The 144,179-nt window shown below is 42.3% G+C and overlaps 1 protein-coding gene across 8 annotated transcripts; it reads right to left on the reverse strand.

Annotated features, from left to right (window-relative positions):
- Positions 1 to 2,968: 2,968 nt before the first annotated feature.
- SGMS2 (sphingomyelin synthase 2) lies at positions 2,969 to 93,827 on the reverse strand. 8 transcript variants are annotated; one of them, XM_028158618.2, is made up of 7 exons: positions 93,611 to 93,827; positions 63,928 to 64,036; positions 20,249 to 20,934; positions 16,256 to 16,373; positions 10,518 to 10,671; positions 9,200 to 9,366; positions 2,969 to 7,922 (listed from the first exon to the last, which is right to left on the reverse strand). In XM_028158618.2, exons 3-7 carry the CDS (start codon positions 20,701 to 20,703, stop codon positions 7,719 to 7,721), a joined length of 1,098 nt encoding a protein of 365 aa, XP_028014419.2. In that variant the 5' UTR covers positions 20,704 to 20,934; positions 63,928 to 64,036; positions 93,611 to 93,827; the 3' UTR covers positions 2,969 to 7,718. The 8 variants fall into 8 exon arrangements, with proteins under 8 accessions (XP_028014419.2, XP_028014420.2, XP_054582741.1 ...); XM_028158619.2 differs by lacking the exon at positions 93,611 to 93,827 and adding an exon at positions 93,223 to 93,465; XM_054726766.1 differs by lacking the exon at positions 93,611 to 93,827 and adding an exon at positions 93,223 to 93,465 and having other exon boundaries at positions 63,924 to 64,036.
- Between the last annotated feature and the right edge of the window lie 50,352 nt (positions 93,828 to 144,179).

Raw genomic sequence — 144,179 nt, forward strand, 5'->3', positions numbered from 1 at the left:
GAGCCTGGCCGTGCTGGCACCCTGGTCTCAGGCTCCCCTGCCGCCAGGACTGAGAGAAATGAATGATCATTGTTTAAGAGCGTGCCGTTTCCCAAAGACATCAGGGGATGTCTTTTCCCCAGTGTCAGATAGAAACATTGTCTTCAAACCATGAACTAGGAAACTGACCAGATAAAAAAAATAGGTTCACAAGTGCCATCTCCCAGCAAAGATCTCATTCCTGGAGATGTGGGGTGTGTGCTCTGGGCGTTTAGTCGCCCCTGGGCCCAGCGTCCCTCTGCCATCCTCTGCCATGGCCTCAGGCAGCTATGTGATGAATGAAGGGAACAACAGTTTTGCCCCACTCATCACACATCAATTACAAGGCATGAGAATATAAAGAGGAAAAGCACATATTTATGGGTGATAGGACTGGAGTTCACGTGGAAACAGGAATTCTGCTACGTGTGGGGCACAGGATCTCAGAGGGCTCAGTGGCCAGCACCCCTTAGCCTTGCTCTCAACACAAAACCTGGTGGTCAAGACTTCCGGAGGAGGTACGTCTTCTTTGCATGCATTCCTTGCACCTGGGTGACTTCTGTCACACTGCGCAGCGAGAAAACGACGGCCTGGGCGTTCTTGGGATCAGCATCTGTGCTCCTGGCCCAGCATTCACCTCTCTGCTGGAGTCCCCTCACCTGTGAACGGAGCTTATGAGACTCACCTGGCAGGGCTGCTGTGCATGTCAGGTGAGGGGAAACCTATTAGCAGTGCCTCGTGTATGGCAGCTTCTTTTCCTTTTACCCAAATACATACATTGTCTGAGGAACTTAGAAAGAAAAGGAGATTGGTGCTTGGATCTAGCAACTGAAGTAAAGTGTGCCTGAAACTTGGCCAGAAGCAAGCACACATATGGGTTGGCCAGAGTTTTAGCACAGAAAACTCGCCAGTTCATGCCAGGATCAAACAATCCTACGGCTTCACTTTGGTCCTTTGGGGAGCCCGGAATCGATCAGGACTATACTGGCTCCAATTCCATGCCATTCCCTCAGAGCTGTGCTGTCCTTTGAAAGCAGGGCATCCATCTCTCCTTTTTGACATCCCCTTGGGAGGAAGTCCTGAGAGCCATAAAGCCTATGCACTTTTATGCTCCCCGTTTAAGCTGTGCCAGGCTAAGTGCACAACTGTGTCTATGCTCTGCGTGATACTTGCCATTCAGACAAACTTGTGAGTCCAACACTGGGGGTCCTTTTGCCCTCAATGCTGTTTTGCACCAGAAACATTGACTTTCCTCCCCTCTGAGATGTAAACTCTATTTAAATGTAAACTGCAACTGGAAGAAAAATCAGTAGCATTTGACAAAGAACTTGTTCCAAGGACCAGTCTTCCTCTTAAACAAACTAACTGGTTGAAAGGGAATCAACTCCCCTAACAAACAAACAACAGCACCTTTAACAAACTGGGGTGGCAACCCCAGTAATTATGACAGGGAGGCCGCCAAACAGAGAAAACAGAACGCGGGCTCCAAGCTCTGACACTAGCAACTCTTCCATCTCACAGAATGGGGTCACCACTTCTTCTTTGCCTGCCTTGCAGGGCTTTGTGAAGATTAAAGAATGTAGGTGGAGCATAAAAACCGTAAGATGCCCTGCCTCATCACACGGGCGATGTATGGAGTAATGTGTGCATCATGTAGACACAGTGCATAAGCCGTGCTGTTCCAATGTGTATCAGTGAGTGACCTAGTGCCATGCTTCTGATATTCTCGTGTATTTTACTAGAAGAAAAGGAAATGTCAGATGTCAAGGTTTGTGCAGCAGCACATCAGTTCCCTGTACAATGCCCTCTGGATAAGGACGCTCTTTGGGCTATAGCCAGCAAAACTGGCGTGCTAACGTCTCAAAAGGAAGGATGGGGATGTGAGGGCGATCTGGCTGCGACATCTGTCACCCCATTGATCGCCAGGGTTGATTCGGCTGATCTGGCTGGCTAGGCGGGCATCCCCCTACTCCCTCACCGATCCATGTGCGTCCCTCCCGAAGCTGCGCGCTGGGTCGAAGAGGACGACCTTCCCCCCAGAGGAGAGGACCGGTCTTCGGTCAAGGGTATACGAGTAGCTGCGCTCCCCTGCTAGAACCTCCAAACAAGCTCTCAAAAGGGAGGATGGGACCAGCTTTTCACCTGAGGCCTGGGTGCAGGTGGCAAAAGACTCTTCTGATCTCTACTCTTATCGTTTCCAGATAATCCAGAGTAACCTGGACTATATCCCACAACTTAGCCTTTGAACTCTAATTATCTTACCCTAGTCGCTTCATTCTACTGAATTTGTCTTTGGACACCACGCCTTCATCTTTCATCAGAAGGTCCAAAGACAAGTCATCAGTCCACTGTTGCAATGACTATCCTGTCAGGGTTTAGTTGAGGACATTAACCCGGTGCCCCCTCCGTGAAGGGATGAAGATGACATTTCTTTCTGACTGACAGGAAGGACTCTGCTCTCCTCGAAGAAGCATGATTTTGTCTCTTTGTGAACAATGAGAATCAGAATCATGGAGCAGGGAACTGACTTTTCTTCTCCATGAATGACCTCATGTTGTTATGAATGATTATTTTTCAATCCTCACCCGATGATAAGTTAATTGATTTTTAGAGAAAGGACAGGGGGAGAGAGAGAGAGAGAGGGAAAAAAAGCATTGACCAGCTGCCTCCTGTACACACCCCGACCAGAGATTGAACCCACAACCTTTTGGTGCACGGACCAACACTCCAACTAACTGAGCTACCTGGCCAGGGCTGAATTGTATTTTTCACCTTAAGTCCAAGGGCAGGAAAAATAACACTCAGTTTAAGTTATCAGCTCATTTTAAAAATAGTACTTGAAAAAAATAACCCATTTGTGGTTTTAATAAGTATATAAGACTAAATTTTTTAAATCTTTAAAGAAAACAATTTTTTTAATTGAAAGAAATAGTAGTACTGATTTTGAAAATACTGTTGCTGTCACGGTGGTTTATTGGGTAAATAGGAAGTAGAGGCTCTTGCTTTTTTTTTTTTTTTTTAAGCAAAGCCAAAGAGATTAGAAACCAAGTACACATATGTCTTTAGAATAAAAACATAAATTAATTTTAACTAACAATTAGGCACTTAAAATGTAAATGTAAAATGGCATTTTGAAGTACGAACTATAGTTACACTTCTAAATTCCTCCTGAAATGTTTTTACAAATACAAAAGCACAAGCATAGAAAACATACTTCTAAACAAAGATAATTTCCTCTTTAAAAAAAAAAAAGACCTGAATTCAAATCCCATATGATAGACCAATGATTAAGGTACTGGTGGGTAGGAGAAAAGAGCTTCTGAAATTCACATATTTGATTAAAACATAAGCATTTAATAAAACTATTATAATAACATACAGTATATATCATAATGAAAAATATATGTCAGGAAAATAACGCATTCTAGGCTTAAAATTTTACTTTACAACAAGGCACTTAACACATTGAAACAGTCCAGTGAGTTTCTGAAAGAAGACAATAGACTACACCTCTCAAACCTCGTAATAACATTTCCTTTGCGAACATACCATAACATAACCATACATTTTGCAGCATTAATCATTGCATAGGAGGTAAATTAAATAATGAATCCCAACTTGGCAACTAGATTAGCTTATATTTATAGCTTCCTCTTATTCTTTTAAAGGACAATTTTAAATAATTCTAGAATAAAGAACTAGTCTCATTCATGATTCAGTTAGAACACAGCATAATTAAATTAATGAATAATAAAACAAATCCCAACTTACAAGGTGTAAATCAGGGGTCCTCAAACTACGGCCCGCGGGCCACATGCGGCCCGCCGAGGACATTTATCCGGGCCCGCCGGGTGTTTTTGCCGCCGACTGGCCCCGGGTCCGCAGTGCGCATGTGTGGAATGTGCGCCGCACTCTCCGACTCCCCCCCAACGGTCTGAGGGACAGTGAACTGGCCCCCTGTTTATAAAGTTTGAGGACCCCTGGTGTAAATCTATTGAAAAACTTATCTTTGGGCACCTTAGACACAATTTTCAGTGTTTAGGTATTGAAGTCAAGAGCACTTCTTAATAGACAAAATATTTTTAGCAAGTAAGTCAAATGAGTTAAATTATTGCAACACAATGACATTAAACAAAAATGCTAGGAATCTTTATACAAACAGAAAAACCTTCAACACATGGCATATTACTTTTAATATGCTTGATTTAAACATGCAAACACATTTAATTCCTTCTTACACTTCCTGACACTACAGAAGTGTGCTAAGACCGGCTTAAATTTTTAATTGGTTTTACAGTGCAAAACAAAAACAAACAATAAAAAAATAATTCAAAAAATGTTCAAAATATTCAAGGAACAAGATGTGAACTTTCAATAAAAAAAGAAACTGCATGAGTTCTATCTAACATGTAAAATAAAAAAGGCAGCCAACTTGGTGTTTCAAAGTAAACAAAGTGTCGGTAGTTATAAAGGGAGACATTAATGATTGTGATGGTGAGAGGTAACAATGGTCTGCAAATTTTCTTTAATCAAATGGATAAAAGATTAGAATTGTAACTCCCTGTGATCTAAGTACATTTTCCCTTTGGGAAAGGTTTAAAATACCTTTAACATAATTCCTTTTGCATTATGCTTTCAAGATTATTGGCAAAAAATAAATAAAAAACATACGCCTTTTAAAAAACTTGAAAATACACTTTAAAAAGTGGCAGGTTTGCGTGTTCAAAGTCATATAACATATTTCCACTAGGGGGCGCTGGTATACAGCCAAGAACCAAATGCAAAGTCATCCATAAAGCAGCCTAGAGACTCGCCCTTACTCAAAACAGCCTTCCTTCCACAGCAAAACTTGTTTTCCAAGATGCCAGTAAATTACATTAAAAATTCCAAATTACTTCCATTGGACTTGAGGAAGAATGCTTTATTTCCAGAGCTAGTTGGAGGAGCTCCAAAATTATGAGAGGAATTCATTTCCATTTCAAAGAATTTAGGAAAAAAGTGGTATAATTTCAAGGAATTATATGTTATAGATACTGCACAAAGGACTAAATTATAGGAAAAGCGTCCAAGAGGAGCACTAGTTCACAAAAACAATAATCGGTAAGATGTTATGCCTTGATTAGCGCAAGGAAAAGGAGCTCCAAAAGTTTATTGTTTCAAAGACAAGATCGAAATTTTTTTAAAACAGAGATATAAGGGACGTATTAGTTTCAGGTTTACAACATAATGATTTGCTATTTCTATTACTGTGAAATGATCACCACCCTAAGTCTAGTAATTAATTGTTCATGTTTCATATTCCAAAGTGGCATGTTGGGTTAGATCTCAAGTTTGCTTTCCTAAATGTAAATGAGATTCACTATTCTCACCTTCCCACCTTGAAACTTGATATTTCCCCTTCACCCTTATTCTGGTACCGCATGCTTCTGCAGCGTCTATGAGACAGCTACGGCACACACTGTAAGGAACATGGGGGCAGCAGTGTCCACAGGTGGAGTCAGAAGTTTTTTTACACGTTCTTTAAAAGGTGATGGCATTATTTAAGAACAAAACTTGTTACTTGACTAAAATGCAAGTTTCACTATTTCGAGGGCCTCCAGCAATCAATGCACCAGGATTTTGAAAGCTTAAATACGTTCCCTAATTTAATTTGATGAAGAGTGGGCTCTACGATGTAGGACTAAGGCTCTCAGATAGGCCAGGTTGCCTCATTTAAATCAGAGGCTCAATGGACCGGTGTCAGGAGAGCAAAGCCCAGGCTTCCGAGTCAGATGTTTTTCCTCACAATCAGACAGCAGGAATTTAACCTCCGTGTCTTCACACAGAACACCTTGTGTTTTCACAAGTGCCCATATTTAGTAGGCGAAAATCATGTGGAATTCTAGCTAAACATCTGGTAAGGTATGGTTATGTTTCTTACTGGCTTAATGATAAATACGAGAAAAACTTCTTGCATTTCAAAACCTGTCAAGAAGGTTTAGGGTTTTGTTTCTTGTTTTAAATACCAGATTAGAGACTCTTTCTTCCTGGTGTTGAATTCAACTACGTGTCCTTTAGTGATTCTTCTAGTACACAGGGCAGGAGCTACACTGGAAGCACAGAGAATTTTAGCACCAAAGGATAATGACCCTTCCTGAACACATTTAAGTTTGTACTGTGCTTCCCTCAAGTAATTTAAAGGTCCATTTTGTATATCCAATCAGGGCTGACTAGTTCATGACACGTTCAGGGGTGGTTTCTGTTGTTTGTTTTTTGTTTTCATTCTAAGTGGTGGGAAATTTTTTACCTTCAATGTAAATGTAACCGCCTTCCCTCAGAGTTGGCCTCTCTCTTCTCTGTGTTGATGACTGTGTAACTTTAGATCTTTTCCTAAGGTCCTAGAAGTTGTAATAAATTAAGAACTGTCCACAGTCCCAACAGCATGAAACAATGCACTAACTCTGACAGCATTAAATCTGATCAAGTCCATCTTTTTTGCATCACCTGAAAGAACTTTAGAAACGACAAGCCCCCTTGATCGACTAGCTGCACCAACAGCTGGATTCCAACAGCAGGTTCGAGTGCAGCACCGGGGTGTGATTCCAGGGTCAGAGTAAACTGACTTCATCGTGGTATGTCTCCTTAGTCCTTCCTTCCTATAAACACTCCATTTACAAGAAGCTGGGCCTCTTGCAAAAAGGCAAGGATGCATTCATTAAACTTTTGGACTCCGTCTTGCTTTTTCCATGAAGCAGAATGTAACTAGAAAGAAGTGGGTTTAGTGAAATGTGACCAGTTGCATTTCTGAGCTCCAACGAGCAGCTCTGAAACAGCCCTCACCCAGGGGGGACCTGGGCGAGAAATGCAGGCTGGTTCCCCGTGTGGCACGAGCAACAGTTCACACACGTTTTTCAGCCCGTGCTCGGCAGTCGACCGCCCTGGGGTAGCAGGTGCAAATGTACCGGGCAGACAGCAGGCCAGGGTGCAAACAAGGACCACTGTGAGCAGGAACAGCCCTGCTCCCTGAGCATCTGTCACAGAGATCTGACAATTAAATATTTACACCCAAGTAAAATCTGTGGGGTGGGTCAACTACTTCCATATTTACTTAGATCACGTTTCTTTAATGTTTTAAATAAAATTATCATTTAAAAAAAAATAAAGTGAAAGTGACACATAGTACCTTGGGTGGTAGCAGCAGTACGTACTCGCAGACCTGACCCTGACCTTCCCCAGGACAGGGAGAGTAAGTTCACCCGAGGTTTACTCACAACCCCTGCGTCCCCCCCTCAGTAAGAGGCCCAATGCTCAAATCCACTCTCAACATTAGGTTATGCTAGTTACACAGCAGTTGTGTCCGTCCAGATAGTTTATTGAAAACATTGGCAAATTCTTCTGACCTTGGAGGAAAAGAAATCCTGAAAAAAATGCTTTAGTGGAGAAAGACTAAGGAAAGGCGGACGTGTTCTTTGGCACCTCTTTACAAGCGCGTCAGGAAATCCCGGTGGAGGGAGGGCTTGTCTCCGTGAAGGAAGAGCCACAGGAGAATACGACTTTCTCAGGAGGCATAAAAAACCAGTTCATCTTTCTAATCATTTACACAAAATTTGGTCCACTTCTTCATTTACCAGTCAGTTCTCCTAAAATAAAAAAACAAAACTATACCTTTGGTTACAGCGATACCTCTTTTGGTAAAAGAGCTGAAGCCTTTGCTTTGCTCCTCAGGTAGATTTCTCATTGTCTTCCCCAATCTTCTGAACCCGCGAGTACTTCTTGCACGAAGACTTGAAGCAGCCAGGAGGCCAGGAGAGCGGCCAGGAGAAGCAGCAAGGAATCGAGCCTTGTACGTTTTTCTCAAAAAAATAGAAGATGGGGAACCACCACGCACGAGACAAGAAATTAGTCTGTGAAGAGACCTTCAGGTTCTGTAAAAGGCGGGGGGAAAGTAAAATGAGACATATTTTTCATGCATCCTGATTTTCCCCATTCATTAAACTGCCACTTGCTGTAACAGCAGAGGATCAGCAGCATCCGGGTCCCAAGGCATACTGTCCGAGCCTCTTCCCGACTCGGATGTGACCTGGTCCCATCCCCCCCGCCCCCAACCCCTGTCTTCCCTCTTGTGGCTTATGCCAATGGCCTGCCTGCAATTCCAGTGACAACGGAGACTGAGGAATGCAGGTGGCAGTTACCCAGGAGGAACAATTTTCAGGAACTGAGTGGTCAGATTTGTGGGTCAGGGAAGACGGCAGAGTGAGAGGAGAGCTCACAAGGTTGAGCGCTTTTAAGAGGAAAGACACAAGTTTGGTTCCGTGGTGTCAGCGGACAACTAAATGCAAGATGGCAACAGGAGACCACAAACCGGAAACAGGGCTACAAGACAGATCCTAGAGAGGGCCTTTATTAGTGGGCACCTCTACATGAGAACTGGACTTAGAGCCTTTGGGAAGGACACATTTCAATCTCTCCCAAACCCTCTAAACTCTGCGTGCAGCAGACAAAATGGCAAGACCACCCCAGGGCAGGTCATGGCACACAGACTAACTGCTGGACACGCACCGAGGCTGGGAAAGCACGGGGAGGGGAGGAACAATTCCACCTCGGGACTAGAGGCAGAGAGCGGAGCCCGGAAGGCTTCCCAGAAGAGGTGGCATCGGAGCCAGCTCCCTCAGAACGTGCGGGAGGAGAAAAAGGTGCATCTGGAAACAGGACGCAGCAGCAATCAGGGTAAGAAAGAAGCCATAGAGCACCACGTCACCGGAAGATGCACTGAATCCGCTTATTCCTAAGGGACTTCATTTGCCCGACTTCCAAAAAGAGCTGCCAAGTTGTTCTCAAGCTTAAGTTCTCTGAAGGCAGGGGTGTTACCCAGCTGCACCTCAGTGCTGCTACCGAGAAGGTGCCTGCATTTTCATTTAGCATATGCACTTCTTTAATTCTCACATAAATTACAGTAGTTGAATTAGTATAACACTGTGCTCTCTCATTAGGTGTTAACATTTCTATTCTTAACTGTTATTTATACCTGTGATATTCTTTATTTTAAAACGCAATAATGGATGTAAGTGCAAGAACTGGACTGAGCTGACCACACACTTGGACGGCAACAGCAGTCATTCCCATAAGCCGCCGAAACCCCGCGGTACGCAAGGGCTCCCTTGCATGTGAAGAGGTTATCCGAGGGCCGTCTCAGCGCTCTCACCTTTTCATTGGCCATGGAGTGGTACCACCAGAACAGCCGCGTGGTGATGTAGTAGGCAACGATGACGTCGACCGTGTAGTGCTCGTGAGCCACGAGAATGCAGACGATCCCGGCGGCGCTCAGCAGCCAGCACACTAAGTGATACCACCAGAAGTGGCGAGGCGAGTCTGCACGGGAGAAAACTGCAGTAATGAGGTTCCCGGAGAGGAGCTCAATGACTGGTCTCTCCTACTGGCCTTCATCAGAATGCTCTGAGGTCAACAAGTGTCCAGAGAACTAATTAGTTTTCATTAGTCCAGAAAACTAATAACCCAAAACGAGTGGCTGTGAACAGCCCAGGGCTCGCTCGGGTAGGAAGGAAGGGGGAGGGGGCGCCACAGGTAGCAGGTCTAAAAGTTGATGACACAATTATTAATAACTCCACTGTCTGTGGGATCCTAGCCCAGCTGTCAATGAATAGAGACAATGGACTTTGTGTGGTAGCAAGGTTAACAAAAATGTCTTCTCGACCAGCAGGACAGAGTACCAGGAGCCAGGCTGATTTTATCGGAACCCAGGCCCAATGATAATATCTGCACCGCGGGGTGAAGCCCTCTCTTGTTAACCTCAAAGTGGTCCTGCTCCCACGTCTTCGTCTGCTCGCATGACTGAATTCAAATCCACTCACGGCAACGGGACAAATGAGGAGAGAGTCCAGATTGGTCAAAAGACGGGAAAGCAAAAAATACATAAACGATGCATCCAACTCCAGAAGCAGGCTGTTCAGAGAGACCACTGGAACCACTGCTTACTCAGGACAACAGCACACGTATAATTTAGAAAGTACTGTTTTGCCAACTGCACAGGAGACGGGCATAAACATGGAGTGCCCTGTTTGTGTGGAGAGCTGACTTTAAAGCTGAGTTGTATTAAGATGACAGATTTGCCATTTTACTTCCCATCAAAGACTGGAACAAGGAGAATGTAATTCTTTTCTTGCTGTATGTAAACTTAACACAATTTAAAAAACCTCAAGCCAGCCCTGGCCAGGTAGCTCAGCTGGTTAGAGCGTCATCCCACCAAAGCGGTGGGTTTGATCCCCAGGCAGGGCACACACAAGAAGCAACCAATGAATGCAACAATAATTGGAACAATAAATCTCTCTCTCTCTCTCTCTCTCTCCTCCCCCCCCTCTCTTTCTCTCTCTCTCTCTCACACACACACACACACACACACACACCCCTATCCATTCTAACAGAATAAGGGCTCCCACCGGTTTCAGGGCCTAGCGGTCCCTCTCCCACGACAACAACCCATCCAGTGGGAATGAGTTACTTACATTCCTTGATGAACAGATAAGTTAGCGTCAGCACAACTGTGTGGCCGCTGAAGAGGAAGTCTCCGCACAAGATGTGCGATCCCGTTATGGACAATCCTCCACCGGAAATCAACCGCAGGATCCGCTGCACTTTTGCCTGAGAGTCTCCGTTGAGCTGAAGGACCCAAGAAGATCAGGAGGAAAATTTACAAGCTGATAAAGTTGTGTTTCAGCCTAATTTATGTGATACTTGGAAAGGTCACCAGGTTGTGACTTTTCTTTTTCACTTAAAAAGTCAAAAAGAATCCCAGGGGGACGTTCCCAAACTTGGGTTTTATTCATTATATTGGCCAGTTTTAGTGACAGGTTTTAAATTATTCAATACGTTACTAATAATACATTTTGGCGACGTCGTATCCTTGAGCAAAGCTTTTAAAAACATTAATAACAATGACCTCACCACAGCTATGTTCTAAAAAAGATCAAAGCTACGTTCTTCCCTCCTTGCCGGGAGATGTCATGGTTTCGATGCTTAATATTTGATTTAGCTGAATAGCACCTTACTAATATTGAACAGTGTGTTCATACCTTGTGTTAAGTGGGCAGTCCGAGTGTGTAGATAGCTATATTAAGATTTGATCAAACACAGTTAAAAAGGGAAGCTGCAACACTTTAAATAAGTTTGGAAATAATGGATTAGCAATGTATTGACAGCTTTAAAAATGAGTAGCCCTGATCAGGCAAACTATCCCCAAAGACATAACCTGCGGTCGGGAAGGAGCTCCCTGGGGCAAGGACATAGGAGCCATCATGATGGTACGGGAAACAGTGATGGGCCGGGCAGGAGTTTGGGGCAACAGTCAAGCTTATCGCCATTGAAATGTAAGCCTACAAGGAGGTGGAGGGGGCCGAGTTGCTCAATATGGTGGGTGTGGAAAAGTGAAATACTGACATTCTGGGAGGCCAGAGGGAGGATTTAAGATCAATTTAGAATAAACTATGTTTAGAAAAATAAAGGGTGAGACTCAGAAATAAGACCGAGAAACAGCCCATGAGAAGAGAATTATAGACAGAGCATTAATGACTATTTTGAGGACCTGAGGAATAGCTGAATGACAGGCGGCCCTTTATACTCAACACTGACCCTCCGGGCAGCCGTCCCCACAGCACGGCCAGCTCTCCCCGATGGCGGCTCAGCTGTGTGGTGGTAAAGACAGGGAAGTCTAGTCCAGGTGGATGTGTGGCGGTGAAGGAGGGGAGACGTGCGAGATGGATGGGATGAGAGTCTAGGGCAGTGATGGCGAACCTATGACACGCGTGTCAGCACTGACACATGTAGCCATTTCTGATGACACGTGGCCGCATGCCGAGGATGAAACATTTGCTGCTCCTGAGGATGAAACATTTGCGAAATAATGTTTTTTCCTCAGAGTGACACACTACCCGAGTTATGCTCAGTTTTTTGGAGAAGTTTGACACACCAAGCTCAAAAGGTTGCCCATCACTGGACTAGGGGCAGGGAAATGAAGGTGGCCTCAAGCACGTGGAAACCCATCCCACCCAGTACGGCAGGAACTGGGCAGGAGTGCTGGCCTGAAACACCCACAATGGGAGCCTAAACCTTTCCCCAGGGATAGCAACCTGATGGGTCTGGGGAGCTTTCCCGTATTCGGTGAATCTTGTGAAAAAGCCCACACCACAACGCGTTAGCAGTTGAGAAAAAGACGTCAACCAGGATCACAGGGCAGGCTGGAGACTGGGGTTTTGCAAAAATTTAACCTTCGTCAAAAGTTTGCTTAGGGCAAGTGCAGATGACTAAAAAACCAAGAGAACTTGTGTATTTTCATCAAGAGTTGACAATTCTTAAAGCAAACATGCCATAGGTGGTCCTGCCTTGAACTGACAGGCTGGAGAAGGCGGCAAAGGGCCCAACCCGAGGAAGGCCAGGGCAGCTGACAGTTCAGGACTCGGTTCAGGTGCAGCTCCGAGACGTGCCGCCAACCACACGCAACTCTGTGGAGGACACAATCCTGCCACGTGTCTCATCGGAGGAACCACAGCCCTTGAGTAATGTGTCACACGGCCGGTACCAACAACTGTCAACACTGAGATCAAATAAGGTCTATACGCCCTGTTCCCAGTTTAAAAGGACACATTACTCTTTATTTCAAAACCTAATAATTTTTTTTAAATTTATTCACTCATCCCAACTCAATACTCTAGTTTTCTAAGAGCAGAAACACTTGGAGCCATCCCGGGCTAGACGCCCCAAGGCACACACAAACTAGGAGCCAAAACAAGCAGACACTCTCTTCTCTCTCTTTCAGCCACGCTGGTGAATGGAGCTCAAGAGCACCTGACTCAATACGCCTCCACGGGACAGAGGGGGCACTCTCTCCTCGCTGTCTTCTCTCAGGTCTTCATCCCTCAGTGTGTCACCCCTAGATGTCAGATCACACCCAGAATAAAGAGAATCTCAAAACAAAAAGTTAAAAAAAAAGTGCAGAAAGAATACTGGGAAATGGGGGGATAGATTTGGGAAATACTGGATTGTTTCCTCGTTCTGTTCCAGTTCTGTTCTAGTTCACTGGACGCCCGGTCACACACCACATAAGAACGCAGTTCCTATTACTTTCCTCACTTTTCAGACACTATTGTATGCCATTACTGCAGGGGTGGGGAAGCTTTTTTCTGCCAAGGACCATTTGGAGATTTATAACATCACTGGCGGGCCGTACAACGTTACCACCTTAAGCATTAGCCTGCTATATGTGGTCAAACAACTCCCCCTTAATGCCGTGGCAGGGCCAGACCCAGTGATCCCGGCCTGCTGGCCAGACGTTCTCCACCCCGCATCCCTGACTATGGAATTAAAGATGTAGAAAGCTGAGAGGAGAAACATCAATCATAACAGCCAAAGCAGATGGGGCTCAGGATTTTAAGGACTCCTCACACTGTGACCACCACACCCCATTTTCCACAAAAATAAATAAGGTTCAAGAGAGCCCAGTCTGACTGCCAAACCGGAAACCTTCCCCTCCACACGTCCCTTCGGCGAACAGAAGTGCTGCGGCGTCCGCAGCCGGGGGGACCAGGGGCTTCTCAGGGAAGGGGCCGTATCCGTGCCAGCCCAACATTCTTGTACGTGGCCAAATGGGCTTAACGAGCTACATAATTTCATGCGCAATTTATTTAAACACACTTTTCAGAACAAAGATTTTGTGACTGCCAACAAAAGCTTGGGTTGGTGGCTTAGAGCAAATCACAAACAGAGGACGTAAGGGAAACCAGAGGGTAGATATGGGGCAAGGCAGCTGGAAGACTGTGAGAGCCGCGATTTCACCAGGGACCCAGAGTGTTGGCTGCTGGGGCGGCCACATCCGGCGAGGAGCGAGCTGTGTTAGGCCTCAGCGAGTAGACCTGACATCCTCCCATAGCAAGTGCTTTCAGTACACACAGCTCTGTCATTGCCTACAGTCACGAAGGGTGTTCTATAGAGTCAGCAACAAAGGTGGCAGGCAGATTACTAAACACAATCTACGGAAGCACTGGAAGCCACATGCAGAATGCAATTCTGATTCCTGTTCTAACACAACGATCACTTCTATCGAACAAAGTGACCATGTGTGCCTCACTGAGGCACAAGGCGGGCACCGAGTGCCTGCTCATACCTCAGGAACGTGGGGGCTGATTAGTAAGGATGCCGCCAGAGCTCCCACGGTATTTGTAGCTGGGTTATCCAGGGCGATGTTTACTAATGTGGCTTCTGAAAACTGCAGCTCCTCCACCGAGGATACTTTCTGTCTGTAATCATAGTGTTTCACCCCTGCAAACCTCATCCATTACGAGGATGCATGCCTTTTTCCCCTGTGGCCATTTCTTCATTTAACACGTTGCAATAACCCCTTAGAAATGTTTATTATGTTTCTGAACTTCTCCTGTGCCTTAATTTAGCTTCGCTAAAAAATCAGCCAATGTTTCAATTCAATATGTACACTGTTTTAATCACAGACACTGTCTGCTTTGATGGCTTTGGAAAATTACAGCTTCCCCAAACCACACCTATATTTGGGGAGGGAGACTGTTGACTACTTCACAACAACTCTATTTTTCCTTCCACCTTGGACATCTGCTTAGTGTTCAGTGAAATATGATGTCAGACTTCATTCCCTTGTCCAGGGAGCACAGACAGGATTTGTAAGTCTCCTTTGTTATAAACCAGGGTACACTGGGGTCCAGGATGATTAAAATCTCTCTCGAGAAACGACTCTCCCTAGAGAAGCTGTAAATCCTGCTTCAGACAGTTTCAGTGTCTCACACTGTCTCAGCAAAAGGCCACTCTGCCTTTTCAATTGCTAAAAGCTGGGGTCATCCTTGACTTCTTCCTCTTAAACCCGTATCTAACTTATTAGCACAACCAGTTGGCCCCACCTTCAAAATGTCCCAAAGGGAACGACTCCTCATTTCTTACTCACTTGCCACGACCATGGTTCTCAAGTTCCTACGATGGCCACAAGGCCCCATGGGATCTGTGGCTGCACCACCGTGACCTACACAGTTCCACCAGCCGCATGGCCTCTGCTCTCTCTCGGACGCACTGTGACTGAGCTACTTCCTTGGCCTGGGGCTCTCACCCCATCCACAGGCTCCCTCCCTCATGTGATTGCTGCCCAGATGCTTTCTCATTGGAGAAGCTTTCAGACCCCTCTGCAAACTAACACCTACCTTCACAGTCCCTTTCTCTCGGACTCAGGTTTACCATGCATCCGATAGCCGCCTGGCTTACCACCATGTGACAAGTTATACAGTTCTTTTTAAAAATATGTTTTTATTGATTTTATAGAGAGAGAAAGGGAGAAGGATAGAGAGACAGAAACACTGATGAGAGAGAATCTGCTGCCTCCTGCATACCCCCACTGGGGATCAAGCCTGACACCCGGGCATGGACTCTGACCAGAATCAAACTGCAATTCCTTGGTGCATAGGGTGACGCTCAATCACTGAGCCACACTGGCCGGGCACAAGTTATACATTTATCAGTTGTCATCTCTCAATAGAATGTAAGCTGTAGGGGAAGAACTGTTTTAGTCACTGTTGTTACACAGTGCCTGGAACATAACAGGAGCAGAGCACTTGCAGAATGAATGCATAGGCAAGTAAGTAAAGGTACAACAGTGGAGTCAGATTCCCAATAGCAACTTTGAGGTAGCAGAAAATGAACTTTTTATGTACAAAGATATACATTTTATGAACACATTTTAATTTTCTTACCCCTAAATCTAAACAGAAAATATCCTATATAATAAAAGCCTAATATGCTAAGTGCCCAGTCGTCCGTTCAATCATTCAAAGCTTAATATGCTAATGATATGCTACGGCTGCTCAACTGCTCGCTATGACGTACGCTGACCACCAGGGGGCAGACGCTCTAACCGGTAGGTTAGCTTGCTTCTGGGGTCTGGCGGATCGGGACTGAGTGAGACGGACGGGACATGCCCTGGAGCCCTCCTGCGGTCCCTCTCCGGCTGGCCAACCTCCCACGTCCCTCGGCCTGGCCTGTGCCCTCTCGCAATCCAGGACCCTTCAGGGGATGTCAGAGAGCTGGTTTTGGCCAGATCCCACAAGCCAGACTAAAGGACCCCACTGGTGCATGAATTCATGCACCAGGCCTCTAGTCCTATATAATATTTCAGTTAACATGTGAAAGACCATAACAGAGAGCAGATGTTTAATAAGTGTTTCCAATCAGAGGTGCTTACCTTTGGAGCGCACTGGAAATGCATGCCAGGCACAGGCAGCGTAGTGACGTACATGGTAACACAGCGGTACAGGTATAATGTTCCGATGATAAAAAAGAACCTGCGCCCCACTATTGACCTGAGGGAATAAGAGGGATGGGGGAAAACAAGGTTACTCGCTGCTTCTGTTCCTAATGTTATACAAAAGAGTGTTTAACAGAACAAAAGGTAACACAGAATGGCATTAACAGACCATAGTTTCACAGCTCATTTCTGAGCCGCCCCTCCCTACAATTCCCCAGAGACACTGCACGCAGTCTTCACATGCTGTAATCAGTCTGGGTGGGCTGGGCCCAAAACGAGTTGAGTTTGTGGGGACTGAGGGTTCTAGAAAACCACCTCTCCGAAAAAAGTCACTCTTTGAGAGAAAATTCAATGAGCCTCTCTGTTTTCAGTCAACTCAGGGCATTAATAAAAACCTCTCGAGAACATATCAAAGGTATAAGCAACCCACAGCCACTGAGGAATTAACTAATGAGCTCAGGTCATGCCACATAATTGGACACACAGGGAAATGGGACAACTCATTAAACCTGTTATATAAGAAACAAGGTTTATTTGGGGACCATCCAAAAGTATTTTGCCAACCTGAGCGTTAGCTATTTTGTCTATGACTACACTAGAGATTTTCTGAGAATATGTTGAAGATGTTCAGGGTATCCTTGTGCATTTAAGAATATTTAATAATGAAGTTATAAACTGATTAGTCTACCCTTATTCAATCTTGACCAAAAAAGGCAAAAAAACAAACCCCAAAACAAAAGCACCACAAGACCTTTTTCACTTTATAATTTTTGGTGGAGATTGTTGTCTTGACTGACATGAGCCCATCCTACACCATCCATGTCCTCGGTCTAAGACAGTCGTTCCCAGCGGTTGACCCTGAGCGCACTGTTTGTACCACTGCCGCAAAGGGACTGAATGGGCATCGAGGGTTCTGAGTATCCTCACTTGCAGGTGAAGACGGAAGCTCCTCTTCTGTTGTGTAGTTCGGGGGTGGGTCTACAAACTCTGGGCTCTTGGGATTAAGAGACCAGTGGGATCCCTAGAATTACTAGTTGGAACTTCCCTAGTACACACACTATATTAATCCACATCTCCCATTTTCAGAGCTCTCAAACTTCCAAAGCTGGCAATGGTCAGACTTCTGGACAAACAGGCAGATTCACGCATGTGGCATATTTTTATGTATGTATGTATGTATGTATGTGTATTTTAATCCTAACCCGAGGACAGACATGCTTACTGACTGTGTGTGTGAGAGAGAGAAAGAGAGAGAGAGAGAGAGAAACATTGGCCAACATAGTCGCATGGGCCAGGGCACATATTTTAAGTTTTCTACAAAACTGAGGTCTGAAATATATCAGGTAACTGCTGGGACTTCTCACTTAAAGAATCATGTACAAATATAATTTTAGATGCTTATTTCCAGTACCTACTTTAAGAATATTCCAGGGTTTCTGGGGTCAAAATAGAGAGGAACACCACCTGGAGGAGTTGATGAAAGTATGTATTTATTGCAAGGCTCTGCTTTCAAAGGCTTGCTATTCAGGCTCTGCCTTTTTTAGCACCGAAAAGGGACAGGGGATAGACACTGCCGAGGCTCTCCATTTGGTTGAGTGAAAGATGATTCCCGTTTTGATTCAACCCCAGGCCCCAGAGAGGTCTGAGCTGTGCTCCAGGTGCTGGACAAGGGGAAGTGATAAGCAGGAATTATATGAGTCAATTATACTCATTCCAGTGTTCTGAGTTCAGCTGTAGAGAAAACTAAGAAGGTAAAGCATGCACTCTGCAGCCTTGCTGAGGAAAAGAGCTACTACCAATGACGTTTCCCATAACTAGGAAGGAGTTTGAGAGAGAGATTTCTCATTCAGCCGGGATGCTCAAAACAGGTTATAAAAATTACTCCACTAGTTCCTAAAACATACGCTCCAATTCTACCTCAAAAATGAAATGGAAAATTAGTGTGATTTCCCCAGCACCTTTCTGATGATGGGTTGTGGCCAAAGCAGTAGATATGACTAAAATATGTGGCCAGCTGTGTGACCACAAGTTTTGACATGGTAAAATCTCAGGTAATAATGGAGAGGAAGTCAGCAACAATCAGGTGAAGATTCAAACAAATTAAGATCCTCAGGTTGGCAGCTAGAAAATTTCTTTTCACACATATATGAATAAACTTGGCTCTAAATTAAAGGAGAAAGCACGTCTTTGGCCCAAGCAGTCTCTCTTCTATTCAGAGTAAATTCCAGACACAGAAAAGAAAAACGCTAAAGTTCAGTGTTGTGAAGGCCTATGAGGGTTGGGGGGCAACATGGCGGCCGGGTAGAAGGGGTTAATGGGGGTAAAAAGGGAGATATCTATAATACTGTCAATAATAAAGATAAATTTAAAAAAACACTAAAGTTCAACAAATGTAGTTTACTTTTAGCATAAGCATGACATAACTGACAACTTTAGCAGCAAAAAATTCTACTAAGTAAAAGAAAATTGACAGCTATTTTACTTACACATATTAGGGAAACATATTAAGAGACACACTTTAGCCGAAGCCGGACTGGCTCAGTGGATAGAGCGTCAGCCTGCGGACTGAAAGGGTCCCAGGTTCGATTCTGGTCAAGGGCATGTACCTTGGTTGCGGGCACATCCCCGGTGGGAGGTGTGCAAGAGGCAGCTGGTCAATGTTTCTCTCTCATCGATGTTTCTAACTCTCTATCCCTCTCCCTTCCTCTCTGTAAAAAAATTAATAAAAAATAAATATATTTTTTTTAAAAAGAGACACACTTTAAGGAAAATGCTTAGGAATGACTTGTTGGTGGACTAAGTTTTTGAAACTACAAACTTGCATGTAGGGGACTGTTGAGCAAAAATAGATTGAATTCTTCTAATCTCAAAGCAACAACCAACTGAAAGAACAATATAGCATAAATTCCCTCTTCTAAAAATGATCTTGTGGCATCAGTATTGAAATCCTACTGAACTCTGAATTTTTGAATTGTACTGATTAAATCGGCATACATTACATTTTCAAAGGCCTCAATTTGTGTCTAATGTTTTGATCAAACTTTTATTTTATAGTGGTTTCATTACTGGCATCTTTATTAGAGAACATATATCTGAATACGAATAAGGTGAGAAGGGAAAGAGAAGGGCTTTATTTTTTACGGAATTAACAGGAAAGAAACAACCACTTGAGAGCTATGTCCCATTTTCAAGTGTCTTCAAAGCAGAAGTACCTGGCTTAGTACTTCCTGATTCTGCTATTCCCAAACACGGAGGCCGAAACCGGGAACTGAAAGCTCCTTTGTGGTGCCCTGGAAACCAGACGTTTGCTTTAGAAATCTAAAACCAAAGCCGCGTGGCCCACTTCTAAATCCAGTTTCTGAAACGGATTCTGGGGACTGGATTGCCAACAGGCCCAAGGAAAAGAAGTGCAAAATGTGAGAACTCCTGAACAGAAGCAAACCTCAACGCACGCTCCCGTCTACAGTCTCACCCAGTCATCGCATTGTGAGTAATGGGCCCAGCGCTCCCCTGGCCCCACCTGCCGAGAGCCTGAAATAGCTCAGGCGTGATGAAGTGAATGTTCTTACTCCCCACGACTCGTGATTTATCATGCAAATACCATAGTGCCAAGTTGCTTGAAATCAGAACTGCACCTTAAATTCACCAACTCTGAGTCACCCACCACAGCACCTCTGTTCTTTCCTATACAGCTGTCACTTTCGGGCACAGCTGTACCATATCTGCTCATTGAATAGTGACTGATTATCCAATGTGGCAGGCCTTTCTAGTGATTCCTTTCATAAGACTGAATTTATGAGATAAAACCAAGAAAGGTAATTCCAGGTACACATCTACTCACGTAAGTACAAACTAATGGCGCATTCCCCCCAACCTCCCCAACCCCCCCCCCCAAAAAAAAAAAACCCCAAATGTGTTAGACCTACTTACTTGTATCTCAGAAAAAGCCACTGGGTGATCCATAATCCAACTAATATAATCCCATTTATTTCTGATACAGAAAATGCCCACTTCACCCGATCAATGTAATCAAAAAACTTGTCTGGGAGTGGAGGGCTGAGCTCCTTGGGAGGCACCCTCTCGTGTACGACTGTGATCATGACGGTTGTCAGGACGAGGTTGAAAAGAGCATACACAAACGCGATGCCCGTTTTCCACCACTCCAGGGGAAATTTGCTCCTGGAGTCCGTGGGCATCGAGATTTGGATGTAGTCCGGGTACTTTTTGGTGCCCTTCCGCAGCCCATTGGATAAGCTCTTGGGTTTACCGTTGCCATTTTTCTCTTCTTCTTCGGCAGGCTCAGCGGGCCTTGGGTACGTGTTTGCCGGATCGGTGGTTTGGTTTTCCATGTGTTCTTCAAGTTTTGCGGTCTCTATGATATCCATTGCCCCCCAGTCTTCAGATCCAAAAGGAGATGGGAATGTTCTTAGTAGAAACGTTTTTTAATCCTTCTATTTCCAAGATAAACATGGGCTCTCCAACCGATTCTGCTTCCTGGTGTAAAACGTAGACAGTAGCCACCAGATGACCGGGCCTCCCATGCAGCTCTCCACTGTGCACCGCCGCTCTCAGGGACGCAGGCCAACTTCCTTCCCCCAGAGGCCTCACTGCGGCTCCTGTGAAGACAAAGCAAAACTACGATCAGAAATCGTGCCCCTCCAACTGTCAACCATCCAAAAAGGAACATGATCAAAATATGGAAACAAATACCAAAGCCGTTTGCTTTATCAATGTGTCATCAGAACGTAGTTATAGCTGCCGAGATGAATTTATAAAGTACTGAATTGTTTTATCTTAGAATTCTTCTCTTTTTTGAGCTGATGTCAGTATAAACAGGAACATTTTAATAATCAATTCCTTTTAAGTTTCTTTAAAAAGAAGCCAGGACCCAACACCACAACCACTTCATCAGCCACTGATACCTGTTGCTAACCATGAAGTCACAATAAGCTAGAACCTCCCCCGATCACATCACTCCTTCCTAAGACCGCATCTTTTCCAGGAACCTTACAGGATAAAAACTTGTGATGACCGCCCCGCCGGCGTGGCCCGGTGGTGGAGCGTCGACCCTTGAACCAGGAGGTCGCCAGTTCCATGGAGTCAGGGCACATGCCTGGGTTGCACACAGGAGGCAGCCGATTGATGTTTCTTTCTCATCAATGTTCCTATCTTTCTGTCCCTCTCCCTTCCTCTCTCTCTAAAAACATCAAACCTGGTTGGTGTTGCTCAGTGGTCATGGTTTGATTCCCGGTCAGGGCACATGCCCAGGTTGGGGTGTGCAGGAGGCAGCCAATCAATGATTCTCTCTCATCATTGATGTTTCTATCTTTCTCTCCCTCTCCTTCTCTCTCTCAAATCAATAAAAAAAATGTATTTTTTAAAAATCAATGAAAACATTAAAAAACAAAACAAAACCACTGTGATGATTACATGCTCTGAATAATTGTTACCCTCTGCATTTGTCAAAAAGTCAACTTTCTATTTTCTTTTTAAAACTCTGGAATCTTGTCCTGGCTGGGTAGCACCAAAAGGCTGTGGGTTCGATTCCCAGTTAGAGCACATACCTAGTAGGTTTGCAGGTTCAATCCCTAGTCGGGGCTCACATGGGAGGCAACCGATCAATGTTTCTTTCTTTCTCTCTCTCTCTCTCTTTCTCTTCCTCTCTCTAAAAAATCAATACACATATCCTCAGGTGAGGATTTAAAAAGAAATACACAAAAAACCTGTAGTCTTTTTAAGTGACTACTCCTCAGAATATTTGAGAACTAAATGACACTGCCTCAGTTTACCCTTTCATAGTCAGAGATGCACACCATACACCAGGAAAGCGGACAGCCTTCAAAATAACACAAAGCCTTAGAGACACAAAGCCCGAGCTATATCTCATTGAGGTCACAAACTCCACTTGTTTCCTGCAGGAGAAAAGAACATACTACAACTGGCATGACAAATTAGTAACATTTTGACGCAGCCACCACAATTTCTGGCAAACAACAGAAACAGGCACCGAGAGGGCCAGCGCGGGCACTTACCCGCCGCGACCCCAGCGAGGAAAGGGTGCCTTCAGCAGACGCTCCAGGGGCTCCGAAGAGCAAAGCCTCCTTCCCAGCCCCGAGCACCAGCACCCACTCTTTATACTCGCTGGCCACACGGCCCCAGCTGTTCCCAATTTAGGAAAGCAGCATTTAGCCCGACGGCAGATCCCGGCCACCTGAAGAGGCTTCCAAGCCTTCTAATTAGCCCTCGGCTTGAGCACACTGTACAATTTAAGCAGAATCCTCTGCATTTTAAAGGCCTCTCTTTCAGGGTAACTTCGGGGGAAAATTAAGGAGGAGGAAAAACTCAAAGCGGTGACAGCTAAGCCTTTATTTGCCGAAAGAAAAAAAAAAAAGTTGTTAAAATGACACAGTTAACAAGTACAGGCCATGTTTGTTGGGAGCTGTGGACGGTAAACAGGGCAACCACAAGTGTTTACTGTGCACCCAAATGCCCCAGTGATGCGGGGGACCAGGGGCAATTAAAAGGAGTAAAAAAAAAAAAAAACCCAACAAAATGACACCGACCTGAATAGTCACCCAAAAGGGCTCCCAGTCTAACCGAAGAGGCAGCACTGAAGCGACCAGACTATTTGAGAAGACTGAACGGCACGTTGTGCGAGGAAGGAGGTGGTCCCTCGACAGAGGCAGCTTTACTTTACCCCTGCTCCCCTGACGAGACGGGTCCACGGAGAGGCACAGGCCATCTCGGAGGAAGCAGGCGCAGGAGAACGTCAGCCTGGCAGAGACCCGGGGGATGGCGCGAGGACGGAGATACATGCCCGCCGAGGGAGAGGACTAAGCCTCTCGGACATCTCACTCGAGTCCCTGTGAACACCCCAGCCGCTAACACACGAGAGTCGGATGAGAAGGAAGCAGTGTCCCTCTGTAAAACGGGGTTCCCTGATCCTCTCTGGGGCAGCCCGGCACAAGGTTGTGGGAAGAGTCAACATAACGAAGAGGTGCCTCAGGAAGGCAGTGTCAGAAACAAACCTTCAACCCCATGGGGGACTGTTCCTAACGGAGGGAGCAAAGCACCAGCGCAGCCATCACCTGCCTCGTTTTACCAACTCTAGGCTATCCCACTCATAGCATCCTGCCAAACGCCACCCAAATCCCGCCCCCACTTTCCTATTCCACATGCTGCGAGCCTGGCATTTGTATGGGGAAGAAGCCTGTGATTTTAAAACCCAGGTCCACCAATGGACACACAGATGGTCTTTAGAAGGTGGCCACCCAGTTCTAGAACACAGAATGTAGAACAGAAGAAAATCCAATTAGTCACCTTTTTTTTTTTTTTTAAAGAGGAAGTGCTCTGCCACTCACCTCATGGGACAACGGTGAGGATGACTGAAATAATTAATCTTGAAGAGCTCTGTGCTCCCGGGAGTAAGAGCACTCTGTGAGTGCAAAGCCCATTTATCGTCCTTAGTGGCTCGACTGATATTTTCCTTGGGATTTCATTAAGAAGATTCAATAGACTAACCACAATCAGCAAGTGTCAACCGATCCTGGGCGCACTGTTTGCCGTCGAGATGATGATTACAACACACTCATTCCTGTGGTAACCCTGCCCTACCAGTAAGTATCTGGGGAAGTGACAAAGGCCACCGTAGTTCCTCTCCATGGATGGCAATCCCATTAGCTCATTTGCTTAGGGCGCTGTACCTGACACAGAGCGGATGCAGGGCTTTCAAGGCCTCTTACACGGCAAAGCACTAGAAGTTAACCTGGGTAGTTAAAGAGCCAAAGATCTCTATACATAATCTTCCTTTGGAAGGCAAATGCAAAACTCTGAAACTTTTAGTACACCAATATTGTTTTGTTAAGGTTTTTTTTTTTTTTTTTTTTTTTTTTAAGAAATAGGTATGATTTATTCCAGAAATGCAAGAAAGGTTTCAAATTAATAAATGATTGTAATAAAATATATGTAAAAATAAATGATCATCTTGAGTGAAGTCAAAAAGGCATTTGATAAAAAAAACTTTTGGGAAAGTTTTCAGTAGTAGAAATAGCAGTATACACTGAGTGGCCAGATTATTAAGATCACTGAACGCATAATAATCTGGCCACTCAGTGTATATCCTATATAATAAAAGGCTAATATGCAAATTGTCCCCTTGACCAGGAGTTCGACCAGCAGGCAGGCCGGCAAACCACCCATGTCCCCCCTGGCCAGGCTGGCCGGACCCCACCCATGCACAAATTCATGCACTGGGCCTCTAATATATATATACAAACACACACACACACACACTGAGTGGCCAGATGATTATGCATTCAGAGATCATAATAATCTGGCCACTCAGTGTAGATAGCTACGCTCCTCCGATGCCCACATCACCGTTTTAGCTGTGTATGTGTTCTCGCAGCTGGTGAAAGAAGACTCCCACAGCTGCGCTGCTTTTCAGCCCTAAGAAAACTTAAGAAGTTTTTTTGTGAAATTACAAGAAAACACATCATTTTGCTTCTATGATTTATTTCTGTTACCTCTATTATACCATAGAGGGCTTGATATTACCATATTAATATACATCAGTAGTCATTTTCTCTTAATAATCTCAATAGGGTTGTTCCTTAATTTGACAAACTGATTCTCAGCTTCAGCAGGAAGCAGATGGAAGTGTCAGTGGAAGGTTTGCACTGGTAGATATTAGACTGTTTATGTAAGTATATTGGGGTAATGGCTCCGAGTTAGTCTATTTTGTGGGTTATCCAAAGGAGACAAGGATGTACAAAAAACATCTCTACAAGTATGCTTGAAAATTAGAAATAGCATAATATCCAAAGACAGGGTATTAAATAAATTATGATTATCTTATTATAAAATCTATGTTTTGATATAGTACCTATGAAACTGTGAGACAAGTATATAAATCTACACTAATAAAAGAGAAGATGCAAGTTGACCGTACCTTCGTAACACCCACCAGCCAATCAGGCGTGAGTATGCAAATTAACCCAACAAAGATGGTGGATTAATTTGCATACACTGGCACCCAGTGGCAGGGGGTGGGACATCGCCATGGTGACAATGCAGGCGTTTGGCACCACCCCAGCGCTCTGGGCCTTTGGGCAGGTGGGAAGGCAGAAAGGCAGCTCCGGGTGGAGCGAAGGCAGAAAGGTGGCTCCAGGCCAGGGCAAAGGCTGCGCCAGCAGCCAGGGGAAGGAAGGCCCATTCTGCACGAATCTTCGTGCATCGGGCGTCTAGTAGTATATAAGAAGGGTACAGTATCGAATTAAGTAGAAACGTAGATCTGAATAGATGTAGAACCTCATTAATTCATTTCAGAGATTAGGGATCAAAAAAGGGAGCAGGCCATGTGACACATACTCAAGGCTTTAAGAAGAGGTACAAGTCTGAAACTGGAGACACGGCTCCCCCCAGCCGTTCTGACCCAAGGCTCTCTGACAGCAGACACAGGTTCCGGTTGCAGGGCTTAGAAATTCTTGCTGCTAGATTTGTATGTCTGCCTAGTTATACATTTGAAGTGGTTAAGAAGACAATGTATTAAATGTGTAAATATCATTTAAAAATTCAGGAAACCTCTAAGCTTATACATGGGTTTTAAAGTCATCTGTTACTTCTATGTAATCCGCTGAAGATGGAAGTTAAACACTGATCAAAGAAAATGTGTTTGTTAACATTTACAAATTGGAAAATAAAAGAGATTTAAACCTTGAGCTTAAAGGTTTTTTTTAAAAAAAAACTAGGTCTTGAAACAAAATTTATTGAATTGAATATCAATGAAAACAAATAGCCAGTGATTTTATTAGCAGACACAAAAGCTTTCTCAGGCCTTAAAAAACTCAGTTGTCCACCATTAAGGCATTAAAAAGTCAAGTTGTAGAGTAAAACAGCCACAAAGGAACATTTTTCAGTACCTTACTCATGTGCCATTAGCAAATGTAACTTATGTGTACTTACTGTGCTTTGTGTATTATCTACTTAATCCTCATACCAACCCTAGGAAATATTGTCAAGAAAAGAAATTGAGATAAAGTGAGACGCTCAAGGTCAGACAGGTGGGAATGGCAGAGCCCAGACTCGAACCAGAAATCTGACCTCGGGGGCTCCTGTTCTAATGGCACACCACCACCTCCATGCCATTTATCACATGTCAGAGGTCTACAAGAGTCATTGGAAAAGATTGAGACCATAGATTTTAAGGTCCCCACCCCCAAAAGAGATACGTAAATACACAGCAAAGTCCTCTAGATAATACTGCAGGTATTTTTAAATCTTTGTAATTTTGCAAAAATTAATATATTCCAAGAAAAATTTTAATATATCATTCAACCCTCTTCTGGGAGGTAGGGGAAAAGAAGTCTGATAAGTATTTCCCTGTTATGCATATGAGTAACTGTTACTAGTAAGCCACCAGATTACATTTATAATACAGGTGTATCACTTCATGTTAACAGGATCCAGTTTAGCTAAGAAATTTTATGCCCATGAACTTTTTTTCTGAGACCCAAGACACCTTAGCTTTTCCTTATTAACATTCTTAGAGCTTAACGTATTTATAAAAATTTTCCCACCTAAAATCATTAAGTACCAACAAGCTTATGGATACAAGGGAACCTGCCTTAGGAGTCATGGGATTCTATTGCAGAAGCACCCACAAAATTTGTTAAATATTTTTACTAGAGTGTTTTTGAAACCTGAAAAGAAGACACATGCTTACTAAAAAATTATGTATATACTAGTATGTGTGTGAAATACTTTCCCAACAAAAGTAACATGGAAAAGAGTCCTTGAAAGACCAGTAGACCCCACACTTGTGTAGGTAACCGATAGATTTAAATTAGGGAAATGGGCGGGCTGGTGCGGTAGCTTGGTGACACTATCCTGAGAATAGATTAGGGAAAACATTTTTTTAATGTCAAAAGCAGAATTGAAAAGTCAGTTACTGCCTTTCTGAACTTTGGGAGAGATATGCTTGGGTAGAGGATAGACTAAAAATATCCCATATGAAGGTAGATTGGACAATATTAGTTCTGTATCCAGTTATTGTAAGAGAAAGATACACCTATCAATAGTGGATACCTAGGACGGAAGGTGGGAATGAAGAGCAAATAGGCTGGAAGTTTCTTTTCGGGATGATGGAAATGTTCTAAAATTAGTGACGATGGCTGCACAATTTGGTAAATTTACTAAAAATCATTGCATCGTGTGCTTTTAAAACAAATGAATTTTATAGTAAGTTATAATTCATTTAAGCTGTTGAAAGGAAGATAGAGCTCATCGAGATAAATGGTTCCTGAAGAATTAGAAAATCAAGGACTATCCCATATTGTATTACAATCCAGGCTCACGTATCCCTTTAAAGTGTTGTACTTACCGGCTGAGCACTTCAGCAGTGATTCTGAAATAACACACACTCCTACAGACAAGACCAAGGCCAATGAAAAGCAGACTGTTTAACAAGATTTGTGTAAACTGTGCTCCAAAAATAAGTTTGTAACTAAATAATATAAAGTGACCAAAAAACCAGGTGAGTTTTCTAATAGAACTCATCAAAATTTACTAGGAGTTGAATTAAAAGGAAAAGATGATCTGTCTTATTTCTCTCTAAAAAGAATTGCTCACTTTAACAGGCGAGGTGACAATTTAATACTTACTGAAATGAATGAGTGTTTACCCAGAGCAAATATTAGCTGTGCAAATTTGAAAACAATGCCTTGTGAGATTGGGAGTATCTCCCAAGAAGGGGTATTTGTAGGAGCCCAACGTAATGAGGGGGGGAGCAGTCCACAGCCACATCAACTGTTTCTGATTTCTAAGTTTGAGTCAATAAAGGACCATCACCAAAATCTGACTTGAAAAATGTTCCACAGGATGTTCTACAATGTGGCTTCTATTTTCTAGCTGTTACTCTTTTTACTGGTGGCTGGAGAATTCCCACGATCAGATCTGACCACGTCGTATTTTGGAAAGACAACACTGCAGCCTGGGCCTGAGGGAAGGGAAGCCCTGCAGTCTGGGGAGAGGAACCTTACAGAGCGGTGGAGTCACACGGAAAGACAATTTACGAATAAACAAATGAATGAATACATGAGTGAGTAGGGAAGGCAGGATAAACAGATTAGGATTACAGAGTGGATGGATTAGGTAGGTAAGGTGGACAGATAGGCAGGCTGACAGGGACCCTAAAGATAGAAGAGGGTTGTAAAAGGAGGTCAAAGGTTAAGGAATATTTAAAATAATCCTTTCAATGTCCTTTGGGATACACTGTAAATCAGAAGTTCTCAGAATTAAGGGGAATAGTGGGGACACATCACGCTCTTTTCCCAAAAGCTGGCCTATGCTTGCCCCTGCCCCTTTCCCCAGCCCCATTCCTGGTCTGTCTGGGAGACCTTAGAGAATGTCTGGAGGGTGGGAGTGGGGAGAACGCCAGTGGTTTCTTCCTTTCAGTGTTGAGGAAAAAAGAACTAGGCTGGAATTCTCTACTTCCCACCATTTCCAATGTACCCATGGCCTCAGAGAATTAGCTGGGTTGCAGGCTTATCTTTGAGTTTAAATGCTTATCTAAAGACATCCTCTGTAATTTAAACAGACATCTGTACGTTGAATAATCGTCAGGGTAGGTGTCACTACAATCATTCCACACAACTGGCATGACCGGCTCCATGTTTCACGGTCAAACAAAGGCAGCCAGCACTTGCAGAGCATAAACACGTGGAGGCTTTATCGGAAAGGCTACACCTGGCAGTCTAACGGAACGACAGTGATAACTACCTGCTTCTACAGTCCTCTTCTTCCCTATGTGCCCCAAGACTTACATACCTAGAAGCTGACTCCTGTAGGTTTGAATACTTATTTCTCTGGGATAGGTGTCTATGCAGATTACCCATTAAAGTGAGAAGTTTCTGGTAACTATAAAAAACATTCCATTTAATATTTTCAGAAGAGATTTAAGTCTGATATTGGGGCTTGTATGTTCTCTTAAGAACAGTGGCTGGTCTACGAAAGACAGAAGGAGAAGCTGGATCTAACAGTTCAGTATCATACTCCCCTAACCACACTTTTTCTAAATGATGTTAGAGGTCTCATTCTAAGTCAATAAACAGATCACCACCAGAGCCAACAGTGTATTTCCTTGTCAACAACAACAAAGATGTTTTCAAGTTTGGAAGCATAGTATCTTATTGCAGAAAAACCATGCTAAGGAAAAAGAAGAAAAAAAATAGTTCCTTAAAAATAATTTCATAATTGTCTACTTTTACAGATAAAGCTCCTTTATTCCATGCCGTTCAGATTTCTTAGAAATATACCTATTGGTTTCTCTGTCTACCACATGGTGACCAAACTGTGTGTATATTTTATATGATTTCAAAAAAGTTTGCACTGAATAATATGAACGGGCTACTTAAATGGATATTTTAAAACAGCATCTTGAAACACTGCTTGCTGTTTACTATGCATTAGAGTGAGACAGAAGTGAAATTACCTTTAAGCAAGAATCCAGAGCGAGGAGCTCAATAATCCTACTCTAGTGTGGAGGCAAAAGCAGAGACTTTAGGGGAATCATTTCACCAGGCGCCTGTGGGCAGCACATGTGGTTACGGCAGAGAGCAGATGTCTAAGAACAGGACGCTTACTCAGTCCCAGTGCTGCTGTGCAAATGACACAAGCTACACAGTTTCCTTGCAGAGTTCTGAAGTCTAGAATTAGACATCAACGGGCTATTGGTTATCATATTTCTGCTTAGTGCTCTGTGCCAACAACACAAATGCAAGAAGTATCTTAATGCAGCCTGAGAGATTTAGGGGAGCACTACCTCATACCCAGGATTAACACTGAAAAATTAAGGAGAAGGAAGGTTCTAGAACGTGCACCTTTGGCAGGTTAGCCCCATCTGCTTGTGGCCATTTTGGTGTGCTTCCACAGGCCCTGGTAGAGGGCAGAGGTGAGTAGGGGGCATGAGGAAGGCTAGATGGCCCTGTGATTCTGAAAGTCCTGTGTTTCAGCCCACCTGGATCCTCCAGGAAAAGAAAAAACATGAAAGGAAAGGGACCATGGTAGACCCAGAAAGCCCTGTAAAAGCCTACCTTTCTCATTCACGTCCGCCAATCACAAAAATGTTCTACAAATAAAGTAACAGAGAATGTATTCTACTCATAGACTGTATATGCTATTTTCAGCTTCCATCAAAAACACAGGGCTGTGTATTTTCTAGAGTTGCTTTCGCATGACTTGCAGAATGAGCCATTATATATATACCATATAAAAGACCAGCGACCAAACTGCGAACAACCAGAACGACTGGTCGACCAGTCGCTATGATGCACACTGACCACCAGGGGGCAGACACTCAATGCAGGAGCTGCCCCCTGGTGGTCACAGCTGACCGGGATGAGCAGCTGCTCCTGCAGCGGGAGCAGCAGCTAACAGGCCCAGGGTGAGGCTGAGTCTCTGCACCTATCAAATACCTGAGACAGTCCAGACTCTGGCCTGACCCCACCAGCTGATGCAGGCCTTCTAAGGTGTGTTCTAGAAAGAGTGCAGGGAGCTGGCATAACGGATGGCAAGAGGAGACATGACTGTGGATCCCCCCGGGGAGGCTGTCCTGATGGCTGAGGATCCTGGAGCACGGCTGCCCTGAACATCCCCGATGGTGTCACCGACCTGGCATCACACATCAAGGACATTCACTGAGCGGGCTTTGGGGTGCAAAGCTCTCCGCCAGGTTCCTCCAGGACACAGAACATGCCTTTACCCAAGACATTACCCCGAAATATCAGCTCAGACTAATTTCCTCATTCAGCAGCCGCTCAGAGAGCAGGTCCACACTGCTCGGCTGACCAGGATGAGCATTGCTCCCACATCGGGCCAATCCCCGCAGGCCACGCCTCCCACCAGTGCACGAATGCGTGCACCAGGCCTCTAGTGAGATTATCAAAAGCAACTCCAGAGCAATTGAGGTAAGTGTATTTGCCTCTAGTTTCTCCCGGAATTTAAACTGCTATGTTGTATTTAAATAAATTATTTCTCTCAAAAGCACTAATTTGACCAATGTTTCCAATCTGGGCTTTGGTTTCTGCAAATAACTCAGAAATGGTGAATTGTGTTTCCTAAGTTTGGGTCTATGAATGGGGACCCCAACTTCCCAACCCAATCCAACACGAGGAACAATACCCTTGGGAAAGAAGCAGCAAAATACCTTAAAAGGTTAAACTCCTGAGTCTAACAGGATGCCACTTTAGCAATATCTGGAAAATCAGAATGCCTGCTAACAGACAGAGGGGCTTTTAGGGGAACATGACATTTTGTAGAAGTCAATCCCGATGTCTTTAGCAAGAACAAATTATCCAGGAACCTTCAGCTGTGTCAAGGTGTTTTCATGCATGTGTCTCTTAAAACAGGAAGAACAGTCCACTCAAGACTTTTTCCAACTGTGCTGGTTCACAAAGTTGAAAAGCAAAGTTTCTAATCCTACATAATAAAAGCCTAATATGCTAAGTGTCCAACTGTTTGACCAGTCGCTATGATGTGCACTGATCACCAGGGAGCAGACGCTCTGACTGGTAGGTTAGCTTGCTACTGGGGTCTGGCTGATCAGGACTGGGTGAGACAGGCCGAATACACCCTGGAGCTCTCTCATGGTCCCTCCCCGGCCCCGATCATGCATGGGTGGGGTCCCTCCCCTGGCCTGCACCCTCTCTCAATCTGGGACCCCTCAGGGGGATGTCGGAGAGCCAGTTTCGGCCCGATCTGGTCAGGCCAGGCCAAGGGACCCCACCCGTGTACATGCCTCTAGTAATTAAATAAATGTGTTTTTTTGTTGCCTACTCTCCTCAACTTCCCCTGCCTGGAACTTGAACACTCTACCCCAAAGTGTAGGCAGCTGTTGGTATAAAGGTTGTGAAAGAATGTTTGCATACCATTGATTCTGTAGTGATTCTTAGTCAACTGCCCACTGCCCTTAAGCAAAATAATCTAGAACAGGATACACAGTTACTGTTTTGTATTTCTTTTTTTTTTTGTATAAAAAACATGTTTAATAAAAATGCAGCTATTAGAAAAACAAAGCCTTCACGAGGCTTCTATCAAAAAGTACAAATTTTAAATAAATGAGTCAGAAAAGTGGCAGCCAGATACACCAGTCGTAGACTTGGGGGAAGAGAGGAGGTGCCCAGAGCCCCAAGAAGAGGCTGGGCACGGAGTTCTTTGGATGCCTGCAGGGCCGGGTCCTGGAGCTACCCGGCAAGAGCCCTCACTCCGTGTTACTTTCCTTGGAAAAAATAGAAAGGTCATGGCAAGTGTAGGAAACGGAGTCTGAAGCAGAAAGGCACAGAAGTTATCTGTAAGGCATGACTGCTAACTCGTGGATGAACGCGTGACCAGAGCCACAGGGCCCCTGGCTCTGGTTGTGCTCCTGATGGGTGTCACCTCTGGGTCCGGCCACAGGGTAAGGTGGGCCAAGTGCCCAACCCACTGTTTTGTATTTCTTTTAGGAATACCATACCATGAGAAATTTAGTTCCAATATACCCAAGCCATCCCCTCCAGGAGATAATTAGAAAAAGAAGAAAAAGAGTTTGGAAAAGAAAGGAGAAGAACAAGTAAGAGTTTTTACAGTGAAGCCTTGAAAAAAAAAAGAAAATACAGAGAAGTAAAAATAGGCATGACTGTTGGCTCTCAGGGGCCCAAAGTAAGACATGCTGTAAAAGGCCAGCTTACAGCCTGGGCAGCGCAGAGGCAATGGAGCTGAGCATCAGTCTCTGTCATCAAAACCAGGACAGACAGCCCTGCCCTTCCGGTGAGGCTCAGTGGCTGAGCATCCACTCATGCACCAAGAGTCCTGGTCTGGGCAGGTTCAATTCCTGGTCTGGGCACATGCCGGAGGTACGGGCTTCATCCCCAGTAGGGGGAACGCAGGAGGCAACAGATTGATGTTTCTCTCTCATTGATGTTTCTCTCTCTCTATATATATATCTCTCTCCCTTCCTCTTTCTAGAAAGTCAATTAAAAAAATTAAAAAACAACAACAACATCAAAAAACCGAAAACAAAAAAAAAAAGCAGGACAGCCCTGAATATTTGGATGGAAAACCAAACTGAGGTAGGGGTTAGAGGTAGGCGCAGCAACACAGTCTTGAAAATCTGGGACAACCTACACTGCCGTTTATACCTTAGCAATTATAAACACAACTACAGCCCTAACCGGTTTGGCTCAGTGGATAGAGCGTCGGCCTGTGGACTCAAGGGCCCCAGGTTCGATTCCGGTCAAGGGCATGTGCCTTGGTTGTGGGCACATCCCCAGTGGGACGTGTGCAGAAGGCAGCTGATCGATGTTTCTCTCTCATCGATGTTTCTAACTCTCTATCCCTCTCCCTTCCTCTCTGTAAAAATCAATAAAATCTATTTAAAACAAAACAAAACACAACTACAACTGAAATTAAGTTTGCATGTCACAAGAGTCAGTCTATTTAGCGGAAACTGTTAGTTATCACATATAAATAATCAAATAGACATAATTAAAACATGAATATAAGTAAATTCTACACAAACAATATACAAAAATATATTACAACTATGATTATTTATTTATTCAAGACTCCCTTGGGGCCTTGGCTCTCATCTTTCTTGGCACGTTAAGTCAGCTTTTCATTCTCACACCCTTTGCAGTGAAGGCCAGTGATTCCAGGAACCTAACTGGAAGCCACCCTCATACACACCATTGCGAGCACGTGGAAAGAGACGGAGGCAGAGAGAATGTCCGTGCAGTGAGTGGGGAATGTGTGGGCAAGAAGGCAGAAGAAGGGCTAACATTGCCGGGGCCCAGTCTCAGAGCCAGAACTCATTTCCTTGGTTTCTACTTGGGGTTGATGTCCCCTAATCCTCTGCTGACAAATCCTAGGCCACAAAGCTCCTATGACTAAATATTTCCCAATATTTATAACAAAAACTTCCTCCAGAATGTCACACTGACGAATTAACACACAAGCTTCTACCCATAATAATCCATGGACAGGAACACTGGAAGGTGACCTTGACACAAAGCCCACTAAATGCCATTTAAGCTGTAATTGGGAAACAGTCTGAAAACTGAAATGAATTGCTGGTGGGATCATAAGTTGGTACAATTCTTTTGAAGATAAGTCTCTCTTTAAACATATGCTGAGTTTTGTTTGTTTGTTTTTTAAAGCTAATATCTCTTGACATAGTAACTCTATGACTGAGAATTTTGGAACATGTCTTAATTACAGAAAAAAATAATTACTCAACAATGTACTCAGTGAAACAATCTAAATCCAAGTAGGAGAGTAAAGTATCCATACAATATATTAAATTTATTGTTTTAAAAACAGCCCTGTATTCTTATTTTCATAAAAATGTAAAAATATGCACTAAAAAGAGACCAAGTTAATAAATATACCAAAAGAATATCAGATGTTAATGCTGGTGGTAGGGTTTAGAAGTTATTTTTCTTTTCTTTTGCACTTTCCTATTTTCTCCAAATTTTCTGTGATAAAAGTATTCATTCTTGCATATGCTTATGAAAGCATTTTAAAATAGTTTCTAAAAATTAGGCTTACGGTTTAATGACAAGGAACCAGCAGTTATAATTTCAGTGATGCAAAGATGTATATTACATATATAACAAAGAATCTGAAAAAATATAGCAAATATTGACACTACTTGATGAATTTACGGGCAGTTTTATTTTTTATTTATTCTCAACTGCATTTTCTAATTTTCCACATTAAACATTCTTATAATCAGGAAAATACTAATGGCGATCTTAACTATACAAGTACTGATAGAGTTCACCGGGAGAATGTGCTTTGGTTTTAAAAAGGTCTTGTGTTCTGTACAATTTGAAGTATGTAAAAAATGCATGTACAGAAAAGTCCGCACAAGTTCACAAAAATATTAAGAATGGCTGCCGAAGTGGTAGGAGGGTGAGATTTTTTTTCCTTCCTACATTTGCGTATGGTCCATATTTTTGAAATGTTCATTATAAATGTGTTAATTTATAGATAAAAGTATCAGAAACCAGGTATAGTTGTTACTATGCTGCCACAGAAGTATTTATTAACTGAAATCTCTATTTCGTATTTTCAACTCAGCCTCAATGAACTGCAATAAAAAATGTATGTTTTGATTGTTGTGTTTTTGGGAAAGTCTGCATTGTTGCTGCTGCTGGAGGAAGCCCGATAAACTAATAACTATTTGGATGTATGAGCCCTAATCTGAAGTACATGTATTCAATTCAATTAAGTCTTTATTTAGTGCCAACTTCCAAGAAGAGACTTAATTGTGCAAAAGAATGATGTCTTTTCTGCAGGGTTTATGAGCAAGAAAGGAGTGAGCACTGCTTTATAATGAACCATTTTCATATAATGGATGTCACTCAGTACGTCACAAACTAAAAACCAGTCACTTATTTGGTGTTGTTCTCCTGAAGAAAACCAGTTGCCAAATAGAGAATCAGGCTGAACTGGGTTTGATGGAAAAGAGGATTCAGTCAAAAATGCAAATCCCTAAGCTAGCTTTTATAAATATTGGTAATCTTTGTGCACCAAGGATGTTTTAGTAAGCTTGTGCATTTGAGCATTTTTAAAAACATTTTTCCTGATACTTGGTGGATTCTTGCCTTATTGTATTCATTCATTATCAGCTAACAGTTTCTGTTCTCTACTCTCTGTGATAACAAAACTTTGGATATAAGCTAAAATTACCAAATGATTAGTTAAATCAAGTACAGCATTCAAGAGTATGAACCCTATTTATAGAAATCATTTTAACAAATATAAAGAACGATTGGTAACATTAACTTAATCCAGTTTGCAAAAATCCATTACAATATTACTGAGTTACAATCCCAAGCGTTCCAAAATTCTAATTTCGTATCTTTTTTTAAAAAAATTAGTACTGTTGCCCTAGCTGGTCTGGCTCAGTGAATAGAGTGTCAGCCTGCGGACTGAAGGGTCCCAGGTTCCATTCAGGTCAAGGGCACATGCCCTAGTTGTGGGCTCAATCCCTAGAAGGGGGTGTGCAGGAGGCAGTCAATCGATGATTCTCTCTCATCATTGATGTTTCTATCTCTCTCTCCCTCTCCATTAATCCTCTCTGAAATCAATAAAAAAATAAACTTAAAAAAACTAGTATTGTTCCCCCTAATTTCAAAAGCTATTTGTTGCCTACTTTGAATCACTTCTAGGAATGTATCTTAAAGATACTGCATAAGCATGAAAAGATTGTTTTCCAAATTCACTAATCTGAATTTTCTGGAAAAGATGCATTTAAAAATTCACAACTTTGGATTTCAGAAAGATTGTAGGTACATATACCATATATTAGATATACTGGGTCACATAGCTCATACTGGATTTGGGGAACACCAGATAACCAAACATTAATATATCTGAATGAGACATAGGGATATATTCACATTAAGTTGGATGAATAAAGACTATAAAGAAATTTTGGTCAGTTCAAGAAGGCTGTTAACACCAAAGGTTATCAAAGGAAGGAGGGAAAAAAGGAAGGAAAGAAAGAAGGAAGGGAGGAAGGGAGGGGAGGGAGGGGAGGGAGGGGAGGGAAAAAGGGAAGGAGGGAGGAAGGAAGGGAGAGAGAGGGAAGGAAGGAAGGGAGGAGAGGAAGGAAGGGAGGGGAGGGAGGGGAGGAAGGAGGAGCCTTTTGTTTTTAGAGTTTAGATTTTGAAATTACAGATAAATGATTCTGGACCTATAAAGACTAAAACCATACTGTCCACCATGATGGGATTTGAGTTTCCTTTTTACTTTTACTTCTATCTGGTGTAGATTTTTACAAAACTTCAAATATTTTTTCAGGCACTTCTCTAAAAGTTGTTACAAAAGTTTTTTTCATTGCTCATTGTTTTTTTGTTTGTTACATTATAAATATGTTTCATTTGTACAATAAAATAACATCACACAATGTTGGGTGAGGGAATGAAGTTGCTAAATAGTGAGGAAACACCGTGTTATGTATAAATAAATTACATACATTATGTATAAGTAAATTGCTGGAAAGGGGCTACTACATGGAACAGCTACTTTTATTTTCCAGTACAAAAAAACTATTTTTTGTACTGGAAAATAAAATAGCAGCACGCTCTGATTTTAACTGCCTAAAATGTCAGATAATTATACACTCAACAGTATTTAGTAAGTACCTACTCTGTACTGGGCACTGTTGTAAGGACACAGCAGTTTTTAAAAAGTCACTTCCCTCATGCTTACATTCTGTTAGCATGTAACAGGAACAATAATAATGAAAAGATTAAGTGCCATGAAGAAAAATAAAGCAGGATGGGGCAACAAAAAACAGGAGGGCTATTCAAACTAGCCTTATGAGGTAACATTCCATACAAACATTTTAAACGAATACTCATTATCCTGGGGAAAATCGAAGTACCGTCAAGTCAAAGGACTATCGAGAACACCTATATTCCAACCTGCTGAGACCCAAGTACAGTAAACAGCTTCTAAAGCCTGTATAAACATAGCTTTCTAAAACTAAAAAGGGATTCCACTGAAAATGCTCCCATACTTACTCAATTATAGATTTTTGTCTTTCAGTTCTTTTCCATTTCTAATAGACCAAAATAAGGTACATCTGTGTATAAGATTCTAATTATATTGGTCACAATGGACTTTTATTTCATCGATCACCCCAGCGCTGTCTTCTAAGGAATGTTTAACCCACATGAGGTTTTTAAGAAAAGGTTAAAGATGCAATATTATGAAGACAGGAAGAATAAAAACAAAGACATTGCGTAGGGACAGAAAAGCTGAACCTATCAACTATCTAACGAGGTGTCAGGATTCAATTTCAATGCAGAAATTTTACAATTTTATCTTAAATAGGTGGGATAGGAGCTAGCAATATAGAAAACTTTAAAAACCACACGAGGTTGATGAAACGACCAAACTCAAGATAAGCAGTCCTTGAGGGTAAGTATGTAGCAACTGTGCTACCCGGGAAAGCCTGGGCGGGAGGCAGATGAGTGCACAGCCACGTGGGAGACAACCTTTTCTGGCTTCCGTCCCGGGCAGAGGGGGCTTGAGTGCGAAGCAAGGAAGGTAAGAGAAACGAAGGCTGGCTCCTATCCTCAAGGGAGTTTTGACTAAGTAACTTTCCCATTTTCCAACCAGACGTCACTTAAAAACAAACAAAAAGACAATGAGCAATGAAAACAACTTTTGTAACAACTTTTAGAGAAGCGCCTGGAAAAGTATTTGAAGTTTAGTAAAACCATACACCAGATAGAAGTAAAAGTAAAAAGAAAACTCAAATAGTGAATATAAGATGGGGAAAAAAAAAGTCTGGTTATGTATCATTTAGGAAGTTTATAAATCTAGGGTATACAGATGACATTTTTTTTTTTTTAGAGAGAGAAAGGGAGAGAGAGAAACATTAATGTGACAGAGAAACATGGATCAGTAGCCTCCTGTACATGCCCCAACTGGGGACCAAACCCGCAGCCTCGGCATGTGTCCCGACCAGGAACTGAACACAACCTTTTGGTGCACGGGACAGTGCTCCAACCAACTGAGCCACCTGGCCAGGGCTGAAAACAAAAATTTAAAACTAAGAGTACTCATTTGTTAGGTCTAGCAGTTTTTTGATGGAGTCTTTGGGGTTTTCTACATACAATAGCATGTCATCTGCGAATAAGGACAGTTTTACTTCTTCTTTTCCAATCTGGACGCCTTTTATTTCTTCTTGTCTGATCGCTATGGCTAGTACTTCCAGTACTATGTCGAAGAGGAGTGGTGAAAGTGGGCATCCCTGTCCTGTTCCCGTTCTTAGGGGAAATGGCTTTAGTTTTTGCCCATTGAGTATGATGTTGGCTGTAGGTATGTCATATAGGCTTTTATTATGTTGAGGTATAAAAAAGAAGAAACTTTTACCAGTTGCAACAGCATGGATGGACCTGGAGAGCATTATGCTAAGCCCGTGGTTGGCAAACTGCGGCTTGTGAGCCACATGCGGCTCTTTGGCCCTTGAGTGTGGCTCTTCCACAAAATACCACGGCCTGGGCGAGTCTATTTTGAAGAAGTGGCGTTAGAAGTTTAAGTTTAAAAAATTTGGCTCTCAAAAGAAATTTCAATCATTGTACTGTTGATATTGGACTCTACTGACTAATGAGTTTGCCAACCACTGTGGAGAAAGATAAATCTATGATCTCACTCATTTGTGGAATATAATTATCAACATAAACTGATGAACAAAAATAGATCCAGAGACAAAGAAACACGGAACAGACCATCCAACCTCAGAGAGAAGGCAGGGGAGGGTGTGTGTGTGTGTGTGTGTGTGTGTGTGTGTGTGGTGGTGTGTGGGGTGTGGGGGTAAGAGATCAACCAAAGGACTTGTATGCATACATATTAGCATAACCAATGGACACGGACACAGGGGAGGTAGGGGCTTGTCCTGGAGGGTAAGAGTGGCCGGGAAGGGGTCAATTGGGGAAAGAGAAGACATATGTAATACTTTAAACAAAAAACAATAACTAAGAGTAGCTTTATTTTTTAAAGAGCCTTTAAAAACACCAAGCTAAAAAACTCAGTAGTGAACAGAAAAGCAGTGAAGTAGTTATCTATTCCGGTTAGCACTGGTCTGTCCTTGGGAGCCAGCTACAGTCGGAGCTGTTTCCTATGGAGTGGGGCAGATTTAGAACAACGCCGGATGATTAAAAGCACTGTGAAGAGGGACTCAGGAAACACTTGAAACTCGATGTCCAATTAGTACCAGGAAGCTAAAAGATGTAATTCCATATTTAATCTTATTCCATGTAATCTAATTTTCATTGATGGCCCTACACAAATAAAAGTATTTGACTATAAGTAATCACTTGAAACTGGTTTGTAAACATAGATATGTTATTAAAAAAACAAAACAAACCCATAGTTTAAAAAACTAAAAGTAACAGCCTAGAAAATGAGAGGTTATTTATTTTCTGTGTTGTTTTATTTTATTTTTTTGGGGGGGGGGAGGGGGGCTTGTTTTTGCTTCTAAAATATCTGTATTAGTAAATTGGGGCCCAAAGCTTGTACTGAACAAGATCAAAAGTGATATTCTGATTAACATGTACCTGCACTTTAGGGGCACATCTTCAGAATGTCAAGGATTATGGGTTGATGGGGGTGGGAGTATCTTTAAAGGAAGAGTAAATTCCATTGCAAGCATGTCAAACTCAGGGCAGGAGGGCGGGCGGGCTGCATGCGGCCGGCCTGCGCTGAGTTTGAGTGCATGAGAAGGGTTCGTGGCCCTAACAGAGAAAGCAGATGCTTACAACTCACGTCCCCAGCTGCAACCGTCCTTTCCCTCCACCAGGTGGGCGCCTCCTCTTTTGTCCCTTATCCCTGCAAACTGTCCCACCCTTCACCCAGCTACGAAGGGTAAATAAAATCACAGCTATCATCTCGGCTTCACACTCCCCCGTCTGCTCCCCGCACAATCCCCCCAGGCCCTGTCCATTTTAATCGCCCATCTAGTACTTCTTGCTCCCTTGAGCTTGGTTCAGTTCACAAACACCTCTTACTTGCAGAGGACAGGGATTAGTCCAAACACATATCAATAGCCACAACAAATCAAACCCATCCACGGGAAGACACATTAACATTATTTATTTAACAAAAAGAAAGCCCACATAGTCCTAGGAATATCAGGCCCTGCCAGTATGTTGCACTGCTAGACTGCAAAGTGACCGTGTTAAGAGAAAACGGGTAACAGCCAACAGTCTACTAAGAAGACAAAGTCATGAGCATTCCTGCACAAGAGAAACAAGTGCCACAGTCTGTGAGGAAAGGAGGGACTGCTTAGGTATTTAACCAGCACTCCCTCCCTCCTTCACTGGGTTTGTTCCCGGTCCATTTCCTGCTTTATTGACTTACTTAAAGCCCTTAAATATCTCCCCCTGGTCAAAAATCTATTGCTTATTTTGACTTAAAAAAACAACTTATGATAGAAAATTTCAAACATATTATCTTGAAAGTAGAGAGAATAGGGCAGTGAACAACCTCATCGGATACAATTATCATGGAAAAATCTTTTTAATTTCTCCTCTACCCTGGATTTCCTTTTGAAGCAATCCCAGAGATCATATTTCATCTGGAAATATTTCAGTATGCCTCTTTAAGATAAAGGCTCTCTTTAAAAACAAAACAAACCAAAAAAACCCCACCCTTAATGCCATTGTTACATCCGGACAAAATTAACATAAATTTCACAATAACAAATACCCTGCCAGCTCGCCTTTCCCCGATTATCTTATTTTTTCTCCAGACTGCTTCGTGGTGGTGTGTCCTTCTGGCATTACTTACAAGGACCTTCATGGTCTGGCCTCTGCCTTCCTTTCAGGCTCAGTTTTTGTGCTTCCAGCCATATTTAATTAATTTCTGTTCCCTTTTATTAGGTCTTTACATATTAGGCTTCATGCCCAACATTTTCTAAGTCTGGTTACTAATTTATATGTTTGCCATTTGACCTATATACTCATGCACAATTATTATACACATCCCTTATAGATGGTGTTCTATAGGTTCAAATCAGACGTTAGTTCAGAGGTTGTCAAGAGTAAGCAAATCCCCCGAATTAGTTAAACAGTACATTTAATAATCATAAAGCCTTTCAAATTTGCATTAGATATTTGGCTAAGATGTGGGTGTGATACAGACAGGGACAACAGAGCTAGCCAGAACTCTAAAGCCGGCTCTGGAATCCTATTGTTACAGGAACAGAAAACCGCTTCATCTTATTCTGAAAGTGGCACCAACTCCTAAAAATAAAAATGCACTCATCAAGGATGTTACCGTTACTGTTTTTCAACAGATAACTGACCAGTTAAATAGACGTTTTCTCCAGAGATTTTCACTCAAGTACAATCAGACACCTATATTTGAAGATCAACTACCGAATAATTCTTTAGAAAATGTTGGTTGACTATTTTGTGTAACTTGCCTTATCTATAACACAAGATCATGAATAATAACCAGGTAAAAGTAAAAATTTCTCTGGGGCCTTAACAAGTCTAATTTATATTGTGAAGTGTAGGGAGCAGCTATAGGGTTAAGCCTCAGACTGACCTGTTGGCAAAGCCACAAACAAGTCCCAGCTTAGAGGGCACAGCCCTCTTAGCATAGTTAAACTTGACCTTATGAGGCTCCCTAGATCCTATCTGGGTAGCTAATGGGCTGTGGGAGGTCCAGCAAGTGCTGCCAAAACAAGTGAAACTCACAAGAACATTGTAACTATGGTGACCACTACCTTGTTTACCTCTGGCTACAAAAAAAAGGCTCAGCTTGCCATCTGGATCTTTCTCTGTGGCCTCAGCCAGGCACAGGAGATCCACCTAGACCCAGCTTATTCTCTTTGTCTGTCTCTTCTTCAATCCTTCACCGCCCTCCCTCAGGCTCGCCGAACCCTTGGCTGAGCTGGCACGGCACAGTGAAGCTAACTGATTATTATATTTCTGGCTTTGTAATTACTTTGAGAAAGCTTTTGTTTGAAAAAGTACTTATAAACACATACACTTTAAATACTACATTGGAATACTTAAGTGTTTAAAAAATGTTGACTTTGTATCCCATTATTGATTTATATTTACATGGTTTAAACTTAAGAATAAGAGCTATAGTTAACACTGACATAGTATTTATTATTGCCCAAACACTATTCTAAATACTTTATCTTATTTAATCTTCACCACAACTCTATGAGGTAGAGATCATTATTATCACATTTTACAGATAAGCAGAGAGGTTAAGTGAATTGCCTAAGATCACCAGCTAGTAAGTAGTAGGGCCAGCATTCGGTACTTTGGTCATTTCTGACTCAGAATGTCCTTCTACCACTTTTTAGTGAAAGCATCTACAAATAAGCACACAGCTTCAGGGCAAATTCTTACAGTAAATAAGAAAAGGAGTAGGGCAGCCCTCCTAAGTCAGAAGAACCAACCTCCTGTAGTTTTCCGAGTACAGGTCTTTTACCTCCTCAGTTAAGTTTATTCCTAAGTATCTTAATTTTTTTTGTTGCAATAGTAAGTGGGATTGTTTTTTTAGTTTCTCTTTCTGAGAGTTCATTATTGGTGTATAAAAACGCCATACATTCTGGGTGTTAATCTTGTATCCTGCTATGTTGCCAAATTCATTTATTCAATTTAGTAGTATTTTGGTGGAGTCTTTGAGGGTTTTCTATGTACAATAGCATGCCATCTGTGAATAATGATGACATGATATTGAGAAGAGTTTTACTTCCTCCTTTTCCAATTTGGATGCCTTTTATTTTTTCTTATCTGATCACTGAAGCTAGTACTTCCAGTACTATCTATACCAGGCGTCCTCAAACTACGGCCCGCGGGCCACATGTGGGTGTTTTTGCCGTTTTGTTTGTTTACTTCAAAATAAGGTATGTGCAAGTGTGCATAGGAATTTGTTCATAGTTTTTTTTAAACTATAGTCCGGCCCTCCAATGGTCTGAGGGACAGTGAACTGGCCCCCTGTTTAAGAAGTTTGAGGACCCCTGATCTATACTAATAATAGTGGAATATGCAAATTTTCTGGGACGCCATCACGTAACGACCATTCAGCAGGCTGCGTCCCTGCCCTCTGCTCAGTCAGCTGCAAGGCCCAGGGTAGGATAGGATATGATAGGAGGGGATAAGAAAGGAGAAGGAGAGGAAGGCAGGCCTGCATGCAGGAGAAACAGAAATACAGAAAGGGAACAAGAAAAAGACACAGGAATGGAAAAGGGAAGGAAATGCAGGGCTGCACACGGGAGAGGGTGGCGACTATGGGGGGTGTAGGGGGGACGGAGCAGCTGCACCCGGCAAGGGGCAGAGCGCAGGTGGTGCGGAGTGGGGAGCCCTGCGCAGATGTGGGAGGATGGCGGTGGTCCCCAGCATGGGCTGTTGGGACAGAGGGATGGATGGTTGGAGGCCTTCCGGGCAGAGGCGCTCCTGCTCCGTGGCAGCAGCGCCTGGGCCACACGGGCCTCGGCCACCCTCGCAGGGCCAGGCGCCCCGCGCTGGGAGGGAAGGCACAGCTTAGCTGGGGCAGAGTCAGACACTAAGGAGGGGACCGTTTTTGTCCCTGAGGGCTGGACCCCAAAGACACTGACCAGGGTTAGGTTGGTGGTGCGTTAAGTGTACTTTGTTGACTAGAAGTTGGAGCGTTCCAGGCAGGGAATGGGAGGAGGATGGCGGCGGGGAGGCCGGGGAAGGGAAGGCCTGGCCGGGGCTGGGTGTTAACACCCCCAGAATGGAAGCTTTAATATCAAAGTGCGCTCAGGCAGGTCTAGAAGCAGGTCCCAGAGAGGAAAGGGGAAGGTTTCAAAGAGAAACCAGTGAACATGGCAGGGGGGTGGGGAGTGATAATAGGGAAGGAGGGAGGGAGGCAGGGTTCAGGCTCATAAGGGAAAGGCAAATGGGGGGGAGGGGGGGAGGAGTAAGAAGGAGACAGACACAGGGAATGAAGGGAGAGAAGGGAGGAGGGAGGGAGAGGGGAGTGGGGCTGCAGGAGGTTCAAAGGGAGGGAGGGAAAGAAAGCAGGAAAGAGAAGGATGCTAAAATGGGGTGAGGCCAGGAAAATAGTTAAATAAAAAGAAGAAACAGACTGTGAGAGTGAGGGGAGTTTAAAAGGAGGAGTTAGTAAGAAAATTAAGTACAGGGTGATTTTTTAAAAATGTAGTCAGACATCCCCTGAGGGGTCCCGGACTGTGAAAGGGGGCAGGCTTGGCTGAGGGCTCCCCCGCCAGACCCCTCCCCCATGCACAAATTTCGTGCACCGGGCCTCTAGTATTGAATAATAGTGGTAAAAGCGGACATCTCTGTCTTGTTCCTGTTCTTAGGGGAAATGGTTTTAGTTTTTGCCCACTGAGTATGATGTTGACTATAGGTTTGTCATATATGGCCTTTATTACGTTGAGGTATGATCCCTCACAGTTTGCTGAGAGTTTTCATTAAAAAAAGGGTGTTAGATTTTGTCGGATGCTTTTCCTGCATCAATTGATACGCTCAATGTGATTTTTGTCTTCCAATTTGTTTATGAGATGTATCACATTTATTGATTTGCGAATATTGTACCAGCCTTCCATCCCTGGAATACAGCCCACTGGCCCACGGTGTATGAGCTTTTAAAGTAATGCTGGATGCAATTTGCTAATATTTTGTTGAGGATTTTAGCATCTACGTTCATCAGGCATACTGGCCTGTAACTGTCTTCCTCTGTAGTGCCTTTATCTGGTTTTGGAATTAGGCTAAGCTAGCCACGTAAAAAGAGCTTAGAAATGTCCCTTCCTCTTGGATTTTCTGGAATAGTTTGAAGAGGACAGGTGTTAGTTCTTTGCATGTTTGGGAAAACTCCCTTGTGATGCCATCTGGACCAGAGCTTTCGTTTGCTGGAATTTTTTTTTTTAATTACTGCTTCAATTTCATTAGTAGTTATGGGCCTATTCAAGTTTTCTGATCCTTCCTGATTGAGTTTTGGAAGACTGTATTTTTCTAGGACTATGTCCATTTCATCCATGTTGTCCAGCTCGTTGAAATATAATTGTTCATAGTTTTGTGTGTTTTTTTAAACAATCCTTTGTATTTCTGTGGGGTCAGTGTTACTTCACCTCTTGTTTCTGCTTTTGTTTATTTGGGTTCTCTCTCTTTGTTTCTTAATGATTCTGGCTAAAGGTTAATCAATTTTGTTTATCTTTTACATTGTTTTTTTTTTTTTAGTCTCTATACCATTTATTTCTGCTCTGATCTTTATTTCTTCCTTCTACTTACCCTGGGCTTTTCTTGTTCTCTTTCCAATTCTTTAAGTTGTAGGGTTAAATAGTTTATTATTAATTTTTCTTATTTTTTGGAGGTAGGCCAGAACTTTGCTCTCAGGAGTACTTTCACTTGTGTCCCACAGACTTTGGGTTGTTGTGTGTTCATTTTCTTTTGTTTCCAGGAAATTATTTTTCTTTCTTGACCTCTTTGGTAACCCATTCATTGTTTAATAACATGTTATTTACCCTCCATATATTTGAATGTTTTTAAGTGTTTTTATTATAGTTGATCTCTAGTTTCATGCAGGTGTGATCCAAGAAGATGCCTGATATAATTTCAACCTTCTTGAACTTTTAGAAACTTAGTTTGTATCCTAACATGTGGTCTATCTTTGAAAATATCCCATGTCACTTGAGAAGAATGTATACTCTGTATCTTTGGGGTGAAATGTTCTGTAAATGTCAATTAATCCCATCTCATCTAGTGTGTCGTTTAGGATTTCTTGTTTGTTGATTTTTTTTGTCTAGAAGATCTATCCAGTGTTGTTAGTGGAGTGGTGAAGTCCCCTACTATGATTGCATTATTGTTCATCTCTCCTTTAAAGTCCTCCAGAAGTTTTTTTTATATATTTGGATGCTCCTGTATTAGGTGCGTATATGTTTACCAGAATTATATCCACTTATTGTATCGATCCCTTTAGTATTATGAAGTAACCTTCATTGTCTCTTGTTATGGCCTTCACTGTGAAGTCTATTTTATCAGATATGAGTATTGCTACCCCAGCTTTTTTTTTTTTCATTTCCATATGCCTGGAAAAATTTTTTCTATCCCTTCATTTTCATTCTATGTGACTCATTTCTTCTGAGGTAAGTTTCTTGTAGACATAATATTTATGGGTCATGTTTTCTTATTCCTTCAACTACTCTATGCCTTTTAATTGGACTATTTAATCCATTTACATTTAAGGTTATTATTTATAGGTACTTATTTGTTGCCATTCTTAGTCTTTATACCTGTGTTCTTCTCTTTCCATTTCTTCAAAGAGATAGAGAAAGATATAAACAAGTGGAAGAAACTACTGTGTCCATAGATTGGTAGAAATCAACATCATTAAAATGTCTATAACTCTCCAAAGCCATCTATACATTCAATGCAATCCCAATGTCATAGTTCACCGATCTAGAACAAACACTCCAAAAATTTATATGGAACCAAAAAAGATACCGAATAGCTGCAGCAATCTTGAGAAAGAAGAACAAAGTTGGAGGGATCATAATACCACATATCAAGTTATACTACAAAACAACTGCATCAAAACAGCCTGGTACTGGCACAAGAACAGGTATATAGATCAATGGAAGAGAACAGAAACCCCAGAAGTTAACACAAGCCATTATGTTCAATTAATGTTGACAAAGACAAGAGCATACAATGGAGTCAAGACATTCTCCTTCAATAAATGATGTTGGGAAAACTGGATAGGTACATGCAAAAAAATTAAACTAGACCACCAATTTACATCATACACACAAGGATAAACTCAAAATGGATAAAAAGACCTAAATATAAGTCATGAAACCATAAACATCTTAGAAGAAACCATACGCAGTAAAATCTCAGACATCTCTCATAGCAATATGTTTACTGATACATCTCCTAGGGCAGAGGAAACTAAGGAGAAAATAAGCAAATGGGACTACATCAAAATAACAAGCTTATGCAGAGCAAAAGAAACAATCAACAAAGTGAAAAGAGAGCCCACTGCATGGGAGAACATATTGGCCAATGATACATCCGAGAAGAGGTTTTTTTTCCAAAATATAAAAGGTACTCAAACAATTTAACAAAAGAAAGATAAACAATCCAATTTAAAAATGGGCAAAAGACCTAAAGTGCATATACAGAAGGCCGAGAGACATATGAAAAAATGTTCTAAGTCACTAATCATTCAAGAGATGCAAATTAAAATGACAATGAGGTATCATCTTGTACCTGTCAGAATGGCTATCATCAAAAATTCAACAAAAGACAAGCGTTGGTGCGGATGTGGAAAAAAGGGTGGGAATGCAGACTGGTGCAGCCACTGTGGGAAACAGTATGGAGTTTCCTCAAAAAATTAAAAATGGAACTCCCATTTGACCCAATAGTCCCACTTCTAGGAATATATCCTAAGAAATCTGAAACATCAAACAGAAAGAATATATGCACCCCTATGCTCATAGCTGCACAATTTGCCATAGCTAAGGTTTGGAAACAGTCTAAGTGCCCATCAGCAGATGAATGGATTAAAAAAACTGTGGTACATCTACACAATGGAATACTACATGGTGGCAAAAAAGAAGGAATTCTTACCATTTGCAACAGCATGGATGGATCTGGAGAGCATTATGCTAAGTGAAATAAGCCAGTCAGAAAGGTAAGTATAATATGATCTCACTCATATGTGAAAGCTACTGAACAAAATAAACTGATGAACAAAATAGATCCAGAGACACAGAACCATGAACAGACTGATGAATCTCAGAGGGAAGGTATGGGTGATTGATTATCAGGGAACTTATATGCAGAGGCCATGGACACAGACAATAGTGTGGCAAAGACTTGGGAGAGATGCTGCAGGAAGATGGGGTAAAAGGGGAAAAAATAACAACAACAACAACAACAACAACAAAACCCAAAGAGGACATCTGTAATACTTTCAACAATAAAGATACATTTTTAAAAAAGAACCAACCTTGGAGACCAGTAGATCTGCACAGCCAGAGTGCCCCTGCCACTTCCTCTGGACACACAGTAAAAACGTTCTGAGCCACCTGGGAACACCTGGCATTTCCTTTATAGCTGTGACTCCCAGTCTGAGTCAGCTCACCTCCCCCAGCTTTTCCATTTATGTTCACTTTCAGATATGGGCGGGGGTGGAGGGTTGGGGGGGGTGGGTGGAAGAATGCTCAAGAGAAATAGAACAAGACCAGGGTATGTTTGACCTGAGGGGTGGGCGAAGGGCCTCGCCCTTTCCCTGTGTTGTGATAAGAAGTCCATTACAGTGACGTGTCTCAGGAAGACCACGTGGACATGTCTCCAGGCCCCATCTTGCTTCAACTAGAAGAGCTCTACTTTGCTTTCTATTTTTACCCAAAATCTCAGCTGAAATCTGGGTTCCATGGCCAAAAAGTTTAAAAACAAATGTCAATGCAAGGCCCTGAAGCGGAAGTTAACAGACCACCATCCTTATCTACACTGAGTGGTCAGATCACTGTGATCTCTGAACGCATAATAATCTGGCCACTCAGTAAATATATATATATCAGAGGCCTGGTGCATGAATTCGAGCATGGGTGGGGTCCGGCCAGCCTGGCCAGGGGGAGGGAACATGGGTGGTTGGCTGGCCTGCCTGCTGGTCGAACTCCTGGTCGAGGGGACAATTTGCATATTAGCCTTTTATTATATAGGATATAGACTGAGTGGCCAGATTATTATGCGTTCAGAGATCATAATAATCTGGCCACTCAGTGTATATTTGGCCACAGAGAAGCCATGACTAACCCTGGGTTTAGCAACCTCAGGTTCCAGTTTCCTCACTAATACAACCCTGTTATAAGATGGCTTTCTAATACATTTTGTCATATTCAAATATATATAGGGTAGGGCCAAGTAGGTTTACAGTTGTGAGTATGTGAAACACAGAGTTTATTCTTATTATTAATTAGTGTGTTATTTTCCATATGAACAACTGTAAACCTACATGTGTGCCACCCCACCCTGTACATGCATATAACTCTATAAAAAGAAAGCAAAGATATGTTAGTGATCGCACCAAAGACAGTTAAAGAAAGCAAATAAAAGTCCCATTTCTCACAGAAAGAAAGGAAGTAGGGTGAGGTATCTTATTGATGAGAGCACTACAACCATCAAAAGTTCTAGGTATTTCCTCTTAGTGCTCAAAACACTACCATGTGATTGGTCCTAGGATGTGAGAAATCGATTCCCTCAAAGATTTAAAAATTGGGGGTATTTTAATTTAGCTTGATGTAGATAACTGATGGGCAACAGCTCCATATGGGTCTATTAAGACACAGGCTCTTACCCTGACTTTATCACTTGATGAAAATTAGAGCAATCTGTATATCGTATTGTGCGCCCACTACCCAAAGTCAAACCTTCTTCCATCATCACGTATTTATCATAGAATTGCACACTTGAAACCTATATAATCTTATTAACCATTGTCACCCCAATAAATTTAATTTTTTTTAAAAAGGGGAAAAAAATAAAACAATCTCCTTTGACCTCAGTTTCTTCTGCCTTTCCCACAATTCTCAAATAAGGGACTATGTTAAATGATTGTTCACTTGCATATTACAATAAGAAAACATCGTTTATCTTATATCTTTATTTCTCATGGTCAGAAATCACGTTGTGGAATAGGCCACATGAAAAGGGAAATAAATTCATGGGAGAATCATCCATTAGGTTCCATTCACTATTTAGGCATCTGAATGGAGTACACTATTACATGGAATCTGATGCAGAACCTCCTGTCCCACCAGGACTGAGCCAATTAAATAACATATTAATGAATAGCTTCTGATCTCAGGCTTAAAAAAATAGATTAAAAAAAATAAGGTGGAAGGTGAAAGGTCATATCTCCTAGAATAAGAGATAGCTAATTAGATGCAAGGTAACTGACAGAAAGTTACTGGGTGAGCTCAGAGGTCAACACCGAAGACTATAAAAGAATAAAGTATTATGTTTTATTATACCAATTGACCATTATATGAATGCAGGTTCAAAATTAGATAATAATATGATACAGATTAGTTTAAACACAAGCTATATTTAAAATACTTGACGTTTAAAAAGGTCTTTTCTGAAATATTTAAAATTGAAAAAACATTTCCCAAATGATCTGAAATTTTATATCTTGATTTAGAGTTAATCTATTCTGCTAGCATTAATGTTTCAAGACAGACAATTACACTATCAAACAAGACTAGACGTCTCTGGTAATGGATCAGCAATCCTACATTTAAATTTATTTTTTTTCTGGGTAACAGGCTATTCCAAGTTTAATCCCAGACATGACACATACTCCTGAGCTATATAACTTCTGAAAAGCAGCTGGTCATATGTTAGAACTTTGAGGCATTATTTATGGTTTCTTCCGTTTTTGAATAGAAGTTGTCTGTTCATTATGATTAATACAGCTTTACATCAAGTACAATAAAGATTTCCAATGAAAGACTGAGAATCTAAATTAATGGAAAAACTCCAGGTTCTCTATAAAACAAGCCAAAGTTGAAAGCATTTCTCCTAAAGTGACATTCTAAACTCATAGAAAGTTATTCAAGGTATAAGACTGCATACACAGCACGGATTCTACCTTCAATGTCAAATTCAGTGGAGCACTATGTATTGTGGCTTCAAGGAATGTCAGAAAATTTTAAGAGTTCAACAAGTTTTTTTTCTTACTTTTTACAGAGATCCAAAAGTTAACCTTAAGTCATTATTTTGGCAATAAAGAAATCTCGATAGTTATTGAATAAAATGGTATCATGTACTTATTTTTTACCACTGACCAGGGCTTTTAATAATTTTGAAATTAACTGTAGTACACAATGCTGAAAACCTTTGGAGAGGTTTCTTAAATGATGCTATAATTATAACTTCTATAATTACAGTTCTAATTCAAAGTCATAAAAGAATAGACAAATTGTTTAAAAGTTCTTACCTGTCTTTGGGTTTTCCTTCATTCCCTCTCAATTCTGCCCCCACCACTTAGGGAGTTACCTAGTGCCTTTTGAATTTCCCTGGAGGATATGAGGCCACTGCCCCAAGGCTTCTGATAAGAGACTGGTCTTCCCAAATACTAACGTTAATACGCACACTCACTTTATGGGGTAGGTACCCTTATCAGCACCATTTGAGGTATGAGGAAGTGAAACTTAGAAATTCAAGTCCAGCATTCAAATTCTTAGCTACTATGCTATGATTGATTTTCCAAGATTTTGGTCTACTTTACAATTAGAAATGTACTAATTTTTTTTCTACTAAGAGCAATGAATTTCTCTTCCCCATGAGTCCTTCTGGGGAGAGATTCCAGCCTGCCCCCCTCCAATCTTCCTCCCCACAGTTACCAAGCAGGTTACAGTCTCAGTTTGCCCTTCCTTCCAAATATTAGCCAGCCCCACCTTCTCACACATGGTTACCAGTTCTGGCTCATCTGATGCCTTCAGTGGCTGAGAGAATGTTTATCCCACTTTCCAGTGACTTATAAGAGGGGCATTTCCTGGAAATAGTGCAGGTGGACATTTCACCGTAATGAGATGTTTAGTGTCTGAATCAGTCCTGTTGCCTAGAAACCTCTTTGTGTTTGGCAGGAGGAAGATGACTAAGGCACAGGTACAGTCAGACATAAAGCGGATATTTATTAAGCATGACCTGCTCCCAGCCCTTGACAGTTGATTTCATGCTTAACCTTGACACTGTCCCTTCCCATATCACTCACTGTTAAGAGAGGCTCCTTCATTTCTTTTCAAGACAGGGAAATCCAAAAGGCACTAGAGCTGAAATATATGCTACATTATTGTACTTACTGAATTCTGAAGGAAAGCTTTAAGACAAAAGATCGTTACTTGACTTACATATGAAGAGAACTAAAGTTATGTGGTGTCATAGAAGTAACCTGCTTGTAAAACTCGGTTCTCTCTCATAAATTCAGTTAATATAATACATTCTCAAACAGCAGTGAGTCACTACTTTTGACCTCACAGTCAAGAAAGAACATTTTCAGGCAACTAGAGGCTGACTCATTTGGCAGGCCACATTCAGGCCAGAAAAACTATACACATACCTGTCTCTCTCTCTCTCTTTTATATTTGAGGGTGGTAAATAACAAGAAGTAATTGATGACCACATCTAAGTAGCTTCAGAATGGAGCGGTTTCGCAATCAAATACCACCATATATACACTGAGTGGCCAGATTATTATGATCTCTGAATACATAATAATCTGACCACTCAGTGTATATCCTATATAATAAAAGGCTAATATGCAAACTGTCCCCTCGACCAGGAATTCGACAAGCAGGCAAGCTGGCCAACTGCCCATGTCCCCTACCCCTGGCCAGGCTGGCCGGACCCCACCCATGCACGAATTCATGCACCGGGCCTCATATATATATATATATATGTATATGAATATATACACACACACACACACACACACACACACATATACATATACCTTGAATGGGTGGGGTCCGGCCATATATATATATGTGTGTGTGTGTGTGTGTGTGTATATATATATGGATATATATATACACACACACATATATATACATACATACTATATATACATACACATACATACACTGAGTGGCCAGATTATTATGCATTCAGAGATCATAATAATCTGGCCACTCAGTGTATAAACATATTGCAGCTGGCCAAAGGTCATTTCACCAACTTTTACTTTCAAACTTAAGTTAGCACGCACACCTAAGTCACTCTAGAAGCCAAAAAAATCTAAAATAAAGCACTCTAGAATTAAAAAAAAAGAAGGCTTGCATTCCATATAAATTCTCCACCAGTTATTGCTATTCCCCTAACATTTTGGGGCTCCACTATTTTTCTTAGTCATTTCTATGCATTAAATATTCAAAGGAGGAAAAGTGGTTTAAACAAAAGAGAGCACATACACACATATCGATACTGGAGTTTTCTCTTTGTCCTCCTTTTCACCCATGCCTGCTGAAGGCAAAAAAGTAAGAACTAAGGGTGTGCCTAAATGTTATCTTATCTTAGTGGGAAGTCCTACATCCTAAATTTATGTAATACTTATAGACTGAAGGATACAAAGTAATTTAGAAAATTTTTTTCTTCCCCTCATGAAACACTATCCATCCTAACACAAGGGTTCCAGTATGCCTGTATTAAACACTACTAAAAGTCTAATAGATGAACACTTCCAGTCAAGATGGTGGGGTAGGTCAAGGCCATACTCACCTCTTCCCATCACCACATCAAAATTACAACTAAACTATGGAATAACCATCAGAGAATCGCCTGAAGTCTAACAGAAGTCCTATAACTAAGGATACTAGATGTACCGGTTAATAATGCGGATTTTTTTCAATAGATGGAGTTACACATTTGTTGACATATATGCGATTTGATATGTATGCAATTTTGTTGTATTGACAACAAGCTTCAAATTTTCATGTCAAATTTGCTAAAGGTGTTAACATCATAGATATTTTTACGCTAAAAAATGTCAAATTTCGTGCCAAAAAAAGAGCATTTGCAGGAAGTTTTAATTCATTACTTTATTTTGAAGAAAAAGTTATCATATACTTCGGTAACCTTATGGTGAACATGTTCCATTTCAAGATACTTGTGAATGCTGGTTTAAATGCTTTAAAAGTGATGATTTCCATGTGAAAGACAAAGAACGTCCAGTTCAACCAAAAGTTTGAAGACGAACAATTATAAGCATTATTGGATAAAGATGTGTGTAGAACTCAAAAACAACTTGCAGGAAGATTAAACGTTGCTCAGCAAACAATTTATGATCATTTACAAGCAATGGGAAAGATTTTAAAGGAAGGAAAATGGGTGCCACATCAACTGAACAAAAGACAAATGGAAAACCGAAAAGTCATCAGTAAAATGTAGCTTCAATGGCCTGAAAGAAAGTCTTTTTTGCATCGAATTGTGACTAGCAATGAAAAGTGGATTTATTTTGAGAATCCCAAATGCACAAAATCATGGGTTGATCCAGGTCAACCCTCAACATCGACTGCAAGGCCAAATCGCTTTGGAAAGAAGACAATGCTCTGCGTTTGGTGGGATCAGGAAGGTGTGGTGTATTATGAGCTTCTAAAACCAAGTGAAACCGTTAATAATGATCGCTATCGACAACAAATAATCAATTTGAACCACGCTTTGATGGTGAAATGACCAGAATGTGCCAAAGACACGTCAAAGTAATTCTGCTTCATGATGACACACCATCACACACTTCAAAACCAGTTAAAGACACGTTAAAAGATCTTGCCTGGGAAGTATTAAACCACCTGCTGTATTCACCAGACCTTGCTCCTTCAGATTACCACTTTTTCTGATCGATGCCACACGCACTGTCTGAGCAGCACTTCAAAACATACGAAGAAGTGGAAAATTGGGTCTCTGAATGGTTTGCCTCAAAACAAGAAAAGTTCTATTGGGACGGTATCCACAAATTACCAAAAGATGAGGGAAATGTGTAGCTAGTGATGGACATTACTTTGAATAAAGCACTTTTGATGTTTCTCTTGAAATTATCGTGTTTTCTTTGATTACAAAATCCACATTATTAACCAATACACCCCTAGTATATAAAAGAAGCAGCATGGAGATTTGTAGGAGGGGCACTGGTAGGATGGGCGAAGACATAGAACAAGCTAGTCTCACACCAGCGTGTGGTGGTTAAAAATCAGGAGGGGGGCTGCAGAGGTCCTCCTCAAAGGAGCAAGGACTCCCAGGCCCATACCAGGCTCTTCAGCCCAGGGTTTCAGTGCCAGGAAGAGAAGTCCCCAACGGAGATTGTGGTTTAGTGAGACAAAGGACTGATGGAGTCCCAGGCATTCACTGAGAGACTCACTCCCTCTGAGCTCCAGCACTGGGACAGCAGCTTGAAAGGCTCCAGGGACAAATGAAAAGGAGCTGAATTGTCTGGCATCAGGGCAAAGGCTGGAGGGGCAGCTTTCTCCCAGACAGAAGTGCTGGCACAGGCCATTGTTCCTTTGCTCAGCCCTCTCCCCACTGAGTCAGCAGGCAACATATCTGAGTCTCCATCAACCTGGCTAATACTGTTCACCCCACCCTGATGATTCCATGAGATCCCAGCCCCATCCAACTTGTGGGCCTACCCAAAGTTTTTCCAGTGGTTTTTCCATAACAATTAGGAAATATAAAAAAAAAAAACTAATCAGGAATGAAGAATATAATAATTGAAATGAAGAACACATAATTGAAATGAAGAACACAATAGCAGAATAGCTGAATCAGAGGATCAAATCAGCAATTTGGAAGATAAGGAAGCAGAAAACACCCAATACGAACAACAAAAAGAATCCAAAAAAAATAAGGATAGCTTAAGGAACCTCAGGGACAACTTCAAGTGAACCAACATTTGCATCATAGAGTTGCAGGAAGAAGACACAGAGCAAGAAATTGAAAACCTATCTGAAAAAATAATGATGGAAAATTACCTAAGCTGGTGGAGGAAATAGACATACAGGTCCAGAGAATCCCAACTGAGAGGAATCCAGAGAGGCCCACATCAAGACACATCATAATTAAAAAGCCAAAAGTTAAAGAAAAAGATAGAATCTTAAAAACAGCAAGAGAAAAGCAGTTAGTTACCTACTAGAAAGCTCCCATAAGACTGTCAGCTGATTTTTCAACAGAAACTTTGCAGGTGAGAAAGGATTGGCAAAAAATACTAAAAGTGATGAAAAGCAAGGACCTAAAACCAAGATTACTCTACCCAGCAAAGCTATCATTTAGAATCAAAGGATAGAACAAGTCTTCCTAGACAAGAAAAAGCTGAAGAAGTTCATCACCACCAAACGAATATTAAATGAAATGTTAAAGGGTCTTCTTTAAGAAGAAGAAAAGAAAAAGATAAAAAGTATGAATAATAAAATGGCAATAAACACATATCTATCAACAATTACTTTAAATAGATTAAATGCTCCAATCAAAAGACACACCATAACTGAATGGATAACAAAATAAGAGCCTTATTACATACTAGAGGCCTGATGCACGAAATTTGTGCAAGAGTAGGCCTTCCTTCCCCCAGCTGCTGGCACTGGCTTCCCTCTGGCACCCAGGACCCGGGCTTCCCTCGCAGCCCCAGCTTCGCCTGGAAGGTCATCTGGAAGGACATCTGGAAGGATGTCTGGTCTAATTAGCATATTATGCTTTTATTATTATACTAGTAGATGCTGTCCACAAGAGACTCATTTCAGATCGAAAGACACATGACTGAAATTAAAGGGATGGAAAAAAATATTTTATGAAAATGGAAACAAAGCAAAAAATCTGGAATAGCAATATTTATACCAGACAAAATAGACTTTAAAACAAAGGCTATAACAAGAGACAAGGAAGGACCCAGCAATTCTACTTCTGGGCATTTATCTGAAGAAACTCAAAACACTAAATCAAAAAGACATATGCAGCCATATATTCATTGCAACATTATTTACAATAGCCAAGATATGGAAGCAACGTAAGTATCCATCAATAGATGAATGGATAAAGAAAAACTGGTACATATATATAAGATGGAATATGACTTAGCCTTAAAAAAGAATGAAATCTTGTCATCTGCAACAACATGAATGGACCTAGAGCATATTATGCTAAGTGAAATAAGTCAAAGACATATAACATATGATTTTACTTATATGTGGAATCTAAGAAACAATAAATGAATGAACAAAATTGAAACAGACTCACAGATGCAGAGAACAAACTGATGGTTGCCGGATAGCATGGGGGTTGGGAGGATGGGTGAAAAAGGGGAAGGAATTAAGAGGTACAATTGGTAGTTACAAAACAGTCATGGGGATGTTAAGTACAACATAGGGAAAATAGTCAATGATATTGATAACAATGTTCATTAGAGTCAGACGGGTACTAGATTTACCAGGGTGATCAATTTGTAAGTTATGTAAATGTCTAATCCCTATGTTGTACACCTGAAACTAATAAAATATTATATGGCAAATGCAATTGAAAAAATAAAAATTATTTTTTTATTTATTTTGTTGTTGTTAATCTTCACCATGACTGGGGGTGGGGAGTGAACTGGCAACCCAGGTACATGCCCTTGACCAGGAAACGAACCCGTGACCCTTTGGTGTTCAAGCTAATGCTCTAACCACTGAGCATGAGGACTAAAATTATTTTTTAAAATCTAATAGATTATATAATTTTACTTTGACAGCTATAAAAAGGATATGTATATAAGTTTACCTAGCAAAGATTTTTATCTTCAACTAATATGTTAAAACTTTATTGTCTTCAAAATGTTTTCTTTTTGAAAGGCATGTCATAGGGGGGAAAATATTTCCATGTCTATAAAAATCCTGAAATCTAGCCCTAGCCAGCTTGGCTCAGTGGATAGAGCATCGGCCTGGGAACTGAAGGGTCGCAGGTTCGATTCCGGTCAAGGGCATATGCCTGGGTTGTGGGCTCAATCCCCAGTAGGCGGCGTGCAAGAGGCAGCCAATCAATGATTCTCTCTCATCATTGATGCTTCTATCTCTTTCTCCCTATCCCTTCCTCTCTGAAATCAATAAAAATTAAAAAATGAAAAAAATCCTGAAATCCACAAAATTCTATAATAGCTTTAAGAAAGGGTATTCTGATTGTTTAGAACTATCTTATTGTTGGTTACCATTAGTATTGGCAAGTAATATGGGGCTCAATTGTTCTCCAAAATATTTTAAAGTCTTTCACCATGTCTAAAGATGGTTCTCCCAATTTGGGGCTCATGGCTGAATAAGTGGATCTGCTTCGTTCAATCCTGTGAAATGTTTGGGCTTGTGCATGTAACTGGGGATAGAAAACTTTGTTTTTCAGATTTTCAAAATAGAGTTTAATCTTGGGCAATGAAACTACCAGCAGAAAGCTTAGTTATTAAGTTCATGAATCTGTTGCTGAATACCTGCGTAATGCAAGTGTCAGTAACAAAAGAATATTTGTTCCCACGCTCTATTAAAGCTTTATGACAATTATATAGGAGTAAAGCCTTCTCTGTGGTAGCCAGCAGTTTCCTGCATTCCTGTACTCTGAGAGCTAAATTACCAGGAATTCTGTCTCATCTTTTGAAACCTTATTTAACCTTCATTTCAATATCTGAACATCTGCTATGGCCAGGTGAACCAGACAGACCTTGTCCCTGCCTTCTCAGAGCTTGAAGTCTAGTTGGGGAAATAGTTGTAACACAAGGAAAAACCTGTAAGCATGAAGAACCAGTGCTCTGGGCCACAATGAACATTTTAAACCACCTAAATAGAAATGCTTCTCTTTAGATGCCATCTAATTTCTTTAGGGAACGCAGCTTAAATGAATAAATCTTTATGTTTAACACATTTGTCAGTTTTCTATTTGAGTATTTACAAATTTTAAATGAGGTGTTAACACACAATTATACAAAATAAAACTGTTTCAAAATCTTTGGGCCTTATGTCATATATATACATATATATATATATGTATGTATGTGTGTGTGTGTGTGTGTGTATATATATATATGTATATATATATATATATGTATATATATATGTATATATATGTGTATATATATATATATGTGTGTGTGTGTGTATGTCTATATATATATATATATATATATATATATATATATATATAAAAGGCTAATAAACTAAGTGTCTGTCTGGGTAATAACATCACGTAGCAATGCCCAGATATCTCTCCCTAGCGACTAGCCTCCTTGCAGTTTCTTCAGCCCAGGAACACGACTTGCTTTATAGCCAGGTGGAAACATCTCATACTTTAACCAAATGTCTGTGAAGTATTTTTCCCTGCCTCATCTCATTTGATCCTCACAGAAGTCCTGGAGTAGACAGAGACTCGGTGGAATCCTATTTTCTTTTCATTAGCCAGAAAATGGAGATTTAGAAAGTTTAGAAACTTGACCCGACTGAAAAGAAGTAAGAAATGGTGGACCTTGAAAATGACTTCAGGTTTTCTCACTGTGCAGAATATAGTCAAACACTGTTGCAGTTAAATATATTACCCTTTGTTCTCACTGCGTGATCTACAATAATAATCTGCTTCATGTTGATATTTACTGCCATGTTACTGACAATTACCTGAAAGAGAAGTTGGGGTGCTTCACTGGGCTGGAAAAAGTTTAGCTAAGTCAGAAAGCGGGTCTAATTAAGCAAGTTTATTCTATATCTATAAAAGGCTAAGTTGATTTGCGCATGCGTGATACATATAAAGCTCTCACTAGTGCCAATCGCAAGTGTGTGTTTCGATCTGTCATTGTTGGTCGTGAACTTGGTTGACACTTCTATTATAGAGAAAGGGCTAACAGCAATATTAAAATATTTCTTCTAATTAATTTCCTTTCAATGTGCACGAATCTGTGCACTGGGCCACTAGTTTATACAGAAAGATCTGCTGTCCTGAGTGAAGTTTCTAGGGTTATTTATTTGCAGATAAATTTTAGAAACAGAGCAGAATTAGAAATCAGACTGCCTAACTAAAACCCTGTGGCTACAAATCCAAAGGAATGTGAGTAAATGCATTTATCCAATCATCAGATTATAGAAAATCAAAGCAAGAAACTTTTAAGCCTGAATATGAACATTGGGAGGATCAAAGGACCCGTTGTGGACTTGGCACTAAACATAAAACCCTTTACTACCCAGCAGCCTTCTTGTTGCCTCCATTTGTAGATGTAAATGTGAAATCACTGCTCAGAAACCTGAGGCATTACACATTTTATAACAGAACACAGACTGCAAGTCAAGATATAATGCCAAAGGTCAGTTAACTGCATGCTTAAATTTTTTGTGTCACTCACCACTAACACTGCAGACAGATAGAATATTAAATCTTTGCAACGCTGACCATGTCAGGGTTCCCAAGATCACTTCCAGTTCAGGACCACTAGGACTGAAGACTCAGAGGTCCAGCATTTGGTTGCATTCATGGCTATTTGTTATAGCAAAAGGACACAAAGCAACATCAGCAAAGGAAAAAGGCACATGGAGCAAAGACCAGTCGCGAGCTTCCAAGAGCTTTTCCCAGTGGAATCACATAGGTCAGACTCAATTCCCACTCAATTCCCCAACAGCTGTGACAACACCTGTGAAATGCTATCTGCCAGGGATGCTCATTAGTGACTCAGTGCCCGGGGTTTTTATTGGGCTGGCCACATAGGCACCTGCCAGGCATTTACCCCAATTCCTCCCAGAAGGCAAGCAGATATTCAACATAAATATTATTGTCTGCACAAACAGTTCAGGCACAGAGACATTATGGTGGAAACCCTCCTCAAATCTAAATTCCCAGATGCCAGCCAAGGGCCAGCCTTACAAGCAGGCCTGTCTAACTAAGGACAGCAGTCTCAGGCCCGCTGTGATACCTCCTTTTGTACACTGTCCTATTTCAATTCTCTATGTAATATAGGACCAAACTACAGGAGAAAGGACTTTCTCCTAGCAGGTCACCTAGGTACATCATGAGCCTGAGAAGCATTTTTAACATGAACAAGCATTATTTTAAATTACATAATAGAAGATTTAAGATGGCCTTTAGTAGTCCACCTGTACAATAAAAACAGTCAAATTCTAGTCCTGTTTAGTTTTCTGTGAATTTTCTTCTTTAAAAAAAGACCACTGAAAATTCTAACAAACAGTATTCCTATATGGAAACTCCTGAGACACCATTTAACCTACCGGACTGGCAAAAATCGAGACCCTGGACAGTTCTTCTTACACGTTCCTAGCAGTGCTGAGAATTAAGAAAAAACCCCTCTGGGAGGCAATTTGATAACATCTATCAAAAGTATACACAAACCTTATGGCTTGTGATTCTACTTTGAAAATTTACACAGATATCATTGCATACATACAGAATAACTATGTGCAAAGTTATTTACTGCAGCATTGTTTAATATTGGCCACAACCCAAATGCCTATAAATAGGTCACTATTTAAATTGTGGTACATCCATACAATGGACTACTCTGTAACTCTTGAGAAAAACAAAAAAAGAATGAGGAAGCTCTCTTAGTACTAATGATAAATGCTCCTACATACTCTAGAAGGAAGACATATATTGCAGAGAGGTATGGCTTGTTATCTTTTACTTTATGAAGGGGGCCAATATGAATGAATTCATAGTCACATTTGCTTGTCTGTGCATGGAGAAATTGGCAGGATGCATTAGACACTGACAATGGGAGCTGGGAGGGGACGGGAGAGGCAGAATTTGGGCAGTATCTGCAAACCTGAAAAAATGTATTAAAATAGTATACTTGACAAGTAGTTCCTCTTTCTTTCCTAAGCCCAACCTGGCATCTTTTTATTTGTTGTTTTAATAGGCTTCTATATTATTGCAATGATTAATCTAGAGCATAAGGTTGCATTTATCTTGTTTTCCAAATCAGGTTCTAATGATCTTTTCATCTTGGGTCCAGCTGCCATCTTGAAGGGGGTTCCCCAAGACACCTGGGAGTGAGCCAAGTTCTCTGCACCTCCCTTCTCTCATGTGTTTGCTGAGGACATCCGGGAGCTTCTTTAAAGCTCCATGAAAGCAGGGAGTTTGTTTTGTTCACTGCCTTGTTCTCAACACTGAAAAAAGTGCCCGGCACAGAACTCGTTCAGTACGTATCTGTAGGAAAAATGAATTCTTTTCTTTGCCCAGCTTCAATGGGACAGACACTACCAGACAAAGGGAGAGATATCATTGGGGTCACACATTTAGAAATGGTTGTCATTCCTAGTATGGGCCTGATATAGGGATTCAAATCCCAGCAACATTCCTAGAATTATTTTGAATTTTACAGAAAACAAATAAGCCTATAGAAATGTTGTGCTGAACAGTGATTCTTAAATGTTCATAAAAATTTCTTTTTCATTAACTTGGGATTATAATTCCCTGGGGTCCATCTTAGCACTGAAGTCTTTTTCACCACACTAATTAGTAATGATGAAAAAGAATGGCTATCATAAGATTCAAATGAGCCCCAGTCATAAGGGGCTTATACGAGTATATGTAGAGGAGAGAAAATATTTTGCATTAAAAATGCAACAGATATTTTTATTTTTAAGAATAAAATTATCATTGAAATTAAATCCAAATTGGTATAGACAGTGAATTGACTTGCAAATGTCAATCACAAAAGAGAAAAACCTCCTTCCTCCTTAATGGACATAGAATGGATGTAATTACCACTCTGTTTGAACCTTAGTTTAAATAAATAATTTTGCTAGTAATAATTGCAGTAAAGTTGCTGAATAGGTGCAGAGCTGATTGGTGCTTCTTTGAAGATTTTTAGTACCACAGACTTTTCTTTATTTTTTTAAATACATTTTTACTGATTTCAAAGAGGAAGGGAGAAGGAGGGAGAGATAGAAACATCAATGATGAGAATCACTGATCGGCTGCCTCCTGCACCCCCGCCCCCCACCCTACTGAGAATCAAGCCTGAAACTGGGGCATATGCCCTGACCGGGAATCGAACCATGACCTCTTGGTTCATAGGCTGATGCACAACAACTGAGCCACATGGCCAAGCACGACAAACTTTTCTTAATGCACAGCTGAGGCAGTTATTGAGTCAAGGGGTCCTTCTGAGGGAATGTTACTTAAGAGGATAATAATGGGGGGAGAGGGTTTCCATGGAAGAACAGCACTCCAGGCTAAGGAGGGGCTGGTTCAAAGGCCTTGAGAAAGAATGAGCCAGGTAGGTGTAAAAGAATCTCTTGGCAGTAATGAGAAGAGGTGAGAACATTTTGGTGTTACCTCTATTTCTCTTGCTGGCATTTAGGACAATAATCCGACTATAAAGGAAGCATCCATGCACCTGATTTCAAGCACTCAAGAAAGCTTGAAATCTAAGCCTCTCCTGAGAATAAAATAGAAATTCTCATTGATAAGGCATTTATGAAAGAAATGTCTTAACTGGAAAACAGAAGCTAGCGGAGAAGTTTCAGGACAATTGGGAGGCAGCCAACCTTCCACTGATGCTAATTATCTGTATGATACAGGGCCAGGAAGCCCCACACCTACTGTTTGCAGGTGGTGCCAAGCGAATCCCACTCTGGTCCTCACAGCAGGTGACACTGTTTTGCAGCAGATCCTTTCTGCGAAGAGTGGTGTGGGGCAGAGGAGGGTAGCTCTACAAGGTGGAAAAAGTGAGAGGTTAAATAACGATGATGCTTTATTGTTATGTTTTGTTGGTTTCCTGGGGGTGGAGGTGAAATCAAGAGCTATCTGACACTGCCCCCAGGAAGACACTGACTCTAACAGGTACCAGCATCTCAGGAAGAGAAAAGCAACTTGGCCATTCATCCCATGGACATCTCCTCACTACATGACAGACCCTGTTTGGAGGTGCAGCAGTACATACAGGCACATTCCCTTCCCTCACGAGGCTCACCTTCTGACATGGGAACAAGCCAGCAGATAAACAAGAAGATTGTGGTAAATGTCACCTAGAGAAGTCAGTCAAATAAGACCAGGGCTGATGTGGCTGATTTAGGAGCAAACAGTCAAGGGGTCTCTCTGAGGGAATGTTACCTAAGAGGATAATAATGGGGGGGGGGGAGGGGGAGGAGGAGCTGGTTCAAAGGCCCTGAGCAAGAATGAGCCAGGTAGGTGTAAAAGAATAGAAAGGCCATACGATCTCGGAGTAAAGAAAGGCACAGCGCAGAGGCCAGGCCACCCAGGGCTTTGCACAGAGGCAGAGGGACCAGCTGCATACAGGGCCAACGGGAGACTACCTATATACAACCTGTCACCTTCAAACCAAGTGGTGGAAGATTCCCTTAGAAATACATACAGCTGCTGTGATCTTTTAGTGGATTTTTCAAGTAGACTTTATTTTTTAGAGCCATTTCAGATCCATAGCAACACTGAACAGAAAGCACAGAGATTTCTCATAGTTCCCCTGCCCCCACACATGCACAGCCCCCTCGGAGTGGTATCTTTGTTATAACTGAGGAACCTACACGGACACAGCATTATTACCCAGTGTCACATAGCTTACTGTACATCAGGGCTCACTCTTGGTGTGTACTTTCTACCAGGTTGGGCAAATTTACAATGACATGTGCCTATCATTATGGCCTCATACAGATCAGTTTCACTGTCCTAAAAATCCTACGTGCTCTTGTCTATTCATCGCACCCTCTCCTCTTTTAATGGATTTTAAGTAACTAAAATCTGGCTTGTGGGTGGAAGTAAACATATGCTGCCAAAGTCCAGGTCTACAGTTCCTAGAACCACCATATGAATATCCTAAGAGCACAGCCCGGGCTCAACACACACACACAACTGATAGTTGATCTATGTATCTTTTAACCACCTTACACATTTTGTTAAAATCTATGTTTAACAATCCTAGGATAGATACCTATCCGCAACCAGAAACTGATTTTCTATTGACATAACCACTTTCACCAAAAATATTCAACCGCTGCAAGAGACTCAAGAATGAACGTGTCACTCTTAGGAATATACCCATGGAAAACGGAAAGTCGTCCACACAGAAACCTGTACGAAAATGTTCACGGCGGCATCATTCCCAATAGCCAAGAAGTGGAAGCAGTCCAAGTGTGCACCAACTGGTGAGCGGATAAACAAAATGTGGTGCACCTTATCAGTGAAAACTGTTTGGCCATAACAAGGAATGAAGGGGCGACACACGCTTCAATGGAGGTGAACCCTGGCAACGTTAGGCTAAATGAAAGAAGCCAGTTTCAAAAGACCACACTTACGTGAAAGGTGCAGAATAGGTAAATCCACAGAAACAGAAAGTAGATTACTGGTTGCCAGGGGCTGGGGGTAGCAGGAAACAGGGAGTGAATGCTAATGGGTTTCTTTTGGGGGGGGGGCGGGGATGCATATGTTCTAAAACGAGTGGGGGTGATGGTTACACAACTCTGTAAAACCACTGAATTGTCCTCTTTAATAAATTTCTACTGATCAAAAATGCCAGGTGCCAGTAAAGCCCACCACAAGAGGTGAGCAGCGCAGTTTCCTATTTCACACACCGTACAACACTCTCCGTGGGACGTGTCTGACCCTTTGGAAGGACCCCCCGCCCCTGGAGGATGTTTTTCTCATTTCACTTGGAACGTGACTCCAGCCGTTTACTCCCCTCTCTCTCGACTTCACTCCCACCCCCACGGACCTGACCCTGCTCCCAGCCACTGCCATGTTTCCCCTGGATTCCAGCCATCTCTCTTCCTTACCCTACCCCCAAATTTCCACAGCAGTCTTTCTAAAATGCTACTCTCCTACTTTAAACCCTTCAGAGGTTCCCCGTAATTGAGACATTTCTACAGCACTGAGATTCTATTGGGGAAAATAACGTATATTCAGTCAGGCAGTAACCAAAGGGGTTAGTCACGTGGCCCTTACTATTGCAGGGGCGTAGACAATATTGTTGGTGTGCCACAGAATGCTAGTAATGCGTGCCAGGAGAAGGAAAAGCTTGAAAACCCCTGGCTTAGAGAAATTCCTGATAAAGTAAGAACTGGACTAACAAAGAGATTTCTCAAGGAGTCACATCCCCAAGGGCCAATGCTTTTCGGATACCTACACACACGGCCATATATAGAAACCAGCCCAGGGCGTCAAACTGGGAGAAGCTGAAGTCAAAAGTAGCTCATAAAACAGCAGCAACATTTTGTTCCTTAGGTAGGAAGCACCATCCAAATAAAAAAAGCAGATAGCAGCTCTTGGGACATACCTTAAGTCTGTGGACGATTATAATTATTTATGACATGGTATTAATTACACTAATAATGTCAGCTCACAGATTTTATTCAATTACATGGCTAAATGTGACTTTCATCTAGTCATATTTAAAATGTGCGCCCTTGCCTGGCTGGTGTGGCTCAATGGTTGAGCGTCGACCCATGAACAAAGAGGTCGCTGGTTTCGATTCCCACTCAGGGCACATGCCCGGTTGCAGGCTCGATCCCCAGTAGGGGGCGTGCAGGAGGCGGCTGATTAATGATTCTCTATCATCATTGATGCTTCTATCTCTCTCTTCCTCTCCCTTCCTCTCTGAAATCAATAAATATATTTTAAAAAAATTTTTTTAAAGAAAAAAGGGGGTGCGTGATAGAATGCAAATTTGTGCTTACTAGTCCAAAGATTCTTTTTGTATACATTCTAATGTTGTGTCATGCTTAAAAAGGACCCATTTTTTTTTAAAGTGTCACGGACATTCATGATTTATATTAACTTTAAGTATATGTACCATGCATAGCTTCAGAAAAGAATAAAGTAAATTATATGACGTACGAAATATGACCGTGAGAAGAACAATGCAGAGTCAGAGAGCCAGAAGCAGAGGCCAGGGATTCCTGACCACAGACCGCCTGGAAGAGGGCTGGTATTTCTGTGACTGGAGGCTGCCCCACCTGCTAATGGATGGAATCCCTGCCGAGGCAGCAAAGCTCAGGGGCTGGGAGCAAGGATTCTGAAACCCAGCATCGCACGCAGCTCCTGTGGGACTCCTGTGCCTCAGTTTCCTCATCTATACATAGGGATAACAACATCACTAACTTCAGAGGGTCTTTGAGAGCTCTGAAGGAGTTAGTACTTTTAAAAAGCTTAGAAACAACACCTGGCATGCCGTATGCACTATCCATGTGTGTTAGCTGACTAAAACAGAGACCAGACCGGGGGTAACAGAGTGTACTAGTTAAGTCTTACAAAATGACTCTTTGGCTCTCAACTCCTTTTTCCAGACTCTGAGAAAGAGTGTGTGCATGTCCATCCCTGTGCGTGTTGGGAGGGGGAAGAAGCTTTTCTTCTCGTAGCTCTAATATGGTCCCTTCGGGTCTGTACACAAGAGACAGTGAGCAACAGCACAGACCAGGTAGACTCCCATAAGACATTACAGGACAGTTCACTGTGCCCCTCAATAAATTCCAGAGCATACGTTTCTAGAGTCTCTTTGGGAAGAAGCCAAGGCAATGAGATACACGTAAGCAGCTCTGATGACAGGGAAACAACGGCTCCAGAAACCCGCCCCTTACTTCCATTTCCCCAGCCCCGCTTCCGACAGGCTGAGGAGAGGCAGTTCCAAATTGGTGGGACAGGTTCTCTAACGTCAGGCAGTGACACAAGTACAGCCCACATACCAAGTAAACCGGATGCATTGAAAAGCGATTTCCCCCACAAGGATGGGTTTAAGTCTAAAGAACGTGAGAGTCACTGTCTGGCGAAGGAACAGCCATGATCATCTCAGGGGAAAAAACAGCTCAGAAAAATATTCCCATGTGTCATAGTTACCTCAGTTTCTACCTAACAGTTAAAAGGGGAGCTTCCAGATTACGCAAACTATTGTGGTTAAGGCACATTCTACTGTAAGTTGGAAAACAGATAATATATATTTTTTAAAGACTAGTTATTAGAGAACACATCTTAGCTAAAAAGGGACCTTCGTTCCTTCGGATGTTCCCGGACGGCACGTGGAAGGCACGGTGCAGCTGAACTTCCGTGGCTAGTCCACACGGCTGCGGACAGGCTGACGTCCCAGCGATGTGTCCGCCTTGTTCATTCCCTCAGCCACAGTATGCTGCACTTAAGGCTAATTTTTCAAATAATTTTCCTTCAGATGAAATAGTGTTCATCTTAAAGTTGTTAATCAACTGTAGCAACGTATCTTCATTTTAATACTTGCGGGGTATCGCTAAAGCCACCAAAGCAAGAAGAAATAGGTATCTTCACCTGCCTATAGCACCCCGCAAGGAAGGAGAGGGAGAGATGCACGTAAGATGAACCCTGTGCACCCGGGACAAACATCGCCTCCTAAGTCTTAGGACCTAAGAGAAGACACTCTCTCTATTCTCACACTGGATTAGAGCCCCTTCATCAGCTCCACGTGGTTCCACACGTTTTCTCCATCATCACAGTTTGCTACTTGTAATTATCTAATCAAGTATTGGTAAAGCTGAACCTGTCTCTCTTCTGTCAGGCTGCAAACTCCACGAGGGAAGCGGCCACACCTGTTAGTTTTTCTGCTGTCTTCCTGGCACACAGCTGCCTGTGCACCAGCTTCCTCTTGACAAGACAGCCAGCTGTGCTCCTGAGAAGTCCCAGGTAAGCTCCTTGCAAGGAAGAGAAGGACACTGAAGTGATCTTACAAAGGAGGGGGAAAGGGAAGGACTTTAATACAACAAAACCCATGGACGCCTTGAAGGTTTTCAGAAGCAGATCTGAGAGAGGAGGAGGGAGAAAACGGAGCGGGAGGAATGACCCACTAATCTAGATGGATGATTTCAGGATAAAATAGTATCATGAGAACTCAAACAGTGTTTTCTAATTATAGACTTTTAAATTTAAAATATCTTGAAAGTTCACTCTGTACTTTCCTCTGCCTAATACAGGTTGCATTCAAAACATCCCAGAAATAGGACTTTTTTTTTTTTTTTTTTTTTAAGCCCAGAGAGTAAGGTTGAACAACAGATTAAAATGCCCTGTATCTGGCAACCTCTGCTTTCTACAGTTTTTCTGTTGGGTCTTCCATGAAGAAACAACTGCCGATCTAATTCTTTCTTTCTCGACACAAAGTTGTTATTGCTACGCCCGGACTCCTAAAACTCCTTAGAGTGACATGAAGGTCACGTACTATCATAACAGCGAAACTTAAATAATTATTTAACTTAATGAAATGCTTTCAGGCCTTCCGAAACAAAAGGAAATAACCCCTTTATACCTTTACACTGAAAGTGCGAAAGTGTTTACTCTTGTTGGTGAACAAAGAAACACAAATCTAAAAAGGGAGATACTATGTTTTGCATATAAATTGGCAGCCCAAAAAATCATCAAGCTGCTCTCCAGGACTATTGTAAAATACATTTCTAATATTTTATAAGCACACTAAGAATGTGAACAAACATTAAGCTCTGAGCCTCGGACACTGTTAATACAGTGAAAAACTGGAAATGACAAAGTCCCCCAAAACAGGGGACCGCTTCAATAAATGGTGGTGGATGGGTACAATGGAATATGAAACTACTTCTTTACTCTGTCTAGCGACAGGGACAAGTTCATGATATAGTCAGATGTACAAAACAATATTTATTCTGTTTCTTTTTTCATTTTTTTAAATATATTTTTATTGATTTCAGAGAGAAAGGGAGAGGGAGAGAGAGATATAAACATCAGTGATGACAGAGAATCATTGATCTGCTGCCTCCTGCACACCCCACACTGGGGATTGAGCCTGCAACCCCTAGCATGTGCCCTGACCAGGAATTGAACTGTGACCTCCTGGTTCATAGGTCGACCTCAACCACTGAGACACACTGGCCAGGGGCTATTCTGTTTGGTGTGTGTGTGTGTGTGTGTGTGTGTGTGTGTGTGTGTGTGTGTGTGTGTGTGTGTTTAAAGCTGTATGTGTAAGCATAAACATGCTGGAAAGATAATGCAATATGAAAATGTTAACAGGTGATAGATACATAGATGACTTACATTTTCCTTTTGCTTATCCAGGTTTAAAATTTTCTAAAATGACCATGAGTTGTTATTATCACTAACAAGTAAAAGAGAAAAGATGAGTTGAGAACTCCCAACACAAATTTTCAAGTATTAACTACCATATTAACAGTCTCTAAAAAAAGTTTACTGCAATAAGTACACAGTCTATTTAATATCATTATGTACTAAGGATAAAAATAGTAAACCTCATTTTTCATTTTGGTCACTATGTGTGGGGCGAGCAAATAAAAATACTCTGTCCTGAAAACTTAAAAGTTTTCTTTTTAGCACGATGCCATGTGTGGTCATGTAGCACCAGGTAGCTGAAAGGTTAGCCTCTCCGGGTAAAAATAGCATAATTATATAGTTCATAAAATTAAAATGTACATATTTACTATGATTATTACTCTTGCTCCAATAAAATTCTCTCTTTGAAAATAAAAATGAAACTAGATATGGATAAATATGAATTAAGATAGAAACAAGTTTGGGAGGTGGAGAATATTAGAAATAGGGCTTCCAGAGAGAGTTCCCCTCCGGTCAGGGAGAGGGGATATTTGGTGAGAAACAGGGTAACGCCTCAGGCTATACGTAAGTATTGGAAAACTTCAAGGACCCTGTAGTGTACACACCAGAGCAGGTTAACAGAATGAACAGACTAGCTTATAACTGAGTAATTGAGCTAGAGCTAAACTTATGCTAACGCTTCAGCTCTTGCTTAGAAGTCTCCTGTAGATTCCCAGCCGTTCAGGTCTCTTGGTTCTGTCATCCATTTCCTCAATTTTTTATTTTTTCTCTCCTAATCTTTCGTTGTCTTAAGATTTCTAAGAGGCTGTTTACTCGAGCCTCATCACTAGTTATCAGCAGTTTGCTTTCATTATGAGAAACTTGTTTTAGAAAAGGACTAATCTGTACTTAATTATAAAAACTTTATTTGGTTTCCCTGATCCGTTATTACCCACATCAGACACCCTCACCAAACACGTTTCCAACGTTCCTTCTAAGCAACCTCAAACAAATTACATACCGGCTTATTTGCATAACTCTCTATATCACAAAGCAGCAACTTTTAATTGAGGTCTTCTTTTAAGCCTTGGAGGAAGGATCATGTTTAGAGAACAAAATGAGAATCAAGAAAGTTAACTTTCAGGATTTCCAAGAGCTATTTGGTGTCCAAATAAAGGAACATTAAAGTACCAAAAATAACTGGAAATGAGGAAGAAGAAAGAAGGAAGTGAGATGAGGGGCTCACTAGAAGTTTGTGCAACTGAACCTTGAGCAAAACAAAGAAAGATGAAGCAAAGCGCCCAAAGGCTTGAAATGATGAACACATTTCAGGGACAGGGGTCAGAGGTGAGCAGCAAGACTCAAACCAGAGCGCCTGCTGGTGGAGCCTAAGGCATCTTTCAGGGTCTAATGGACCAGCACAAAATGGGTGATGATGGTGACCAAATGAACAAACAGGCAGCCACATGCTTTCATTCTGAGCTTTTCAGCCATGCGTGGTCAGAGGCTGTACCTCAGGAGCCGTTTAAGGAGTAAGCATTATGAATGCCATTATTAATAACCATACTACTCTCTTGTGTTCAGAGTACAACCCGCAGGCCTTGGATAGCTACCGCACCACCATGACCTCAGAATATGGCATCTTTAAGAGAAGGGTGAGCTTTAGCAGCACATGGAGAAAGATCCCTGAGGTCCTCCCCCAACTCCCTAAAGCGTCTAAAGCTTGCTATGGGGGAAATTAAGGTAGGATTCTTATTCATCCTTGTAGAAAGGTTTACAGATAGTAAATAATCCCAGTTTTCCATCACACTTCTAAGCAAACAGACACAAATGTATAAAGGAAATGCAAAATGTGCACTCTCTCCAGTGAGGATATACACATTCATGTTTCACTGTTCATGGTACTTCGTTTTTTTTTATTTTATTGACTATTTTTTTTGGGGGGGGGGGGGGGGTGAGAGAAGGAGAGAGAGAGACATCGATTTGTTGCTCCACTTATGTAAGCATTCATTGGCTGATTCTTGTGTATGCCCTGACCGGAGATCAACCCCATAACCTTCGCATGTCAGGACCACACTGACCAAATGAGCTCCTCGGCCAGGGGCTAAACAGTCACTTTAACAGACCCAGCGAGCGGAAAGTCAGCAGGGACACAGGAGAACTCACCAACACAATCAATCAACTGGACTGAACAGACAGCTATAAACTACTTCATCCAAAAACAGCAGAACACACGTTCTTCTCAAGCTCACAAGAAATTTCACTACAACAGACCACATTCGGAGCCATAAAACACACCTTAATACATTTAAAAGAATGGAAATCATGCAATGTCTCCTCTGAGACCACAGCAGAATTAAACTAGAAATCAGATAGCTGGAAAAGTCCAAAATACCTGGAGATTACACACTCCTAATTAATACATTGATCAATGAAGAAATCTCAAGAGAAATTTAAAAACAATTTGAACTAAATAAAAAATGAAAATGCAACTTATCAAAATTTATGGATACAAGAAAAGCAGTGCTTCAGGGCAATTTATAGCAGTGAATGCATATATTAGAAAAGAAAATCTAAAATCAATAATCTAAGTATATAACTTAGGAAACTAAAAAAAGTAAAAGCAAATTAAATGCAGAGTAAATAGAAGAAAAATAATAATACAAAATTAGAGCACAAATCAATGAAATTGAAAACAGGAAAACCAACAGAGAAAAATCAATGAAACCAAATGCTGGCTCTTAGAAAAGATCAATAAAATCAATAGGCAAGTTAACTAAGAAAAAAAGAAAGAACACACAAACTACTAATATCAGAAATAACAGAGAGGACATCACTACAGATCCCATGGATGATAAAAGGCTAACAAAGGAATACTATGAACATCTCTATGCCCACAAAATTGAAAATATAGATGAAACAGACCAATTCCTTCAAAGACACAATCTGTCAAAACTCACACAAGAAACAAACCATTTGAATAGGCCTACAGCTATTAAAGAAATTGAATCAATCCTATATAATAAAAGCCTAACATGCTAAGTGTCTGACTGTTTGACCAGTCGCTATGATGTGCAGACCACCAGCAGGCAGATGCACTGACCAGTAGGTTAGCTTGCTGCTGTGGTCTGGCCAATTGGGATTGGGCGAGACGGGCCAGACACACCCTGGAGCCCTCCTGTAGTCCCTTCCCGGCCCTGAATGTACACCAGTGGGGTCCCTCGGCCTGGCCTGTGCCCTCTCACAATCCGGGACCCCTCGGGGAATGTCCGGGACCCCTCGGCAGTCCAGGCCGAGGGACCCCACCAGTACACGAATCCATGCACCAGGCCTCTAGTAATTAATACGCTTCCAAAATAGGAAGCACCAGGCCCAGATGGGTTCACTAGTGAATTCTACTAAACATTTAAGGAAGAAATTATACCAGTTCTCTACAATCTCTTTCAAAAGATAGAAACAGGGAGACTACTTCCTAATTCACTCCACGAGGCCAGCCTTACCCTAATATTAAACCAGAAAAAAAAATTACAAGAAAACTACAGACCAGTATCTCTCATGAACACAGATACAAAAATCCTCAACAAAATATCAACAAACTGAATCCAACAATGTATGAAAAGAATTATACACCATGACTAAGTGAGATTTATACCAGATATGCAAGGCTGATTAAACACTTGAAAATCCATTTTTGTAATCTATCACATCAACAGGCTAAGGGAGAAAACTCACATGATCATATCAATAAGATGAAGAAAAAGCATTTGATGAAATTCAGCATCCACTCATGACAAAAACTATTAGTAAACTAGAAAAAAGGTGGGGATTGCCTCAACTTGATAAAAAAAAAAATCTACAAAAAAAACCCTACAGCTATTACCAGACATAACGTTGAAAAGCTCACCAGAGATATACAGATGGCAAATAAGCTTATGAAAACATGCTTGACATCATATGTCACAGGGAAATGCAAATTAAAAGAACAATGAGCTACCAGTACACCTATTACAATGGCCAAAATCTGGAAAAGTGACACCACCAAATGCCGGTGAGGCTGTAGAACAACAGGAACTCTGGTGGAAATTCACTGCTGGTGGAAATGCAAAATGAGACAGCCAATGGCATAAAATCACTGTCTGCACTTTCTGCTCAATTTTTCTATAAACCTAATACTGCTCCAAAAACTAAGGCCTATTAATGTACAAAAAAGTGCTTCTCATAATTACCTAGAAACACATTCATATTTAAGATTGCAATCATTTTTTTCAAAAATAAAAATGAGAAATACTCCAAGTATTGTGATGTAAGCTGTAAAGCAACACTCAAACATTAATGGCAAAACTGCGCTCAGTTATGTCCTTTAAGAACAAATGACAATGGCCCTGACCAGTGTTGCTCAGTGGTTAGAGCATCGGCCTGTGCACTAGAGGATTTCAGGTTCCATCCAAACCCTCACCGGCGTGTGTGGGAGGCAACCAATCAATGTCTCTCACATCGATGTTTCTCTCTCTCTCCCCCTCCCCCTCCCACTCTCTCTAAAAATCTATGGAAAAATAAAAATAGCCTCACTCTATAGGTGAGGATTAAAACAAACACACACACACACACACAAATGACAATGTGCTCAAGCACAACCACTGATCTAAATTTGCCTTGTAATTCAAAAGCACTTAAGGCTGCTAAACGTAGAGAACATGCTAAGCACTGCTTAATGTTGATAAAACACCATCTGTGGTCAAGGCAGCACTCCTATTTGTGCTGTGACATGTTCAGATCTGTAATCCCATCACTGCCCCCACAGGTTTCCATATTCTATGTACATATTCATTCCAGCGGACATGAAGGCGATGCTTTGTATACCAGATGGCAGGGCACATCCTATGCCTGCTGAAATTAAAGGCTTTATTCAGCATGCAGCACAAGCACATACAGGGTGGGGGCTTAGCACCAATCTACAATGTGCCATCTGCAAAACTGTGCCCTGATGCAACTACACGTGAGATTTGCTTTGCTTCCAAGATGACAGCTTTACAACAGCCCTTAAGAGTATTCTCACAGCCAAAGACTCCCTTTCCTGGAGCGCCCTCAGTGACAGGCTCCCAAGCCTGTGCCTCAAGGAACCAAGAGCCTTGCTATCAGCTAAGAAGATGAAGCTAACGTGAAACGTATCTGCCAAAAAGACAGAAATCTGACTACAGAAACAACGACCGGGTCCCAAAAGATATTTTTTCTGCCATTTGCAAAGTTCCATGTAGGTTTTATGCTGTGATTTTAAATTAAAACATCTCAATTTCAAACAGCCTTCGGAGGGCTTCTGCGGATTATATCTGTAGTTCACAATTACACGTGGAAACTGGCTGGTCCCCCTGAACGCCTTTTGCAAAGTAGCACTCCGCTGCACAATAATTTTACTCTTCAGTCCTACAGGGCGTTTGAGCGTTTTCCTGTGAAAGCAGCCTTAGAAAGGATGTGGACCAGGGACTAGATCTCAGAGCTCCACCTCCAGTTTCCCCCTTGTAGTCACACCCTCAGCTTATTCTGCTCCTCACTGACAACCGTGTCCATGGCAATTCACCGCTGACACTACACCACTTCCACAACTTCCATTTTCAGACACAATATTTAGAAACTACGAGTAACACTCGTGGCTTATAAACAAATAGTTAATAATAAAGCTGGCTCATCAGAAAGCTATATTTATTAAATTCTGGTTATGTTTAAAGAGTCAACCCAAATTCTCTTTAGAATATAATCTCATCTTATTTAAATAAATAAAAATATTTTAGAGGACAAGTGATTCAAAAAAAGCATTTTGTCACCTGGCCAGTGTGGCTCAATTGTTGAGCATTGAACTATGAACCAGAAGGTCACAGTTTGATTCCAGGTCAGGGCACATGCCCGGGTTGTAGACTTGACCCCAGTAGGGGCATGCAGAAGGCAGCAGATCAGTGATTCTCTCTCATCATTGATGTTTCTCTCTCTCTCTCCCTCTCCCTTTCTCTCTGAAATCAATAAAAATACATTTTTTAAAAAAGCATTTTGTTACCCTAGCTGGTTGGCTCAATGGATAGAGCATTAGCCTGCGGACTGGGAGTCCCGGGTTCGATTCCGGTCAAGGGCACATGCCTGGGTTGTGGGCTCGATCCCCAGTAGGGGCCGTGCAAGAGGTAGCCAATCAACGATTCTCTCCCATCATTGATGTTACTCTCTCTCTCTCTCTCTCTCTCTCTCTCTCTCTCTCTCTCTTCCTGCCCCACCTCACTCCCTTCCTCTCTGAAATCAATAAAAGTATATGTTTTTTTAAAAAAGCATTTTGTCAATCTTTCCTTCTTTTTTAGTTTTATGTCAGAAGGTATCAAAGGAGTCTTAGAATTTAAAAATACCCAATTAATTACTTATATAAAAAAGTAAGTATGTACGCAACCCTAAGGTAGTTTTACAAATAGCATTTTAGAAATGTTTCAAGTACATCATTTAAAACAAAACAAAACAAAAATTTAGCCTCATTTCCTTAATGATGATGGCAGAGTACGGCAGGGGCTCAACTGCTTGTGCAAATGGGGCAAAAAAATGAACAGAAATGAGCCCTGGCCAGTGTGGCTCAGTTGGTTGGAACACTGTCCAAGCACCAAAAGATTGTGGGTTCAATTCCTGGTCTAGAGGGGGTGAATGTGGGAGGCAATCTCTCTCTCTCCCCCTTCCTCCCTGACTCTCTTAAAAAAAAAAAAAAAAAAAAAGAACCGAAATGCAATTTAGGGACTAACATCATATATTACCTTTATTTTGTCTTTTCTATTAAACCATTTAGAAAGGACTTTTATAAATTTTATCCTTCTGGCTGCTGTTTCATAATTTTTCTGCTCCATGCTTGCCTACTAAAGGCAACTGATCTGTTAAGAAGGAAAACAATACAACAAAAAAGAAAGATTAAAAGAAAGAGGGAAATGTAGTTTACATTACACCACTGGATATGTGACTAATGATTGAAGAAGGAACAATAAAAGGAAGCAATCACTGTAAAATTTATAAGTCTGTTTGACAGATTGGGCCTACCTCTAAAATTCATCGATGCACAATTGAAAATTAAAAGACAGTTCATTAAGATAAGTACTCTTTACTCCAGTTTCCATCATTGTTTGCCAAATAACCAGAACTAACTTCATCTAAATTCTCTCTCACACACATATTAACACACAGAGAGAGATATAGAGAAAGATCCAGAATGTAGCTTCCTTCAAATATATTCCTGCATTCCTCCCAACCTAAAATATATAACATGAATTATCCTTAATAAACCCATGGCCTTTACGCGTGTATAATCTCTACCTTAATGATAGTAGAATCTCAGTGATAAAGAACCATTTTATCACACCCCCCCCAATTTCCTTCTCCTAAAAGTTACTAGTATTCTATATCTTTAGTTTACTTTTCTTCTTGGTTCCTACAAAGTTATCTTTGCAAATAAATGTTGTGCTGCTTCTGAAATAAAGAAACCATTATTAGTCAGAGTTTTCCTTTTTATCCCTTGTCACAATTGTCATCGCGCTTCAGAAACGTATGGGATGAGTCTGCCAAATTAACCTTCCTAAGATTACAACTTTGCGCACAGCCACATCTTTCAGGACGTCCAATATACCCTGAACTCCTCCTCCTGACAATCACTGCCTTCCTGAATCTGGTCCTATCTGGAGTGTCCTGGAAATGGCACCAAACTGGGGTAAAGACACTGATGAATCTCCACCTTCCTAGTAATCTTAGTTTCTAAATATAAAATTAGACTAACTACACTATTTAAGGATTTTTCATGCTTTACTTTTATTCCACCCCTCCCAACCTAATGGCTGATTAAAAAAAAAAAAAAGTGCCATATGAGTGGTATCATCTCTTACTACTGTTGTCCCTACTAAAGAAGGATGGGACTCAGCCTCAAGGAACTTAAAATCCAGTTGAAGAACCAAGGATACTAGATTAAAGCCAACAAAAGTCTATTTCTGATTGTCCCCAATCAAGTCCCACAGATAGTAACTGGTAGACTGTGCATTCTCAATGGTGAAAATTGGTGCTCTGAGATTGAAAACTAAAAGGTTTGTGATCTTCCAAAGGAGATTATAATTTACTAGAGGCCCGTTGCACGAAGATTCGTGTAAGAATAGGCCTTCCTTCCCCTTCCTTCACTCCTGGCCACCCGGAAGCTTGCAAGTCTTCCCTCCCGGCCACCCAAGAACCTGTAGTCTTCGCTCCCGGGTGGCCAGAAGCAAAAACTTGCCTGCTCCTGTTGCTCCCTCCACCTCCTGCCCTCCTCCTCATAGCAGGCGTCCCTCCCTGCCCGGCCACTCCTTGCCTGTGTATGCAAATTAACCCACCATCTTTGTTTGGTTAATTTGCATACTCACTCCTGATTGGCTGATGGTAGTCGAGGAGGTACGGTCAACTTGCATATTTCTTTTATTAGTGTAGATGGCGGGTGGGGACAGAGTGGGAGGGGATAGGAAAACCTGTCTAAAAAGACAACAGTGAAAACAAAATGTTGAGAAACAAAATGTTGAGAAACACTGACAGAGGAATCCACAGTGCACTTTGTATTTGCTACTAATTGGCTAAATTACCCAGACAAATTACCTAACCTAGTCTCACCTGATATACCACCAATAGCATGGATTTTTTGCTTGGATTCCAACTACATCTTCTCATCCTTCTCTTCTCAAGTTTAATGTTCCTTCCTCAAAGAGGTCCTTTCCTGACCACAGTCTAACATAGGTCTCCCCCATCTTTTGCTCTCTCAGATCTGATCCACGTTCACAAGTTGTGGTTCTGTGCTGGTTTCCTTTTTTAACTGGCTGTCTCCCACACGGGGCGGTGGCTCCATGAAGGGGAGGACCATGTCTGTTTGTGTACAAGAGTACACCCAGCCTGGCACAGAATAGGTGCTCGCCGGTTCTTGCCAAGCCCTTCCTCTTCACCAACTTTTCTTCTCCTGATGTACTAAAGGGTGGGCCGGGACCCTTTTCTAGACATTAACCCCAAGAGATGGTCTCCAATCCTAGCAATTCATGAACTCTTACTCTCATTTAAAACCACTTCAAGGTCCCCTGGGTCCCAGAGCATAACCTGTCAGAATTTTCTCCAAAATACATGATCAACTATAAAAATTTTAGTAAGATTTTTAGAGTTTTTACTATAACAGCCTTGATATTAAGGGGAATGGGATGGGGAAAGAATATTTTTTACACGTAAGATTGAATATCAAAATGACATTTTTTACTCACGAAGTCCGAGAGTTTAAAAGACCTTTCCTTTCTTAATCCCAGCGGCTGCTGTTCCTCCTTCCAGGTGCGTCAATAACTGAGCTGCTAACTGAGAGAAGAGGCCGTGGAACCCTCTAGGACAGTGATGGGCAACCTTTTGAGCTTGGTGTGTCAAACTTCGCCAAAAAACTGAGCATAACTCGGGTATTGTGTCACTTTGAGGAAAAAAACATTATTTCGCAAATGTTTCATCCTCAGGAGCAGCAAATGTTTCATCCTCGGCATGCGGCTGCCTTAGCGGCCGCGTGTCATCAGAAATGGCTACGCGTGTCAGTGCTGACACGCGTGTCATAGGTTCGCCATCACTGCTCTAGGATGTACACCATCCACATGCAAGGGGAAAACGGGTGTGAGTGAGAGGTGAGGAGTACACTGGGCAGAGGGAAATCAAACTAGAGATAGGGCGAGTTATTTCAAGTCAAACAGCAAACATTTGTACCTTATTGCCGCCCTGAAAATAGCTTCTGGCCACGTAGGAGGAGCCAGGTCAGGCATCATTACAGTGAAACACATCTTAGTGAAAATGTAACAGGAGGAGATCGGGAAGATGACAATTCTTCTGACTTGCCTACAACTACAACTATGTGTCTTTCTACAGCATCAAGATATCTGGCAAGTTCTAAACTATGTTTAGTTGGAAAAAATATATGCACAAATATATACACATATATGTATATAATTCACTAATATCCACATGTCTATATATAAAAGTTATGTGGATTAAAATAAAAAAAATGCTTCATTCCCTCAGTACTCTATTAAATGTGGTCTTTTTTTAAAAGTAAGTTAGATCTTGTTTTTTTTTATTCATTTTAGAGAGAGGGGGGTAGGGAGAGAAAAAGAGGAAGGAGAAAAGAGAGAGGAAGGGGGAGAGGGAGAGAGAGAAACATCGATGGGAATCAAGCTTGCAACCCAAGCATGTGCCCTTACCAGGCATCAAACCGGCAATTTAGGTGCACCGGATGATGCTCAACCAACTGAACCACACCAGCCAGGGAAGTAAAGATTTTTTTTTAAAAAGGTTTTAAAAAATGAATTTTAAAAGATGAAATCTACAAAACATTTTGTCCCTATGAGGCAACATCCTATTAAACAAAGGATATTAAAAGATAGTACATGATTAAAATATGAAATTAATCTCTAATAGGACCAGAAGCTTAAGTAAATATTTTCTTTAATTAAGAAAAGCAATCCTTTCTAAAAACATCAGCTGACCCCATATAGACATTTCTGCACCACACTCTCTAGTACCACTTAGTTATTTTTGCTACCAGGAAACATTTGCACAAAAACAAAATTAAAATCCTCCTCTTGCTTCTATTCTTCCACCTAAAGGAATACTAGTAAGCCCCATTATTAGCAATACACTTAATAGCTCCACAGCAACTGGTATAATTGGGGTGTTGCAACAGGAGGATAATGAAGTGGAAAACAAAGCGATATTAGTGTAGAAGAAAAAAAACAAAAACACACTTCCACACAGCCTTGCTGGGAAAATAACTACCAAGGGGGTGGGGGGGAGAACTTGCTAAAAAGAACCCTTTGGAGGTTGCTAAGGACAGTTGCTACGAGGCCTTCTAGATATTTCAGTATGCAATGGAGCAAATCAAGTTTTGAAAATGGTGAAATGTATGAAGTAACTGCAGTGACTTCACCAAAAGAACGCAGGGGCGGGAAGAGATGGGGTTTCTGAAACACAAAAGTGATTTTCTCACGTTTTCACATGTGACTTCCAAGAAGGTACGGGGTCTGAGAGGAACAGAGCTAAGCGGACCTTCCAAATCGAGCACTGATATATATATATTGTTTTTTGGTATTTCCTAGCATGATGCAGACATGTTTCTGAATTTACTATATATATATATATATATATATATATATATAGAGAGAGAGAGAGAGAGAGAGAGAGAGAGAGAGAGAGAGAGAGAACGAGAACATAGTTTCAACAGAAAAATCATATTATAGTATAGACTCCAGTGACAGAGAAAGGACTAAGGACTCTAAAAAAAAGAGGGGACACCGCCCCACGCAGGTAAAGTGGAGAAGGGAGTGAGGAAAGTTCTGCACAGGGGATGCTGAGGTCACTTGGTCTTGTGCTTGAAATCACTCCTCTAAGTATTAGTATGGCCTGACAAGATCACCATTTAAAGAAATTCTCCACATTGCAAAACCCAACGGACACTGTGTTCTCATCTTACTCAACTCCTCGAGATCTTACAACAGAAATGATTACTCCACCTTGCTTTAAACACGTGATAATGCTGGCATCTGTAACACGGCTCTTTGGTCTTCCTCCTACTCACTGGTTACTCCATGGTCTCCGACTTGATCTATAACTCTGTTATTCCTCCGGGCCTGATCTCTATCTCTCCGCTCTGCCTACAAAATCTCCCAAGGTGATTCTAGATTTCCCAGAACCTTATAACCTTATATACCACTTCTAAGCTGGCACAACTCGGGCCCTGATCTTGTCCCTGAATGTAGGTCTCTCAATCACCGCTGGCCATTGGACATCCACCCCCATTAAGATGACTAATAGGCAACTCAACTAACCACTGGCCAAAACAGAACTTTATTCCCTAACAACCCCGTCACCCACCAAAACACAAGGAGTTCCGCTTGATTTCTCCTATTCTCTCATGTCACCCATCCAAACCTATCTCCGTAAGTCTTGTTGATTCTATCTCCAAACCTCTCAAATCCATCCACTGCTCTCCACCTCCAATACCACCCCTCTGCACCAGGCCACACCACTTCTCGTGTAGAATGCTGCCAAGAGCTTCGTAATTGTTCTCCTTGCTTCTCCTCGTATCCCTTTCTACACCCCCCCCCCCCGCCCCCAGCAGCAGCTAAACTAGATGTTACAAATGTAACTCAGATCATGTCCCTCTCCTCATTGGATCACTTCACAATGCCATCTCACTGCATTTGGAATGAGACTCACACTCCTTACAAAGCTGCAGGCCCTTCCCAACCTGGTCCTGCCTGCCTCACCACCCCCTCTCAGCCCTCTCCTGCCCAGACCCTGCAGCCAGGCTGGCCTCCCTCCCTCGCCCTGGGGGACCAAGCACTTTCCCTCCCCAGGCAGATGCACAAGCTCCTCCCTCTGCTGGTTCTACTTATCCTTCACCTCTTAGTGCAAGTCTGACCTCTTCCAACAAACCTTTCCTGACGGTGTATTACAGGTTTCCCACTCTCTGCTTCGTGATGTATCACCCTTTCCTTTAAAGAAGTCCAAATCTGCACTTATCTTGTGTTCATTGGTTTTACTCACTTATCACCTGCTCAACCTCCCTTTTCAACACCCTTTTCTCTCTCAACACAGAAACTCAAACAATCTCCATTAAGGTAGAAAGCTTGACTGAATCCCTAGAATCAAAAATAATGTCTAGCATAAAGCAAGTGCTCAAAAAACTGTGTTGAATGCATTAATCAATTTCAGAAAGACTTAAGGATGGCTTGGACCCTGTTTTAGCCATCTGTGCCGTGCAGGTATTTGAAAACGTCAATCCGTTTGTGAAATCCAAGGCAACTATCTTGAGAAGTTTGTGAGAACGGTGGCTTGCCCAGTGGCTAAGGAAATTTTTTTGGTATGAAATCCACTGCTGTGGGTTCTTAGAGGATGGTTACTTCCTGGGGGCAGGTCAGCAGCTGCTCCAGGGCCTTTGTAAGCTCAGAAACTATGTTATCGCTTCACCCAGGAGAGATAAGCTCTGGGTATCTGCTTTGTACTAACAAGGATGCAACAGAAAACATGAATCTATTAATTTATCAAGATGGCTGGAAAAAGAAGGAGTTCTTACCATTTGCAACAGCATGGATGGAACTGGAGAGCATTATGCTAAGCGAAATAAGCCAGTCAGAGAAAGATAAATATCACATGACCTCACTCACTGGTGGAATATAAAGAACAACATAAACTGATGAACAAAAACAGATCCAGAGACAGAGAAGCATCGATCAGACTGTCAAACCTCAGAGGGAAGATAGGGGAGGGTGGGGGGGAGGGGGAAAGATCAACCAAAGGACTTGTATGCATGCATATAAGCCTAACCAATGGCCACAGACACCAGGGGGGGCGGTGAGGGCATGAGTGGGGGGTGGAGGGCAATGGTGGGATAAGGACACATATGCAATACCTTAATCAATAAAGAAAAAAATTTTTTAAAAAGATTGCTGGGAGATTACTGGTGAAGGAAGTTACTTGCTTGATCATGTACCTAGCCAAGACACCTTCATTCTGCTATGGAATATTGACAGGGAAAAATAAGTTATTAACCAATAATGGCTTGATGAGGATAAAATGCAAGCAAATGAGTCAGTCATGAAGGGCATTACACCACAAAGCCATGTCTTGAGAAGAGGTAAGAGACTAGAAACTACATCATGAGATTAGGCAGCCCTTTCCCAGGGCTGGCATAAGGAACAAATCAAAACATAGACGGTCCTAGTAACTCTCTGTATTCATTTCCTGTTACTCCTGTAATAACTTACTACAAATTTAGTGGCTTAAAACAAAACAAATTTATCTTTTTACAGTTGTGGAGGTCAGAAGTACAAAACAGGCCTCACTGAGCTAACACAGGGCTGCATTCTTTCTGGAATCCAGGGGAGAACATTTTCTTGCCTTTCTTCTAGAGACTGTAAGCCTTGGCTCATGGCCCCCTTCCATCTTCAAAGCCGGCAATGGCTGTTGGAGTTTTTCTAGTGATGCCAACTCTCTGGTTCTGACTCTTCTGCTTTCCTTTTCCACTTCCAAGGACGCTTGTGATTTCATTGGGTCCACCCAGAAAACCCATGAGTCTCCAATCTTAGCATCATCTGGTTAGCAACCTAATTCCACCTGCCACTTTACTTCCCTCTTGCCGTGTGCTGGAGACTAAGATGTGACCATCTCTGGGGACCATTATTCTGCCTACCACTGTCTTCTGTCTTCCATCGTAATGAGAAAATAGCCATATAAACTTCACAGGTACAAGCTACTCTCCTCAAATAAGGATATTTAACTACTTTAATTTATAATAGGTGAAAGCCCTAAAACTAAAAAAAATTAAATACTGCTAGAATAGTAGGCGTAATTTGCAGCTCTTCTTGCTGAGCTGAGTGTGCTGAACAGTGGAATGGGAGAATACACCGCTCCTTTCCCAGACCACCGCCAGGCCTGACAGCGCACTCAGAAGCTATTAGACAGAAATGTTTGCTAATACCATATTGAAAATATAGCGTTGATATCTTTCAATAACAAGAGCGAAATGTATGACCTAGTTGTAATCCTCCACACAGTAAATCATAAGGAGTTTGACAATCATAAGGAGTTTGAACAGGTGTGATTTTTCCTTTGATAAAGCTACAAATTTAAAGGGCCCAACCTGTGAGATACATACTAGAGTCCACGGTCAATAGTGTAGTGGTTAGACTCTGCAAGCCAGACAGTCTGCTTTGGAACCTAAGTCTTCTGTGTGACCATAGGCAAGTGATTTAACCTCTGTCAAACAGGGACCCTAAAATGGGTATAGTATCTGCTCCACAGTGATTTAGGAGGAATAAGTAACTAACAGTTCTAAGTGCTCAAAACCAATTCTCACACATAGTAAGCTCTGTAAGTATTTGTTAAGTAAAATTTTAAACGTTCCTGTTTGCTGCTCATAACTTGCCAATCATGCTATATTCCAAGGGAATGTATTTCTCAGTACTAACTAATCTATCATAGAGGATATGATATTATATATATATATATGTATATATACACACACACACATATATGTGTGTATATACACACACATATACATATACACACAGATATATACACACACACATATATATGTGTGTGTGTGTGTATATATATGTGTGTGTGTGTGTGTGTGTGTGTGTGTGTGTGTGTGTGTGTATATATATATATATATATATATATATATATAATTTAACATAAACAATGCCCTTTGTTGCTATTAAAGTTCGGTAGCAACTACTGGGGTAGCAATAAATGGATGATTAAGCAACTCGCTGAACAAATGCAAATCTCAGAAAACAGAAGCAGCTGCAGCTGTGTTACATACACCGTCTCAGGGCCTCCCAAAGAAAGACGCAGAGCATTGGGGAGGACAGTAGGGTCTGTGATTCTTAACTGCGCCGGCATTTTCTGGGACAGTGGTGTTCACGGCACAATCCTGCTCAGAAGGCCGAGCTCTGCAAGGACAGCAGCATTTGTGCTACACTAACAAGCATCCGCTGAGAGGCCCGGCATACTGTGAGGGCAGCTCTGAAAGCTTTCCAGCGTTCACAGTGATCTCATAAACTTCTTATAAAAGTTCTTGAATTCAACGGCAGTGTACAATCGACTTCAATATTTTCATTTTAACTCGGAAGGAAAGGAGGAGGGGAGCGTGGAGTAGCATCCGGACCCTACCAGTACAAGGCAAGATGTGACAAATAGATATTCTAATCCTGAAATATGTAAGCCACCTTAATGAGAAATACTGTAACAATTTGATTTTTTTTAGGTAATAAGATTGAGCCCTTTGTTTTCAAAGTTAGAGGTACAGCTTAGTGTGCTAAAAATAACAATAGCTAAGCACTCGGTATTAATACGAATCAGCCATTATTCTCAATGTTTTAGCCACAGAAAGTCATATCATCCATACATTCATCTTATGAAGTAAATACTATTTTATTTCCATTTTACAGCCCAGAAATGGAGATTCATCTGGGCAAGTTGCCCCAGGTCACCTAGTGGTAAGTAGTGGCGGAGTGAGGACTCAAGTCCATGCTGGCCTAAGGAAGCCGGCAGGCATTCATCTTTGTGGCATTACTTAATGACCTGTAGGCAGCACAGACCGGAGAAGCATTCCAGGAAATGGGGTGGAGACATACAATCCCGTGTAAAAAATATATCCCAGCGAACCTGCCATACCTCGGAAACCAGTGGAGACCTTACGGGAAAGCTATGAAGGATCTTGGGCGTTAGAATCCGCTGGCTCTGGCTTCAAATCCCTGCTCCACCTCCTACCAGCTCCACAGCCTTGAGTACACTAACCTTTCTACACTGTTGCTGCCTCCACAGGGGAGAGAACACAATTCCTACTTTGCATGTCTGAAGGTGAAGACAGCATTTCCTCGGATCTCCACTAGCTCCTACCTCAGAGGCCCTACCATTATTTAACGGGCACCATTTCACTTGGCTGCCTCCGGCCCTGTGTTTGAGGAAGCTCCGAGAACCAACCTGAGGGTCTGGCCTCTCTATTTGGCCCCTGTTTCAAAGGCTGACCTTCACTCCCAACTACGGCTGCCAGTCTTTTTCTGAAAGGTCTCCACAACCCTTTGGAGATGGGGTGCTATCTAAAGGTATCCCCTCCATGGCACCCCAATGAGCTAAGCAGTCCATGACCCCAAACCACTTACTCTTTGATCCTCTTCCATACCCCTAAATAAAAAAGTTCATTCCTTCACAGTTTATCTAGGTATAGACCAGACTACCTAACGAAAATAGTTCCCAGATAAGGAGAAGTATCCTTAACCCATGTAGGTGGGGTGCGTGTGAAGAGGTGGCTTCCCAGGATTGTCATTGGCAGAGCAGCCGAGAGAGAGACAGCCCTGCCACCCCTGCCAGGCCCTCGAGCATCACACAACATGGCTCTGTCCCAACAGGAGGAGCCAGTTCCCAGGCCTGGGGAGGACACGCCCCCCTCGAGGAATCTGCACTTGGCATGGCCCCATCTTCCTTTCTGCAGTTCTTTTCCCACCTGTGGGCCACGCCTCCCTTCAATCCCTCCCAATTTGTAGAAAAAAAGTCTTTTTAAAAGTTTATTTCTTGTCATGTATTTTGCATTTCTAATCATCTTAATCCAAAGAGGTGATTAAAGTGCAGGGATGGATGCTTATTCCCCAATTTTCCATCAATGTGATACCTCCAGTTCCACAGTTTCAACTGGACAGTAATTTGCCTTTATTCAGATAATCAAGGGGCCCTTCCTTGGTGTGGGCAAGTATGCTGGGTCAACTTACCAGCTGCGGATGCTGAAGGTGGGTATTTCAGCTCCTGTTCAGTTGTGCCTGAGGCTGGCCCTGACAGCTAGGCACCTCCCTTTCCACAGCGGGAACGTATCACTACACATCCTCACCCAGGCCTACCAGGCCGAGAAGTGGGACGTACCTGAAGGGCCCTTCGGTAGTTTCACCCGGCTTGACTTTTAGTAGTTGGCTGTCTTTTCTGCCTCTTGGGCCTTGAATTTGTTACCTTTCATTCCCCTCCCATTTAACAATTTTACTATGTGATTTTATTTAAATTTTTTAAACAGTACAAAGGGGTATATTGAAAGAAAAGATGCACATATACCCAGCTGGCGTGGCTCAGTGGTTGAGCATTAACCGACTTATGAACCAGGAGGTCATGGTTCAATTCCAGTCAAGGCACATGCAAACTTGCGGGCTCAACCCCCAAAAGGGGGCCGTGCAGGAGGCAGCCCATCAATGATTCTCTCTCATTATTGATGCTTCTCTCTCTCTCTCCCTCTCCCTTCCTCTCTGAAATCAATAAAAATATATATTTTTTAAAAAGATCCACATACCAGGGCCTCAATCCAGTTAATGCTTCTTCTTCTTTTTCAAAAAATCTAAGAATGTGCACAAGTTTGTTTTGAAAGTTTTAAGCAACTCTCAAACTAAGACACCGAATTGTAAGGTTGAATTTTGAATTGTAAGCAAGTAATCAAATTAGTGTTTGGCAGCAGGGAAAACCACTCAGCAGATAAGGGATTATCCTATTTACACATTAATTCTATTAACTGTTTCTCTAAATTCTACTTCCAATCACTAGAAATTAATAAATTGAACTGATTATGGTTTCTGTATGAAGAGGCTGAATTGGACACCACTCGCATTCCAGCGTCCTTTATCAAAACCATCAGGATAAAGTAACTAGCACTGCAAATGGAAAAATAAACCCAAAGCAAAATTAAAATTTTTGACTCAGAGTAGCAAAGAGGGTATGATATTATAGTAAAACTTGAGAATATTTATTTTATTATTATTTTTTAATCCTCACCTAAGGACATTTTTCCATTGATTTTTGAGAGAGTGGAAGAGAGAGGAAAGACAGAGAGAAACATCAATGTGAGAGAAATACATTGATTGGCCGGGGAGGAGCCTGCAACCAAGGTATGTGCCCATGACCGGAATTGAACCCAGGACGCTCTAGCCACAGAGCCAAACCAGCTAGGGCAAACTTGAGAATATTTAAATGAAGACATGCTTTCTACCTAAAATGAAAATTAGCTAATGATTTCATTAAATCAACCCAAAATGTCTTACTAATAGTATACTTTTCAAGAGATCAAACCACAAATGTGTAAAGTTTTTTCGTTTTAAAGAAAAAAGGTGACCTACTTAAAATTTATGGACTTTATTTTAAACCTAGTGATAAATCTGCTAAATGCAGTATCTGAAAATTTTAACTTGTCTATCTTACTGGGTGCCTAAGGAAGCAAACTGAAGAAGTGGTTTTTATTTTAGAGAGCTGCTCGGCACGATTAGCACTGCTCTATAGGCTAATAACAATAATACAAACACAAACAGTTCTTTAAGAAAGCCTGTGTGTTCCGTTTTCATCAGATAAATCCCTTGTGTAATGAGCTATTGACCTATTGTGCACAGAGAATGTTGATCCTATTGCTGAAATCTTACTAGAAACACTAGAGAGACACAGAAATTGAAACTCTTACATTTTAAAAAGAAAGGAGAAAGCTTTCTAATTCTGAATATGGTTTTTAAAAGGACAGCTAAATGAAACATTATAAATCACTTTTAAAAATGCAACATGACTAAAATAATCACAGATGTGCCCAGAGATATAGGTAGAAGGCTATTTAATACAGAGTTGCTAAATATAGTGAAAACTGCTCTGGCCAGGTAGCTCACTTGGTTAGAGTGCCGTCAGGTGCAGGTGGATCCTGGTGAAGGCAGACAAGAATGAACCAATGAATGCATAAATAAGTGGAACAACAAATCGATGTCTCTCTCTCTCTCTCTCTCTCTCTCTCTCTCTCTCTCTCTCTCAGGCAGACAAGAATGAACCAATGAATGCATAAATAAGTGGAACAACAAATCGATCTCTCTCTCTCTCTCTCTCTCTCTGTCTCCCACCTTTCTCTCTCCCTCCTTCCCTCACTCCCTCCCTTTTTCTCTCTAAAAATTAACTAAAATTTGGCCGAAACCGATTTGGCTCAGTGGATAGAGCGTCGGCCTGCGGACTCAAGGGTCCCAGGTTCGATTCCGGTCAAGGGCATGTGCCTTGGTTGCGGGTACATCCCCAGTGGGGGGGTGCAAGAGGCAGCTGATCGATGTTTCTCTCTCATCGATGTTTCTAACTCTCTATCCCTCTCCCTTCCTCTCTGTAAAAAATCAATAAAATATATTTTAAAAAATTAACTAAAATTTTATAAACTGAATTAGTGAAAACTGGAAACAAATGAACTATCAAGATGCAGATATATAATAGAAAACTATAAATGATGTTGTAGGAGTATTTTGGTAATATAAAGATGGGTAGAAAAAAAGTAAGTTACAAAGTAGGATGTAGAGAATGAACCCAGTTTTGTAGAGAATAACTTTCTAGCTGTGTAACTTCAGTAAAGTTACTTAATTTCTCTAAATCAGTTTTCTCTTCAATGAAAAGAAGATAATCATAGTATCTACACCTCACAGGGCTAGAGTGAGGATTACAGGAGATTCCGGTGTATAAAGCAACTGGCACATTGCCTGCCTAATAGTAAGCTCAATACATGTAAGCTCTTTGTGTTATATGTTCATTGGGTAAAAAGAATTTGAGAATATAGAGGTAAGTGATTTTCTGGGTGGTGGCTAATTTGTTTAACTTGTACTTTTAAACTTCTATAAGTAACATACTACTTATAATATGGGGAAATACTAATGAATTGGAATATTCACATACAGTGATTATTCTTTAAAAAAATCTACCATTGTGCTTTGCTCACAATAAATAAATCTTGGTTGAGTTGAATTTACCCTTCAGAACTCATTTAAACAAGTTTGCCCTAGAACGTTAAAAATTACTTAACTGAAGGGCTAAACTTGCTTATAATAAACTGGGTAAAGCAAGGCATACTTACATTGTTCAGCCCCTTAAATAATTTAAGAGCCTCACTTCAAGACCTATTAGAATGCCACTAGAACTTTCATTATCAAGTGGGAAAAAGCCTAAGGTAAGGTAATCACTTCTAGTTTCCTCCCAACTCCACCCCTCTCCTCCTCCTTGACACTTTCTTTTCCTTTCCATAATCCAAGCCCAAGGGTTCTCTCTAGCAGACTGTAACCCCCAAGGACAGTAAGTGCGTTTAGCATCAACAGTACCCAGCATAGTGACTGGAATGGTAGGTGCTCACTGAATGTTCACCAACTGGCTGAATTGAATAAATGTCTGATAGCAGTAGTTCGGGATAGAGGCTTCAATTCCCCCCTATGAGAATTGGATAAGATAGGTAGACTTGACCAGCCAGCGTGGCTCAGTGATTGAGTGTCAACCTATGAACCAGTCTGATTCCTGGTCAGGGCACATGCCCTCCTTGCGGGCTCCATCCCCAATGTGGGGAGTACAGAAGGCAACTTATCAATGATTCTCTCTCATCATTGATGTTTCTATCTCTTTCTCCCTCTCCCTTCTTCCTCTCTAAAAATGAATAAAAATATATTTTTAAAAAAGGATAGGTAGACTATCTTTAGTTTGAAACTGTCTAGAATTCTTAGTTGTTCCTTACACACACACACACACACACACACACACACACACACACACAAAACATCTCACTTCAAAGTATCATTTCTTTAAAAAGAAAATGTTCTTACTTGTATTCCATTGTCTATTTTAATGGATATAAGATTATTTCCATTTTCCCCTGTACAATTTTTTTTTTAAAGTCCCACAAGAATCCCAGAGAGTTTGAGTAACGCATTCAAAGTAATTCAGCAAGTAAGTTACCACCTAGTGAACCTCAGGTTTCTGGATGCCACTGCTCAAGATCTCGCGAGAAGGCCACCTGTGACCTTTGACCCTGAAGGTTGTAGATATCGGGAGAACAAATGTTTTCAATAACCTGAGCACGTGCTGAAGCTTCTTCCAAATATTTCCCAGGGCTTTTATGAGATTCTGCAAGAAGAGAAACTAAGGACAGGAGACCTCCAGGTTCCTACGTCAACCAGCTTTACTTAAAAACGAAACGAAAGAAACCAAATTAAATATTAACTCATGAAGAAAAAATACTTCAACCAGAAGACTATTGGGAAGCAAGGCTATCATCGAACCAAGGGAAGGGCTATAGAAAGGAAAATTTGCGCAGCTTATATATTTTTTTTAAAGGTGAAGGATAAAGTTTGAGAGTTTTCCACATATGCAGCCTTCCTCCAAATTCCAGGTTTTCACTTCCAGCCACTGCTCGGACTTTGTTTAAACACTAAATGGCAGTTCCCTTAACACGAGGTGGGACCGAAACACCTTTCAGATATTTACATCGAAATGTTGACCGTCCTGGTATACACACTCAGAATGCAGACATCCTAGGAACCTGCCGAAGGATTGCACATACGGAACCTCAGTCTACCAGCTTTATACGTAGAAAATTTTGTGGAAATTAATTGGTTATTAACTGAGCCCGCTGGAACATCCTCTTATTTATACATAAACAGTAATTTGTTGAGGTTTCCTTTGTGCCAGACATTATAGCTCCTTTGCACTATAGTCCTCAAGTCCTCGGAAGTCCTTGTAAGTCCCATTTTACTAGATCAGAGTGCTTAACTGAGAACCCACGATTAACAGATGGGAGGAGGGGTGAACCAAGGATGTGAAAAGTTAAGTTTAAATTCAAAATGCACATCTAACCTAGAGACACTAAACAGATCTCTAGGCCAATTTAAAATGCATGTCAAAATGATTTTAAGGTCATATCAGAGCAGGCACGATAAAATAGAAGAATGACAAAGACTGACAAATAAAAGCTTACAGGACTTGACACCAGTTATTTCAAGACGTAGCCGCGGGTTATTAACAATTATCCATGTCTCAGAAAGAGGGACAGTTCCCTTCCACCTATTTGCGCTGAGAAACCAAATCTTTCCTTAAGGGGACGGGCCAAACGTTGAAAGGTTTCAGCGTGGGCTGCCCAGAGCAGGGTCATCACTGTCCACACAGCATCAGCAAGTGCCTCGCAAAAAGAAAAAGAGTCAGTCCCTCCTTCACCATCTGAATTCAGCCTTGACCTCCGGAGTGTCTCTCTGGACAACCTATGGTTTAAGTGTCCTTTCAACGCCAGGACCGAGTTACCCGAAATGGTTGCAAATGAATGAGCTGAATGCTCCAAAGCAAAGAAACAAGCCACACATCCATCCTCTAGCTGGCAAAATCCGGCAAGGATGCCCTGGGGTGGCGCGCGTGGGGGCCGAATTGGAACCACGTCTCTGGTTAGTCCACCTCCCGGCTCCTCGCGCTTCGCCGGGCGCGCGGCTCCCCACCCCATCCTCCTCCCCGGCCCCTCCGGGCGCTCCTTACCTGCACCCCGCCAAAGGCTCCAGCGCCCCGCGGAGGGTCTGCTATAGCGGACGGAGCCCGCCGCCGCAGCCACCCCCAAGCCGAAGCCGCTAGAAAGTTTGCTCCGCGTCTCGCCCTCTCGCGCCGCGGTGCCGCGAGGGAAGCTGTTCTCCGGGTCCCCTCCCACGGCCGCCGCCCCCAGGCCGCTCCCGGCAGCGCTGCAGCACCGGCGGGGCCCGGGCGGCTCCGTGCGCGTTGGGCGGGGAATCCCCGCCCCACTGGGCCCGGCGCGGCGCTGGCTGTTTACCGCGGCCGCGGCCCGCTCTCCCCGCCCGCCGCCTTGCGCGCTCCTGACATCATTCATTCTCTCCCAGCGCGCCCGCCCCCTCCTGTCCAAACAGTGACTCACCGCGGCCGCGGGCGGCGGTGCCGGCTCCCGCAGCTGTGGCCAGAGGCGCTGAGCGGAGCTCGACAAACCGGTGCGACTTCTTAAGAAGAGAGCCCGGGCCGACGCTCCCCTCTCCCGGCCTTTAAAGGTGCAGGGAGGAGGGGCTTGGCTGGGGGAGCCGATTGGCTCTGCGCGGAGAGGCTGAGCGCCCGGAGCGGACCTCCTTGACCAGCCGCTGAGCTCAGTCTGGGAAAGTTGTTTGTTTAGGTGTCACTCCCAGTAACTTTCAAGGGTGCGGCTGGGAAGGGATCCCCCACCCCCGCACCTCGCCTAATTCAGGAACTGCTTCCGGACGTGGAAGCGAGTGGGCCTGCGGGCACCAGCGGTTGGCCTAAGTCTCAGAGGTGAGTGTCCAAACCTCGCAGTGCTGCCTGGCAGGATTAGTCATCAGTCCGCACCGTGGCAACTCTAGGTGCGAGCTGGAAGGGTGCTCCGGGTTAATGAAGCTAATAATACTTTCCCTTCAGTGACTAACCACCGTGTCACTTGTCCTGCTAATTGATTCACTTCTCGTTAAAGATAAGGAACCGTAACCAAAATAAACAGTGAAAAGAGTCTTTCTTTGCTCAACTGAACACTGCACTTCCCCGCAGCTTTGGGGGCACGAGGCCGTCATGTGTGGTTTCTTTGATGAGCTCAGCAATTATGTTTTTAGAAGGGGTGTTGCCTTCTTTAAAAAAAAATGGTCAGGGCTCTACATTTCTTGGTGTTGCTATTCATACACCTGCTGGGCAGTTTTCAAAGTAAAGGATGGCAGCCTCAGAAATTCCAACTACGATGAATCAGAGGGAATTTGGCCAAATCTTTGTTGAATTTAATTGACAGAAATGTTTTTAGTTAATTGCTACCTGGGGACAGGCTAATTATGTTTAGGATTTACACTGGCTTATGGGTGATTCCATATCATCAACAAAAACAATCCCAAGGCATCTCTGGATACCTCGTGCAGAAGTAATGTGGGTAAACAATCATTTGTCTATATGGCAATTAAACACAATGGTAGCAGAATAAAAACATACAGGGCAGTCCTGAAACAGACAACTGTGAGATGTTACTAGAGCAGTCTCCCCCAAATGAAAATGCTTCTGAAATTAACCAAAGGTTCCATATCATTGTTGTGGAAAATGCACTCAGTAAACAACACCAACAATTGATATTTATTTTCCTTGAGTCTATTTTTTCTTTTCAATAGGAGTTCATTTTTAATTTTACAAAGCCCAGGCATTTTGCCCAGAAGGCAATAGCAAATGGATTGGTTTGATAGGATGCAGTCAAAGTAAGTGGAAATTTGAACCAACAATTTTTACAATCATAGATCTAAGCCGAAGCTTGGGTGTCCTGTCTATACCACCCAGGAACTAGATTTGAATGTGCAGACACAGAAAATTGTGGGTGAACATCCCACATACTTCCTACTTTATGGCCCAAAATTTGGACATTATGTCTGAATAAGATTTTCTACAGATCTTTAAAAATAATGTTGTGGGCTTTGGGCCTAAGTACATGGATGGAGTAAAAAAAGATCAAAGCAAAACCTGCCGTCCTGTCTGCATTATTGCGTTCTGCAAATCCTGCAGCTCTCTCATAGGAAGGTCTGTTTGTTTGGAAGTCTTTATGGGTAGTTTTGATTTTGTGGTTACTTTTGGGCCTCAGTTTACATATCCTATATAACAAAGAGGTAATATGCAAATTGACCATCACTAAACACACAAGATGGCCATCCCCATGAGGTCAAAAATGGCTGCCCCCATGTAGACACAAGATGGCTGCCACAAGATGGCCAGCAGGGGAGGGCAGTTGGGAGGGACCAGGCCTACAAGGGAGGGCACTTGGGGGTAATCAGGCCAGCAGGGGAGGGCATTTAGGGGTGACCAGGCCAGCAGGGGAGGGCAGTTAGGTGTGACCAGGCCAGCAGGGGAGGGCAGTTAGGGGCAACTGGGCCACTAGGGGAGCAGTTAGGCGTCGATCAGGCTGGCAGGGGAGTGGTTAGGGGTGATCAGGCTGGCAGGCAGAAGTGATTAGGGAAGTGGTCGGCAAACTCATTAGTCAACAGAGCCAAATGTTAACAGTACAATAATTGAAATTTCTTTTGAGAGCCAAATTTTTTAAACTATATAGGTAGGTACATTGTTATTAACTTAATTAGGGTACGTGGTATTTTGTCAAAGAGCCACACTCAAGGGGCCAAAGAGCCGCATGTGGCTCGTGAGCCGCGGTTTGCTGACCACTGGGTTAGGAACAATCAGGCAGGCAGGCAGGTGAACGGTTGGGAGCCAGTAGTCCTGGATTGTGAGTCCCGGTGGGATCAGGCCTAAACAGACAGTCGGACATCCCTTAAGGGGTTCCAGATTGGAGAGGGTGCAGGCTGGGCTGAGTGACATCCCCACCACCACCACCCCGCATGAATTTCGTGCACCAGGCCTCTAGTTGTAAAATAAATAATTAGGTCATTTTATTATACCACTTAAATATTCTCCAATAAATATCTATATATGTAAAAGGCTAATATGCCAAGTGTCCGACCGTCTGACCGGTTGCTGATGCACACTGACCACCAGGGAGCAGATGCTCAATGCAGGAGCTGCCGAGCTGCAATGAATTGGCAGCAGTGGTCCTCCGGTGACACACCCCGAAACCACAGAGGAGGGAGCCTAATTCCTCACGGGGCTGCGTGATCCTACCTTTGGCCTTGGGTTATGTTGTTCCTGGGGCACTGTCACCCCGAATCTGGTTTAACACACACTTGCATTTGCGTTCCACACTCTGTACAACAGCAACTTTGCAGAGTGCCCTCTCTCACTCCAGGACCCCTCGGGGGTTGTCAGAGAGCCGGTTTCGGCCTGATCCCCACAGGCCAGGCCAAGGGACCCCACCTGCGGGAGGGACCCCACTCACTCTGCAGAAGCCAGGGAGGGACTATGGAAGGTTGGCTCTAGGGCATGTCTGGCCATCTTGCCCAGTTTCTACCCACCAGCCACCTTCTAATTAATTTTCTTTCAATGTGCACAAATCCATGCACCGGGTCACTAGTAAGACTATAATTGTGATTGTGTTGTATGAAGTTTTTCCATTTTACTCATTATCAACATATGAGAAAGTAAATTATTCATCTTAATTTCTATTTTGAAAAATAGTGACTTTTTCATTGCACAGAGGGAGGTAATTTCTTTCTTTCCTTTTATTTTTAACTGCACCTTTTTGTCCTTACAATGCATCAAAGTTTACTAAGTCCCTGATTAGTCACCTTCCAAAAATAATAATGCTGAATGCTCTAAGGGAGAGAAAGGACTGTCAGGTGTGTTCTTGTCATTTTTTCCCACTATATTATTGCATCCTGTAAATTAAGTTTTATGGATATTCATTTAGTTTGATAAAACATACTAAGTTAGGAAATATATATGTATACATATATAATAAATATACACATGTAAATATCCTATCTAATAAAAGAGTAATATGCAAATTAACCATCACTCTGCTATACCCATAAGCCATTCCCAGAAGCCATGCCCACAAGCCAATCAGGAGCAAATATGCAAATAAACCCAACCAAGATGGCTACAGCCACAGAGAGCAGGAGGGAGGCTTGGGTTTCACCGGCAATAGAGGAAGCCAAGCTTTCCGCCTGCCCTTGCCGGCTTAGGCTTCCACTCAAGGCTACAAAGTTTCAATTATAGAAGGTAAACAAATCCAAACAGAAATGGTGGCAGCCACAGAGCTGGAAAGAGCGGGAGGCTAGGGTTGCTCCCAGCAATAGAGGAAGCCAAGCTTTCCTCACACCCTGGCCTGCCCAGGCCTCAGCTTAAGGCTACAAAGTTTTAATTATAGAAAATACATAAATCCCAGATACCAGGGTCTCCGCTTGGGTCGCCAGGGGGCGTGGCCGGCCTGCAAACCACCACAGGCCCCTCGCCCAGGCCTCCCCACGCCCCAAGGGAACTCCCACCTCGATCCGGGACATCCTTCAGGGCAAACCAGCCGGCCCCCACCCATGCACCAGGCCTCTATCCTATCTATTAAAAGAGTAATATGCAGATTGACCATCACTCCAACACACAAGATTGCTGCCCCCATGTGGTCAAGGATCCTGCCCCCATGTGGACACAAGATGGTCAGCAGGGGAGGGCAGTTGGGAGGGACCAGGTCGGCAGAGGAGGGAAGTTGGGGGTGACCAGTCATGCAGGGAAGGGCAGATGGGGGGGACCCAGGCCTGCAGTGGAGAGCAGTTGCGGGGGACCAGGCCTGCAGGAGAGGGCAGTTAGGGGTCATCAGGATGGCAGAGGAGGGAAGTTGGGGGTGACTGGGCCTGCAGGGAAGGGCAGTTGGGGGGGACCCAGGACTGCAAAGGAGAGCAATTGGGGGTGACCAGGCCTGCAGGGGATGGCAGTTAGGGGTGACCAGGCCAGCAGGGGAGGGCAGTTAGGAGCAAACAGGCTGGCAGGGGAGCAGTTAGGCATCAATCAGGCTGGCAGGGGAGTGGTTAGGGGGTGATCAGGCTGGCAGGCAGAAGCGGTTAGGGGCAATCAGGAAGGCAGGCAGGCGAGCAGTTGGTTGCCAGCAGTCCTGGATTATGAGAGGGATGTCCGACTGCCCGTTTAGGCCCGATCCAGTGGGATCGGGCCTAAACGGGCAGTCGGACATTCCTCAAGGGGTCCCAGATTGGAGAGGGTGCAGGCTGGGCTGAGGGACACCCCCCACCCCCCGGGCACGAATTTTATGCACCAGGCCTCTAGTATATTATATATATAGTCTCTATCTTCTTTTATAATAACTCTTACTCTGGATGTACCTAAGTCATTCACTCAGCCAACAAATATTGTGCCCACGTTGTTTATCTAAGAATCACAATGTACATCTTCTAAACATATGTCTCAGCAATGGGAAAGTTTGCTTTTAAAAAAAATTGCATAAGGATTGTATTGCAGCATTATTTATAATTTTGCCAGGGTTTAGCATGATGCCTGGCATGTAATTACTGAGTGAAATAAACACAAGAACAAGCCTTAAAGAACAAACCAATGGTGAAGTAACTCCATATTATAGGATTCTCTGTAGGCAATTTAAAGAAAAGAATAAAATAGTTCCATAGGCTCTGACTTAGAAAACTGTCTTTGTTAAGTGAAAAAATATAAGCAGAAAGAAAACACACATACACAGTTTTTGTGACACAACCACCACTCCCCTCTGAAAAATACATACCCAAACTATGTAGTACCTCTTGGCATGAAATATAGAAGGGCCGAGAGTGAGGGGGAAACCTGTATTTCTTGACTACTTTTCAATGAGTCTGCACTACTTTCATAATAAAAAACAGCAATCCAAGCAATAATGGAACTTAGAAGGTAGCAAAACAATGGGTACATGCCATAGGTGTGCTTACTGTCTGGTTGGAGAGACAACACCCAGAACAACTAGAGATTAAGGCTGCTCACCTTGTGGATTCAGGGTTTCAGATATTCACCCTGTGCCAGGCCCATCCGATGAGCCAAGATATACCATTTAGTGAGTACTTTGTGTGTGCCAGGGACTATGCCAATTGATTTCCCCTATATTATCTCATTTAATCCTTTCAGTGACCTTCTGAGGTAGGTACTCATAATCCCCTCCTCTACATATCAGGTAACCAAAGGTAAGAGTTTGCCAATACCCCGTGATCACGCTCAAGTAAGGGGCATCGTCAAGGTATAAAATCAGGACTTTCTGGTCCCAGAGTTCATACTTTTGTCCATCATTCCCTAAATTGTATCATCTACACTGATGTAATAATAATCTTACTTTTTTAGTTTAAAAAACTTTTATTATTTATCAAAAAGATAAGACAATAGTACCATATTGTAGAGCAATTGGAAAATAAATGGGGGGGGGAACCACTGTTAATATTTTGTTGTCTCTTCTGCATTCTTTAGATTTCTACTGGTTAACATAATTTCAACATCACACATATGATTCTTATTCTGATTTTTAAACATTTTTTATTGATTGATTTAGAGAAGGGGGGGAAGGGGGAGAGATAGAAAGAGACATTGATTTGTTGTTTCACGTATTTATGCATGCATTGGTTGCTTTTTATGTGTGCCCTGACTGGGGATTGAACCTATAATCTTGGTGTATTGGGATAACACTCTAACCAACTGAGCTACCCAGCCAGGGCTTCTGATTTTTTAAAAAATTAACACAATATCATGTACTCTTTCCTCACAATTATTGTATTAGTGGCTCCATGGTGTGCAAAAAAAAAATGTGCTTGTGCATCTGTGTATAATAGAACATAATCTGAAATCTGGTAGCCCAATTATTAATTTGGGAGCAGTTTAGTGTAATATTTTTATTAATGAAAACTCTTGCGCTATCTTTTTTATAGTTAGTACTACTATACTATGTATACAGATGTTCTAATTAAATAAAAAGTTTTGGGGGTGTTCAGGAAAGTAAACTATATGACATATTTTATTATTATTATTGCCCATACTTCTGTACTAGAGCAAGATGGGGAGGATGTAAGGAGAGTAATAGGTAGCTTTGCAGGAGTCCAGGTACAAGATGGCAGTGGTCTAGGTTAGGAGAGTGGTGATGGGAAAGTAAGAAGCAGAGTGGATGGATTTCAAGTATAATGGATAGCATTTGAAGATCAATTAGATTGGGAATGAAGCCAAAATAATTCCTACTTTTTTTGTTTCTTACTTGAGCACTTTGGTAGATGGTGCTGCCTTTTACCAAACAATACAGGGAATGCCAAGATAGGAATAGGTTTGTGGAGGAAGATGATGAGTTTTAAACATGATGTGTTTGACAGTGTGATGAATAAATGGAGATGTCAAGTGGACAGCTGATGGTATTAGCCTGGAACTCAGAAAAGAAGCATGAACTAGTGTTATAAATTTGAGAATAATCAGTATGTAGGTGATAAGGAAGCCATAAAAAAAAGAAGGCTACAGAGAGAGAAGAGGAAAGGTCCAAGAGATAGCCCAACATCATAGGTTTGGTAAAGGAGAATGCTGAAGATATGAAAATACACAACTAGAGAGATAGGAAGAAAACCAGGAGAATGTAGTGTCAAGGAAATGAAGAAAAAGGAGTTTTGAGAAAAGTGGAATGGCCATTTCTATCAAATGCTCCTGAGAGAGCAAGTAAAATAATGACTAAAAAAGTCCAGTGGATTTGGTGACATGGAGGTCTTGGTTGACCTTAACCAGAGGGGGTTTGGCTATCCTATAGTGGAGCAGAATCCTGATGGAGTGGGCCATGGGAGAGCTCAGCAGGGGGCCGGTGAATAGGCTTCTGGAAGTGCTGACCTATAAGGGGTGCTAAAGTAATACCAGAATGAGTTCACAAAATACAATTTGGGTTGGTGGGAAATGAGGAGTGAGTGCTCATGGGCACAGGGTACTGTAGTGATAAAAATGTTCTACAATTGATTGAATGCTGATGGGAAGGAATCAGTAAAGAAGATGAAGAGAGAGACAATGGGGAGGATAATGGATAGTCATGGTTCAGGAGAAGTCAGGAGAAGATGGTATCCAGAACACTCATGGGGGGAAAAATGGCCAGAGAGAGGAGAAGGAACAGCTCCTCCAAAAAAAAAAAAAAAAAAAAAAAGAAGAAGAAGAAGAAAGAAAGAAAGAGGGAAGAAGAGAACAAGAAAAGCATGGCAGTGATGCAGTTACGTTTGTAGACTGCTTGCGTAACGTTGAAATCGTTCCTTCTGATGCTTCCATTTTTCTTGTGAGTTAGAAGAAGTGCATTACTTTTCTATTGCTACTGTAACAAATGATCAAACACGTACTAATTGATGCCCTAACCGGTTTGGCTCAGTGGATAGAGCGTTGGCCTTCAGGCTCCAGGGTCTCAGGTTCAGTTCCGGTCAAGGGCATGTACCTTGGTTGCGGGCACATCCCCAGTAGGAGGTGTGCAGGAGACAGCTGATGGATGTTTCTCTCTTATCGATGTTTCTAACTCTCTATCCCTCCCTGTAAAAAATCAATACAATATATGTTTTTAAAAAAAGTACTAATTGAAAACAACACAAATGTATTATCTCAAAGTTCTGCGGGTCAGAATTCCTGCAGACTTCTTCGTCGGTGGCTCCGTTCAGGGTTTCACGAGGCTGACATCAGGGTGTAGCTAGTGAGGCTCTCATCAGCAGGTTCCAGCAAGCTTCCAAACGCATCCAGGTTGTCAGCAGAATCTACTTCCCTCCAGTGGCAGAACCAAGGCCTCTATTTCCCTACTGGCTATCAGCTATGGGCCACCCTTAGCAGCTAGAGGCATCTGTCCCAGAGCTGGCAACAGTGTGTTGAATCCTTCTCATATGAAGTCTCTCTGAATCCCTCTGCTTCCTATCTGCCTCAGCTGGAGAACCGTATCTGTTTTTAAAGACTCATATAACTAAATTGCGCCCACCTGGGTAATCCAAGCTGCTCTTTCTATATTAAAGTCCATAATTTTAATTCCATCTGCAAAGTCCTTTTGTAATGTAATGTATTCACAGGTTCCAGGGATTAGGGTGTGGACATGTTTGGGGGCCCATTTTGCTGACCACAAGGGAATATCATCCACTGAGAATAAAGTGGAACAGGTGGGAGGTTTTACAAAGAATGGAAGCTGTTTGAAGTAGCCACCTGGAGAGTAAGAACATGAACTGACTAAAGAAACTTCATAAATCTGACAGATGGCATTAAAGACTTAATTGAATTCGGGACCGCAGTGGTTCCTAGAGTGTCTTTCTCCAGCAGCACTCAGCCACTTGGGCATGGCACAGAGAATGAAGGTGGTGGATGGGATATTTAGGCAAAGGAGGGAGTAAGTCTGGAATAGTGTCAATAAAGCAATGGACTTGGGAATAAAAGATGGCCAGGGAGAGAAGAAAAGAGAGAATGAAGCCAATGGATCAAAGAAGAGTACAAAGACCAATGGCCTAGAGACTGAGGTATACTAGATAGGAGAATTTGAAAGCATAAGGGATTGGGTGGTGAACTATGTGTCTGAGCAGTCTGGGCCAATGGCAGGGCCTTGGAACGTGGCTGTGAGTGGATGAGTGAAGTGGAAGGAAGGAGGAGAAGAGAAAGATGTCACTTCAGAGTTGAGCGCATCAGAAGAGCAATTCTCAGGGATGCTGAAGTTACCAGAATGATGGCCAGACCAGAGGTAGAGAAGACTGTAAATCAGATGTCAAACAATAATATGTTGGGATAAGGAGAGGAAGAAGATGGTATAGACGACATGAGGGCCTCAAAGGAGTGGGGCCTTTCCCTAAAGCCAGGCATCACCTCAGTTCAGAAGTCTAGAATCAAAGGGACACAGACTTTACCTTTCAACTCCAAGGTACAGAGTGTGAGAAGATAATCAGACACCTGTGACAGGCTGCAGAGAAGGTATGTTCCCAGATTTCAGTTAAGGCCAAAAAAAAAAAAAAAGGGGGTGGGGTGGGGAAGGATATTCCAAGTAATGACTGAACATATTGGAGAGTTTGTGATCATAAAGTAGAGACTTTAGAGGATACATGAGAAGGGTTAGGGAGCAATGGGTAGATTCAGGGAGATCAGGGAAAATAAATCACAGAATATTATGGAAATAAGTGTATGGAGATGGAATAGGCATTTGAGGTGGGGGATGGTTTTCTTCCTAACCCACCCCTTACCATTTCTGGATCTGATAACCTGACCCTTTCCTGAAGCTGGGTAATAGAAAGTGGTCTTGTGTAAGGCTAGAGTGGAGACATACATTTTTAGTGTAATAAAGTTCAGGAGATATGTCAAGAGGAGGTTAATCTTATTGGAAATGGTCTCATTTTATATTAGCTATTCCACTCAGAGCCATCAACTATGAGGATTTCTACTCCTCCCCTTTTCCTTCCTTAGGATCCAAAAAATACTAACCTCTACTGATCAAGAGAGGAAACCATGGCCTGTTAGGATAGTACACAGCTATGGTGGAGCAGGAGGGGAAAGGGAGTAAACTGACTGGGCTAGAGAGAGCAGTACCAAATATCCATCACTTGGGAGGGGTGGGGGGAGAGAATCTGATGGGTTGAAATTGAACCAGAAGTAAGGGCTGGTTTAACCTCTGGGGTTCTGTGTATATGTTTGACTGGCTAAGATTGACATTATTTTTACTGTATGACCCTCCCTTCCACATAAAGGGTTGTGTTGGGTCCATATGGGAAATGGCAGATAAAGTCCTGAGAGTCCCCTGGAGGGTAGTGGGAACAGGCAACTTGGAAAACTCAGCAGCAGCAAAAAGGAGGCCTGCATGACAACACTGATTTAATTTCTATATAGGCCTGCATGTGATTTCATTTCCTGGAGCAGCATTGCCCAAACTTGCCAGTTTCATAAGAATCATCATCATGTGAGGCTCACATGAATCTCGGGGAGGAATTCCAGATACCACTTAATTGACTGAGATTATTCTTATGTTGAGGAAAATTTGGAAAAGGCAATGATTCTCTCTCTCTCTCTCTCTCTCTCTCTCTCTCTATATCTATATATATATATATATATATATATATATATATATATGTATGTATGTATAAATATATATATGTATATAATTTTCAGTCAAAGACCATGGCATCTTGGAACGAACTATCGGAATTTCAAGGCTGTCTAGGGTTGGGCAGGATAGAGGGAACTTAAGTAGCTTTAAACAGGTTCCCCAGAAAGACTGAGAATCCTTCTCAGTGGTCTTACATGGAATTTAGTCTAGAGGAATAGAATTCACTAAGGAGCTTAAGAGTTATACACTGATGTTTAAAGTGTTCTGTGACTGTAATTCTTGTGAGTTGGTCTCTAGGCCAGTCACCTTGCCATTCTAGCACAGTTGAATGTTAAGCCTACCAAACAAACTAGAGGCCAGAGTTCACAGACTGGTGTCCACACCAGGAAAGTGACTCCCCTATAAGACACATCTGGACAGCCTGCTAGTGTCCCAGGCTATACTCACTTTCTTCATTGGCTTCCTCTCCAATTGTTTCCCCTGGTTCATTCCAATTCCAATGTGCGCACACACACATCCTCTGCCACACAATTTATTAGGGCACTGTAGGTGATTATATCACCTTACTCAAACTGGCCCTTCTTAAAAGGATGGGGCTTGAATTGAAAATTAAAACCCACTGTTTTTTTCTAATTTAAAATGTGAAGATGGATGATATTGTAGGATGACATGCTAACTTTATGCAGTCCTGACTTTTCAGCCATTAGTTCAAACTAAAATGTTTAACAAGAAAGGTACAAAGTCTGCCTGTTGATCCACGCTGTTTTTATAATGAAATGAAGGTAATAATTGTACAGTGTTATGCTTTCTATATGAAAGTATCCAGTCAACAGCATCAAACATGTAATAAATACTACAGCAATCATCTCTACAGCTTCCTGGTAGTTAAATATAGTCAGGGATGAAGAGACATAGGAGATAAGTAGTTAATAGATGAAAACCTTTGACTTCTCAGTTTCTTTAACCCTTCTCATCTTAGGTGTGTTTTCAGACAGTGCCCATTAAAGTATATATTATATAGCCAATCTACAAATTCAACATAAATAACTCCTAGCTTTTATACTAATGTTGTTACTGAAAAGAATCCACAGCACTTTCATATATCATTAACTCATTAATATTTTTATAACTTCCTCTTAAATTAAATTTAAATGACTCCTTAGTCTGCATTCAGTATTTAATATCAAATGTCTTAAGATTCAGCAGAAAGTGTTTTCCTATAATAATTTTTAAAATCATTTTCTATTTTCTTTTGTGCTTTATTTTTTTTAATATATTTTATTGATTTTTACAGGGAGGAAGGGAGAGGGATAGAGAGCTAGAAACGTCGATGAGAGAGAAACATCGACCAGCTGCCTCCTGCACACCCCACACTGGGGATGTGCCCGCAACCAAGGTACATGCCCTTGACCAGAATCGAACCCGGGACCTTCCAGTCCGCAGGCCGACGCTCTATCCACTGAGCCAAACCGGTTTCGGCATCTCTTTTGTGCTTTTAAGATTCAGTGTCTTTTACATAACTTTTTGACATCAACCCCCAACATGCACTCACCCAACCTGACATTCTTCATTCTCTTGCCCTTGACCTTTTTATCCATTTATAATAAACTAGAGGCCCAGTGCACGAATTCATGCATGGGTGGGGTCCCCTGGCCTGGCCGGTGATCAGGGCTGATTGGGGCTGTCTCCCCAAGCCAGGGGGAGGGACCGCTGGAGGTTGGCTGGCCTTGGGAGGTTGGCTGTGGGAGTGCACTTACCACCAGGGAGCAGCTTCTGTGTTGAGCATCTGCCCCCTGGTAGTCAGTGTACATCAAGTGACTGGTTGTAATGGTCGCTTAGGCTTTTATATATATACTAGAGGCCCGGTGCATGAAATTCGTGCACGGCGGGGGGGGGGGGGGGGAGGATGTCCCTAAGCCCAGCCTGCACCCTCTCTAATCTGTGAGAGGGATGTCTGACTGCCCGTTTAGGCCCAATCCAGATGGTCCCTCCTGATGGGATCGGGCCTAAACGGGCAGTCGGACATCCCTCTCACAATCCAGGACTGCTGGCTCCCAACTGCTCTCCTGCCTGCCTTCCTGATTACCCCTAACCGCTTCTGCCTGCCAGCCTGATCACCCCCTTACCACTCCCCTGCCAGCCTGATTGATGCCTAACTGCTCCCTGCCAGCCTGATTGCTCCTAACTGCCCTCCCCTGCTGGCCTGGTCACCCCTAACTGCCCTCCCCTGCAGGCATGGTCACACCTAACTGCCCTCCCCTGCAGGCATGGTCATCCATAACTGCCCTCCCCTGCAGGCATGGTCCCCCCTAACTGCCCTCCCCTGCAGGCATGGTCCCTCCCAACTGCCCTCCCCTGCTGGCCATCTTGTGGCGGCCATCTTGTGTCCACATGGGGGCAGCCATCTTGTGTGTTGGAGTGATGGTCAATTTGCATATTATTCTTTTATTAGATAGGATTAAATAGGATAGAGGCCTGGTGCACGGGTGGGGTCCAGCTGGTTTGCCCTGAAGTGTGTCCCAGATCAGAGTGGGGGTTCCCTTGGGGCATGGGGCAGCCTGGGCGGGGGGTCTGTGGTGGTTTGCAGGCCAGCCACGCCCCCCGGAGACCCAAGCAGAGGCCCTGGTATCTGGGATTTATTTATCTTCTATAATTGAAACTTTGTAGCCTTGAGCGGAGGCCAGGGCAGGCCAGGGCCGGCAGAAAGCTTGGCTTCCTCCATCGCCGGGGGCAACCCAAGCCTCCTGCTCTCTCCAGCTCTGAGGCTGCATCTTGGTTAGGTTAATTTGCATGCTCGCTCCTGATTGGCTGGTGGGCATGGCTTGTGGGTGTAGTGGAGGTGTGGTCAATTTGCATGTTTCTCTTTTATTAGGTAGGATAGACTAGAGGCCCAGTTCACAAAATTCATGCACTCGGGCGGGGGGGCGTCTATGACCACAGTCAGACATACTTAGCGCTGCTGCAGAGGTGGGAGAGGCTCCCACTACTGCTGCTGCGCTTGCCAGCCGTGAGCCGAGCTTCTGGCTGAGTGGCACTTCCTCTGTGGGAGTGCACTTTCCACCAGGGGGCAGCTCCTGCTCCTGCTCCCTGGTGGTCAGTGCATGTCATAGCGACCGGTTGTTCCGCCATTTGGTAGATTTGCATATTAGCCTTTTATTATATAGGATGGTCTTTGGTTAATTACCTCCCACCCACGATTGGGGCCCGGGAGGGATGCGGGATGTTAGCCAGCTGGGGAGGGACTACAGGAGGGCTCCAGGGATATCCAGCTTATCTCTCTTAGTCCCGATCGGCCTGATCCCAGCAGCAAGCTAATCTACTGGTCAGAGCGTCTTCCTCTGGTGGTCAGTGCACGTCATAGCGACTGGTTGACCTGTTGACTGTCTGACCCTTGGTGGTCAGTGCACGTCATAGCGACTGGTTGAGTGGCCTTAGCATATCATTAGCATATTGCATTTTGATTGGTTGAATGGACGACCGGACACTTAGCATATTAGGCTTTTAGTATATAGGATTAATCTTGTCCTTTTAACCCTCTCTTCCTCTGGTATGGTTTCATTTGTTTTTTTTACTTTTCTTCTCATTAGAGTTGAAGGAAAGAATTTATCTTATGTTTATTGTATACATTCTAGGTTTCTCTACTTATCAACATGGTGCTAACTGAATTTGATTAATTGTACTTTTCACCCATATTGAGTCTATCTATCCTTTAAACTTTCTCAAGTGCTACCTACTTTGTGCTGAATTTTATAAGGGAGACAAAGAGGTAGCATATAGCCCTGTCTTCAAAGTATTGTTAATACAGTCAGGAAAATATAATAAAGGCATTACAATTATACTCTCATAATGTGATAATATTTCACCTGGAATTAACTTAAAACATAATGTACTTATTTTATATTTGTTTTCAATCCAACTAATGGACAATATGCCAATCTGCTTAGAAGCCACTTTAATTGAGTCTATCAGTGTCAACAGGTTGGCTTCTTCCCACTGCCCCTTCATCCCTAGGATAACACCCTTTGAAACATGCTAGATAATGCAAGTTGTAGATCACTAAATAAATGGAAAAAGTTAAGAGGAAAACATAGAATTATAATAGTAATTATTTTTACTGAAATGCTGGACCGTAAGCATATGATTATACATTCATTTACTCATATAGACAAGGTCTTAGCAAGAAAAAGATGGCATACCCAGAGATGTGTGTGTGTGTGTGTGTGTGTGTGTGTGTGTGTGTGTTGTGTTTTGTTGTTGTTTTTAAGATCTAATTGGTTTTCTTAAGCGATTCATGAATTGGACAGCATCCTATCTACATCTAGAAGGATGCTCCCTCACAGTTTAACTAAAAAGAGTTTAATGAAGGGACTACTTATAAAGAGTCTAGTCAGAGAGGCTAGTACAAGATACAACAAGAATGGTGAACAGCATACAATGATGGGATACCTATCAAATAACACCCCCAACACACACACACACACACACACACACACACACACACACACACACACACGAATGGTGAAGCACCCAGGGATACTAGAAGTCATTTCCACCTCTAGGCCTGAAGGGGGAAGGGAAAAAAGAAAGATGTTTCCAGGGCCAGATGGGAACTAGCACTATGGAAAAGAGGCTGCCAGAAAGGAGCTGTGGCCTTAGGTAGAGGAATGCAGCAAGAGGGGAGAGAGTGAGAAGAACAATGATTCTGACCTTTCTCCTCCTGCCCTCAGATTTCCTGCTGATGACTGACCCTAACTCAAAGCTGATGGGGGAAGGAAGCCCAGATGATAGCCGAGGTGACGATTCAGTGTCCTACAGAACAGGGCTGAGTAGGGTCAGAATGGACCTAGAATGGCAAATGGAGAATAGCCATCCCATCCCCAGAGTTTTGGGAGTCCATTACAGGTGGGTTTATGATAAGGTATTTCTAAGGCAGTGAACTTCAGCATCTGCAGCTTGGTTGGAAATAATGATAATAAGGCAAATTGAAGAGATCAGTGACCTAAAATTTAGCTTAACCAGTCACTCTCTCAAACCCCCTCCAAACTACTATACAGCTTAAATGTAGGCATGTTGTTAACATTCATTCCCTCTTATTTTGGTGGGAAAAAATGCTCTTTTTGTCAGGCCAAACCTCACCTTTTAGTAAGTGCCAACTAGGAGAAAAAGAGAAGCCAACATGAAGGGAAGGGAAGCAGTTATGAGGTTTGCTTGGACAATCCCAAGTTAAACCACACACAGGACAAAAGCCATCCTAAGGTTTGTAATGCAAACACTCTCTAACTGGCCTCTCCTCAGAAAAATGCAGATGATCCATGCCTAGGATCTTATTTAGAATTAATTTATGAAAACATTATAGGGGATAAATACACAAAATGATCCTTAAGTATTACAATTTGCCAACTTTGCTTAGTCAATTAAACCTCTGGGGCTCTTTGCATGTAGCAAATGACCTTCTCTGGCCACCTCATCTCACCATGGATCCCAAACATTGCCTATTGATGGCAGAGTTCTCTTACTAATAAACAACTGGGCCTTAATAAAGCAGACAGTGAACGGAAAGTAGCCTGCTCTTCTTATCTCCACCTACTTCCTGGCTGCCAAATGGCACATTACCTTGAACAAACTGTGATCATTTTAAATAAAGAAGAACCATGATCAATAAACTCTGATATAGAACGGATGAGGACAGGGAAGTAAACACTGCATTTGTCATTGAGGTCACTGGTGTCCTTAACCAGAGCAGTTTTGGTGGAGCAGAGCTTCCCACCTGGCATGCCAAGGTAGATGGTGAGCCATGAATGATTGCAGGTGAGTTGAAGAATAAGCCCCTTAAGTTCCTGACATGTCAGGAGGGGTTAGAGTGACCTTGATTGCCGTCCACAGGGTGCCAAATCCTATCTAATAAAAGAGTAATATGCAAATTGACCATCACTCCAACACACAAGATGGCTGTCCCCCATGTGGACACAAGATGGCCACCACAAGGTGGCTAGCAGGGGAGGGCAGTTGGGAGGGACCAGGCCTGCAAGGGAGGGCAGTTGTGGGCAATCAGGCCAGCAGGGGAGGGCAGTTGGGAGGGACCAGGCCTGCAAGGGAGGGCAGTTGTGGGCAATCAGGCCAGCAGGGGAGGGCAGTTGGGAGGGACCAGGCCTGCAGGGGAGAGCAGTTGGGGGGGGGACCCAGGCCTGCAGGGGAGGGCAGTTAAGGGTGACCAGGCCTGCAGGGGAGGGCAGTTAGGGGCAAACAGGCTGGCAGGGGAGCAGTTAGGCATCAATCAGGCTGGCAGGGGAGTGGTTAGGGAGTGATCAGGCTGGCAGGCAGAAGCGGTTAGGGGCAATCAGGAAGGCAGGCAGGAGAGCAGTTGGGAGCTAGCAGTCCTGGATTGTGAGAGGGATGTCCGACTGCCCGTTTAGGCCCGATCCTACTGGGATCGGGCCTAAACGAGAAGTCAGAAATCCCTCGAGGGGTCTCAGATTGGAGAGGGTGCAGGCTGGGCTGAGGGACACCCCCCCACCCCCGTGCACAAATTTTGTGCACCGTGTCTCTAGTAAATATAATAATTTTCTCTGGTTGCCATGGCATGGAAAATTTGGAAAGCACAGCTGTAGAGTGATAGCAATGGAAATCAAATGGAAATTCAGAAAGACTAAGTGGAGAAATGGATGTGGAGGCTGCAAGTGTAGAGAATTCTTTTAAAATACATGTCAGTGAAAGAAAGGAGACAAAATAGACAATTCTAAGCAGGTTTAGTAGGCAGATGCTTGAGCACATTTATAGAGAGTAGAGGAGGATCTGGCCATAAAGAAAAATTAAAGATATAAGGGAGAGAATAGATATTTAAGGTTAAGGTGGAAAGAAGGAGTGCTAAGGTTGTTCACTACTGTGACTATTGTTTTCTTTGTTAAATTAGAGGTTATAAGCTGAGAGTGAGAGAGGCAGAATCTTGATAGAGAGTATTAAGAGAGGGAAAAACTCTGCTATTAGAAATATCTGATATCAGAAATGAGAAAGGAGGCCTGCAAAAGATAAGTAACACTGTGCCAATGATGAGAGCCACGCTGAGAATGAAGCTCATAAATTTATAATGAAACTAATCAGCAGAGTTCTATGTCTAATATAGCTGTGCCAGGACCTCTGGGTGCTTGAGAAGAGATAGTGGTTAGGTGGTTTCATCTAGAAGCAAGACCTGGAAGAGCAAATATAGTAGAAGAGTCATCTGACAAGAGAATCCAGAGAGCTGGTAATAAGAGGAGGGATAGAATTTGAATTTGTTCTAATATGAGTTCTGACTTATTTATCTTGTTCATTTCTGTATCTCCAGTGTCTGGAGCAGTGATCCTTAACCTTATCTGTGGATTAGAATCACCTGGAGAGCTTCTGAAATTCCTGATGTGTAAAATGCACTGTAAACCTATTAAATTGGAATCTCTGTGTGGGTACCAGGCACAGTATTTCTTAAAGGTCTCTGGCCCTGGCCAGTGTGGCTCAGTTCGTTGAGCATCATCCCATGCACCCACGGAGAGGTCCACCATTTTATTTCCAGTCAGGACACATGCCAGGGTTGTGGGCTCCAGTAGGGGGCGTGTAGGAGGCAGCTGATTCATGTTTCTCTCTCTCCCTCTCCTTTTCTCTCTCTCACTCGAAAAAAATCAATGAAAACATTAAAAAAAAATAAAAAATAAAGGTCTCTTAATGATTCCTGTATATACAACCAAGGAAGAGAATGACTGGTCTAGAACAATGTCTAGCATAAAGTAGAAACCTAGTAAATTTAGTTCAATAAATGAGAGAATGACATTCAAGTTAGATTAGAGAGGCCCTAAAACTAGGAATGGCTGAGATTAAGAAAAGAGGTAGAGACTGAAGTCTCAGTGAACTTGAAGTGTAGGTTTGTGATTTGGGTACTTGTATTGTTTTCTAAGACAGAGATTTACAAGTTTATTACTTTAGAGTTGGCACAGTTTTGAGTGATATGATTTAATTCAATTTTGGCAAAGGGATTTTTGCATAAATACCATGGGGTTGAAGCTTGCTACAGTAGTGGCTGTTAAAGATCTGAAGTCAGGTTGTTGAAAGGTTTGTGAAGTTAAATGGTAAAGTTGAACAGGGTGTGTCCAGAGGGGAGGAGGGAAGGAAGTTAATGGCTCTCAGATTGGACATTGATCTCAACCGAACCAGTTCTGGCTTGCACTTCTTCCTGTTAATTTCATGATCCTAAATTCATGTTTTTCAGCAAGTCCCTTGGACCCTCTGAATCTGAGATCACATGTGCTTCCCTGGGACTAGGTTTCCCTTGCCCTAAAACACACACACTACTGGTAAAGTGTTATTGTGATTCAGCTTATTCATTTTCCTGCTTTCAAGAGACTATTATGAGGGGAAGGCGTTGAAGACTGGGAATACAAAGAGTAGTGAAATGTGGAAAATGTCAAAATTCACCGTGTTTACTTACATTTTTGTTTGAGGCTATTCTGATCAGGGCTTCTATTGAGCAAAAACGACCATAGAAAAATCCACAAAACTCCTTCCACCCCAAAGGGCTTAGGAGAAAATCAGAGAGGCCAATGAAATGGCATTTCTAAAATGGCATTTCTCTTTTTATTTGAATAAGACACTTATTGCTCATTTATTTTATCACAACCCACAACCTCAATATTGGATTATGAGTCACACTGGACTCTGATGGTAATTGGGTGATGAGGGTGGGTTGGGCTCCATGAAAGAGTTTATGTACACCCTCCCCGCAGACCAACAGCCAAGTCCTTTCCAAGGAATACTTGGGTCAGGTATGGTCAGGGGGTAAAGAAGCTTGTCACTCATTGTTTTATTTTATCAAGAAGTACTCGTGTTCTTTCTCCCAGTGAAGTAAACATTAACTTCTAGATGGGAACTGCCATCCTTGACGTCTCAGAGGCACTGGATTACAAAACGTATCTGGGGGCAGCTCCGGATGGCAGCATGTAAAACCAAGGGTACAAGCCTCAAGCAATATTTGATTAAGAACTGTGTTCTCTGTGGGAGACAATAAGCCCTCAAACCAGCAAACAGTAGTGAACTCTCCCCCAGGCCCGGGGCAGGATGTTTGGGGAAGTTTCAGGAGGACAAGTTACACCCCTGGCTGCTGTAGGTGAGAGGAGGTGAGCCAAAGAAATGGTCACATTGGCATCTGAATGGGAAGAAAGAAGACTCCAAAGTGAAGACATGACGTCCTCATCAAAGCAGCAGAACTGAGGAAGGCCGCCAGTTCTCTCCATCGCCTTGTCGTGACTCTGGTCGGGTCACCGCCTTCCAGCCCTCGTTTAGAACCTAGAACCAGCAGCAGAGTCCTGCATCCAGCCTTGGCCCCCTCCATTCCAGTTCAAGTTCTGCAGCCATTGGGCCCTTTCTAAAATGCCATTCTGGTTTTATCATTCCCCTGCTTAAGTCCATTACATGACTTCCTGTTTCTCCCATTTCTCACAATCAAGTACAGCGCTGAGCAACTATAGCTGAAAAGGTCTACTATAACTCAATTTCTGCCTACCACTCCATTTTTAAATTTTGCCATTTCCAGATTCCATTCTTAACGACATTAAACTTCTAGTTTGTTTAAACCAGTGAAGCTCTTTGGTTTCCTCTTCTGGGAATTCTCTTCCCTTCTTCTTTTTTCTGGCTAGCTCCTCCTTATTTATCATGACTCAATTTAGATAGCCTAGTGGGTACACCTACAGCACCCTAAACTTCTCCGGTCAAAATGGGTACATCCCTTAGGCTGTTTCCTTACCTTCCTGTCTTTCTGGACAACATTAGCTCACATTGAGTGTTTAATATTCATCATACCCTATGTAAGTAATTTTCTTGTCATAGCTCATGTGATTCCCATAAGGATCCTGTGAGACAGACATTTGATGACAAATAACCAAGGCCTATGTTAAGTGATTTGCTTAAGTCCTGCAGCTAGCAGGCTCTACAGGGCAGGATGGTGTCAGCAATTGTATACCTAGCCCTTAGATGTAGCTAGCACTTACATTGCACTTAGAATGTGCTGGGCATATCTCAATCTTATATCAATAGGATGGTGAAACTGGGAAATAAAGGTTACGTGGTCACACAGCTCATGGTCACACAGCTAAGAAGTAGTCAGGCTGGGATTTCAACCTAAGCAGCTGGGTTTAGAACTGCTACACTCTTAATCACTGTAATGTTCTTCTCTTGCATGAGCAAAAATTGCAGAAATGTTAAGGAAACAAATAAAACAGTCAATAAAATAAAGCAAATTGAAATCACCATTTAATAAGGCAATTTGTCAGTTCTTCAGACTGCCTCCTATGAACTCTTCCACAGTACAGACAACAGAAGGATGGATGCATAGTTCCCGCCAAATGAAAATATGTCTGAATCATTTTTTATCTGGGAGCATTCCAATTTCACTGAGTAGTAATCAGTGATTCTAAAAAAAATGCAACGAAAATTTCCTTTTGGCACTGAAATATGTACTCAACGTACATTCTTTAGAGAATAAGGGAGGGGGAGAAATCCAATGGGATTACAGTGAAAAGTTTAAGAAAACCAGCTATAATAGAAGAGGACTGCTGTGGTTTTGGGGAAAAAAAGAATGGAAAAATCCTTGCAGTTCCAAACAAGGCAAAAAAGTTTAGTTTGGCGTTGTCAAGTTCAAATAGAACTTGGGTGGCAGAAAGAAAAAAGCAGAGGAATGCTTTCATAGTTGTGTTTTTCTCCCTTCCCCAAATGGAAAATCTTATTGCTATTTCTTCTGATTTCTGTATTGCTCTGGTGGTTTCTTCCACAATGAATTATTTTAAAAGATCATCTCAGCATTTTTTCTTTTCATAAAATAGAAGAAATATGAATAACTAATGGAATTTTCTTTTTAACTTCTTGGAGAATAGATGGAGGATAATGACTTGGGGGATTCAAAGAAAGAGGCTCTCTACCTGAGTGAGTGAGGCACACTTCCCCAATCACCAGAAGACATGGGCCTGTAGCTTTGGTGGTTCCAGTGTAGGAGACCCTAATAATTGTCAGAAATGCCAGAAGCTTATTTGACTTGGCTGCTACCTTTTGTTGCTGACCAGATATGATTGCTTGGAGATGGAATGGAGCTCACAGATTAGGGATGGGATTTGTGTGGATTTAGGGAGAAGCAGATGATAGAAAAGAAGGAACCTCATAGATGGCTAGCCTTAGTTTCAGGGTAGAGCCAATTATTGAAGCAAGGAAGTCTTTGGGGAAGAATAGGTGAAAGGGAGAAAATTTAAAAATTTAATTTTTCACATGTTAAGTTTGAAATTTCTGTATGAGGGCCCCACCTGGTCTCCCTTGTTTTACCCATGCATTAGAGTATCTATTCACTATGTAACAGCAAAAGGATCGCTTTAAATTGTAACTCCAAGTCATCTAATGACTCCACATTTCACTTCAAGTAGAAGCCAAAGGCATCACCTTATTTCTGCATGCCTCCTTGCTCATTCTGTTCCAGCTGCGCTGGCCTCCCTGCTGTCTCTTGACCATGCCAGGTACACTCCCACCTCAGGACCTTTTTCCTGGAATGCTCTTCCTACAGATATCTTAGATGTCTTCCTGACCTCACCTCCTTCAAACCTTTGCCCAACTTTCAGCATCTCCGAGAGGTTGGGCTGACTGCCCTACTTAAAATCACAATTACTCTTCCATCTCCAGCACTCTATTCTTCCTTCCTTCCTTCCTTCCTTCCTTCCTTCCTTCCTTCCTTCCTTCCTTCCTTCCTTCCATCATCTTCCATTATACTATGACTGTTTTATAAGGTCAATTGTTAATCTCTGTCTCTTCTCACAGAATATGAGCATCATGAAGGAGAGAGATTTGATACTAATATATCCCTAGAACCTAGACTATTTCATGGCACATAGGAAATACCCAATAAATATTGATTGAATGAATAAAAATAGTGACTGACAGCTATTAATAAAAAGGTCCTGTCTTAGTCTGCTCAGACTGCTCTAACAAAATACCACAGACAAAATACCAGACATTTATTTCTCACAATGTGCAGGCAGGGAAGTGTACGATCCAGGTGCTGACAGGTATGCTGTCTGAGAGCCCTCTCCTGACTTTCAGACAGCTGTTTTTCTGTTGTGTCCTTGCATGATGGAGATTTCCCTCTCTCCCTCTCCCTCTCCCTCTCCCTCTCCCTCTCCCTCTCCCTCTCCCTCTCCCTCTCCCTCTCCCTCTCCCCCTCCCTCTCCCTCTCCCTCTCCCCCTCCCTCTCCTTCTCCCTCTTCCTCTCCCTCTCTCTCTTCCTCTTCTTATAAGGCCACCAATCCTGTTATATTAAGGCCCACCCTTATGACCTTATTTAATCTTAATTACTTCCTGAAGCCCTTTCTCCTAATATAGTCACATTGAGGTTAGAGCTTCAACATTCGAATGTAGAGGGCCAAACAATTCAATCCAGAGCAGTAATCAAGAAATAAATATCGACAGTATGCTTTTTTATGCATTTGGGAATCTGTTCACAACCCAGTTATTCCACCCTGATTAACACAAGGGGCTCTGACAAAGCAGAATAGTGCTGAGAGAGCCAGACACCAGGCCTCTCCAGAGGGCAACCAACCTCCCCACCTGGATCAGAAGACAGCTGCTGTCTTCAAGTGGTTGGGAAAAATTATTGGTAAAGGTTCAGCAGATCTACTGGAACATGTGGAAAAAAATTAATGTTAGACACATGGGAAGTTAAGCGAAGGCAGTTTCAATTCCAGGAAAAACAAAATGTTATATGAAGAGAAAATATTCCTAACATGCAACTTGGGTTGAACAGTGGGTATTCTTTGGTCATAGTCATATAAGTGACTGTTGACTTAGCCAAAAGTTAAAACAAGGCTATGAAGAGGACCAAAGTTTTTCCACCCCAAAATATGCCATTTGCTATATTGATTTCAAGCTGGTTATTAAGAAACAAAAGATTTAAAAGAATCTTTGACCCTTCCTCCTAACCTGACTACAAGAATTCAGATAGAAAAACCTGCTTAAAGGAAGGGAGCATCATGCAGCATCATAGTAGAACCTAATTGTGGCAGACAGGGAGAAGTCTAGCAAATCCGGGTTCCTTCTGTGTTCCATTGCTTCTGGGTGGCCCAGATAATAATTTGTTTACCACATGTTTGTCCTTCTTATCTACCTGTAAATTGCCTTCTTTCCCTTTGAAATCCTAGACCCGTGTCCAGGATTCTATCTAATAAAGAGGGAATATGCTAATTGACCATCACACCCTCACAAAGATGGTGGCACTCAAAGCCAATAAGGAGGGACTATGCTAATTAACTGCCATGCCCTCAAAGATGGCAGCACCCACAACCACAAGATGGCGGCGCCCAGTCCCCTCAGCCCCGCCGGGGTGGCAGGCGCATGGCATGGCCGGGCCCACCCCCAGGACAGAGTCCTCCAGTCCTTTCAGCCCCCCAGCCACCCAGGGCCAGCCCGAGGTGCAGGCAAGCCTAGGATGGCGGCTGCCCAGCCACCCAGGGTCACCCAAGGCGCAGGTAACCTGGCCTGGCCGAGGCTTGTGCTGCCGGCAGTGGCAGCAGCAGAGGTGTGATGGGGACGTTGCCTTCCCCTGATCGCCAGGTCGCCTACCGCCCCTGAGGGCTCCCGGACTGTGAGAGGGGGCAAGCTGGGCTGAGGGACCCCCCATTCAGTGCATGAATTTTCATGCACCGGGCCTCTAGTGGCCTATAAGCATCAACTGCCCAATGCCTCCTTGGGTCTAATATTCTTATGGAACCCCCGCACATACATCCATAACACATTTGGGGCATTTACCCTTGTTGCTGTCTCTGCTAACTGGATTATTAGCTCAGCCAGAAGAACTTAGAAAGGTGAGAAGAAAAATTATTTTTTGGCCCCCACAGTTATATTGAAAGGATGAAGAAGGAAGGGGAAGTGGTGTGTGTGTGTGTGTGTGTGTGTGCGCGCGCGCACGCGCCCATGTGTTTGTGTGATGATATGTTTTAAATTTTATAATAGGGGTGCATAGAAAATGTTTACATTTTATCAAGAAATAGCAGTATAATTCTATGATTTAATAATATGTAAATAAACACTAGTGGACAGTATTAAAATTGAAAGGGGTTTCCCCTGGGAGTGGGGTAGGGGAGCAGGATTATAAACTGGGCAGGGGAGTTTTAGTTTTCACTAAAGCCTTTTACTAGTCAAACATTTAAACATTATATGCATATCCTATCTAATAAAGAGGGAATATGCAAATTGACCATCACACCATCACAAAGATGGTGTTGCCCACATCGGAGGCAGGGGTTTCTGTAACATAAGATGGCTACGCCCACAGTGGAGGCTGAGTTCCCGTAACGAGCCTTAACAAGCAATCAGCAGGGACCTGAGGCTGCACCCCCCACCCGGTGGGGTTTGACAGGGGACCTCAGGCCACACCCCCGCCCCTGCACCAGGCCGGGGGACCTCAGGCCATGCCCCCCGCCCCAGTGCCAGGCTGGGGAATCTCAGGCAGCGCCCCCCACCTGGCAGGGCTTGACGGGGGACCTCAGGCCGCACCGGGCCAGGGGACCTCAGGCTGCGCCCCCTGCCCTGGCGCTAGGCCGGGGGGACTTGAGGGTGCCCTGGGGGACATGAGGCTGTGCCCTCCGCTGGGCAGGGCTTGATAGGGACCTGAGGCTGTGCCCCCCACCTGGCGCCAGGCCAGGGGACCTGAGGTTGCACCCCCTGCCTGGTGGGGCTTGACAAGGATGGGGCTGGCCGGTCCTGGAGGTTGCACCCCTTGCCCGGTGGGGCTTGACAAGGGTGGAGCCAGCTGGGCCTGGATCTCACCTAATGGGGGTGGGGCTGGCTGGGGCGGGGTCTCGAGCAATTTTGAGGTGCTGCAGGTGGATGGAGACTTGCCTCTGTGTCCCACGGCACACCCCAGACTCTGACAGGAGGAAGATTTTCATATACATTTTACTAATTTTCTTTCATCTCTGATACTTCTATTATAGAGAAAGGGCAAATAGCAATATTGAAATATTTCCTCTAATTAATTTCCTTTTAATGTGCACGAATTTTGTGCACCGGGCCACTGCTATTAGATAAAAGTCAGTTACACATTATACCTTATTTAAATATATAGGGTGTCCCCCAAAAATGTATGCACACACTTTCAATAATTATAAAGGCAGCACTTATTAAAATACATTTCAGTTTCTAAATTGAGCTGTCAATTGTTAAAGTGTGTGTATATTTTTTTGGGGACATCCTGTATTGTACAGGAGATGAAACAGAGGAGACAGGATATGTGGACAGCTCTTTCAGGAAATCTTTGCCTGCAGGGAGGGGGCAGCAGCCCAAACATTCAATGGTGAACTTCAATATTTTTAAAAATTAAAGTAGTAATACCTAGTTAGCAAATAAAATAGTGCTGGGTTTACAATGAAAACAAAAACAAAAAGCAGAATTTTCGGCCCCACCCTTTCCAACTCATAGCTTTCCATTCACAGATAAACATTTAGAGGCATGACTTCTCCCCCGCAGTACAGGTGAGCACAGTTTCCTGCTCTGAGAGCGGGAGGCACCTTCAGGATTCCGCAAAGGGAGAGGGTGCTGCCCATCCTTGAGAGCTGGCCATCTGCCTGGCACGGTGCTCTGCCCAGGTCTTACCCCAGGAGCCCTTTCAGAGGGAGGACTGCCTAGAGAGGAAGCTAAGGAGGTACAGTTAGGGCATTTCTGTGGCCCTGCTCTGCAGAAACCTAGGATCTCTCAGAATCCCAGAGTCCTCACTGTGCTTAGAAAAAGGCTTGTGCAACCAGTTGTGTTCGCTGCACAGCTTAAAGCTGCAAGGCCTGATTTCAACTGGGGGAGTAAAGAGAGCGATTTCCTATCTCCGCACTCCTTGAGAAGGGAAGGTGAGAAGAGAGTCACAAAGCTTTCTGTTATCTTTGTCCAGATCCTGGGTCACCATAATTATAAAGAAGTAAATTGTGGTCACACCTCTACTAAGAGCTCTGTAGGTAGGGATGCATTTTATTGCACTTAAGTGCGTATAACAATAATGATATATTATAAACATACTTTGAAAGTCAGCATACAGTGTTTACTTTCTGAAAATTAATGAAACAACATTATTAGTACAGAAAAACAACTAAAACTATGAAAAATTTCAAAGCAAAATTAAAAAAAACACCCTAAGTAAAATGACTTAGCTGGCTAGCAGATCATTATTTAATAATTTTTAAAGATTACATTTTAAATTATGTGGTAACCTACCTTCTCCTTTTCCCAGCATATGTAAGAGAATGACAGATCTGCCAGGTTTGATGTAATATAACCCATTATAAATATTACTGAACTCGAACGCTGTAGGCAGAGCTAGTACGCAAACATATGCCACTGCCCAGGAATGGGAATTCATTTTGGAGGGAGGTCATGGTAACTAACTTGGGGCGAATCTTCCAATCATTTCCAGAGGGATATTTCCTAAGTGTTCGCCATCAGGGACCTAACTCCCTGTTATTTCAGTGTTACTGTTCGCCGTGGTACTGAAATGTTGATAGGGAAGTCAAGTCACCACATCTTTTACTAGTAGCGGTGTCACGTGGTTACAGCAGCCTAGAAGGGGAAACTCCTGTGCCTTCAGGGACCAGACAGGTAAGTAAAATGGGAGTAATGGTGGGACCCCAGAGTGCATGGGTTGAATTAAACTTACACTTAGGCGTGCACATGTTCATGTACACACCAGCCACACTCTTCTGGCCAAATAAGAGTCCGCTGGGCACATCCTCCCTGGGAGCGACCAGTTTGTGATCTCTGCTTAGCTGCAGGGATAATATCCCTATACAAACTCTAGGATCCTAACCGACCTCTAGACTCTAGGGTTTCTGACCCCATCCTGGGCAGAATGAATTTAGGCCAAAAGTAGTTAATTTGAAATGATTGCCTGAAGTCCCACCTATCCTTCAAGGCCTGCTCCAACCCCCTGCTCTGTTACAGCAATCCCACATTGCACGGATATGTGTCCGCTTCAGCCCCTGGATCCCAGGGCCCAGCCTCATCTATGCATAGCTATATAACCCCATAAAACCTAAATAAGAAATTTCTGAGTGTTTTGATTGGCATATAGAAATTATTAAAAAAAATCCTAGAACTACATTCAAACAAAAGAGTATCTCCCACCCAAAGTATTCTCCTCATGTTTCCCAAACTGGTGTTCCTTAGAACACCAGTCCCAAGAGATGCTCTCTGAAAAGTGCTCTTTGGTCAAATGCTGCCCTCCATCTCCTAGAGACAGAGGGCACCTTGGAATTGTAAAGGCCCTGAAGAGATCTGGAGAGATTAAAGAAAAATTTACTTTCTTTTACCCAGAGTTCTCTTCACACAGTAGGCCATGGTCCTACATTAACTAAGCAATTATCACATTGTAGTGTTAAACTACCAAATACATATAATCTAGTCAATGACTTCAATAAATACCCAAAAGTGACTTGCATGGTAGTAATATAGTTAGATTTGCTGGTTGGAAAACTTTCCCCACATAATTTACACACCATACATTCTTAAATACATTGAAATGTCCACTGTGCTATAGTGCTGCTGAGTTCTAACTCCATTTTAAATGATTCATCCTAAGTTATAAGTCTCAGGGTAGAGTGTTGTTCCTCAACACTAGTTAACGTTTCATTCAGCTGTGTCTCAACCTGAGCGAAACAACTGACAGGAGAAGGACATCAACTTTCTAGTTGCCTCTGTGAAAAGAATCGCATGGCATCGCACAGTTGCTGTGGGGATGTTTATACAGGTGGGTGTGTTTATATCCGTATTGATTTCTCATGGACCGTTTAAAAATAGGAGCCATAAATTATGTATGGCCAAGACCTATTAGGAACTGCAAGGGAACCACACTTAAAGCAAATGGCCCAAGAACTGTGAAGTCAGCTGGCTTAGAGCAAGAATTTCTAACAATCATTTATTTGTAACTGCCTAATGGGTATCTCGGGCGTGGCTACAGGTCAGATGCCAGCTGTGCACAGGTCAGATGCCAGCTGTGGAGAGGGCACACATGACCCGGTGCTTGCCTAGCACCAGGGGTTATTGTTACAAGTGGCCCCAGGACTATGCTCATCTCCACAGATGATGCCCACAGAGGGCCACCGAGTTCCTCCCATGAGGTTGCGTCCTTGATAACTGAGCAGCATTCCCCTCGTGTCATGCTATGGGCAGAAATTACAGAAGAGTGTGAGGGGCTGCATGTGTTCAGTATCAGGGCCAGTGACACTACTAGTCTGAAGAGGCTTCAGCAATGGTCTGTCCCATAGCTGCCTCAGGAGGGCTTGAGGCAACAGCTGTGCTGCCACGAGGTAGTGGCAAGCACATTAAACTCTCCTAGTTAGAGAACTCGTAGATAAAGGATTGGACTTAGCGCTTAGATAAAGGATGTGGTCTCCTTGGAGTTCAGGCTAACCAACACGTGACAATCCGACAGACAGTTATCGATAGGAGTGCTTTCATACCTTCTGACTGCAAGCGGAAGTTGATGTCTAGAAAATACTAGGGAAAGTAGACAATCTATGTGGAGAACATAGAAAAGCATACAAATAGCTTCTGGCTATTATGCACAGGGACTTTGTGGCCACCTGTACCTCTCCTTCTCCTGCGAGAACCAGGCAGAGAAGGAGCTAGTTGTTCTTCTGAAGGATGGTTGAGCGACCAGGGCTGGTTAGCAATCTCTGGACATGAGCCAGCTCTGTGACAATTAAAAGGCACATCCTGGTTCTGTTCAAAAGCTTCACTCTTGGGCAGGGACCTAGAATCTGGAAAATGGCTGGCCAATGTTCTGAGACCTTTCTTCTTGGCAAGCAGTGTGGAAGTGAAGTTTGTTTTTGCAACTAATATTTATTTACGGAGTGTGAGCTACGTGCTAGTTGTCAGGACTACCATGGTGAGAGACCCCCACTACCTTGATGGAGTTTGTCATTAGCCTAGTGAGGGGAAAAAAACTTTAAAACCAAGTCACAAAAATAAATACGCATTTTCAAATAATGATATAAAAGACAAATACAGGATAATTTGAGACATTGTAAATGATATTAAGCTGAGAGCTGAAGGCTGGGAGGGAGGGAGGGAGGGAGGAAGGGAGGGAGGGAGAGAGAGAGAAGAGACAGTGTGTGTGTGTGTGTGTGTGTGTGTGTGTGTGTGTGTGTGAGAGTGGGAGATGAGAGCTGGGGAGATGGGAAATCCTGAGCTGAAGGAACAGCAAATATCTTGTGTAGGTGTGCGGGGGAGGTGGGGCGGGGGGGGGGGCGTGGAGGGGGGAAGACTTGACCCTTTTGAGGAACTGAAAAAAAGCCATGTGGTTGTCATGTGTGCCTGAGGCAGAGATGGGTCTGAGTTGAAGTTGGAGGTGGGCAGGGGTCCTCCAGCTCAGGGCTTTGTAGGCCATGATGAGCATTTGTGATTAGATTCTAAGGACAGAGTGTGTATGTTGCTTGCCTGCCGTGAGCAGATGGGTTGATGTGCATACCCCAGCTGCTGACCCGAAGGACAGTGTTTCTCAGCAGTGGTTCTTTAAAGTGAACAGGGATTGGAGTGCGACCTTGGGTGCAATGCCAGAGAAACTGGGTCACATTTCAGTACACATTTTGTAGGTTATCAATGTTGGTGATAATGCTTTATCAAGGTTGTGAGAAAGGCATATAGTCATGCAGGAAAACACTTCATGTTGACTGGATAACTCTGAAGCCTCTAATGCCATGATCACATGTGCAAACATCCATGAAGACACAGCCAGTGGACAGAGAGGATCCCTGCTGAAAATAGAATCTGGAGGCAACTGTTCACCCAACCTCCTGCCCTAACAGAACATCTTGTAAGTGGCTCCCTACTACACCTCAGCTCAAGAAATTGGAGGGGCCGCAACCGGTCTGGCTCAGTGGATAGAGCATCAGCCTGTGGACTGAAAGGTCCCAGGTTCGATTCCGGTCAAGGGCAAGTACCTTGGTTGCGGGCACATCCCTGGTAGGGGGTGTGGAGGAGGCAGCTGATCGATGTTTCTCTCTCATCGATGTTTCTAGCTCTCTATCCCTCTCCCTTCCTCTCTGTAAAAAAAATCAATAAAATATATTTTTTTTAAAAAAAGGAAAAGAAATAGGAGGGGACTTCAAATACCTCACTCACTGGACCCTTATCCTAAACTTAATTTTTTTTCTGGATGATTTTTAGAAAACAGTCACCAAAAAATATGAAGCTGCAAAATCTTTAACATTCCAAAGGATGCCTGTTGCACTGCCCACATGTGCAAAGCCTGGGCTAGGATCTTTAAACATTAAAATCCTAATAATAATCCCAAGGAGAATGTGCCTCATGAGGTGCTTTATGGAAGTATGTAATTCAGCTTGTTTTGTATTTCATCTGAGAAGTGACTCATTTTTCTTTTATATTTGGTGTGTGGGAAGCACATGTGCAATTATGTGTCAAAACCTTCAACTCCAATGAACCAGGGGAGACCTTAGAGATTAGTAGAGGAAAGAGCTACCATTTCAAGTTATGTTTTTATGAGTTTAACTATCAAATATTTAAAAAAAAGTTGTTGGGTAAAAGCATTATTTATAGACTACCAGATGGATTATATGACCTACTGTTTACAGATGTATTAAGTCAGAAGAGTAATGCATTCTTGGCTTGAAGTAAATGCTGCAGATCACAATTATGACGGCAGCGGAATGAATCTGAATGGGCGAAGAGGCAAGGACTAATTGTTTCAGGACATTGAGAATGAGAACAAAAATGTGCTAGAAAAGCACAGCATGTATGAACTCCGCACACTGCTCATTATGACCCACAGCCTCCTGTCCTAAGGCAGTAAATCTGAAACAATACTTTGCTGTCATGTGCTTTACTTCATAGAACAATAACTCCCCTCTGTCTCATTTGCATAATCTTAAGAAAAGTGGGAAAATAATACAGCAATAACCTACTTGATAGAAGTATGGCTACGAAGAAAAAATGAATCTAAAGTCATTGGCAGATGGGGGCTAGATCCATAGAACTGAACAATCTGAGGGTTGAACAAATACTTCTCAATTTCTATTTGCCACAGGATTGTGAAGTTGGCCTCTAGAGAGCATAGCCAGACCTTTATCTCCATAGTCTTGGACCATGGAGAATGGATATAGCCAGCTAGACTAGACAGTTTAAACATAAGGTGTTATATAAACAAAGCCACTATAGACTCAGGGTTACATTAATACTTCATTACTACTTTTGTTTTGGTGGTTGTTAATCCTCACCTGAAGATACTTTTTCCATTGATTTTTTAGAGAGAGTGGAGGGGGGCGGGTAGAGACAGAGAGAAAAACATTAATGTGAGAGAGACACCTGGATCAGTTGCTTCCTGCACGCGCCTTGACAGGGAATCTAATCTGTGACCCTTTGATTTTTGGGCTGGTGCTCTAACCACTGAATGAACATACCAGCCAGGGCGATACTTCATTACTATCACTATTATAGTATTGATTCTTGATTGCCTATTGAGGCCAATTTTATTTTATTTTTAAATTTTTATTTATTAGAGAGAGAGGGAGAGAGAGAGAGAGAGAGAGAGAGAGAGAGAGAGAGAGAGAGAGAGAGACTGATTTGTTGTTCCACTTATGCATTCATTGGTTGCTTCTTATATGTGCCCTGATTGGGGATTGAACCTGCAACTTTGGTGAATTGGGATGACGCTCTAACCAGCTGAGCTACCCAGCCAGGTGATTCCATCCTAGAGTACAAGGAAAAGGGGCACTTCACAGCTGTGAAATGGCATGCTCCTACCAGCTGCCTTTATCTGAACACCCTTCCTGGGACACAGTGAAAACTGGAGGAAAGGATGTTGACTTGCAATTGTTTCTTTGGATACTTTGGCAGAGGAACAAACTCACTGCCAAAAAATGTAAGTTCTTTCAGTGAAACAATAATAAACCTTTTTACTATAAACCACAATTATTTTCAGGTACTTAATACTTTTTATTTGCTGAAAGGGTAGGCCTCATTAACAAATGCTTTTTTTGTGCTTAAGTTTATATCCTGAAACATAAGAACATAAACTCTATCTGCTAACTGTGGGAATTAACTTCGATTTATTAATTTTACGGGGCTTAAAAGGATTTAAGATTTTTTAAAACTTTAGATAAAGCACAGTAATGTGATTTCTAGTCTACCGATTAATTTTAATACTTGAGATTATGTTTCCTGCAAAGCTCTATGCTTGGACTTTGGATTGTAGATTTTCCACGCCCTATACTTCTACATCATCCAGTTCTCTGGAGGTCATTTCATAGATTGCTAGACTCTGTTAGAAGGATAAAAGTTAATTCATTCTTTCATTTCAGGAGTTCTAATAATTGAGGAGATAAGAATAGAAAACTGAGAAATAAGTTTATTTTATTTTACTATCTCTGCAGTTGTAACCCACATTCTTTTTTCCCTTCATTTTCAATATTATTTTTGCACAACTTTTGCAGTTTGCATTAAGCAATAAAGTAATAAAAGTGTAAAGATATGATCCACGTGTTCCAGGGAGTGTCTGTATAAAGCAATTAGTACGAATAACTGGGACTTGGCAGAGCCTTCAAATGGGATTTGCCTCAGCCATACTTTAATGAGCAAACTGGTCTCAGTGGTTTATGTAATACTCTTGGGTTTTCACACTATTGAACAGGTCTATCTTCAGCCTGTAATTTACTTCTGGGACTCCAAAGTGGGTTGAGTTGCATTCTGGATAAAATAAGCTGTGTTAATAATAGGTAAGGTGGAGACTGCTAGCTGTTTACCAAACTCGGTTTCATCCTTCTTCTAAATTGTAACGTTGTAGGTGGGCCCATGGCTTGCAAGCTGGGAGTGCCATTTTCAAACTCCTTACAGTTAGATATGGCTAGGTTTCTAAGTTCTCCTTAATAGAGAATAAATGGAAGTGATGTGAAGCCATTTGTAGGTTCAGACCCTGAAACACTTCATGTATACTCCTTTGTGCTCTTTCCGACTTCGGGGTACTAAACATGGGCCATCCTGAGACCAAGTCTCAACCATGCAGATAATAAAAACACCCTAGACAGCAGAGGAGAGACAAGATGCATTCATTCTTGCAACTAATATTTACTGAGAATCCACTCCATGCCAGCATCATTCTAAATGCTGGGATACACCAGTGAATAGACAGACCAAAATCCCTGCCCCTCTTGAGCGAGCGCATATGGGCAATAACAATGGTAAGTAAATATAATGTATAGTTTGTTAGAAATAATAAATGCTAAGGACAAAAATAAGGCCAGAAGGGAGATTGGAAATGTTGATTGGGTTTACGTCATTATAGGAAACTAAATGAGACCAAATACTGGTCTAGACAAAATAATGGAACAAGGAACTGTTGCATTCTGGGTGTATGTTGAAAGTGGAGAGCCAAGAGGATTTGCTGAGAGACTAGATAAGGGGGGTGACAGAGAATAAAAAAGAGTAAAAAACCCCAAGATTTTGGTTTGAGGAACTTGAAAATGGGGTTGCTGTTAATTTATATTGGGAAGACTATAGAGGAGTTTGAAGGGAAATATCTGTAACTCAGTTTTGGACACAGTTGTAACGACCATTGCATTTCAACTGAAGTGTTAAATGACCAGTACAAATATGTGTCTGAATGTCAGAAAAGGAATCCAGATTAAGAGTATTCATTTATAAGTCATAAATGTGGACGTTATTTAACACCATAGGAATGGTTGAGATCACCTAGAGAGTGAGTGAAGCAGAGAAAAGAAACAATCCAAGGACTGAACCCTGCCCCCTAACTAGTAGAGGTGATATACATGAGGGAGAAGTAGCCCTTCCCAGACTGAGGAGGGGCAAGAAGGACAGGCGGTATACCAGGTGTGATGTTCTGAAAGACAAATGAAGTAAGTTAGAAAAATGGAGAGTACGCGGATCCCTGAATGACTATGTGGAGCAGAGCAGCCCATTTATTCACCCTATGGGATTGTTAAATGACAGAAAAATAGACTTCATTATTTTTAACTAGCGTTCCCGTTGCAGGAAAAATCCTGCAATAGGGTTTCTGCTGCACTCTACCCCGCCCCGCCTCCGCTCCTCCCTTGTCCCCTGGCCCGCCTTCTCCGCCAGCCCGCCCGCCAGCCCGCCCCGCTCTCCTTTCTTCTCCCCCGGTCCCGCCTCTGCTCCTCCCTTCTCCTCCCCCCGGCTTGCTTGCTTCTCCGCAGCTTTGCTCCCTTCAACATCTCTTGGCTTCTTTCTACGCTGTCTTGATATGCAAATTAGCCGCCATCTTTATTGGGGTAATTTGCATACTCATCCTGATTGGTTGGTAGGCGTGGCTTGGGCGTAGTGAAGGTGTGGTCAATTTGCATACTTGTCTATTATAAGGTAGGATTCACTGAAGTGTTGTTTCTTTGAAACAAAATTTAAACTTTTACCCTAATATCAGGTAAATAGCAAATAGTATCAGCATATAAATCTTCAACAATAACAACAACAACAACATTAATATTTATAAAAAATTCTCAAATATTAACTTAGAAATGTGATGTGTGTGTGTGCACGCAAATGCAAGTGTATGTACATGCTCATGTGTATGTGTTAGGAAGAATTTGAATATTTTTTAATAAGTATGTTTTTATTGATTTGAGAGAGAGGAAGGATAGAGAGATAGAAACAATGAGAGAGAAACATCATCCATCGGCTTCCTCCTGCACACCCTCTACTGGGGATCAAGCCCACAACCCTGCCTAGGAATAGAACTGATGGCTTCATGGATTGGTGCTCAAGCACTGAGCCACACCAGCTGGGTGAGTTTGAATATTTTAACAATTTAAAAACACACACACATAATTTGGAGCTGACTCTATTACCACATTTTTGGTCATAGCCTTAGAGGACTTATTTCTGGGTAAATAGAGTTTACTTATATATACCTAATAAACATTTCTAGCTTTATTTTCTTGAGAACTATCCAAAGAGGAGATTGAGATAGTAAGAAATAACTTATGTGATGAGTCCTTTTTGTGATCTTTGACCTTAGTTTTCCTATGCTTTTGTTATATTAATTCTCTTAACTTTTAAGAGCCAAGAGGTCTACCTCCTCAACCAACTTCTAATAGTTCTGCTTGAAGGAAATGAACATGGAAAGATAAACTCATTTTGATGCTCATGAATTTGTTATGTTGTAGCTTTCAAATTTTGTTTCTGTGAGTAGGTATTTTACAGTGGGCATATATTCACAAACCAATGACTAAATATTACATGAGGAAACCTTTGTAAGATTTATATTTGCTGTTATGCCTTTCCTCCCACATCCAGTTATCATCTTTTAACCTATAGATTATGAGGATCTTTGCCACTATTTTATAGCAGTGTTGATTCTGTACCCCCATAATCTTCTCTTTTGCCAAATAATTTCTAGCATGGTTCAAGTGTTGTTGTTTTTTTTCAGGATATAAATGCTATAAAATGCTTCCTTTAAAAAATGACAGAGAACTCAACAATAAAAAGAACAAAATAGAGTAAAGTTGCAAATGCAAAGCTGACTTCATCAAGTGTATAGTAGGCAAACCTTGGAAGGGGCCACACACTTAGATCTGGCCCAAAGGAAAATATCCTCACACAGAGAAATAAAGAGTAAAAATACTCTGAGTAGTAGAATGCCAAATTTCTTTAGCCTTCTGTCTAAGAACTGCAACTCTTTAGAGTTTAAATGACATCATATACCATGAATCAGAAGACCTGGGTTCTAGTATCAGCTTAAACACACACCAGCTCTGCCTCTTAGGCTTTGGGGAAACACCAACATTAGGGGAGTAAGCAAAACTGAAGACCATGGCAATGGCCCATTCAGTATTCAGAAGAGTGTATCTATTCAGGTTTCTAAGAGTGAGAAGCCAGAAGCATTTCTCAGAGCTCAGCTTGTGTAACCAGAAAGTCAGGAGATGAGACCAAGGGCAGTAGTTGAGTGTGGTCAAGAAGGAGAGAACAGCCTAAGGGGGGGGGGGTACAGGGTGGAGGGGAGGTCACTGGGGAAAAAGGGAGGCATCTGTAATACTTTTAACAATAAAGAAACTTTTTTTTTTTTAATGGAGAGAACATTCCAGTAGAATTGTCTGGAATAGCTGTTTGCCAGTGACCATTATGGAGCAGCTGTGGGATGATCCTTGGGTGGGGATACTCTTTTGATGTAAGACAATAAACCTGTCCCACTTGCATTGATTCTTCATTCACTTGTACATTTATTCCTTTACTCACTCAACGAACACTTTGATGTGAAAGACCCAGAACGAGGCAGTGGACATAAAATGGTAAGCAACATAGACACGATTTCATCTTAGCCTCGTGGAATTTACAATCTAGTAGAGACCACTGATTTTAATCAATGAATAACTTCAAAGTTTTTTTTTTACGTTTTTCAAATAATTCTGTGTACTGGGGCTGAGAACCACTTATGCAGGTCAATTTGTTTTTTGAAATTTCTTTTAACTTTACCTGATTACGTGTTTGTTTGTTTTCATTTTGCAATCATTATATAAATATCTAATATCCTAGGTTTCCTATAAGACTTAATGTAGGTATTTGCCAATCTTTTTAAGCACACCCCCCTCAAAGTAAGTTTCTCTCCCTTTTCTTCCTTTCCACTTTTATTTAGTACATTTTGAAATTCAACATGAGAAAGATAGAGATCTTGAAGGTAACGGAGTTTTGCTCTCTTAGTCTTTGTTCTACCCACTGGGTTTATTATAGCCTTATGCTTTGGTCACTAGTACAGAAATTGGCTCTAGCAATGGTAGTTGGCAAGTACATGTACAATGCATAGTTAGTGAGGGGCCTCTCTTAAAAATGCTATTTGGAATCCAACTAATAGTGGCTTTGGGACTTGAAAAATTCAATGAAAGAGTAGAGAGAAGTTTTAAAAGCTATTTAAAGTTCAAGGAGTCTCTGCCTTCAAAGGCAAAGCAAAGTCAAATTAGGGGTTTAGAATCATAGTTCTGAGTGTGATATTTTCAAAAAGACATACTTTTGTAACTAGTTTAGGATATAGTTTTGCCTAAGATTATATACACTACCTTCTAATCTTTTTTCTTCCATAATCCTAGCCTGTGTTTTTATTTTGTTTGTTTTTAACTCATGGGTAAGAGCTACCAGAATTAAAGACATTTTTGGTATTCTTTTGTAGTAAAACACTGTATTCGTTCCATGGTAAATAAACAGCCACAAAAATTATGATCCCACTTGTTAGATAAATACATGGATAATTAGAGTGGTTTCAAAATGAACCATCCCACATAAGAATATAAACAAGAAAATGTTAAGTTAGTGAAGAAAAATATTCTATCAGTAGAACACAGAATTTTGAGACAATATTTGAAAAATATTTTTAGAAAATATTTGTCCCATAGGAATTCACATTACTAGAATATCATGAAAAAATACCTCATTTCGAAGTATAAACAAATACCTTTGTAATAAGTTTCTCAGATACAAAATTAAGAGAAAATTTGACTATTTAACTAAGGGAAAATCAAGTCAGCCAAACTAGATTTTTTAGACCACCCAAACATACATTAATTGGATTTAGTTAAATTAGCACAATAATTACCAGTTTTAAATTTATTTTTATATTTTATTACATTATTACCATTCTTTTTTATTACTAATTATAAATTTACTATCCAGTAAATAATCTATTCCAAAATTTAAAAGTATAGCTTAAATGAAATAGTCTTGTTTCTTGTTAAAATGATAAAACTTTTAAATTAACAAATTAAACTATCAAATTGTTTGGTCAATACTTATCCATGGAAATGCTTTGAGGTAAATGAATCGAGAAGCTAAACTTTGAATTAGCCTGTGTACATGAATTTATGCTTCATTCTATATTTTTCCTCATACTTTCAATGTTTGTGTGAACTAAATGAACTAAATGCTTTAAAATTTTGGGGAAGTTAACCAGAAGCATGTCTGTAATGTATTCAAACTGTTGTGACTGTACATATACCAATATATCAAAAGTACTAAATAAGTAGATTTAGAAAAAGAACTATCACATTACCTGTGAAATTAATAGGCGAGTTCTACTGCCACGGCATGTTATTATTGGTTTTCTATTTCTGACTGTAAATTTTCAGTTTTATTCCTTTTCTTTTATTTCCTTAGCTTATCCCCTCTCCCCCCCCCCTTTTTCCCTTCTTTCCCTTCCTCCATCCTCCACTTTCCTTCCTCCTCTCCCTTTCTTCTTCCATAAAACTTGTAGTGAGTCCATGCTACACACTGAAGAGTGTGCTAGGTCTGGGGACATGAGCAAGATAGACCTAATCCCTGCTTAAAGGCAAGTTTATATTCTAAGTTGGAAGACTTCGATGAGAAATTACAATAGCATGAAATAGTAATAACAATAATTAGCAAACGTTTACTATGCAGTGCTAAATATTTTACTTGTATTTTCTAATTAATCTTGTTTAACAATAACCCTATGAAACTAGTAGTATTGCTTCTCCTGTTTTATTGAAGATGTAACTGAGGCCCTGAGAAGGTTAAATAACTTGGCCCAGTGGAGAGTAGTAAATTGTGGGAAGTGCAATTTAAATTCAGGGAGTCTGACTCCAGAACCTATAGTCTCAATCACTAGACTGCCCCACATACTAGAGAAATTCTTTAATTGAAGAGAAGGGAGGAAATTAAACCGTTTAGTTGGTTTATTTTGACCATAAAAATAAGAGAAAAAATTGTCTGTGCTCTTTATATAAATATAATTTTAACCTAGCTGAGCAGTGAACCTTTCATCTTGATTATGTGGTTACTATGGGTTGTTTTACTAAGGGTTAGTTCACAGTTATCTTTTTATATATGGGATCCAGTTTGGGTTGAAAATATGCTCCAAATTTTGACTGCAGAACTGGAAGGTGGCTTGCCTGAAAACTAGATTGATCAACTACACCTTCCGAACAAATGGCTTTTCAAATGGATTTGGCAAGGTATTATGTGTATAGTGCAGATAAATGTCATGTCTAAGCATTGGCTGTGTGTTCCCTTAGGAAAGATAGTTAATATTGCACAACTAGCATTTCCCACTCCAATTTTGAGATAAATAAGGGAATCTTTCAGTTTGGGAACTGATGTGCTATCTATATCCAATAGCTCATGTTTCAGATGCTAAAGATAGATGCTTTACTGTGTGTGTGTGTGTGTGTGTGTGTGTGTGTGTGTGTGTGTGTGTGTGTGTGTGTTATAGATGTATCAAATGGTTTTCTAAGTTTTTTCACATATACTAGTAAATGTGCCAAAACCCTAGAGGAAAAAAGAATTATTTGTATGTTTTGTATACTATCCTTTATCAGATGTGCCTTTTGCAAATATTTTCTCCGAATATGTTGACTGTCTTCTCATTGCCTTTCACAGAGCACACATTTTTAATTTTCGTGACATCCAGCTTATCATTTACTTCTTTCATAGGCAGTATCTTTGGCGTTGTGTCTAAAAAGTCATCTCCAGACCCAGGGTCAATTAGGTTTTCTACTATCCTATCTTCTAGGAGTTTCATAGTTTTGCATTTTACATCTAAGTCTGTGATCTATTTTTAGTTAATTTTGGTGACAGGTGTAAGGCCTGTGTCTGATTCATTTTTGCATGTGGATGACCAGTTGTCCAGCACTGTTTGTTAAAAATACTACCTTTGCTCCATTGTCAAAGATCAATTACCTTTATTGAAACATGGAATGTTCTTATGCACGAATATGGGATATCTCTTTATTTAGTTAGTTACTAGAGGCCCGATGCACGAAGTTTGTGCAAGGGGCTCGGCCCCTGCTGCCATGGCGGCTGCCTGTGCCTCAGCCCCTGCTGCTGCAGCTTTGTCCAGAAGGTTGTCCGGAAGGACGTCCAGAAGGACATCTGGTCTAATTAGCATATTACGCTTTTATTATTATAGAGTAGAGGCCTGGTGCACAAAAATTTGTGCACTCGGGGCGGGGGCGCAGTTCCCACAGCCTGGCCTGTACCCTCTCACAATCTGGGACCCCTTGTGTAGGGTCCCTAGGCCTGGCCTGAGATCAGGGCCTATCGGGGCTTTCTTTCCCTGGGCTGCAGGCAGCTGGCTCCACCCCCGCCATTGCCGCTGCTTGCCATCTGTGCAGCGCTGTCCCCCATCCCCTGCCACCGGTGGCCTCCTTCTGCAGGTGACAGACTAGGGTGCAATGGCTTGGCAGGCCTGGGCCTCCTTCTTTCTTTGCTGGGGGGCGGGGCCAGCCCTGCGAGGGGCCATCTGCCTACCTGATCGCCTCTAACTGCTTGCCTACCTAGCTGATCACCCCTAACCTCTCTGCCTGCCTGCCTGATTGCCCCTAACCTCTTGCTTGGGGGCGGGGCCAGCCCAGTGAGGGGCCATCTGCTAACTGATCTCCCCTAACCACTCTGCCTGCCTGCCTGATTACCCCTAACCACTTGCTTGGGGGTGGGGCCAGCCCGGAGAAGGGCTGTCTGCCTACCTGATCTCCCCTAACCACTTGCCTGCCTACCTGATCACCCCTAACCACTGGTCTGCCTACCTGATCACCCCTAACCACTCTGCCTGCCTGCCTGATTACCCCTAACCTCTTGCTTGGGGGTGGGGCCAGCCCAGTGAGGGGCTGTCTGCCTACCTGATCTCCCCTAACCACTCTGCCTGCCTTCCTGATTACCCCTAACCACTTGCTTGGGGGCGGGGCAAGCCCGGAGAGGGGCTGTCTGCCTACCTGATCTCCCCTAACCACTCTGCCTGCCTACCTGATCTCCCCTAACTGCTTGCCTGCCTACCTGATCACCCCTAACCGCTTGTCTGCCTACCTGATCACCCCTAACTGCTGGTCTGCCTACCTGATCACCCCTAACCATTCTGCCTGCCTGCCTGATTGCCCCTTACCGCTTGCTTGGGGGTGGGGCCAGCACTGACTTCCAGTTGGTCAGCCTCCGGTGGTTACTGGTCGTTAGGACCCAGGGTTTTTATATATTAGGATTCTTTGATATCTTCTATCAGAGTTTTGTGGTTTTCCTTATATAGATCTTGTACATATTTTATTGATGTATATGTAGTGCATATTTTAGTTAATAAATACGAATATGTTTTTATTTAAAATTCCACTTGTTCATTGCTGTATATAGGAGAGCAATTGACTTTAGCATATTAACTTTGTATCCTACAGCCTTGTTATACTAGTAACTGCTTACTAGTGCAAGGATTTTCCCCCGATTCTTTCAGACCTTTTACAAAGATAATCATGTCATCCCAGTACTGGTTCCCTTGGGAACCTTCCCTTAGAGGTGTCTGCTCTGGTAAATTGTGATTCTCTCTGCCTATCTGCCTCTCCAACTTTTGATGCAGTGGTTTGCTCTGTGACTTCATTTCTCTGAAGAATCTAAGAACTACTGACTTTTCAGTTTGTTCAGCTTCTCAGCTGTTAGGACAGAGGTGTGACTTCTAGGCTCCTTACATACTGGAGCAGAAATCTAAATTTTGTCCCTATTATCTTTTTTTAAATGTATTGAATTTATTGGGGTGACATTAGTTAATAAAATTACATGGGTTTCAGGTGTACAGTTCTAGACTATATCATCTGTATATTGTATTGTGTTCACCAACCCAAGTCAAGTCTCTTACCATCACCATTTATCCCTCCCCTCACCCCCCTTTCCCTCTGGAAATCACCATACTGTTGTCTGTGTCTATGAGTTTTGGGTTTTTTGCTTAATCCCTTCATCTATTTCACCCAGCTTTCCAACCCTCCTCCCCTATGACAGCTGCCCTTCTGTTCTCTGTATCTGAATCTGTTTCTATTTTGTTTGTTAGTTTATTCTGTTCATTAGATTCCACATATAAGTGAAATCATATGATACTTGCCTTTCTCTGACTAGCTTATTTCACTTAGCAGTGTACTCTCCAGGTCCATCCATGCTGTCACAAAGGGTAAGGTTTCCTTCTTTTTTTATAGCTAAGTAGTATTCTGTTGTGTAAATGTACCACAGCTTTTTTTTATCCACCCATACACTGATGGACACATGGGCTGCTTCCAAATCTTGGCTATTGTAACTAGTATTGCTATGAACATAGAGGTGCTTATATTCTTTCTGATTGGTGTTTTGGGATTCTTTGGATAAATGCCCAGAAGTGGAATTGCTGGGTCATAAGGCAGTTCCATTTTTAATTCTTTGAGGTAATTCCACACTGCTTTCCACAGTGGCTGCACCAATCTGCATTCCCACCCTCAATGCCTATTATCTTTTAAGTAGAGGCCCGGTGCATGAAAATTCATGCACTGGAGGGGGTCCCTCAGCCCGGCCTGCCCCCTCTCACAGTCCGGGAGCCCTCAGGGGTGGGAGGCGACACCCCCATCACACCTCTGCTGCTGCCACTGCCCGAAGCACAAGCCTCGGCTGGCCCTGGTTACCTGAGCCTTGGGAGGCCCCATGCAGCTGGGCAGCAGCCATCCAATGCTTGCCTGCGCCTCGGGCATCGGGTGGGCAGCCACCATCTGAGGCTTGCCTGTACCTCAGGCTGGCCCTGGGCGGCTGGGGGGCTGAGGGGACTGGGGGACTTCGGAGGCAGGTGCGTGGAGTGGCCGGACCCGCCTGGGGGTGGGCCGGGCCATGCCACATGCCTGCTGCCCTGGTGGGGCTAAGGGGACTGGGCGCCACCATCTTGTGGCTGTAGGTGCTGCCATCTTTGAGGGTGTGACAGTCAATTAGCATATTCCCTCTTTATTAGATAGGATAGTTGATTCTTTTCCATATTTCACTGTAGTGGGCTTTCAGTTATAAAATTTTTCAAATCACTGCATTCCTGTCACTAGTAAAATGACATATTTTAATAAACTGCTGCCATTACTTATTAAATTCTTGCCTCTCCATTGTTAGAGTGATTTTTTAGTACACACATGTATGCTGGTGAGACATACTTATATTCAAATGTAAGTACAAAATCACATTGTAAGGCCACACATTACTTTGAAGAATCTGCCACTTTGCCTTCCAATTTCTGTGAACTTTGAATTTACTATAAAATAAAATGTTTAACCAATAAGATCAGATAAAGTTGTAATTATTCTGAAGTGACTGAAAATGAATGAAGCTTCTCTGTGCTTTTTCTCCTACCCCCAGGGATAAAACAAAGGCAGCATTTTTATATTACTTGGTTATCTAGTAACCACAGATTTTGATTATTTAGCAGCAAAGGAAACATGCTACTCAGACGTTCAATCATGTTCATACAACCTTTTTAAACTAACTTATCTTTTTAAATGCTTGCATAGATAATAGTAGAAAAATTGAAAAATCTTCAAAGAGCATCCAGTGTAAACTATGTTTTCCCCAACCTCCAGCCACACCTTTGCCCAGTGGAAATCACTTTCACCAGTTTTCTTACATATTTTTCCAAAGATAATCTCTGAATATTATATTTTCATAAAGGAGGTTAATGATGATTATCACAAATGACAACATTTATGGGAAAATACTGTTCTAAGCATTTTACATAAATCTATTTAGTACTCACACTAGCTATATGCTATGTACTAGTCCTATGATAGCACCTTTTAGAAATAAAGAAATGGAGGAACAGAGAGGTTAAGTAACATTTCCAAGGTCCCATCTTTTGATTGATTTGGTTAAGCTCTACTGTTACTTGGAATGATAACACATTAAAAGCCGAAGCTGACTTTCATTTACTTAATGAACATGCTGGTGATCCAGAATGAGTTTAACTCTAGAGAAAATTGGGCTCTCCTCACTCCCCCTCAGGTAGAGACTGGTCAAGTGTCTGAGTCTCCTGATCCTTCTGGATCAGTTTTAAAAGCTGCAAAGTGGACCATCTGTGAAGATAAAGTAATAATTCCCTAGTGAGTTTTATTTGGATAATTTATATTTTTGTTTATTCAAAAATAACAAAAGTAATACATGTTTATGATAATTCAAATACTGAAGGATATAAGGAGAAAAAGTTTCTCTTACTGCCTGACATAATCCTGCTTCCTAAGCATAACCACTACTAAGAGTTTGTTATGGAGTCTGCTAGATCTGTTTCTTATGTATGTACAAACATCTATGCATATCCTATATAATAAAAGCATAATATGCAAATCAACTGAATGGCGGAACAACTGGTGGAATGACCAGTCGCTATGATGCACACTGACCACCAGGGGGCAGACACTCAACGCAGGAGCTGCCCCCAGCCTGCAGGCTCCAGGCCAGCCAAGGCGGGGTGCCAGCGGGGCCCCCGATCACCCTGCCAGTCACCCCACAGATTGGCCCTGATCACCAGCCAGGCCTAGGGACCCTACCCATGTACGAATTTCATGCATCGGGCCTCTAGTATTTATTACAAATACACACATATAGTATTTTCCCCACAACAATGAGCTATATCTACTTATCTAAAACTTAATTCCCACTCCCACCAGTGATTCATTGGCTATCCTTCAAGTCAACCCAACCAGGTCTAACTCATTATTTTTTTTTCTATTTGTTTTTTTCTAACTCATTATTTTTAATGACCATATAATATGTTATAGACAGGAATACCAAAATTTATTCAGCCACTATTACCCTGTTACTGATAATTTGAGGGAACTCCTATTTTTACTGTTTGATAATACAGCAAATAGTACATATATGTTTAAACATTTCCATAATTACCTCTCAAGGATAGATATCAAGAGATGGATTTACTAGGTCAGAGGGTATATGCATTTTAAATTTGATAAGTATTATTGGTGCATAAGAGTGCCTATTTGCCCATGGCCTACTAAAACCGTTGGAAAAAATAAATGATTAATGACAGAGGCAAATAATTATGGTACTGTGATAGATTAATTATTATACAGATATTAATAGATAGCTTATGGTATAATATAAAAATGATAAGTATAAAGGAAGTTTTTACAACATGAAATGTTTATAGCATACTACCAAGGATAAAAAGTAGAATGCTTTGCATGTAAAATTATGTATGTATAGGGATGAGAAACAAAAGAGTACATGGAAGAGTAGAAAACAGTTTGGATGGTGGAAGTAGAGATAACTTTTTTTCCCCCTTTTTTGTTCTCTGGTATTATTATTTATGTTGTTTGTGCAATTAAAAAATGGTAACCTTTAAATAATAAAAAAGATCAATACAAAAATAAATTCTTATGAGATTTATTGGCCTGTCCCAATCTAGCCTTGATTTGCTATTTGTCCATCAAATAGACAATGACAAATTATATGTGTGATGGAATATTATCCGGCTGTAAAAAAGAAGGAAATCTTACCTTTTGCAACAGCATGGAGGTGACTGGAGAACATTATGCTAAGTTAAATAAGCCAGTCAGAGAAAGATAAGTACCACATGATCTCACTTATATGTGGAATCTAATGAACAAAATAATTTTTTGGGGGGGGTTCTGAAACCCAGGATTGAACCAGAGACTGAACAAAATAATTTAACAAACAAAAACAGAAACAGAAGCATAGATACATAGAACAGCCTGATAGCTGTCAGAGGGTAGCGGGGTTGGAGGTCTGGGTAAAAAAGGTGAAGAGATTAAGAATATATATAAAGCAAATAGACACAGACAACAGTATGGTGATAGCCAGAGGAGGTGGGGAGGTGAAAGAGGGGATAAGTGGGGATGAAAAGAGACTTTACTCTGGGCAATGAGCACACGGTGCAGTATGCAGATAATGTTCTGTTGAGTTCTACACTTGAAACCTGTATGGTTTTGTTAGCTAATGTCACCCCAATGAACTCAATAAACTCAATAAAAACAAAACAAATTATATGTATTCATGTTGTTGGGACTAAATGCTTTAAAAAAGATGAAACTTCTTTAATAGAGAGTGCCATCATGCTCACAAAAACCACTGGCAGATCACATTGTAAAAATTACTATTGATGCCAACACAGTCTCTTGAATTTGAACAGATGTTCATGTTTAAATTTTTCTTTTGCCTAAGAAGATCATAAAGGGTGTCTTTTATTTTTTCCTCCTTATGTAGTATTTTAAGTTTTAATAATAAAAACAAAGTTCTAAAGATGATAAAATAGAATTGTGATAAGAAATATATTTGCCATTTCTGAAGCAGATTTTGAAGGACAAGAAGGTGTTGGCCATGTACAGAGGAGATGGGTCCAGCTATTAAGATAAAAGTAGCCATGGCCCAGGGTATGTGTGGTTCTAGGAAATCCATCTAACTTGAGCAGAGGGTGCCTGTTGTGATGGGAAATAACGTTAGATAGGCAGAGGTCAGGGAGAGAAGGGCAGGCATTGAAAGCCAGGCAGAAAAGAATTAGGATTGAAGGCATTCAATTGGATTAATTGAAATAAGGAGACACTCTAAGATTATCAGCCATGAATTGAGAAAAAGTGAATGTTGTTATCTTCAGCAGAATGGGAGGCATGTTCTTTTCTAATTCTGGGGTGAGGGAAGAGGGGGCCATGTTCAGCTTGAAAACAAAGTAGCATTTTGTCTTATTGCTTTAAATTTTTTTCAGTCACAAGGTCTGCTTTATTCCAATCTACACTAATAAAAGAGAAACATGCAAATTGACCGTACCTCTGCTACGCCCACAAGCCACACCCACCAGCCAATCAGGAGTGAGTATGCAAATTAACCTAACCAAGATGTCTGTGGCCACAGAGCGAGCAGGAGGCTTGGGTTTCCCCGGCAATGGAGGAAGCCAAGCTTCCACCCGCTCTGGCTGGCCCTGGCCTTTGCTCAAGGCTACAAAGTATCAATTATACAAGATAAATAAATCCCAACAAAAATGGCGGCAGCCATGGAGCTGGAGAGAGCAGGAGGCTTGGGTTGCCCCCGGCGATGGAGGAAGCCAAGCTTCCTGGCTGGCCCTGGCCTCCACTCAAGGCTACAAAGTTTCAATTGTAGAAGATAAATAAATCCCAGATACCAGGGCCTCTGCATGGGTCGCCGGGGGCATGGCCGGCCTGCAAACCACCACAGGCCCCTCACCCAAGCCGCCCCATGCCCCAATGGAACCCCCACCCTGATCCGGGACACCCTTCAGTGCAAACCAGCCAGCCCCCACCCATGTACCAGGCCTCTGTCCTATCTAATAAAAGAGTAATATGCAAATTGACTGTCACTCCAACACACAAGATGGCTGCCCCCATGTGGGCAAAGATGGCTGCCCCCATGTGGACACAAGATGGCTGCCACAAGATGGCCAGCAGGGGAGAGCAGTTGGGAGGGACCAGGCCTGCAAGGGAGGGCAGTTGTAGGCGATCAAGCCTGCAGGGGAGGGCAGTTAGGGGTGACCAGGCTGGCAGAGGAGGGAAGTTGGGGGAGACCCAGGCCAGCAGGGGAGGGCAGTTAGGGGTGACCAGGCCTGCAGGGGAGGGCAGTTAGGGACAAAGAGGCTGGCAGGGGAGCAGTTAGGCATCATTCAGGCTGGCAGGGGAGTGAGTGGTTAGGGGGTGATCAGGCTGGCAGGCAGAAGCGGTTAGGGGCAAGCAGGAAGGCAGGCAGGCGAGCAGTTGGGAGCCAGCAGTCCTGGATTGTAAGAGGGATGTCCCAGATTGGAGAGGGTGCAGGCTGGGCAGAGGGACACACACCCCCATGTGCGAATGTTGTGCACTGGGCCTCTAGTCTTCAAATAATATTAAAAGAATACATGGGATTTTTTTTGTTTTGTTTATCAAATGCAGTCATGGGTTAAAAATTGTTGAGAAATGCAGACTATAAGCTAATTTAATTACAATAATGGGATATAACAGAACAGTTATAATTTTTTTAAAATGAGCTACTTTTCTCTGTGCCCAGTCTCTCCCCTCAATTTCTAACCCTGTGTCTTTTGGTATTTATATTTATATGTAAGAATTATGTGTTTATGCTACTACATCTTGATATATCCATTTTATACATGATCTATTGACTTTTCACATTGGTAAATGAGCATTCAGTTGTCTGCTTCCCCTCCCTCCAACTTCCTAATATAATTAAGTCACAGATTTGTCTAAGCTTTATTCTGTATATACATGATATTGAATGCCTGCATAGATTTCCTTGCTGAAGCTAGTAGTATACTGTGACTTTGCTTCCTTTCTCTTTTCTTGGAGTTAATAATTGTGTCAAATTATTCACTTAGTAGTCTTCTAAATAAGTTTTCACATGACCCACTACTTGCCAGATAATGAATTCCTTTTAAATTTCTTTGCAGAAACCTTTGCTCTCCTGCTCCTATCTGGACTGGTTGCTTTCTAGCCCTGTGTCATGATATGTCATTCTGTTGATTTCCTTTGCTATTATCCTGGAAAATCCCCTCACTCTCTCTGTTGGATCTCTTGTTTCCCGAATCATGGTTTTCCCCCAGTCTGAGACTTTGCATGCCTAAAAATGGCTTTGAATCTGCAGAGTAGTCTCAGGAGTCATTCAGTTTCTACACAGAAAGACGTGCAAGTCTTGTGCCTGGCTACAGGTGGGTGTTTGAGGACTCGGATAGAGAAAAGAGGGCTGATGAAGGTTGGGGTGTGTTTCTCTGGGATAAATATATAGACTTCCACTTAGTTCCCCTGTTTCCATCCCATCAGCTGGCCTTGAGCTTTTCTGAACTTGCTGTCCTTAGCCCAGGATCTCTTTGATTCATGTTTGCAAGAAATCAATCCGAAGTCTGAGAATTAGGTAGGGAATGTCACCAGCTCTTTGAAGTCTGTCTCTTATGCAGATTCTAAAATGATTCTCTTAATTCCAGAGCTCTGCCTCACAATCCTTTTCTGCAAAACCCAATTCTTGAGCCTTTGCAGAACCTCCCTCATTTTCAGGAAACAGGTTCAGCTTCCTCTACTTTCCTGAGTCATCAGCTTTCTATCCTCCAAAATATGTTATTTCTATCCTCTGTGTTTCTTTTCTGGTTGCTGTTGTGTGTGTGTGTGTTTTATATTATATATATAAAAAATAAAAGGGTAATATGCTAATTAGGCCAGACGTCCTTCTGGGCATCATTCCGGACGTCCTTCCAGATGAAGCTGGTGCCGGAGTGAAGTCCGGATCCTGGGTGCCTGGCAGCGGCTGGAGGGAAGAAGCCCAGGTTCCAGTTGCTGGAGGGAAGCTGGTGCTGGCAGCCAGGGGAAGGAAGGCCTACTCTTGCATGAATTTTCATGCATCGGGCCTCTAGTCCTATATAATCCTATATAATAAAAGGCTAATAGGCAATTGACTGAATGGCAGAATTTTGGTCACTATGATGCGCACTGACCACCAGGGGGCAGACGCTCAACACAGGAGCTGCCCCCTGGTGGTCAGTGCGCTCCCACAGGGGGAGCACCACTCATCCAGAAGCCGGGCTCACAGTTGGCGAGCACAGTGGTGGTGGTGGGAGCCTCTCTAGCCTCCACAGCAGCACTAAGGACCCCTCAGGGGATGTCCTCCTGCTGGGGCCTAAGCCGGCAGGCGGATATCCCCCAAGGGGTCCCGGACTGTGAGAGGGTGCAGGCCGGGCTGAGGGGACCCCCCCACTTCCCCAGTGCATGAATGTCATGCACCGGGCCTCTAGTATATATATATAATTGAATTTATTGGGGTGACATTGGTTAACAAAAGTATACAGGTTTCAGGTATACAATTCTACAACACATCATTTGTATGCTGTATTATATATTTGACACCCCAAGTAAATTTTCCTTCCATAAACATTTATCCCCCCTTTACCTTCTCCTACCTTTCCCCCACTCCCCAACCCCACTTCGCTCTGGCAATCACCATATTGTTGTCTGTGTTCATGAGTCGTTAGGTCTATATATTTTAAATGTTATTATTGTCATTTTAATAGGCATTCAGGAGAGAATGGAAGTTATACTTCTATTCAAATTCACCATATTAAATCAAAAATCCCTATTTCTATTTAAAATCTTGTGGTAGTAGTGTATTTTAAAAAATATTTCATTATGGAATTTGTTCTTCAAAGATACTTTGGTAGAACTATAAGTAATGAATTGAGTCACCCTTCTCCTTTGTTTTAACATGGGAATTATAAAAAGAGTAGCATGATCATTCTTTGAACTGCCTTTGAAAATGT

Source organism: Eptesicus fuscus, chromosome 2 (assembly GCF_027574615.1).
Source record: "Eptesicus fuscus isolate TK198812 chromosome 2, DD_ASM_mEF_20220401, whole genome shotgun sequence".
NCBI lineage: Eukaryota > Metazoa > Chordata > Mammalia > Chiroptera > Vespertilionidae > Eptesicus > Eptesicus fuscus.

What these genes read in the sequence shown, in the direction of transcription:
- SGMS2 (XM_008150257.3), bottom strand. Translation starts at nt 20,703, where the DNA reads ATGGATATCATAGAGACCGCAAAACTTGAAGAACACATGGAAAACCAA. An exon ending in TGGCTTTTTCTGAGATACAA is followed by an intron (nt 16,374 to 20,248) that starts GTAAGTAGGTCT and finishes TTATTCCCTCAG; the next exon opens with GTCAATAGTGGGGCGCAGGT. An exon ending in TTATCTGTTCATCAAGGAAT is followed by an intron (nt 9,367 to 10,517) that starts GTAAGTAACTCA and finishes TCTCCCGTGCAG; the next exon opens with ACTCGCCTCGCCACTTCTGG.